This window comes from Phodopus roborovskii, unplaced genomic scaffold (assembly GCF_943737965.1).
Source record: "Phodopus roborovskii unplaced genomic scaffold, PHOROB, whole genome shotgun sequence".
Lineage (NCBI taxonomy): Eukaryota > Metazoa > Chordata > Mammalia > Rodentia > Cricetidae > Phodopus > Phodopus roborovskii.
The window spans coordinates 14,058,627-14,202,805 of record NW_026126549.1 but is presented as its reverse complement, the minus strand read 5'-3'; the positions used below and the strand labels follow the sequence as shown (position 1 = coordinate 14,202,805).

Sequence of the window (144,179 nt, the reverse complement as noted above, 5' to 3'; positions counted from 1 at the left end):
TGCAGCACATTCCTTCCCTGTGGGAAATGTGCGTGGGAAAGCACATTACAATCAGAATCTGTTTAGTGAAGAATGCAGAAAGAGAGAGAAAGGGTGGCTGTGGCTTATGGGGGAGGAAGAGGGGAAAACACAGTGCTTAAATACCTAATGACACCATCTGATAATTTGATGTTTTGGCCTCCAAAGTAAGGTCATGTGCTTCAGGAACCCCAAGTGCAGTCTTGGGGTTCAAGCATCTCCTATTCATTGAACACTGAATAGGTGTTGCCAAGTTTTCCTCCCTCTAACTCTCACATTTATTCTCTCTCTCTCTCTCTGTGTGTGTGTGTGTGTGTGTGTGTGTGTGTCTCCCTCTCTTCCTCCCCCTCCAGCCTCCCCCTTTCCAGTAAGGCTGAACTTTCTCAGCAATTCAGGTAGGCCTAGACCTTGACATTTTCCTGCCTCAACCTCCCTGGGATTACAGGTATGTGCTACCAGGCCTGGCTGGTATCGCTTTCTCAACATTCAGGATTCCAACCCCATTTTAATTATCCCATTTATTTCCTTGAGAAAACAATGGCATGTCCTAGTTGTGATCCTTTATAGCATAACTAAGGGGTCTCCGGCTTTGTAAGCTCCATCGGCTTTTGCTATGGAGTAAATGTGCCTTGATTCCCTCCCACATTTCCACTGCAGCTCTCATTCTCAGAGCGATCCATTCTCAGACGAGGCCTTTGGGAAGCTGTTAGATTTAGATGAAGTCATAACAACAGAGTCCCTGGGATGAGTGAGAGCAATGCCCTCATAAAAAGAAGAAATACAAGATCTCCCTGAAGTCTCGTATCAAGAAAAGCCGTTGAGGACATAATCAGGAAGATATACCCTCTCTAGGATCCTAACCCCCCCCTTAGTATCATGACTTTTAAACCCAGAGACTTGGAAAGAGCTCTGTTGTTCTAGCTCCCAGTCTGCAGCATGCCATACAGCAGATCACACTAAGACAGTATTGTTTTTGTTTATGTCAACACAGGGTCTCAGAAAACCCAGGCCAGCCTCTGTGTTTCCCATCTCCACCTCTGAGAATTCAGCTCCCTCCCCCCACCCCCAACGTTATTCCTTATGTCACTTTTAGTAGCTTGTCAAGAGCTGTGTGTTTGGTTTACTATGTGACAACTGTTATTTTCCTTTCCCAACTGCTTTTGCTTTCTGAACATGTCTTTAGGAGTTGCTGCAACAAAATGCCTGAGGACAATAACTTAGAGAAAAAAGGTTCGATTTGGATCCTGGCTTCAGTGCAGGGTGGTCACGTGGCTCTGTTGGGGCTGTTGTGAGGCAGGTCATCATGGTGGGAGCCCTTGGTTGAGCAAGGCTTTCACTTCCTATTGGCTCAGGAGCTGAATGTTGGAGGGGGAGGGGGAGAGAAAGAGAGCTGCTTTTAAAGGATGTTTACAGTTACCTACTTCCTCCAACTAGATCTTAAGTCCTAAAGTTTCTACCACTTCAAATAATGACATCAAATTATGGCTTCATGGATGCTAGAACCTTTGTGATCCAATCAACTTCCAAGAGCCAAACCCTTAGCCCTGATGCATTTCAGTGAAGCCTTTAATGTGTGAGCCTTGGTGATGTGGTTGCGGGAGGGGAGGTGGAGGGGATGGAGGGCATTGCTCTGTCTCTATCCTGAATGCTAGGACTACAGGAATTTGTCATCACACTTGGTTTATAATCTTCTCGTGAAGGGACCCTTGGTTCTAGGCTTCTATCAACAAAGCTCAGGACATTGTCATTGACTCAGCTGCTTAGTTTGTGTAGACTACAGCCTCCCTATCCCCACTCAACCTCTCCCTCAAGGTAAACTCTGTAACTTTACGTGTCACTCTTGTGACAGGTCTCCATGCTGGTACAGGGAGGGGTCTTTCAGTAGCTTTATAGCATAACAAATGCATTCTTCAGGCCCTCTCTTTTGTAGTTCCCTCATTTTCTTCCTTTTAACGTTTATATGATATAGTCTTTCCACATTATAATTGTGAATTGATTTTAAATTTTCTTAGGGTATGCCTTCCTCTCTGGATAGACTGGCAATTTGTTTTGTCCTAGTTCCCTTTAAATATGAAGAAGAGGACAGAGCTTGAGAAGCAGGAAGAGGACCCGTGGGGGTAGGGCAGGAAGGATGAGGATGAGTGGGGGAGGAGGAAGGGGAGGGAGAAGGAGTATTCTGTATTCTCTATTTTTGTAGAAGCATTCTGCTGTGTTCCTAGTGAGAAACCATCACTCGTTAAAAAGATGTTTTACTCCACAGGGAAATAAGTTTCTGCCGATCCACTCGATGTGTTTTTTTCCCAGATTCTGAAATGACTATTTTGAAACACAAAAATTCTATCTAAATGAGAAAGAAGTAAATGCCTAGGGTAGGAAGACAGCTTTGCACACGGGAAAATCCACACAGGAAAAGATGGGAGACAATGAGCTGCCATAGCACTCTGAACAGCAGCATGGCACAGGCATTGCATTTCGAAAGGCTTAGTAATCATGGGTATAAATCTACAGGGACTAGAGCAGCAGTTCTCAACCTGTGGGGCGCGACCCCTTCGGGTATCAGTGATCTTTTCACAGGGGTCACATATCAAATATCCTGAATATCACATATTTACAATATGATTCATAATTGTAGCAAAAATACAGTTATGAAGTAACAACAAAAGTAACTTTATGGTTGGGGTCACCACAACACACGGAATTATATTAAAGGGTCACAGCATTAGGCAGGTTGAGAACTATTGGACTTAGAGTGATACAAATAGTATTTAGCAATATAGAATATGATTACCACAATCCTCAGGATTTTGTGGATTTTTCAAGTTTACCATCAAGAATATTATTTACTCTTTCCATCGTTTCTCTGAGGCAGGTCTCTGTCTCTCTTTTTCTCTCTCTCTCTCTTCCTCTCTCCCCTCTCTCCCTTCCCTTTCCCAATCCCTTCCTTTCCCCCAGTAAACTTAAAAAAAAAAAAAGAACACCATTTACTATAGATATTTGGAGCTGTCAGAGGATAAAATACTAGGCACCATGCTTTTGCCACTTGTAAACTCAAAACATAAAGTACCCTTCATTTTCAAAAGGACAATCAATAATGACTAAAGACTAGAAAATTCTATACTTTGAAAGGAATGTTTAAAGCTACGAACATGACAATACATAACGTATTTGAGATTCCTTGAAGCCAAACGTCGGGCTTTTAAGTATGCTGCATCAAAGAGTCACTCACTGTGACTAGAGGACAGTGGAGAGAGCTGCGTTCATTTGCTCTCTAGAAGAACAGAGATGAATGAAGGGTGGGCCAAATAGCAAGTGTTGAAATGGAAAGCAGCCTGACAAAGATTATGGCAAGGGGACAGCATTGGCAATTAGCTAATGTCAATGATACACTTAAGAAACACAGTGCAAGACAGATAATAAATCACAGGCAGCCATCATTAATAATCCATGACAGAAAGGGAAAGAAGCAGAGAGCAGGCAGTAACAAGATCCACAGTGAAGCAGAAGTGTCCTATAATTAGAATTATTTCTGATACCAGAGGACCCAGGGAAGGCTTTGTAGCCAAAAACACAATACATGGTTGTGGGGTAGATGGGCACATTGTCAGGTTGTAAGTTTCTCGCTTATTCTACTTCACAGGGATGCTCTTAAAGGTATTTGGTGATGTGTTATTGGGTAAATATAATAGGGTTATATATTCCTAAAAACATTGTACTTCCAAAAAGAAAAATATTGAGATAGTCTCACCTCTGTTGGGAGTTTTTAACTAGATGATTGTCCCAGTTGTCCCCACGACAGGGGGTGAAGCTGGCCACCATTTCCAGATTTTCCACACATAGAGAACTGAACAACACCCTTCCAGTTTCCAGTTGATGTTTCTGTCCAATGTTATTAACCTTATCTTATCGATGGTGCCAAAGTTCATCATAGTAAGTGCACTGTGCTAATGTTTAAGCGTGGATTGGGTCACCAAACTGGCACTATGATAAGGAGTAAAATAAGTAAAACGTTAGAGAAAGGAAGAGGAGGTATTGCCAAGGTGAAGACTTTGAAGGTCAATAAAAGCTTCCCGGAGGAAATGTCATGTAGGAGGCCTGCAGGATTTTTAAGAGATATCTAGGTAAAGAGACCCCAGAAGTGAAGATCACTTTAAGCAAGACACGCATAAACCCTAAAAGCAGAAGGCAGCGTGGCAATGTGGCAAACAAGAAGTGATTGAATCTCTGCTATGTAGATTTGTAGGTCCAATTTGTGATAGTCAAATCTAGGTCTAATTAACCACAGAGATCCAAACGGGTATGCAGCGCCTAGAACAATTACAACGATCTGGGTGAGACCAGATATCGAGTCTGAGCTGTTGTCACAGTGGTACTAAATGATGGTTACCAGTGGTTTTTGAAGGAACTTGGAAAGAAGTTGAAGGTAGATTAACAGTATTTAGTGTTTGTGGTAGTCTGAATGTATTTGGCACTATTAAGAGGTATGGCCTTGTTGGAGGAGGTGTGGCCTTGTTGGAGGAGGCTGATTGACACACACCTTTAATCCAGATCTTGAGGCTAGACAGCACACACACCTTTACTATGAGCCATACTTTCTGTCACTGTGGAGGTGGCTTTGAGGGTGTTGATTACTAAATCATAAATTTCTAATTATTCTTTTATTACTACTGCATGGAACACAACTTGTTCAATAAATATTTGATGAATGAATAAAGATACAAACAAAATTCAGCCAAACTTGCTTTTCTTTGCAACCTAACTTGGGAGGAGAGTTTTCACCTCCATTTTACTATATTGTATTTAAATAATGATGTTTCTAGAATTTTCACTGAGGTCTATAACATGGGGGTGGGGAAAGAGAGAAACTATTTTCCCAAATTTTTATGTTAGGAATTCCCCAAAATAAAGAACAGAATAACCAGTCTTTTAAACAATCTTCCCTTCTCTCTCTCTCTCTCTCTCTCTCTCTCTCTCTCTCTCTCTCTCTCTCTCTCTCTGTGTGTGTGTGTGTGTGTGTGTGTGTGTGTGTGTGTGTATCATTTGAAAGTTACAGTCTGCTGAACACTGTGGCTCACTTACACTCCCAGCACTGCAAAGGTAGAAAGATCATAATTTTGTGGCCAGTCTGGGACTAAAAAAAAAAAAATGTGTTCAAGGTCTGAGCTAATATAACTAGGTCCTGTCTCACAAAACAAAACAAACACCTTTACATTCATCATACATTACTCATATCATCTAAGAATATTTGCATTTAGGCTGTGTATTATTGTACATTCCTGTAATGTCGGGAAGCTGATGCAGGAAGATTGTCAAGAGATCAAGGCCAACTTTGGCTACATAGTGACACTCCTCAAAATACCAAATAAAAATTTACTTATATAATTATACTAGTGTTATTGCTCCTGAAAATATAACTGTCTAATATGGTTTTGAATTCTTCCCGTTAACCCCAATGTATCTTCCCAAGGTTCACAGTTACACTTGGCTGCCGTAGAATGTGAGCTTTCTGGATAATGGATAAAAATAATAGAATGATTTATTCTGAGACAAAGGTGCTGAGAATAAGTTAATATTCCAGAGGCAATTTTGAGAAAGCTTGCTTGTTTTCTGATTGAAAATTGCTTCTTTCTCTCTGGCCAATTGGTTCAGTTGGCAGAATGCTGTAATTTATGAGTCTGAGGTCAAGAGCTTACTCTCCATATGGGTCCCCTCTCAGCCCTAGGAGGATTATCTCTGTTTGCGAGACCAAACTCCATGCCCTGGATATTGATATAAAATTGGCCTTTGTTACTGGCAGGAACTGAATGAGCATATATAAATGGATATGTAAAATAGTAACTATTCATCTAGAACAATGTCTTCATAACCAAAGTGTCCCTACATAAGTCCACGCCTAGATCGTAGTGTGCTTTTTTTTATTTTTTGAGATAGGATCTCACTATGTAGTCCTGGCTGACCCAGAACTTGCTATGAAGGTCAGGCTGGCCTTGAACTCACACATCTGCCTCCATCTGCCTCCCAAGTACTAGGATTAAAGGCCTGCATCATCATGGTACATGGTACATGGTACAACTTTTGTGTGGTATTTTCACAGGATTCTGGCTGGCGACAAAGAATAAACTGAAAAAAATACCAAAGGTAGGTGGACACCAATCGCTCTCATTGCACCTGTCAAGCCAACAAAGCACAGAAAATATTAAGTACAGGTATCTGAGCTTTCATTCAAGGGCCAATATTTTGTGTTTAAAATATGTTTATTAATCAGGCATTGGTGGCACACGCCTTTAATCCCAACACTCGGGAGGCAGAGGCAGGCAGATCTCTGTTGTGAGTTCAAGACCAGCCTGGTCTACAAGAGCTAGTTCCAGGACAGCCTCCAAAGATACACAGGGAAACCTTGTCTTGTTATTATTTATTATTCAGTGTCTCATGTAGTTTAATCTGGCCTCAAACTGATTATGTAACTGAGGCTGGCCTCGAACTCCTGACTGTCCTGCCTCAGGCTTTCAAATGTTGGGCTCCCAGCAGTGCAGCATACTGACCTGCTGTTGGCTCTCTTTTCCCTGTCCTATCACTCTCTCCTCTCCCTCTGTCTTTGCAAATACACAAAGAGTGTGTTTGCCTGGGTTTTATTACTGTAATAAAAATATGGAAAAGGCTAGGAATTTATAAAGAAGGGGGCACTGGCAAGAGGGTGTAGGGGATAACAGTGCTTGCTACCAAGATGGATGTCCTCACTTTGTTCTTTGGACCCTGCATGGTGGAAGGAAAGATGTGACTGTTAAAAGCTGTTGTCTAATTTCGTGTGAACATTTATACCCTCACCACACACACACACACACACACACACACACACACACACACACACACAGGTACATTCATACCCTCCACACATATACACATACTAAATAATAAATAAAATGTAAAAACAAAACAAAAGAGATTTGTGTAGCTCTCAGTCTCAGAGGTTGCAAAATCTTGTGAGGACCCTTTTAGCTACATCACTTCATGCTTCATGGTGGGAACTTGCTGGGCAAAATGTGATCACAGGGTGAGGCCAGAAGCTGGAACAAGGGGGAGGTCATCCATCTTGCAACCTTCCTCAAGGTCCTACCTACCCTGTAAAGGTCCTAGCACCTCCTATATTGTCACACTGCAGACTGACACTTAACTATTTGGGAGACGCAAATGCATCCAAACCATAACGACTTCTCCCCACTCCCTGCTTCCTTTTAAAATGTATGTATAATATCTACACTCTTCCTACCACACAATCTGCTTTTACATAAACGCAAGCGTCCTGTTTTATCATATATGCTTGCATGAACCAGGATGGTTGTGTACTCACAGTGGTTGTGATGTTCAGGTATGAACCATAGTCCTCTCAACCTGTATGTGCCCTTTTTGGGGTTCAGGGCCTGCTTCTATTATGCATGGAGCCAGATCTTGATGATGAGGCATTTTCTCTCCTAAGGCCTCTACTCAGCCTTTGTTTTAAGCAGCTACCTTGTTTTTGATTGTTGTATGCCAGGCTGTGCCATCTCTTTTCTGACAATATATGGTCTTGAGGCTGAGGCTACTGTCATGCAAATCTAGGGAATCCCTCTTTAAAGCCTTCTATCCATGTTCCCTGCTTATGCAGCTAAATAAATGTATGCATTGTTGAAATGCAGAGATCAAGCATTCCACAACCCAGCTGTTATGGATGCTGTCAAGCACTGTCCTTGTCTATTACTGCCAGCTCAGAGGTAAAACTCACAACGAGAAGCAAGTGGAATCAGATTATGCTTTAGGATATATTAACAATGCCAAACACAAATAGTATAGCTGTCAGCTCATTGTAGGAAAGATTAGTGAACCAGAGAGTCCCAGTCACCATCGTGAGGTAAATTAATAGGAAATCCAAAGAAAGGTTCACAGACAACTCTTCAGATTATTGTGAACAGCCACAGCTAACTGGTCTTCTGATGACATTGTAGTGATGCGGATATGTAGTGATGTAGGCATGCTGTCCTATGTTTATATTCATCAGGAATGCCCTGCAGAAAAAACCCTTAGCCCAGTATTTGAAGGGCTCTCAAATAGCCTCATACATATTCATTCCCTTCCTGCTTGTCATCGTGCATCCCAAAGAAAATATTGCCTCTGAGTAATATTAAATCCATCCACTGCCCAAGCTGGAATAACTTTGAATTAAGCATTTGATTTTTAAAAGTTAATTTAAAATCTTGTTAATAGGTGCTGTCATGGAAAAAAGAAAATGATGGAAACTGGTTTCAAGGAAGTATACACACTCGGGGCTATTTCACAGCACTGTATATACTTCAGGCTTTTCTTGTGCTCCCTTAGTGGCATGCCAAAAATATCACAAAAACATATGGAAGGTTGACTTTGTTTGGAAAAAATATACATGGAAAATAGTACAGGAATGTTCCACAGCCCCAAATGGGAACACTACACAGACATTCACTCCACTGCTTGCTCAAATGCGGTTTCAGCATTTCCTGACATCTCCGTGCAGCCAAAAAGGAGGGCATTGGAACCTGGGCCATCCAAGGTCTCTGAGGAACTTCTGCGCAGGACTCTCCTGAGCACATTTGCCAAGCATTTTCTTATGGAAGAACAGGAAAGAGGAAGAGAAGACAAGGAAACCTCTGCCCCCACACACCTTTGTTGAGACAGCACCCCAAGCAAGGAGCTTAAAGAGGAAAAGGCAGTAGTCAGGGTTTCTCTGTAGCTTTGGAGCCTGTTCTGGAACTCACTCTATAGATCAGGATGGCCTTGAATTCACAGAGAGAGATGCATCTGTCTTAGCCTCCTGAGTGTTGGGATTAAGTGAGTGTGTCACGACCACCTGGCCAAAAGTTAATGCTTTTAATACATGGTATCCAGTAGAAGGGAGAAGAATATTTCTCTCCTGTCTGCATAGAGAGGTCTGTGGCTTTGGTGCAGTGAAATTCCTGGCGATTCAGTTTTAGAAGCATCTGAATATTGTAGGGCCAGCAGCAGAGGAGTCAAAAGCACCTTGAGGTAGCCTAGGCTCAAAGTGAAAGAATGGGCAGGGGGTGGATTGTGTAATTTACAAAACCCATAGTTGGAATCCCAGAATCAAATTGCTTAAATTTTATATAGAGTGAGAATCCCTGCAACAACTATCAGGGGAAGGAAGCAATGTCATCCCGTGACGATTAGCCCATGTGCAATAATGTTAAACAATAAGTAGCCTGATCATCTCATTGTCCTCTGTCAGCAGCCCTGTGAGATGGACACCATCATTTATTTTTTATGAGAAAACTGAGGCAGAGGGGAAGTGAAATTATTTACCTAAAGCTGTGGAGTAAATGAATGTAGAACCCCAACTCCTACTCACCCAGGCGATCTGAGTCCAGACCCTACTGCCTATTCCTTTACTGCACCATCTTTCAGTGTGATACCCATAAACTTGGCTGAGATTTCCTATTCAACTTCAGGAACATCATCTAGTCCTTGTAAACCTGAGCGAAAGACTACAGTACCATAAATTAATTATCATTGAAAGATTTCTAGATATCATTTGATTCTCAAAATATAGAATTTTTATGTGGTTATATATTATATATATTATGTGGTTCTGTATACACATATGAATAAAATTAAATAAATATATATATACACACACACACACACATGTGTGTATGTGTGTGTGTGTGTGTGTGTGTGTGTTCACATGCCACAAAATGGATGTTGAGGTCAGAGTGTCTACCACGAGCAATCTAAGCATCAAACTCAGCTCATCAGGCTTGGCAGCAAGTCCCTTTACTCACTGAGTCATCTTAGTAGCTCAGCAAATTGTATTTGCTTACTGTGATTTTGCATTAATAGCCACGATTATCTTGTATAAACAGAGTCTATACAAGTTGCAATAGAAGTAATTTCATAACACACGTTCTTAGGTCTCTCCAGGATTTTGTTCTCTTTGTTTCTATTCTAGGTAAATGACTTTCTGTTTCTATATTTTTTATTCTTTCCTAGCCTTTGAGTAACTTGATTTCAGGGAGCATTGAGTTTCTATTATTCGTTTATTTGTTTGCTGTTTTAGGAACCCAGGACCCCGTGCATGCTAGGCAAGCGCTCCACCATACTGTACATCTTTTAAAAGTATTTTAATATTTAAATAGTCTTAGTAAGTTGTCAAGACTGGCTTTGAACTCACTTTGCAGGCCAGGCAGGCCTTGAACTCCCCATTCTCCTTCCTCAGCTTCCCTGGTAGCTGGGATTCCAGGACTACAACAGCATGTATTGCTGGACTCGTCATTATTCTTACGTTCCTGACGGTGGATACAAGTAAGGGATACAGAATGAATACATGGCCAATCCATGATTCATTAGTAATCATCAAAGTGCCTATATGAAGAAAATATGAATTTTCAATGAGTGAAAAATATAAATTCTTAAATGATTCTCAGATGGAAAACTAAGTTGTAGATTTTTAATTACTATACCATACGTTCTCAGTTCTGGCTTAAATTTGATTATTTATATTTTTACTTATTCATTTAGTTAGTGTGTGTGTGTGTATGTGTGTGTGTGTGTGTCTGTGTGTGTGTGTGTGTGTGTGTGAGGGCACATGTGTACATGCATCTTTCCATGATGAATCATTTCACTGGATTCTCAGTCCTAGTCAACATGACTAAAGATATATAAATTCCTCTGGGCTAGTAGAGTCCTTTTTAAGTTAAAATAAAGTCTTCTTAAATGGTACCCCAATGACCTTTAAACATTAATAAAAAATGGTTCAGCATCTTCCTGAGGCTAGCTCATTTTTTCTGTGAAGTTCCACCCAGAATGCAGACATAAATAGAACCAGGATTGAGGTCATTCCAGGGGAAACAAGGCCTGCTCAGCCTGTCAGGGCATATGCTGAAGAACGTGGCTTTGTGAAGAGGTGAGCCCCACAATCCTGTCTACTGCCACCTTGCTCTGTCACTTCAACCATCCAGGTTGAAGTTAGCAGTCACTCTCAACCACTGCTCACCAGAGGCACTGGTCTAGCACAGATGGCATGCTGAATTCTTCTGAGTAAATTCTAAGACATCATTATGGAAGGAAGCATAGAACTCAGAGAAAACGTTGTTTGAGGTTTCATTGCTATTGCTGTTGCCTATTGGTTTTCCTGTTATGGGGACCTCAGGAGCCTGGGGATCAATACCACTTAAGGGATTTAAAAATCAATGGAATGGCTAGGGATGTGGCTCAGTTGGTGTGTTAGTTTTTGTTGCTGTGATAAATTCCCACCAGTCATTTTTTTTTTTTCTTCCTATAGTAGAAAAGGCTTATTTGGCTTATAGTTCCAGGAGTGTCCATTATGGCAGATGTGGCAGGTAGTAGCAGTAGTCTGAAACCGGGAAGATCACACCTTCAACTGCAAGCATGAAGCAGAGGACTGGAAGCAGGCAAGGCTGTAAGATCTCAACACCCATCCCCAGTGATGTAATTCCTCTAGCAAGGATTTACCTCTACACATAGCGCCACCAACTGGAGACCAAGTCTTCAAGTATATTCACCTATGAGGGACACTGCTCATTCATAGCACCATAGTTGATGAAGTGCTCACCTAGTATCCATGTTGATATGGGTTTGATTGGCAGTACCACATAAAATGGGAATTGTGAGTCACACCTAGAATATCAGTATCCTGGAGGTAGAGACAGGAGGATCAAGAGTTCAAGGTCATTATCTGATATATAGTGAGTTTAATGCCAGCTTGGGCTACAACCTTGAAGAGGGAGCAGAGTAGGAGGAGGAGGGGGAGAGAGAGAGAGACAGAGACGAGACAGAGAATGACTACCAACAAAACTGGATGATCCCTAATACATCTTTCATACTGAAGCTGTGGACCTTCTTTGGCACCAAATATTTGTGTGGAAGGAGACAAAACTGTCCATGAGCCAGAATTTGTTCAGCCAAAGCCAACGCCTCAAAATAATGAGCTTCTGAAGAGGCTAACCAGTTTTTATATCTACAGTGAGCAGTCTGCCTGTAATAAAATGATAGCTGACTCCAGCAAGCATGTTCCAGTCTCTACAAATCTAATTTTCACATAAAATGCCATAAACAATCACAGTTGCAAAAATTAGAAATGATGTTTATATTTTTCTTTATAGTTTAACCAGATGAGGAATGGATTTTTTTTCAATATTATCTGTTTTGTGTGTGTGTGTGTATAAATTACCAAGTCCTTTTTAAAAAATTAAACACAATAAAATTGACAAAGGAGAACAACATAGTATGTTCCAATTAGCATCAACAGACAATAGAGATTCCCTTCTCCCACTGTTGTCTTAGATCTCATAGGCGACATTGTGTCTGGTACACTTCATCAAGATAGGATCCAGACACTTCATCAAGATAGGATCAAAAGTATTTTGTAGCAGGACACAAATAAAGTTACAAAAAAAAGGGGGGGGCACGTTCATTGTAACCACTGGAGTGATAAAGAAACAACAACATTTTACTACTTGTTCAAGATGCTCAAGTTTCAAGAGTGAGTCCAGATTGGTAAAACCAGAATCTGGTTCTGTCTAACAATCCTGAAGGAGAGAAAATAGAAAGTAAGTGATCACTATGGAATTTGACAATGGGAAAAACAGAATGAGGTGGAGGACCAGGAGTCAGTAGTTGCAAAGGTGGGGGTCCCAGCACTGCGCTGGAAGTGAGGAGACACTGAAGGGCTGTGCCCCGGCCTCCCAGGACCTCTGGTCACCGAGGTGAGAGACACTGGAGCAGCCCCATCCCACTGTCAAACCGCATGGGCGGGGCAGGCGCCAATAAGACAAAGAAGCACGTGGGTGGTGGAAAGACCATAGGGAAAGACTAGCAAAACGGTTTGTGTACTGAGAATAGAGGTGGAACATGGAGATGCAAGGGTAGAAAGGAAGGGCTCAATGTGATTAGCCCGCACAGCCTCCTGAGACCATGGAAATGTCCCTGTCTCTGCTGCCAAGGGACCTGTCTGGGTCCGTGGCCCCACCACAGCAGGGGTCTGAGTCAATATCCATGGCCCATGCCACCACCAAAAGCCACACAATATCCCACACGATATCAGCCTTGGGCTATGTTGATGTCTGAGAGATGTACAGAACTGGTCCTTCCCCTCACTGGCTGCAACTCTTGGGAGAGCAGACCCCACACCTCGCCACAGTAGTACACCTGGTGGCACTGGTGCTGATGAGCGGGCCTGAGGGCATGAGTACAGAAGAACTGACCTCTGCAACACTCCAGAATGTGGACCCCGCACCTCACCTAGGCAAAGCTGGAGAGCTGGCCCAGGTGAGCCAGCCCTATCTCTCAAAGGTGTGAGTGACGGTGAGTTTCCTCACCCCCTGACCCTTGCCAGCTGTATCACCAGCCCACACCTTGCCTGGGCAGCACAGTACAGGGTTTGAGTTTTGAACAGCTGGTCCTGCCCCTCATGGGTGTCAACACTTGGGAGAATGGACCCTGCACCTTGCCTGGGCTAAGCGGGAGAGCTGGCCCTGGTGGCACAGGAATAGGAGACTGGGCAAACTGACCAACTTAGCTACCACCCAGGCCCAGATCCAGGGCTTTGAGTTGAACCACACCCCGACACCTACCCCATATGACATGCAGGAGTGCCTGAAGCCACCAGCCCTACAGGCCCAAAGCTGCAGGATCTCCAGGACACAAGGCAACCCTAGGATATTTGAGAGGAATCCCAGTGAGGACCCAGTATTGATAGTGTAGCAGGTACCAGAGGTCTAGAACCAGACTAAAGACTTTTGCAAAGCACATTTGCAAGCAAAACTGTTTAGGCAAAAGGGTAGACTGGGTGACATACCACAGCTTTCACATTCATATTTTTCTTTAATTTGCATTTTTTTGTTTTTTAATTTGTGTATTGGGATGCATGATATGAAATTTGCAAAGATTCAGTTAAAAGAAGAAATAAAAAAATACTTGCAAAGGCATGAATCAAAACATACATGCACATGTACATCCATAATGTAGATGTATATTTTTTTTAATGAGATGACAGGGTCTTATATAGACCAAACTGGCTTGAACTCCATATGTAGCTGAGGGTGTCATTGAACTCCTGATCCTTCTGCCTCCAATTTGGGAGTGCTGGGATTACTGGGTTGTACCACAACCTCTGTTTTTTGGGGGGAGGGGAAGCAGGGGTAGAGCCCAGGATTTAGGGTTGGGGCTGTAACTCGGTAGTAGACCACTTGCCTGACATACATGAAGCTCTAAGTTCAATCCCCAGAACTTCCAGGAATGAAACAAAACAAAACAACCCACAAACCCAGGGTTTCCTGAATGATAGGCAAGCTCTATACCAGCTGAGTACATCTTCAGCTCCTAATCCATATACACGCAGCAGTTTTATAACAAACCTGACTTTACCACAAAGTCCACAAGTCTGGGCAACAGGCTTTTATGTAGCTTCAATTTATACTCACTAGACCATAAAGGAACTTGATTTCTAGATGCAAGCTTCTAATCCAGTGCTGACTGTATGACTGGGAACTGTCACAATACGCCACACAAAGCAGAGCTAGCATTTCCTCCTCGGTCTCTCACATTTCTACACCTGTTGCAACTTATCTTTGTTCTGCACCTTTTCAAGGACATTTGTGTGGCAAACATGTGTGGGAGAATAGAGAAAGTGTCCTTCAGAACCAAGTACAGTGTGGCTTATTGCTTTCAAAGCTAAAATATTAGCCTACAGTCAACAACAACAAAGATAGAACCATTCTCCAGGGCAAAGGGCAGGCATGTGCACTGTCCATTATAAAATATTCTGGCTTGCCCAGCGATGATGGTGTACCGGAAACCAGAGACTCTGAACCAGACCAATGACTCACTGCAATGAACATTATGTGAGTGGGGCTGATTGAACAAAAGAATGTACTTCCTGACACACTGCAGCTCCCAATGCCACTAGGACGAATGGAGAAGTGTTGGAAAGATGGAGGAGTAAGATGGGGTTATTTTTATTATTATTATCAATTTGAGGGGCATACTGCAGGAGTGAGGGGCAGATATAGAGGGATCGGACTGAGGGGTGCAGAATGTAAAATTTCCAAAGAATTAATAAAGAATTATGTTTAAAGATTAATATAAACGGGTTAATATTAAAGACAGAGGTACCCAATAAGCAATGTTAGTAACTGGCCAACAGCATTATATCTAAAATAAATAAATAAATAAAATTAAAAAGAAATAATCTAGCTTTTTAAGTTCAGGTTCTTTTCTAGTAACAGATCAACAGCATGTTACAGCTGCCTTCTGGCTACATCTGTGTTGTCCCGGGACAGTCAGTGCTGGGAAAGACAAAGGCAATCCTCCATGCTCTAGCTATGGCTAGTCACTCTTTCCTTCTAGCGTCTATTGACATTGTGAAGCATAGTTTGTGATCTAGAAAAAAATCTCAGGAGCTCAAAGTTCTTGAGACTCATGGAAACAACATGGTCTCTTCTCTGAAGTGCTGGGACACAGTTGAACTGTTTGATCATAACAAGCTTCAAGCACTACCTGCAGACCAGAGAGAGCTACATCTCCTGGGTCTCAGTGTTGACATAGCTCAGAGGGCTAACCAAACTCATACAAAACTGGTACAGAGTCCATAGTGTTGATTGTGTTCACTTAAATAAAAAATGACTTCCAAGTAAATGAGAAGTTCGCCTTGAAAGACAGGTAGGCACCATGTCATTTATGCAAAGCAACTAGGACAAACTGAAGAGATAATTGTGGGGTTAATATCATAAAATCTGATACGTGTGTGATGGTTTGAATGTGAAAGCCCCCCCCCCTTAGGCTTATGTGTTTGAACAATTGGTCCATACCTGGTGGCACTGTTTGGGAAGGTTGTAGAACTTTTAGGAAGTGAGCCTCACCAAAGGAAGTGAGTCATTAGATGTGGTCCCTGAGGCTTATAATCTGTCCTGTCAACGGAGGCAGTGCTTGCAATTCCCGGCCACCCAGGCCTGAAACAATCACACAAAAGCTTAATATTAATTACAAAATGTTTGGCCAGGCTTAGGGCTAGCTAGGTCCTACTTTCAAATTAAACCATTTCTATTAATCTATGTATTGCCACGTGGCTTGTGGCTTTACCTGTGGTCTAGCACATCTTGCTGCTCTGGTGACTGGAATCTCCTTGATCCTCGACCTTCTTCCTCCCTGTATTCAGTTTGGGTTTCCTGCCTACCTGTATTCTGCCTCGTTATAGGTCAATGCAGCTTTTATTAGCAACCAATGAGAGCAGCACATGTTCACAGCATACAGAAGCATTGTCCTACGGCCTATTCCCCGTTCCTGTTCACTTGACACTTCCTAAAAACTGAGCCAAGGTCTATCTAGAGCCGCCCATCCCTGCCACCATGCTTTCCCCTTGATGGGCTATGTTTTCCATAGCTCACTGTACTGTGAGCCAGAATAAGCCTTCCTCCTTCGGTTGCCTTTTGCATTTCATCATAGCAATAAGAAAGGTGACTAATCTAAGGTGCACGGCAGACTACTTTAAGTTACATTCCAGGCTGACTGTCCATGTCAAACAGTAAGGAAGTTCTTCTGGATAATGAAGAATAACCACAAATTCTACAGTAGAGGGTTTCTTTTCCAGAATCTCCACAGACACACACGCAGAATGCTTGTATTTTTCACACACTGTGCCGAATAGGTTTTTGCCTTTCTTAGTGTATTGGCTGCTTTCTGGTGGTTTAACTTCATGCAACACAATCTGTTTTTACCTTGGATGGAGTTAGCTCTGCCTGGGTCTTTGCAGTCACATGTTTAGAGATAATAAAATGATTAGTTTTACCAGCTGTGCTTCTGATTTCAAATGAGTTCAGAGTTGTTTTGCCTTGCATGCTAAATGCATGAAATGAGCCACAGGCTATGTGATTTTCAGCTTTTGAGTCTTAAGGCGTGTCTCCAGGCCCCATCATTACCATCACTCAGCCACTTCTAAGGCTCCAGCTAAGCCCATTAAGTCAGAAATTCAAGGCGTGAATGTCCTGCATGCTAAAGACATCACATTAAGTAAATCTCATTAGATGAAGAAAGCAAATTCCAAAGGACCATTACATTATTAGAAAATATCTGACTTGCTTAACTGGGAAGAAATCCAGCACCAGCTAACACCAAAAGCTTGAATACTTTGCTTCATAAAAAAAGAAAAATCCATGTTGGTCTTTGTTGCTATTGCTAGAACTCTGAATGGAGTACAGTACATAGTGCCTCTGTACTGTCTTTATAGTTTGTTGCAAAGCTAAAATATTTCAAAATAAATGATGAGTGTGGAAGTGTGGGGGTAGCAGCATCAGGATTATAATTTTGGACCAGCAAGAAAACACAATGAATTCCAGGCCAGCCAGGGCTACACAATGAGACCCTGTCTAAATGAGCATACACACACACACACACACACACACACACACACACACACACACACACACGAACACTCCTTCACTCAAATCCTACCTTTTTAAAAGTGTTTAAGTTTCCATAATTAAATGTATTGACTTTTGTATGAAAAGCTTAGATATTCTCTCGGTACTTAAAAGAGAAACCAGCGAGGTTGACTGGGCAGCTGGTTTTACACTGAGACATCTGTAGTATGTTTGTTCTTCATACCATGGAAAGGGAAGCTGCCAACCATCTCTCTTATGAAGATCCAATGTCCACTAGGGAATGATAATGACAAGCTGCAAACAATTAAGCCATTATTTCCAAAATGAAAAATTGCACAGGGTCTGTGACTACTGTCACAGAAGCATTTTTGCAATTCATGAATATCAGGGTCTCATTCAAAAAAGCGCAGGTGTAACTGTAGATATTCATTGACACATCACATGTCAAAGGATAAAAATGACTACTCAATAGAAGGTGGGTAGAGAGATGAAAAAATTCTACTGCATCCCAAAATAAAAATGGAACTACAACTTCCATGCATATAACAATTCATGAGTCTGCCACTCACGTTCTGTATATTTCAACACTCTTCCAGAGGACCAGCCTTGGATTCCCAGAACCAACATGTTGGCTCCCAACTGTTTGAGAGGATCCAGCACCCACTTCTGGCCTTCCTGTACACCAGGCATACAAGTACTGCACAGACATGCATGCAGGCAAAACACCCATACACATAAAATAAAAAGAATGTATCAGCTCAAAAAGTATAGGATAGTTTGCGGTTTATAAAAAAAAAATGAGTAAAAAATTCCAAATTTTCATACATTCCCTTGCTCCTGCTCTCCCCTTTCACCTCCTGGAGTTTCTCCTGTTTTAAATGTCTGGCTTAGCCTGGTGTGTTTGATGAGTCAGTTCCAATGCACTGTTAGCTAAAAATCAGAGTTTTTGTTCAGAAGTAAAACTTGTGTGGTACATGCTATGGAGTTTGACAACTTCCTCATAACATGTGCCCACCATTACAGTGTTACACATAATAGTTTCATTCCCTAAATATTCAGTATGCAGTGTGCTTCCTGCCTTATCCACCTGTGTTAGTTATTTTTTTTTCTTGTTTCCGTGACAAAATACCAACAAAAACAGCTTAAGGAAGGGAGGTTTTCTTTTAGTTCAGCTTCAGAAGGGATGCTGTCCATCAGGAAAGCAGGAGTGGGAGGAAGATGACCACACTGGGTCCCCACTCAGGAAATAGAGGTGAAATCTGGTGCTCAGCTAGCCTTCTACTTTTTATTTGGTCGCGAGTCCTCAGTCTTGGGATAGTGCTGGTGACATGCAGAGTAGGTTTTTCCATTCCCTTAGTCAAACCCTTCTAGAAATATCCCTACAAGCATACCCAGAGATGTAATTCCACGGTGATTCTAGCCCAGGGAAGCTGACAATGAAGGTGGAAACCTGGTAACCATCGACTTTTTAACTATAGTTTTGCGGCCTGTAGACTATCTTGTAATTGATATCATGCAGTCTATAGCCTTCTCAAATGTGCACTGAAGATACAAATTTTAAGTGCTAAGACTTAAGGTTCCCTGGTATCTCATTTCTTGATCTCACTGTATGGCTATAATATAGTTGAATTATGTGTACACCTGTTGAGGGACTCTTTAGTACTTCCAACATTCAGCAACTCTGGATAAAGCTGCTATGGCCATCATATGGAAGGGTGGATTTTGTTTTGTTTTGTTTTTAAATGTAAACTTTCAATATATATTTTTAAAACCGAGGAGTATGATAGATTCCAGCATCATCATAGTAACTGTATTCAGCTTTGTAAGAACCTGCCAAGGTGCCTTTGAAAGTGGCTATATCATACCAAAGTCCTTACTTCCTTTTTCCCACTCCTTCATCTCTTCTTCTTCTTCTTCTTCTTCTTCTTCTTCTTCTTCTTCTTCTTCTTCTTCTTCTTCTTCTTCTTCTGAGCTATGCTGACTTTAAAGAGAAAAAATAGCAGTTTTGGAAAATCTTACCAACTTGGAGACTTGAATATAATTTTCCCTTCATGCAGAACAGAACAATAAATCTCATAGTTCTGGGTGTTGTGGCACAGGCCAATAATCCTAACACTCCGGAAGTAAAACCAGGAATTCAAGGTCAGCTTGGGTTACAGGAGACTGGGTGGCAAACAAACCATAAAGTAGAAAGAAACAAGAATGATTTTTTTTTCTATTCCAGACTCAAAAGACCCCTAAAGCTTTTTTTGCACAAAACAAAGTTAAAATCACAGTCAGAATTTCTGGAGAGAATGTTTCCAACTGCTTCCACCTTAACCTCAGATACTAATTAACTTCCTTTGCAAAAGGACACTTTACACTTTGGAACTAGTCTGAGTCATAGCATGGAATCCCAAAGCTTTAGGCACAGTTGTTGGTAGATTCTAAGGAGTCCACTGAAAATAACAACAGAAGGTGGTGCTAGGTCATAGGACAGGTATTAATTTTCTCCTCCTGTTTCTCAGTCAGGGAGGATAGGGTTTTTAAATCCTTCTCCAGTCCCTTACAAAACATCTCCAGAAAGAGAAACAGATGGCCTGCCCCACCCAGCACACCTGTTCAACTGGTGACTCTCCAGCAATGCTTCAAACACAAACACTCATGCCAATTTGCTAAAAATACTGTGTAATTATAATACATATGTTTTCTTTAGACTGTCAAGGAGCTCAGGTGTTCCTCAGTTTTTAAATATTTCCATTGTCAGGAAGAAAGGGAGATTTACTTTACAACAGAGGGCTGATCAACCTTTCATTCTTACTGGAAGACATCCTCATTACCACTCTAAGTAAGAGAAAAGAATATTACAAATATTATCTTTAAATTACCCTCAAATTTTACCATGAAGAGACAGTTTTATAAATGACTTGGTAACATACTTTCAGGCATCCCTTAATTCATAGGTTTCAAGGATTATGATATATTATGTCTGTTTTAGAATAAGCTGTGTTTTAAAAACTTGTGTTATATTCTATACTCACTTCCATTTCAAACACTAACTTTGAATATAACTTTTTTTTTGAGATAGGGTTTCTCTGTGAAACAATCATGGTTGACCTGGAACTCACTCTGTAGACCAGACTGGCCTCAAACTCACAGAGATCTGCCTGCCTCTGCCTCCCAAGTACTGGGATTAAAGATGTGTGCCACCATTGCCTGCTTTGAATATAACTTTTAATAGCAGCATAGTATTCTATTGCATGGTTCCACTATAAGCTATTTTTAGATGTTATAATGAGCAGCAATTAGATTATTCTAATTTCTTGATTTGATGTGTAAAGTCCGTATACCTATAAAATAAAATATTCTGGAGAATTTATTCTGCCAAATTGTCCTCCAAATTAATCTGCACTTCCCCCAGTGTTACAAAAGACCTTCCACTTTATAGATAAACATATTACCAAGCATATTTAGCTGTGTGGCATGCAAGTTTCACACCTGTAACTCCAGCATGTGGGAGATTGAGGAAGGAGGATTACTGTGAGTTCAAGGCCACTCTAAGGCACATAGTCAGACCCTAGCCCCCACTTCAAACAAAAATAAATCTCAGATAAAAAATAGTATGAGTTTTGTGCCTTTGTATTTCTTTAAGTATCAACCATATTTTCATTTTCTCATTAACCACTTTGTCTAACCCTCTATTAGATAAAAAATTTCTTTTATTGTTTGGTTTGGTTGGTTTTTGTTTTAATATTTGAAGACAGGGTCCCACTATACAGCTGTAGGTGATCTGAAACTCGATATGTAGTGTTGTGGGAGGCCCTTCTGTATGCTGCAAGTATGTGTTGTTTTTATTGGTTGATGAGTAAAGGCAGAATATAGCTAGGCAGGAAATCCAAACAAAGATGTGGAGAGAGGCTGCAAAGTCAGGGAGATGCCATGTAGCTGCCAAAGCCGTAAGATGGCAGAACATTACCTGGGAGCCACAGCCACGTGATGATACACAGATTAGTAAAAAATGCGTTAATTTCATCATGAGAGCTAGTCAGTAACAAGTTTGAGCCATCTGTCAAACAATTGTAATTAATGTTATGCTTTAGGGTTGTTATTTGGCAGGTGGGACCTCCAACTACAATGTAGACCTTTGTTCCTAAGTGTTCTAGTAAGTTACCCAAGTTCTGTTGAGGAAAAAGATGCATACTTCTAAGACAGAAAGACTCAAAAGGCTTTGCTTTCTTGTCTCAAAACAAATTTTGGATGCTTGTTATAAAAAACAGTTAATTTAATTCTTTTTATTTTATATCTTTAGACAAGCTCCCACTATACAGCTCCTGACTGGCTTTGAACTCATTATGTAGACCAGACTGGGCTTGAACTCACAGAGACACACTCCATCCCCGAGCCCACCCCGCCCCATCCTGATGGCCTCTGTCACCTGAGTGCTGGGCACCAGGCACTAGTTAGTGTCAGTCACTATCTGATAGATGTGATTATCACTATCAGTGAGAATGAAGGCCTAAGAACCCAGAAGTGATTTATATGTGCACACAGGTCATGGTCCTTGTGAATTTTGCTTCCCATTTTTTTTTTCTACTCTAAGATGGTAGAGTACAGCTTCTTGGTGATTTCCCTTCCAGAAAAGACTTGAAACTGAAGCTGTACTGGTCTTCAGAGAAACCACTGGGCCACCTGTATCCCCAGTTACGCTTTAATTAGGTTCTCCCACTAGTGCTGGGAGAGCCAGCCTGCTAAATGAAAGTTTTCCCATTGTTTCCTGCAGAATTGAGTGACTCACACAGGTTGTGCTTTATTACACAAGTCCTAAAGTATTTGGCAGACAGGCAGAGGAAAGCCATATTTGGCTGAGAAGAATACAAATGTAGAAAATGAAATTCAGTGGCAGATGTAGGTACATGTATATATAGAGACATACATATATTTCTGGCTAACTTTTAGGTTATTTATTTCCAATGCATAGAATTTTTTTTAGTCCACTGAAGATGAATTAAATAGATGCACGTGTCTTCCTTGAGACAGGGTCTGGGATTGAACTTATGATTAGTAAAAGGTGAGTACTCTATCATCGAGCTGCAGCCTCAACCATAAATGCACAATTCTTGTTAGTAGAAACAACCACTAGAAACTTAGGTTTCCATTCAGAATCACCAAAACCAAACCTGAACAGACACTCTCTACCCTTTTGAACTGTACAAAAGAGACAGATACCATATTATTTTTTCTGACTCTCCTCTACCTTCCCTTATGGCTGGGTGTGTGTATTGGTGAGATAGCACTGGGTTCCTTTATTTGTTCCTTTATTTGCAATACTGGGAATTGAACCCAGGCCCCTGCACATGCTAGGCAAATGCTCTGCAGATGAGATCCAGTCCCAATAATTCCTGAAAGGCATGCGATCATTAACCCAGATCAAGCTATAAGGAATGTATAATGAAAAGTTCTTACAGAAAGACAGGATGGTGTGAAATCTTTGCATAAGAACAGAATTATAATGTCATTATTTTTGTGTATAAAACCCCATTCTGACCATACAGTTACTACTTGTTTGTGGAGATGTTTTGTGAAGGTGTTGTATTTTCTAATTATAGTCAACTCCATTGGGGCAAAATCTTTGGTCATTTTTTTTGTATTCCCTCAATGAATACCTGTTGCAAGACTTCAGGAAAGTGAGCTAACAGTATCTACATGTATGTGACACATTTTGTTAATAATAAAACAGATAGTACAGTGAAGAAATTTTATAAACTCTCTTAAATTCTGAAAGACATAACTTAATTGAAAATAAAGGCGCGCCGGGTGGGGTGGCACACTTTAATCCCCACACTCAAGAGGCAGAGGCAGATGGATTACTGTGAGTTTGAGGTCAGCCTGGTCTCCACTGAGAGTTCCAGGTCAGTTAGGGCTGTCTAGTGAGATCTTGTCTAAAACAACAACAGAAAAGATTACAACATACATTTTCTTAATATTTTATTTTTATTATTTTAAGTTTTGAATGTATGCATGTGAATAAAGGTTCCACAGAAGCCCCAGGGTGTTGGATCTCTGGGTTAGAAGAGGGCATTGGATTCCCTTGGATGTTAATTTATAAAAAATTGTGAGCCACCATATGGGTGCTGGAAACCAAACCCAGAGCCTCTTTAAAAATTACAAAAAAAAAAAAAAAAAAAAAGAAAGGAAAGAAAGAAACTATTTTACATTGTGTGTGTGTGTGTGTTGCCTGCATGTAACTGTGCACTAAGTCCATACCTTGTATCCATGAAGGCCAAAAGAGCACATTGGACCCCCTGGAACTGGTTGTGAGCTGCCATGTGGATGCTGGGAATAGACATGGGTCCTCTGAAAGAGCAGCCAGTACTCTTAACCACTGAGCCACCTCTTGAGCCCTGCATCATTTCTGCATAAGTTCTAATTGCCTCTTGTGACAAGGGCTTCACCTCTGAGAACACTGTCTATGAGATCTATGGTTCCATTTTTAACTTAGGGCTGTTTCTCACAGAGGGTCATACATCACAACACCATTGATACAGAGGACAGCTTGTGCTTCTGGACTGAAGCACCTGTCTTTAAGGTATCCATGTCTGATCATACATAATCTCCACTAGGAGTCTGACAATGTTCATTACCACACATAAATTATGTCTTCATGGGCTCTGTATTTCAGTTTCTCTGTAATATTTCAAGAAGCAAGCTAAAGTGATTATGTGTGTGTATGTGTGTGTGTGGAGGGGGTGTCTTCTGAATTTGTTCCATTCAGGAAATATGTTGGTTTGCCAGAGAGGCACCGAGCAGCTTAAACAGAAATGTATTTTTCTCACAGTTCTTGAGGCTGGAGACCAAGTTGGAGCTGTGAGTTGGCCTGGTTTCTTCTTAGTCTATACACTATATTCATCTCCCTGCATCTTCACACTGACTTCCTTCTGTGTATATAGCCTGATTTCAGACCACCATATCAAGCATGCCTCCTCTTCCAAGTCCCTTTCAAGAATTCTCATCTCAGCTGCTGCAGGTTAGGAGAAGCAATCTATCTGGGTGCAGTGACTCATGTTGGAAATCACATGGGAAATTGAGACAGGAAGATCGGCAATTCAAGTTCATCCTCAGCCAAATGAAAAGGCAAGGCTACATAAGACTGTCTCAATGCCCTTTCACCCCTCCTGAGAAAACAAAACAAAACAAACAGTTTTGAGCTACATGATCCAGCCCATAGCAGGAAAGTTCATGGATGCTGGGGCATACCTGATCAGACATGGCATAAAGTTACAGAGTATAAGGTAATGTCTCCACTCCCCTAAAGCTCTAAAGTTCTAAAGGCTGGCTTAGGGATACACCAGAGGCAGCTCTCCTTTTACCTAGGACAGCTTCCTCTAGCATAGCATTTGCTCCAGAGGGATGTGGGCCCCTGAGCAGGATGTTAGGTGATATAAATAACATTGACTCACATAGTGAAAGTGATTTAATTTCCTTGCACTTCTGGGGAAGTCCTTGGACTGACAGTCTGGGTTTGTCAGTAATGATTTTAGCCCTTGTTAATTTTTCCCTACCCAGTTCAACGCCATTCTTTATCTTTCTTAAACAAACAGAGATTTTTTTTTCTTCAGGCCCAGGAGCCACAACATCTAGCCCTGACTAAAACCTTTTTAATTTTATTTTTATTATTTTATATATATGACTGTTTCATCAGCATTTATGTCTGTGTACCATGTGCATGCCGTGCCCAGAGAGGCCAGGAGAGGGCCTTAGATCCCTTGGAACTGCAGTAATGGTGGACTGTGAGGGTCTTTGTGGGTAATAGGAATGGAACCCAGTTCCTCTGCAAATGGGGCCGGTGCTCTTAACTGCTCAGCCCCTAAGTTTTCTGTTGTGTACTTCCTGTCACTGAATTCACAAAGTCCCCCTTGCATTTCCGTTTGTGGCAGGCAATACTGCTTTCCAATTGCAACAGTGCAAGCAATAATGTTTGAAAACAAACAAAACAAAACTGGTAGGGCAATAGCACAAAATTATGAAGGTGGCTCGTGAGGATCTGAAGTCTTGGGAAGCTGCTCTACTCTGTGGGATAAGCAGGCAAACCTATCTTATATGAGTTCTTCTCTAAGGGACACTCCTTAACGTGATGATGCTTGTTGTCCCCCCTGCCAGTATCATGTTCTTCACTCATCTCCAGGGGCCTTGGTCTCCACTGGGACTATGAAGAACAGAGTGGGGAGGGGCTGCCTTCTGCTTGAATGCTTCCAAACACTGCCACATGCACTCCAAGCAAGTAGAAGTCCGCTGTGTGTCTCAATTTCTGGTCTCAGTGTCAACCCTAACATTAGCATGACCCTTGTCTGACAAAGGAGCATTGAGCACAGTTTGCTACAGACCTCTACACACAAGCGGCACTTTTTTACTTTTTTTTTTTTTCTTGTATCCAAAGACCTAGAAAATCCCCTATCTAATTCATAATTTTTCCCCCGTACTTGTTTTTTTTTTTTTTTTTTTTTTACAAGTGGGTGTTTCATTCTTTCCTTCTCTGGATTTCTGATTTGATGGTGTGTATAGTATAGAGTCTAGGCAGTCCCATTAGGTTAAATGACCCATTTGTGCAATTGTGAAGGTTTTAAAAGAATTATGAGTGTATGGAAAACTGCTCATGGTAATTTTTAAAAAGAAAACATCATTTCTGGAAAGAGCATTTAACTTTAAAAACATATATCCAGAGTGGGTTCATACGTGATTTGAAAGCTGTGCTAACTGTATTAAATATTAACACAAGGAGGCGCTCATGCACCCCAGTCTGATAGCTGGGAAAGCAGCATAGGACTGACCCAGACCTCCTGAATGGGGGTGTTAGTTAAGAGGACTGAGCAGTCTATGTGGCCTCTAGTAATGGATCAATATTTATCCCTAGTACTTTGGAAGTCCATCCCACATAGAAGGATACTTTCTCAACCTAGACACATGGGAGATGACCTAGACCCTGCCCCAAAGGATATGACAGACTTTGAAGACTCCCCATGGAAGGTCTCACCCTCCCTGGGGAGCAGAAAGGGGATGGGTTTGGGTTTGGTGGGATGATAGGGGAGGATGGGAGGGTGAGGGAATGGGATTGACATGTAAATCAACATTGTTTCAAATTTAAATTTAAAAAAAGGAAAAAAAATTAGTTAACAGTAGTTGTTCAGTGGAAGAAGGATTTAATTTTATATTCTTTCAAAAAGAGGTTTTATGTGCAAAGCAGTCTTAGCACATTTAGTATATGATTGAATTTTGTTCGATGAACATCACAGAAAACAAAATTAATTTTGTATCTGTGGATGACCTTGAACTCCTGATGATCCTGTCTCCACGTCTCAAGTGCTTGGATTCCATGATTGCACCATCACACATAATTTGTAAGGTCTGGGGATTGAACCCACAGCCTCTATGATGCTCTACCAACTAAATTGTGTTCCCAGCCACAAATGCTTAGTGCTACCCAAAGTGTGTATTCCTGCCTGCTTCTCGCTTCCTGATTGTACCATAATTCTTCATTCTAAAAGTTTTCTTTAAATACTACATGCTATGGTTAAAGAATGAGGCTTTTATCTATCACAAAATGCCAACAATTTTAAAGCAAATCTCAATGAGAGGATTTGTGCTTAGCATCTGTTTTACCTGTAATGTCCTTGGCACTAATATCAGTGCTGATAAGAAGTGATTAAAATACATTTCTTGTGTGAATAATTCATGTATTACATCAAGTTGAAGAATTACTTTGAAGATAAGTTTCAAGACCTCCTCAGAGGGGACCAGAAAAAAAAGAAAATCCTTGTGCGTTTGAAGGCAGTTCAAGGTCAAATCATTTGTTCTCTTAAATGGATTGAGATAGTTAAACTGATGTTAATACTGTAAAAAAAAACATACAAGCATAGAAACAAAAGTATGAAATTAAAGATGACACATTGGGCTGCACTCAGCTCCGACCCTCCCCCTACCAAAGAAAGGAAGAAAAAACAAAGATGTCTTAGTTGGGGTTTCTATTGCTGGGAAGAGATACATGACCATGGCAACTCTTACAAAGCAAGACCTTTCATTGGGGTGGTTTACAGTTTCAGAGGTTCAGTCCAATATCATCATGGTGGAGTGCATGCAGACATGGTCCTGGAGAAGTAGCTGAGAGTCCTACATCTTGCAGGCAACAGGAAGTTCACCGATCATAGGAAACCTCAAAGCCTGCCCCTATCACAGTGACACACTTCCTCCAACAAGGCCACACCTCCTACTAGTGACACTTCCTATGAGCTGATGGAGGCCTATTGCATTCAAACTACCACAGTTTTGTTGTTGTTGTTTTGTTTTGTTTTTTTTTAAAGAAGGTGTGAATCTATCCCTTTTGAAGTGAAGTTAGGAAATGATCTGTTTTGTGTCCAGGAGATCATTTTCCTTAGAGTAAAGGAGAGGGGAAGGAATTTTTTTTTTAAAGTTACATAGCTTAGTGTCAAAATAACCATGGAACACCTGAGCTATGGTTTTTAGAAAAATCTTGTGACTTTCACACACATTTATATGGAGTTCATACTTTTTCTTTGTTTTTGTTTTCAAGACAGGGTTCCTGGCTGTCCTGGAACTCCCTCCATCTGCCTCTGCCTCCTGAGTGCTGGGATTAAAGGCATGCATTCCCACTGCCCAGTGTGTTTGCTTTCCATAAACAGGGCAGTGTTTATTTTGTACCCTATATAGCCTTATCCACTTGCTCCCCCCCCCCCCCACTTCTCCATCATTTGCAGTTAATCTTCCAGGCTTACCCATTTTTACATATTATGATAGTGTGCAAAAGCAGAGGAAAGGGCACAGTTAAGCTGGCTGAGTGACGATCAAGGCTTAAATTGATTTCGATTTTGCTGCCACCAAATGTGGGAAAAAGAAATCACTACACCAAAAGCTCTTGAGTTAAGGAAGACTTCATTAAGTTAACTCCATTCTTTTAATGTAGATATGCACTGAGGTCTACACAAACAACGTGAGCAGATTTGTGGTTCCTGCTTTTTAAACACAAGCCCATTGAGAACAACAAAAATAAAATAAAATAAAATAAAATAAGTGCATTAAAATATCTCAATGAGTGAAATTTTGACTGAAATAAATAATGTCTCTGGGCGTTATTTTCTTTTAAAATAGCCATGGTTGACTTACATAAGGATGGATCGGAGAGAAGTGCTGTGCTGAACATTGTTGCCTTGTTACCAGGTATCAAATTAAACTATGTGTGTCTCAAATGAATTTGTAGTTAATGAAAGAACAGACTCCTCAGCAGTTCTACCCTTTCATATCAAAACGGTAGCATTAGGGACCCATACTCCTGAGAAAAGGTTGGACAGGGAGAGAGTTAATTGATCTGCACAGAAATACTTCAAGGGAAAGGGCAAGGAAAGAAACTCGACTATGTGTGTAAAATGAGTGTCCCCTAAGCTCTCCTCCTAGAAGCGGTAAATTAGCGGATGAGACGATAACAGGGTCCACTGAGATGCATTTGTTAAAGCGTTTAATTCTCTTAAATGGGAGCAGACTCAAGCCCTGAAAAAAACCTGCACCGCTTTCCTAAAACTTAGAAGCTTACTTTAATTAAAAACAGAAATTACCAGAGAATACTACTGGAAATAGATACACGGCAAGTTGATTCAGTTTCCTCTTGTCGGTTCAGAGGCTGACTTATCAAGATAGACAACTATGTGGATTTCAGTATTTGAAATTTGAAGAAACTGTTGGGAATGTTACAGTGCATGGTGGTTCAGTAAAGGGGAAGGAGAAAGTTTGGGAAATTTTCTGCTTTCTAAATTAAAAACATTGAAGTGAAAAAAGCTAAAATAATAATAATAATAATAATAATAATAATCATCATCATCATCATCATCATCCCTGCTACTCACCTGTAACAAACTGTTTTCATGATGCTCTGTCTTGAAGAAGTGAATAGGCTAAGACATGGTCTATGATTTTCAAAACTGTACAATAGAGGATAGCATCCAGATATATTATGTCAGGTTAGATTGGAATCTGTTTGTAGTCTTAAGTGTATTATTTTTACTCATTAAATAAATGTACTAAACCTCTACTGCATTCCAAGAACATTTCTAGGCCTTGGGGATAGAGAGGAAAGCAAGGAAGATCACCATCTCACAGAACCTCAACTCCATTGTTATTTGTGCTAACAACACAATTACTTGTTAGTTTTCATCAAAAAATTTGCAATGCAGTATTTGTAAACAGTGTTAAAATGTCACAGCAAAATAGGAAGCCATAAAATATCCTTTTAACTTTGATCTGTTGACAAGACCTCATTTTGTTGTGTTCATCAAGTTAATAGAAGTCAGTTTGTACTATTATCTGTGTGATGGAGAAACATCTCATACCCAAGATTTTTGTTCAAAGTTACTGTTACATAAATACTAGATAAGATTCTTATGGAATGGCTAACAGATATGTACTTTAAAAATTAATGTATAGAATTTGTCTTTTGGATCCACAGACATTGGTTAAAGTTCTATAGATGCCTACATTGTTTGTTTGTTTTTCTGTCATTTGGTAAAAACCCAGTACTGAAGATTGAACCTAGGGCTTAATATATTCTAGGTGAATACTCCCCCACTGAGACACACATTCCTCACTCCTTCTTATAGGTACAGCGTACATCTTTCAAAATACTTTTGATGTCTATATTTGTTTTTTTGAGAATTTCATATGACATATTTTGATTATATTGTTTCTCTCCCCCAACTCCTTCCAGGTCCTCCCCTCTCCCTACCCACTCAACTTTGTTATTTCTCTTTCTTTAAAAAAAAAAGACAAAAAAATAAAAGAAAAGAACACACAAACATACATCAAAAACAAAACAACTCATAGAGTTTGATTTGTGTAGGCCAACTACTCCTGGGCATGGTCCCTGTTCTGGAGTATGGTTGACATACCCAGTGTCATTTCATTGGAAAAAAAAAAAGCAAGCAAGCAAGCAAACAAACAAAAGCACAGATTTTTCCCATTCCCATCAGGTATCATTTTCAAAAAACTCCGTTAGAGGTGGGAGTTCACATCAACTTCCCCTTCTGTGTGCTGTGAGTTGGTTCTGTTTGAGCTTATATAAGTCTGTGCGTGCTGTCACGGTCTCAGCCCTCTTCAGCCCTTTTGTGTCTGGAAGATGCTGTTTCCTTTGAGTCATCCACCACCTCTGGCTTTTATAACCTTTCTTCCCTCTCTTCTGCATAGATCCCTGGGCCCTGAGGACAGGGGGTTGATGAAAACATCTCATTTAGGACTGAGTGCTCCAAAGGCTCTCATTCTCTGCACATTGTGCAGTTGAAGTTCCCCACACTAATCACTCATTAGCCCCTTTCTTGGACTTTTGAGTTGAGGTCGGGATCTCCTGATCCTCTTGCCCTTACCTTCCAATTGCTAAAATTATAATTGTGCCCCACTATATGTTGTTTCAATTCAAGCCCAGGTTCCTTGCTTCTATTCTCAACGAAGTCACCCTCTTTGGTGGGCAGGCTCATATGACACAAGTGCTGATGGTATTAACATTGAAGCTTTTTCCTTTCTCAGCATCTGTAAAACAGACATGTAATACTGTCTAAAGTCAATGTTTGCTCTCATTTCTGACATCCCCTCAAAGTCATCAAATCATGTGTTTATAGTGAGCTTTTATGGGTTTTTATTTATTGAAATTTCATACAATTACATAGTATATATTGATCACAATCTTCTTATTATTCTTATCTCCTTCCTCTTCCTCCAAGCATCCTCTTCCCAAAAAGTTCCTTCCACCTTTCACGTGTCTTTTGTGCATATGCTGTACTGCATCTACTTAGGCAGCATGGTGGGAGGTGTTTACTTGAGTCTCCCCTTCTTCCAGCAACCACTAACTGCTGGATCCCTATCTGTGATGAAATGTTGTTTGGCCCAGTCGTGTGCAGTACTATTGCAGGTGACCACCACTGCCGTGAGTGAGTTCATGGGTTCAATGGCAATGTCGTCCAGAGGACTGCATTCCACAGCACTCCTCCATCCTCTGGCTCTTACTTTCTTCCTTCCCCCCTTCTGTGTCTTCAGAGTCTTGAAGGAGTTGGTGTAGATGTCCATTTATGTCTGAACACTCAACAGTTCTTTATTCTCAGCATTTGACCAGTTACGAGTCTGCCTGTTAAGGACAGGGACATGCTCACTGAAAACAGAAGCTTCTCTGACCAAGGCTGTGGGTACCACCAATCAACAGGTATAAGCATAAACACTTAGGAAGTTATATCATATTTTCTTTTGGGCCACCAAGGAGCTTCCAAATTACAATTGAGGAGTTATTATTAGTTATAAATGCTCAGTCTTATTTTATCCTTGTCCCACTAGCTCTTATAACTTAAATTAACCTGTTTCTCTTCATCTGTGTTTTGCCTTGGGGCTTTTTACCTTTCTTTCATTTTGTATGTCCTATTCCATGTCTGTCCATCTGTCAGCTCTCTGGCTGGCCCCAGGCATCTCCCTCTTTTTCTCTCTCATTCTCTTTTCCTACTTAAGTCTAAATTTCTCCTCCTACTTATTTTCTCTGCCTATCCCTCTACTGCCTAGCTATTGACCATTCAGATTTTATTAGTCCAACATGTATCTTAAGTAAGCACAGCAACATCATTAAACAAGTGCAGCATAAACAAATGCAACACATTTTTAATAGTTAAAGTAATAATCCACAACAGAAGATAATATGGCAACATGTCCTTGTAGCAAAAGAGCAGTGTTAGTCTTCCCCCATGGCCTATGTCCCCATTAGTAATGAACTTTTCACCAGGTTTTCAGTGACTCAACTTAACTTTTGAGTGTTTTCTAATGCATCATTGCAGGTCATTCCAGCCCAGTAAATGACTTATTTTCACATTATTTCAAAAACAATTCTGAAATCAAATAGATTATACTGTTTTTCCTCAACGTATCAGGGCTTGGATGGTGTAGACAATTTTGCCCACAATGTTTCTTAGCTATGTATTCCTTTATAGATGCAATCCTTTATAGATGTACTTATGACGTAGCTAGCTGCATATGCCACTGCATACTTGTAATTTCAACACTTGGGAGGCTGAGGCAGGAGGAATGCCTGGAGTCCCCTGCCTGAGCTCCATAGCAAAAACCCTGTCTCATTAAAAACCAAGAAATAAAAGAACATTTACTACTGTCTATCACTGGCATAGGTATAATTCTAGCATTGTGAGTTTGGTTTTAAAAAACCTTTTGAATGAGGCTTTATTGGGGTTTCCTTTTCTTCTTTCTTTTGTTTGTGGTGGGGGTGGGACAAAGACTTGCTGTGTACCCACGCTGGCCTCAGACAGTGACCCTCCTGGTTCAGCTTCCTGAATACTCTAATTATCGGTGTGCACCACCGTATCCAGTTAGACTGAGCCTTTACCTACAAATATCCTCAAAGTATTTTTATGCAGTAGTTCAGCAGTAGTAAAGAAAATAGGCAAATTTATAACCTACTGCAAATCATGTGCATCAATTTTTATAATACTACACATGTTTGGCTAATATTAGAATAAGCAAATCAATGGCGACATTAAAGATTCTTAACCAAAACCTTTTTTAAAAAAACACTCCTTTTTCCTTGGATTTAATTCTTAGTTGGAATGTTAATCATTTTTATGATTAAAAAAGCAATTCTTATCTGTAGAAATTTAAGACATGTACTAACATTTTATTACCACACTCAACAATTATGAGGGGAAGCTGGGTGTTGGTGGTGCACACCTTTAATCTCAGCACTTGGGAGGCAGAGGCAGGTGGATATCTGTGAGTTCCAGGCCAGCCTGGTCTATAGAGCTAGTTCCAGAACAGGCTCCAAAGCAATGCAGAGAAATGCTGTCTCGAAAAACCAAAAAAAAAAAAAACCCTGGAACTGCCAGGTTAATATCTGTTGCTAAAATTTCTTCCCTTGGGGCTGGAGTGGCTCATTGTTTAAGAACACTGGCTGCTCTTGAAGAAGACCTGGGTTCAAGTCCTCACACTCTCATAGCTGTTCACAGCTAATTTTAACTCCAGATCCAGGGGATCTGATGTTTTCTTCTGATCTCCTCCTTAGGCATCCAACATCAGGCATGCACGTGGTACACTGACTGCATGCAGATAAAAACATCATGTACATAAAAAATATTTGATCCCTTGGGAAGATGTAAATTTTGTCTACTCCTCATCCTTCAGACAAGACAAGGTGTGAATCCACCAAAGTTCACGATGAGGAACCAATTAGTTTATTTTAGGACTAACTTACAAAGATGGTGAAGGGTTATGGGCAGGAGTGTGAATGACCTTAAAGTAGCCACACTGGAACGTCTTCCTCCAGCATAAATGATGACTCCCTCATGGCTGTATAGGTGAAGCTCCTTCCCCAATTCTTTCTTACCTAGATCCCAAGGACCATGAGGCCATGTGCAATTAGGGCCAGAATTGCATACAACTGTTTGGAGGAGTGGCTGGATGCTCAAGTGAGGGTTACAAGTTTCCTTGTCCTCCTTCCTAGAGGGAGGCAAATAGTCAACAAGCCCATCTCTGATGATCTTTGGTGAGCAGGCCCAGCTATCTCCTGAAGATGATGGCTGTTTAGCTTAGATGATAGTCTTATGCAACAACATCCAACCTAGTACACCTGGAAAACCTATGGCATCTCAGTGAACTCTCCTAAGAGTGTCATTTACATGATGCATACAAAAATGGCTTCATTAATTAAGACAATAACGTTAATCTTAACAAACCCCATGAACATTACGAAGAAGCAGGACATTACTTCCCCTTAGGTATAATCTTTTTCCTGTTGGCTATTGCAAACAGCTTTTAGTGAGATCTTGGCTCTCTGGCATAGGTGACAAGCATTCCAAAGGTCCACCATATGGTTAACGTGGACAGGGCTTGAGTAGGATAAAGGCTGAATATGAGGAATGAACAAATTTCCTTAGTATGGTTTATGCTGTCTTTAAAACCATGCACGTGATTATTGTATCCGTGTAGCTTTGTGCTTCTTTTAAGACAGAGTGTTAACCTCCTACCTTTCATGAACTGTTTTTTCTCCATGGCACCATGTGCTATATTTCTACTGCAGTGTCTTGACCTGGCTCCATGCTCTTAGGGGCACATGTTAGGCACAGACTGGGAATCACTAGGGCAGCTCATAGCAAGCGTTAGGAATCCCTGCACTCTGAGTGTCGTTGGGTGGCCCAAGCCATCCACTTTCAGGATTTCTCATGTGTGCAAAGATGGAGCCATTCCTTTTCTTTCCTTTTCACTGCCCATGGGGGAGCTAGAAAGACCCTAAGATGGTCACTGTGTGCACTGGGTTTACTCTTCTGAACCTGGGTCAGGTACAGACAGGAAATGGCTCCCTTCTTCTATTCATGCTTTCAAGTGAGCCCTGCTGTTTCTTACTCTCTCAACCCTGAAGAACAGTTGGCTAGATGTCAGAGTTTTCCAATCACTTTCTGTTACTAACATACCAGTTTAGCCCAATGTAGGCCAATTTCAAATTCTAACTCATAATTTGGACTACCATTCCCTTCAATTGGCAAAGTTTCCACCCAAGAGCTCAGATTAGGGGAGCAAATGGAATCCACCTCCTCTTCTCTTTTTGGTAGCATTTTCTTCCTAAGAATTGAGATGAGATATGGAGAAAGACTAAGTATCATTAACTTAGCAGCCTCCCTTGTTTGTTACTATTTCTCTGTTCAAGATCCATTAGTCCCCCATGCCTTCTCAGTGCCTTTCAGCTAAATGCAGTCCTCCTAGGACTCCTGAGTGAGTTATTCTAGGAATGACTTTAGGGGAGGGGCTTCCCAAGATTATATATTTAGTCCTGAGAGATCTACCTCGATCACAGCAGACTCCTCCCACCAAACTGCTTCTGAAACACACCAGTCCCCATGGTTTCAGTCCTCAGCATCTAGCTTCTGCAGCCTTTCCACCCCTTGGCCCATCCTACACACACACACACACACAAACACACACACACACACACACACACACACACACACGTATATGTATTTTGCCAAAATAAAATGTAGATGCAAGCTGTAAATAAATCTACCAGTTCTCTCTTTCTCTCTCCTTTCTTCCCTCTTTTCCTCCCTCTCTCCCTCTTCCTCCTCTTTCTCCCTTCCCCCCTCTCTCACACACACACCCACACACACTTCTTTTCCTCTCTTCTTTCTACTCAAGTATGCATGGTGATGGTCACCAAGTCTATTGATCTCTAGGAGATAGTCCTTTAAACCTATTCCTTGTTGGTTTATGGTAAGGAGGGGAAACACTTTCACTTTATTGATTCATTATCTTTTGAAGCTGAGGCATGGCGCTCTTGGCATCCTTTGGGTCACACATGGCAATACTAGCAAGGCTAGCACTTCTGTTTCTACTTAACATCCTGCAGGCTCTTAGCACCTGCTAAATCTGTACACACTTCTGACAACACAAAATGTTATGTTGACAATGAGATCCTCTTCAACTGAAGATAGTTGGGGTTTATGGCTTCACCAAAGGACAAAAGTTATTAGATCCTTTATGAAATGGTGCTGGACAGGGCATTTGTGTGCTGTTGCTTAGGGGTGTGGGTGAGAACCTGAGGGAGACTCCTCCTGTTAACTCCTCCTTCTTACATTAAAAGAAGGGACTGAACCCAGAACCTTATGTCTCCTAGGCAAGTGATCTATCACTGAGCTAATCTATAGCCCTTGAAGCAGGTGTTCCTACTCTCTGAACCTGGTCAATATGTCTAGAACCTTACCTGGGATTTAAAGGGTTAGCTTCCTTTGCTATTTATTTGCTGTAGTCATTGTATCACGGAGCAGCAAGGGATCACTCCACACCTTCAAGTGTATTTATAATATCTATATTAAACAGGACACCTGTAGCAGACACAATCTTGGTAGAACAGAAGATCCCATATTACTGTTCACTGCAGTCACACTCCTATCTGTCACACTGCTATCGGCCCATGCCTGGAAACTTCTCTGCCACACAGTGGAGCAGGCTGGTATTAGTTCTGCTATTGCTGTCAGTCTGTCAAAAGGAAGTTTTACAAAGGAGAAATCAGCACATACCAAACTTGCTTTGATAGGAGAGTCAAAGTTCCATAGGGTCACAGGGTGGTGGTGAGTCCTTCACTCCAACACCTACTGTCGATTCCACATTCTGGAGCACTCTGAATCTGCTTTAGTTGGAGAATAGCCTGGGCTACATAGTAAGTCCAGGCCAGCCTGGACTGCACAGTCAGACCCTGTCTGTAGAGTAACAGGCAAATAAACAAATCTGCTATCTCAACCAGGTGGTCATTCTATCAGTGGCACAGTCTCTTACATCATTTATTTATTATTTATTGTGTGTGTTCAATCATGTGCAAAAGTGCAAGCAAGAGCACTATATGGAGGAGGTGGCACGCTAGCTGCAGCATTCATCTGGAGGCCAGAGGGCAACTGCCTGTGTTGATTCTCTGCATCCACCTTTATGTGGGTTCTGAGGATGGAGGTCAGGTCATCAGGCTTGTATGACAATTGCCTTTAGGTATGGAGACATTCTAAAGCAAAGGTTCTCAACCAGTGGGTCTTGATCCCCCAAGGGGGTTGCATATCAGATTATAGGTATGAAGTAGTAATTGCTTATGGTTGGGGGTCACCACAGCTTGAAGAACTATTTTAAAGGGCCTAAAGCAGTATTTCTTCTCCTTCATCCGTCCCTCCCTCCCATCCTTCCTTCCTTTTTCTTTATTTTTGTCTTCTCTCTCTCAATATCTCTCTTTCTCCCTCCACTCTTCTCCCTCCCTATAAGTCTTATGCATCCCACAATGGCTCATATCCACTTCATAACCAAGTTGGTCTTGATCTTCCTGCCTCTGCTTTCTGAGTATTGCAATTACAGGTGTTAACCATGATGCCCATTTTTATGCATGGCTAAGGATAGAACCTTGAGCTTCCTGCATGCTCCGTAAGTGTCTTAGGGTTTTTATTGCTGTGAACTCATATAAAGGAAAACATTTAATTGTGGTGACTTGCTTACAGTTCAGAGGTTTACTACTTTACCACCACGGTGGGACATGGCAGCATGCAGCAGACACAGTGCTGGAAAAGTAACTGAGGACCTTATATTTTACAAGCAACAGGGAGTGGTCTGTTTCACTAGGAGCGACTTGAGCATATGAGACCTTAAAGTCTGCCTCCACAGTGACACACTCCCTCCAACAAGGGCACATGTACTCTAATAAAGCCACACCTCCCAATAATATCATTCCCTTTGGTGGGGAGGTAAGAAACCTTCTCTCACCCTCCACTCTACACCCACCCTTGAAAGAACCACTGTGACAAACATGATGGGATTTTTCAGAGCCCCTTCACACCTAACATACTCCTTAAAGCCGACACCACAAGGACAACATAAAAAAAAAAAAACATTGCTTTTATTTATGTCCTTATGTTCAACCCAAGCTCCAGGTTGGTCCCTATCATCACTGGCTTTCCACCCTGGCAACAGAATATATACCACTGACATGCTTTGTCCTCATTGAGAGCTGATGCTGGGGAAGTGTGGCCGGCCTTTACCTTGCTGGTCACTAATGAGATGGGAAACATCTGAACTCACTTGGTTCCGGCAGTCTAAGTGAGTTTGTTAATTCTGTCCCACAGAGGCAGAGATAGTAAACTGAGGCCAAGATAACAAATCTGTGATTTCCTCCCCTTTTCTTTTCTTCCCTCAAGGGATCCATCCAGGAAGTCCAATGTTAATCTCCACCACATCCACTCAGCCCTTTCCTTCCCAGTTTTAGGCAACCTCTTCCTGATTACGCTTTTCGTTGCCCACTGGAGACACTAGTCATAATAAGCACTTTGGCAAATTTGGGCTAGAGGTAACTAGACTGTAGGCAGCACATTTTGTTGTTGTTGCTGCTGTTTTACACTGAAATTCATTCCCAGCATTTAAAAATTGGATGATTTCACAGCAGAATCTATAATTCTGGCTTCTGGAAGATCTTGGTAAACAACTATGTGCCAGCAATCAGCTGGGGTGGAGCCATCTCGTACACAGCTGTGGTGTTTGCCTTCACTCAGGCCTGCCACCTCCTCCACAGCTGTGGTGTCCTGCCTGAGCTCTGGTCCTGCCTGGTCACCACTTATTTCCAGTTTTGACCTACCGAGATGTTCTGGCTTCATAAAAGCCAGAGAGAAAGATTGTCAGTCTGGGGGACATTACTCCAAGAAAATGGGTCTAAGCCAATGTGAGAAAAATATAAAGAATTTGGTTATCTTTGCAGAAATAGAAAAGGGATAAATATGATGGTAACACCTTAACAAATGATCTTTTCATATTAAAAACAAAAGCCCCCCATATCAGGAGATCTTAATTATGCCTGGGCCCTGCCCAGATGGTATGCTGTCACATGAGGCTGAGAGAGATGGTTCTGTGGGGAAACCACTTGCTTCGAAGGTAGGGGGACTGATGTTCAGATCCCCACGGCACACATAGAAGCCAGAAAGGCTAGAGTAGCCAGAATTGGTGAGCTCAGATTCAGTGAGAGACCCTGGCTCAATAAATAAAGTGGCCAGCCATTGAGCAAGATGCCTATTCATGGAGCCCATTCACAGTCTAATGTAAACCATGTACATGTGCATTTGCATGTATACATGTGCTCTCACATATATGAATATGCATACACTGGCACACACCACACACTCATACAGAGGCAAAACAGTGAGATAAGAGCAGTAAACCTTGCTTTACTCATGGAAGAACTGAGCCTCAGAACAAAACTCCTTGTCAGAGTCGGAAAGAGAGGAAGCCATGGAACTCAGAGGTCAGGTATGCCCAACTTTCCGATGCTGATGATCTCTACAGTCTCCAATGGGGATTAGTGACCTTTTCTCGAGGAATTAAAGACATTCTGATCAATTATGGCATTTAGTTATATAGGATGCTGCTTTAAGGGCCATTCGCTTTGGCACTAAATTAGGTGTGTTGGTGTCCTTTCTCCCCTCCTTCCCCCATTCTTTGTCTTCTTGCTTCTCCCCCTTCCTTCCTTTTTTCCTCTCTCTCATTCTCTCTCACTCTCTCTCCCTTCCTCTCTTCCCTCCCTCCCTTCTTTCCTTCCTTCTTTCTTCCTTTCTTGAACAGCATTTATTTATTCTTGAACAATTTCATACATGTAAATGATGTATTTGATTGCATGTCCAACTCTTCTCTCCCACCCCTCCCAACACCCTCCAATATGTTTGCCTCCCTCCTTTCATGTCTGTCTGTCTGCCTTTTACCTATAGCCACTGAATCAGTTAGTGTTGCCTGCCAGATGCTGGCTAAATTTGTCTCCTGGGCCCTGTATAGGTCTACTGCAGGTACATTCATTGGTGCAATGCCCGTATTATACCAGCATGTGACACCAGTGTCCACCTTATTCTCCAGCTCTCATATTCTCTCTCTCTTTCTCTTCAGTGATATTCCCCGAGCCTCGGACAGGTTGTCTTTTTGTCAGGGTATCACTCTGTAACCCAGGTTGGCATAGAATGTATAGGAATTCTCCTGCCTTAGCCTTTGAGCACTAGGATTGAAAAGGTATATGCCTCCACATCCAGTTCATTCCTTTTTCCAAATGGAGGCTGTTTTTCTAAGCAGTTCTCAAAGGTCATGTTTTGGAACTATGTTTGTTTTCTTGTTTGTTTGTTTTTCAAATAGCAGCTATTCAATAAGCATGTAGATTTTGTTAGTACTGGGAGCTTGTTTTAATTTTATTAAATATATATCTGGGTCTGTTGATACACAGGGGGACGGGCTGAAAAGGGAAATATTAATGAAATTTACAATCTCTTCTGAGGTGGGCCATAGGCATTGTTGAAAATGAAACATAAAAACACTACAAAGTAGGGAATGTGAAATAGATATAGAAAAAGAAAGGTTTGATGTGAACCAAGATGCCCTTTTGTTTGCAGAAATTTATGAAAATAGAAAGCTACATAATATGATTGGCAAACTAATGAATTCAGTACCTGTCAGTTTGAATTTGCATACTTATATGCTCATAGTGTGATGACTCTTCCATTGTCTCATAGATATGAAAACATAAACATTTTCTTATGTATTTGGAGACAATAATTGGTACTTCATAAACTTGTAATACAATTTCCTCTCATGAGTTTAACCTAATACATGATGCTCTAGGCCAGAACCAAAGTTGCTGCCATCCACTGGAGCACAAGAAGGGAATTAGATTACAGAATCATGAGTTTAGATGATGATGGAATTACAGTCCATTGCAACTTTCATATCATCAATTTTGTACAGTCTGTGAAAATAAAGGCAGCATGCAAATGATATTGTTTACTTGTTAGGTGATTCTACAAATGATAGTGCTGTTTAGGGAAGAAATCCAGATGCAGAGAGCTGAAACAGAGACAGTGATGGCTCATGGAGTAAAAGCGTCTGCTGCCTTATGACCCAGCTTTCATCCCTAGGACACATATATTGGAAGGAGAGAACTGACTTACAAAAGTTGTCCTCTGTCCTTTAAGTGTGACCCACAACACACTCAAATAAGATGAAATAAAATATTTTTTGAAAAGAGAGTTATATAGAAAAATTTTACTACAAGAAAAAAAAAAAGAAGAAGGTGTATGTGTGTGTGTGTTCTACAAGTGTTCAGGTGCCCAAAGAGGCCAGAAGAGGTTGTTGGATCCCCATTCCCCTTGAATTACAGATAGCTGTGGGTTGCCTGCATGGGTACCAAGAACTGAACTCAGGTCCTCTGGAAGAGCAGCAAGCCCTGTTAACTGCAGAGCCATCTATCCATCCCCTCATCTTAATCTGAGTTCATTTGATTAATTTTACAGACTTTTTTTTTAGATGAGACTATTCTGGCATGTAGTGATAATTTCATCGGGGTTTTCAGCCTTTATGGATATCCTAAAGGAAAATAAAATGTATTTTTAAAAATAAAAATTTATAAATTATAAAGTTTTTTTATAGCGATTAAATTATGTGATTATTGACCTAAAAAGATAACTATATAGTGTTTAACATCACACCTTTGATAGGAAAAAGAAAAAAAAAACTACTTATGTGGCCATCTGCCTACTTTCTGGGTCCTCCACAAAAGAATGCAGTGCTCAACAATGCACAGTGTACGTTAAGTTTAGTTTTATATGAACACCACATTTCAGGAAGACCTCTCAGGAGTCCTAAAGGGGGTTAAGAGATGATCTAGTGTAGCCCACAGCAACAGTGCGGAAGACAGCAACTGGGCTCAGGGATTTTATTATAATTGTTCTCAAAATGTCTTCTAGATTTACGGAGCAAGAAAGCAGCCGTAGCCAGCACACGGAAGCCCACAGCGTTCTGAGATCTCGCTTCAGCTGTTTTACTTTTTGCCCTATCATTTGTTATTGGGCTTTATTTTGGATTTTCCAAGAGAAATTCTTACCAATTTTAACCCTAAAAGTGTCCACAAAGGCTCCAACCGACTCAGTTTTCTAGGTCTTCAGCTAGATAATCTCCAAAACATGTCTAATTTTTCCTGAAAACAAGGTTTGAAATTGGAAGAGGAAATGTGGGTTCACGGCATTTCCACGCCTTAACTTTCTTTCGGCCTTGATTTTGCTAATTTACTGTGTCTGGGTAGAGCCTACACCTTTAAACAACCTCGCCCACATGACAATGTTTTTGACTTTTTTTTTAAAGAGGTATTTCTAAGGCACAGCCTATTGTGGGCGGGATTACGTCAGCACCAGCAGTTACAGTAACTACCGTATAGACACTACGTGTTTTCATAGGACAAATATTTACAGAGATGCGCAGAAACAGTTCACACTCAGGTCATTATTTTTTCTACGACTTACTACATTCCCTTCTGTTGATGCCAGGTGCCTGAGAACTAGCATTGAAAAAAAAATGTTGTATTTCTCAGGATTAAAACTGAGTATAAGGCTTATAAAACGCGGCACTCCCACACCAGGAGCAGGAAGCGTTTAGGGCAGTGGTGCGGCTGCGCAGCCTGCGGGAGCCTGCTCCTGCCTTTCCGCAGGCGACCAGCAGGTGGCGCTGCGAGCGAATGCAGTGGCGTCTCCCCCGGGCTCTGGGAAAGAGCGTCAAAGGGCGGGAGGTGAAGCGGGCTGGTGGACGTTCTATCCTCGACTTCCCTGGTCTCTATCGCCCTTTGTCCTCCAGCCTCCCCCGGGCTCTGGGCCTGCGGGCCTGGTTGCTAGGCGGGGCGGCGTCCGCTGCGGCTGCCCGGGCGTTTGAAAAGCGGCTTGGCAGGCGGCAAAAGGTGCCGGGGCTGCGGGCGTGTGGGGCGCGGCCGCCGAGCCGGGGTAGGGTTAAGGTCTAGTCGGCGGCCCGGGGGAGCGGGGCCGGGCGCTGCGGAGCCTTTGAGGCCTGCGGGGTCCGGCTGTGCGCCTCACGGGGGTCTCTTCCCTGCAGACCCCGCCGCCGCGACCATGGTCTTCAAGTCCGACCAGCTGCTCATCGTCGTGTCCATCCTAGAAGGTGAGCGGCCTCCGTTGTCCTTTTTTTTTTTTTTTTTTTTTTGTCTTCTGCAACTGCTGTTTCCCGAACCTCAGCCGTGCAATGTGTGGCCGCGGCTTTGTTAACCTTACGAACCCTGTCATCTCCGCTTTTGTGGTCCCCGAAGACTTGTTCAGTTGCATGGAGCGAGGGCTGTTAGGCAATTGATTTAAACATCTCTCCGGGGAACGTGAGTGCTATTAGGGATAAGTGATATTTAGCGCGACTAGCCGTAGCCCCAGAGAATGTAGAAAAAAAACCGATCTCCATCAGAAGCGGCCTGTCGATGGCTTTTATATATGAGCTGAAAGTGCCTGCAAAGCATGTTCTGTGCAGCAGTCCCCGCTAATGCCATTTATAAGAACTTTGCCATTGACTTTAATATACCATTTCAGACGTATTGCCGAGGCTGTTCCCTTCACGTTTTGACGGGAACGACCGTCGTTAAGGTGTATTAAATGACCCTTGGGTGTTTGTTGAGTGACATTTGTTTATCTGGGACTTACTGAATGTCAGATGCTGTGCTGGCAACGCAGGTGGCTCTAGGTCTAGGAGCTGAGGGTAAAGTGGTGGGGGAGTGTGCCACGCCGTCATGAGGGCCTCTTCTGAGGAATGTTTTCCTGAGGAGATGGCATGTATTTGAGTCTGAAAGCTAATAAGGAATGGGTCAGATGACAGAAGACTGGATGGATAGATGGTCTGGCTGCATAGAGCGCTTAAGGTATGCGAAAAGGAGGCATGCTTTGCTCTCAGATGCAGTCCATAAATGTTGCTTCTGTTCAGTGTAGTGAGCTGATTGCAGCAAAGTGGAGTTCATAGTTGTTGGGTTAATTGGAACAGGTTATCAGTATGCAGAGTCATCTTGAGGGTTTATTCACAGGTGGTATTGGTTAGTCCCCTCATCAGAGAGGTCTGGTACTATTTGAGAAGAGGGAAGAAAAACAGGGTAAAAATAGTTTGAGTTTTGGAATAAGAAATTGACCAGAAGCTAATATTGTCCCTAACAATATTAATTGTTGTTCCTTAAACCTGAGCAGGGAGTGGCTGGCTCATGCCTTTAATCCCAGCACTTGAGGCAGCTGGATCTCTGTGAGATGGAGGCCAAATTGGTCTACTAGTGAGTTCCTGTCATAACCAACCAACCAACCAAAGAACAAAACGAAACAAACTCGCAAATAAACACCTCCCCCTAGAATGCAGTGATTTCCTAATTGGTTGGTAGAGGCTTTTAAAATTAGAACTGGGCCTTCTCTATGGAAAAAAAAGTAGTGATGAGAAAAGTGTCAATACACCACAATGTTGGGCGGTACTATAATAAAAACTTGATACAGACCACAAATGTGGCCTTGGTGGTAGAATAGGAGTAGGGTTTGAAGTGCCTTCCGTCCAAAGCTTCAGACAGACCAGGATGGAAGAATGTTGTCATGGTGATTGGATAAGCCAGGGTTACAGGAATGAACGTGGTGGGTGGAACGAGGCAGAAAAATGGCTGTGGTAGAGAAAGGTGAATATTTAGGAATATTGTACTTGATCAGAAAGAGCTAGAATGAGTTGGCTTCGGAGGACCTTGAGAGACAAGGAGTTTAGAGTTGTCATTCTAAGAGGAGGCTTGGTGAATGTGGCTGCAGTCCTAACTAAAAGAATGACCTTAACTCATGTTCAGCTTAGGAATTATATTTAGGAAAGTGAACCTGGAGTGGGGAATGTCGGTTAGGTTGCTACCACAAACATACCCAAAACGGCATGCGATCCTCTGTAGTGTTTACATTCAAGCCAGGAACCTGGGATTCATCACCACCTTTCAAAGGCTCGGCCAGAGTTGTTGACTTTATCATAGGTGCTACATGCACATAGATGAGTCTCCACTGTGTGCCCAGCTTCATAACTTCATCATGAGTCCATTTTCTAAACATTTTCTTTCCTTCCAGAAACAGCTACTGCTCTCAACTACCTGGCAATAAACTCTCTGATCCACAGATCTTGCCTTAAAATCTTCGAGAGTTCCCATAATGTCTGCACTCTTAGAGTAGCAAACATGGCCCCTTGTGGTAAGATGTCTGCCTGCCTTTTAGGTTTCATATATTCTCAGGACCCCAGTTATATGGAGCTATGTAAGGAGTAGGGTTTTCCCCGCCACCGGTCTTGTCCCGCCACCGCACCAGCCCCAAATAACACACTGAGACTCTGTATTTGATATAATGCTGTTGGCCAGTTACTTGTTTCTTATTGGCTAGCTCTGTCTTAAGTATTAGCCCATTTCTGTTAATCTATGTATTTCTACATAATCTCATCTTACCGGAGAGCCGGCTGGCATCCTGCTCTCTCCAGATTCTCCATCTTGACTCCTTCCTCCTTCCTCTTTCCTCCTTGTCTCCTAGTCCCACCTGTCTTGCTTTCCTATTGGCCAACAGTGCTTTATTCATTAACCAGTATGAGAAACATATTTACAGAATGACATCTCTCATCAGAGCTACTTATAATTTCTTAGTTACATTTCTAGAACTGAATTTCTCCATCAGTACAAATCATGGTATGCTTGGTTCCAGGATAAAGAACAAAACAACAACAAACCAGGCTTCTGTTGCCTGCCTCTTACTGTGATAAAGACTGGCCAAGGGCAGCTCGGGGAAGGAAAGGGCTTATCTCACCTTAGATGTTCAATCCCAAGTTCATCATTGAGGGAGTCAGAGCAGGAACTGAAGCAGAGTCCCTGGAGAAAGATGCTCACTCCCCCATGCCTTCCTCAGCCTGCCTTCTTTTTATACCGAATGGGATCACTTGCAAGAGGTGGCTCAGCCCACACCACAATTGTCATTAGTCACACAGGCCAAGCTGACAGGCATTTTCTCAACCGAGGGTCCGTCTTCCTAGATGATTCCAGTGCATGTCAAGTTGGCAAAAACCTAAGCAGCTGAGTTTAAATTAGACCCTCTGGCTGATGTTTTTAAAGAACAATTTCATATTTCTTTATATTTGTATCTGTGTGGGTGTGTGTGTATTTATTCACGCCTCTATAACTAGAATCCAGTTTTGCGGCACCTGTGAAGCTGGGAGCCTTCGCGCCTCAGTGATACCGTTGTCCTGCAGCTGATGGTATAGGAGCTGTGATTACAGGATGCCTGGCTTGCTTGTGACTCCAAACTCTGGGCCTCGTGACTGAGCAGCAGATATGCTCTTAGCAGTCTCTGTCCGTAGCTGACAATCTGAAGACTGCAGTCAGATCTTTTTCTTGCCTTTTCAAAACCAGAGCATTTCTTTTGTGACTGGCTGCCGGAATTTTGAAGAACTGGATGCTGTAACAGTTTCCCCTTAGTTTGGGTGGTGGTCTTCATGGAATCCATCCCTAGGCAACTTTTTAGGTGCCTCATTGGTGCGATACTAGTACTATTCTCTCTCTCAGCGGAGGCACTTCATTTTTACTTTCTCCTCTGTGGGTTGGTCACAGGTTGACAGCTGGAGGTGTTTGGGTTACAGCAGTGACACAGTGTGTGTCTCCATGCATTGCTTCCAAACAATGCAGTTCCTTTTCAGCTTGCTTCTGCTGGGGCCAGAGAGGCCCTGGCTTTGATTTTGGTTTGTTTGGGGGGGGGGTCCCATCTCATCCAGGCACTTTGCATCCACTTCCCAAGTGTTGGGATTATCTGTGTATGCCATCATCTCATCAAATCCAGCTCTTTCCTGCCCTTTTAATTCCCAACCAAGTAGCTTTAATTGGAGTGACTAGCATGGAGAGGGGGCTATTTATTTAATAGTGGTTAAAATTCCCCTTCCTGTGATTCCCCTCATGAGACTAGAAAACAAAAACGATTGCCCTCAGTGCAAGATTGTTAGGGATTCTTATTTGCTGTTTTTCTTTCCACTAGAACCTGTTTTATTCTTTTTGAAGCCATTTATTTTACTATTTACTTTTCTTGTTTTTAATGTACTTATTTGTGAGTCACAAGCATGCATGCTCCAAGGTCTGATAATTTGTTAGAACTGTAGGCGTTCAGGCTACCTAGACCTACCCAACCTGATTCTTTGTTTGTGTAGGATCCCCAGGTGATTTGTGTGCACATTAGTGTTGGAGAAGCAATGATTGCTAAATTACAGCTGTCAGTTCATGAAACTAAATGCGGATGTATTTGTGAGACAGTTTATGCAATATGCAAGCCAGCCGCCTGGACATAGACACCAACATTTAAAACATGCTTTGGGACCCTATTTGATTTCCGCATACACATGTATTCTTTGTTCAGGTCGCCACTTCCCCAAACGCCCAAAGCATATGCTTGTGGTGGAAGCCAAGTTTGATGGAGAGCAGCTGGCTACTGACCCTGTGGACCATTCTGACCAGCCCGAATTTGCTACTGAGTTAGCCTGGGAGATTGACAGGAAAGTTCTTCATCAGCACAGGTGAGGCTGCTCTCAGCTGTCCAGCATCTTTGTTCATTATCTATCTTTTAAAGTACATTTATAACTTACTAATTATGGAGCTGATCTATTTGTTGAGTGTTGTGTTTCCCAGGTGTGTCTGAGACAGGGTCTCTCTTGGTTTCATTTCTTGTTGCTGAGATAAAGCACCTGATGAACGCATTTTAGGGAGAAAGGGTAATTTAGCCCACAACCCCAGGCTGCAGACGTCACTGTAGGGAAGCAGCTGGTCACATTACATCAGCAGCTGAGAGCAGACAGCAGTGCATTAATGCTTGCGTGCTTGCTTGTGCTCAGCTCGCCCTCTCCACTCGAAACAGTTCAGGCTGCCCTGCCTGAGGACCCACAGTGGATGAATCTTCCTTCCTCAAGTGGACTTAAATAAAGTGTAACACCTTATTATTGTTTACGAACTTTATGACTAGAAATAGTCAAGAACAGCAGTACTTTTTTAAGCACTTATTTTTGTTTTGGTTTGAAGATAAGGTTTCTTTGTGTAACCTTGGCTGCCCTGGAATTCACTCTGTAGAGGAGGCTGGCCTTTGACTCAGAAATCTGTCTGCCTCTGTCTCCCAAGTGCTGGAATTTAAAGGCTTAAAAATATAGTTCTAAAATCTGAGCGTAGAATGGTTTGCCTCTAATTCCAATGCTCTGGAGGTGGGATCAAGAGAGTTCAAGGCTGGCCTGGGCTACATAGAATTCTATCAGAGAGAAAAGAGAAAGAGCTCTGCCATCCTCAAAACTCCCACATAATAACTTTAGCACTAATCAAGTCAGAACAGAAAATTAACAATGTGAGAATTCTTACTGCTTTTATTGCTGGATTATACTATGGTTTTACTTGAAGGACTATTAAATTCTTAATGTTAGAATTTTGTCTTTTCATTGGCAGTTGGAATATTTGATTATGCTGAGTTCATGTAATTAGCACCATGTGATAAACTACTTTGATTATTTATGCTAAGAATTCCTAAGTGAATTTTGTGCTAAGTAGAGTGAAATAGTGATCCTATTAGCTAAGTGATAGCAACATCTATTCCACTCTGTGCAGGAGCTGGAATAGGGTTTCCCCAATTCCCAGAGAGCTTACACGACCTGTCACTGCCAGCTTACAGAACATTGTCAAGCATTCTATTACTAAATTTTAGTAGTTAAATTTTATGGCAGTTAATCTTTTTTTTTTGTTTGTTTAATTTTAAGTTTATCTTTTTTAGCTATATAGGCAAATACATTATCTTTTATGTGTAATAGTACTGTATAAAAATAATTTTTCATTCTTAAACATTCACGATAATTCCTGTCTTGAAGAAGACTAAATACAGGTATGTAGGAGAAATTGACCTAGTTGGTATATAGAAAACTAGATAAAAATAATGGTTCTTTCCATTTAAAAAGTAATTTAGAAAATACAGATGATAATAGTTGGCAGAATAGACATGTAATCTGGATAATAAAATTTTCTTAAGGCTGCCAGAAACTTAACAAAGGAAAGACTCACTTTGCTGTCACACATTTGTGCAGGTCACAACGCTCTCCTGTTAACTGTACAATATAAGAAAGACTCACTGTTGCTGTCACGCATATGTGCAGGTCACAGCGCTCTCCTCTAACTGTACAATATAAGAAAGACTCACTGTTGTTCTCACATTTGTGCAGGTTACAGCGCACTCCTATCAAACTTCAGTGCTTCGCCTTGGATCCTCTGTCTTCTGCCAAGGAAACCATCGGCTACATTGTTTTGGACTTAAGAACCGCTCAAGAAACAAAGCAGGTATTGTCCTTTTGGTTCTGTTAGTTATTTTGATAGATAGTTGATTAAATAAACACCAAAATACTGGGCCAGTTGCAGATCATGCATGGCCTCTGGGTGAGGTAGAGATTTGAAGGCTTTAGTTGTGAGTTGGATTTGAGAACGCCAGCCTTTCGCTTATTCTTGTGAATTCTCTTTCTCGAAGAGTGCACACCTGGGTGAAGTCACTGGCCCCTGGGTGTCCTGAGCTTCTCCTTAGAGATTGCCCTCCTCCAGTGCCTCAGCCTTCTGAATATCCGTTCCTCTCTGTTCTTCTGAGTTCTAATCTGGAAGTTTCCCGCTCACTTTCCTACTCCCTCCTTTGTGGCTGTCCAGTCCAGAGAGTTTTGTCCCCTTGGGATCTACTCTGTGTTTTCTGCACCTGCTGCCCCAGTTAAAGCTTCCATTGTTTTCTACTTTGGCTGTCATAACTTCCTACTTGGCTTCCTTGCGTCCTAGTTCTGTACCCTTGCAGTCACGTTCGTTACTCAGTTGTGTTTGTAAAACCAGGCTCAGGATACCCTGCTTTTCCTAACCTTCCTCTTGAAACTGGATACTTTCTAGAACCTTGGAGACCGAGGAGGCAGGAGGATTACAAGTTTGAGGTCACCTGGACTACATACTAAGACCTCACCTTCTCCAAAATAGCCCGAAAATCTGGTGATTAAAATTTTGTGTCAAGCCAAAAATAAATGTTTTTTAGAGACAGTTTAAAGCAGCTGTACCTGACCACAGTGCTCTCGTATCCTCAAGTACTGAGACGCCCATCGGCTCGCACCTCAGACTTAACGAATCCAAACAGCAACAGCTGCCACCAGGTGTGGAGCATGCCTGTAATCCCAGCCCTCGGGAGGCAGAAGCCGGCAGATAGATGTCTGTGAGTTCAAGGCCAGCATGGTCTACAGAGCCGGGTCCAGGACAACCAGGGTTACACAGAGAAACCCTGTCTTGAAAAAAAACAAAAAACTCAACAGCAATAAAAATTGTACCAAAATAGACGTTTTTGTTTTTCTAATAAAAACATTGAATATGTTTCAGTTAACCTTGCTTCTGGCTCTGCCTTAGGTTTTGGGATTGAACCTCTTTCATGCTAGTCCACTAAGCTGTGTCATCAGCTCTTCTTATTTTGGGACAGATCACACTAAGTTACACCTGCTGGCTCAAACTCGTTCTGTAGCTTGCAGGCCTCAACCTCCCAAGTAGCTGAAACTACAGGCTGTATCACCAGCCTTGCCTTCACTTATTTTACTGATTGTGTATTTTTCAGGCTTGTGTAAATCTTATGTTTCTTATAGTATTATAAAAATAATACTAGGGAGCTCATAAAAAAGAGCCTAAAGGGTTTCACAGTACTTCTCAACAGCAACTCATTTAAAGATAGACAAAGCTGGCCCTGAACTCCTAGTCCTTCTACCTCTGCTTCTCAGAGTGCTGTGATTATAGGCATGTACCACAATGTCCAGCTACATTAAAAACATCTTTTAAAAACTTCAAAGTTAGTGTGTTTTCAGTCTCCTTCATTGTTTTTTTTCTTTCCACTGTTTGTTTGTTTGTTTGTTTTTAACTATTTGTCTGAGTGTGTGCTTACACGTGTGCACAGGTATGAAATGCACCCCTGCTGACTGTGGCTCCACCTGTGGTAGGTACTCTTTGTCTTGGATTGAGCCATGTGTTCTGGCTGGGCTGGTCACTGGGATTTCTGAGGGCGCTGTCTTGTGGGTGGTCTTTGTTGTCAGTGTCTGCCAAGTAATGGCTCATAATGCAGGACTCTTGGGCCCTTTCCTGAAAATTCTATGCTGTTTCTTAGTTACCGTTCTGTTGCTGTGAGGAGACACTGTGACAACTCTTACAATGGAAAATGTTTAATTTGAGGGCTTTCAGTTTCAGAGCGTGGTCCATTATTGGCAAGGTGGAGCATGGTAGCAGGCATGGAGAAGTAATTTAGAGCTATTGCCTGATCCACAGATGGAGAGAGTCTGGGCCTGGTGTGGGCTTTTGAAACCCCAAAGCTCACTCCCAGTGACACCTCCTCCAACAAAGCCACACCTACTCCAATAGTGTCTCAGCTCCTAATACTTGTAATCCTTTCAAACAGTTCAACTCCCTGGTGACTAAGCATTCAAACATATGAGCCTATGGGGGCCGTTCTTATTCAAACCATTGCAATGTAATAACATTTTCTTTTTCTTAACTGATATGAGCAAGAAGAGACCTAAGAGCAGCACTGAACGAAGGGGTTAAGGGAACAGATGCTTAATTAGGCTTTTGTTACTGAAGGAAGCTGTGAGATTGGAGACAGGAGGCTGAAGATAGATTTGAAGAAAATGTGGAAAGAATTGTGTTCTGAGACATTTTGTAGGTTTGGCCGCCCTGGACCTCACTGTATGGACAAGGTTGACTTAGAGCTCACAGATGGGCTTGCCTCTGCCTCCCGAGTGCTGGGATTAAAGGCTGCACTACCATATGCCTGGCCTGTATTTTTTTAGGAGGTGAAAGGTACTGAAAAGGCTGTAGGGAAAAGTGAGTACTTGTAAGTTTCACCTTGCTTTCTGTTTTGTTATCCAGGCTCCCAAATGGTACCAGCTGCTGAGTAACAAATACACCAAGTTCAAGTCTGAGATACAGATAAGCATCACTCTGGAAACAGATACAAAGGCACAGGTGGATAGTTTTAAAGCAAAAGGAGCCCCTCCTCGGGATGGAAAAGGTTTGCCATCCTCTGTCTCTTGTGGGTTTTTGTTTTGTTTTGTTTTGAGACTGGGTCTCGAGTAGACCAGGCTGGTATTCCACTCACCCTCGAGACTCTCGATTGTTGGGTCTAGGTGTGTAACTTTTCTTGAAGGCTTGAGGACCTTCTTGCACAGGTTCCTCTACACTAGCACTTTAGGAAGAGTGACATCACAGGAGTTGAGTTCAGGAATATAAGCTGATTTACTCTGAGCATCAGTCAGACGTGATCTGTGAACACATGTAGCATGTTCAGGCTTGTTTACAGAGGTTAGCTCTCATTTAAAAATCTCATTTAAGAATCTGGAAAAGCTTTTGTTTTTTAACTTGGTAGATACTCAGAGAATTTTGTGTTTTCAAAATTACTTAGAAAATTTTTCTTTCCAGGATGAGTATAGAAAAGCCCTCAAATGCAATATTTTATTATTTGACTGCCATCTAACAAGGTCTAAGTACATTTTCTAAATTGAATTTTATTTTTTTATTTGTTTGTAATCAATTCTTACCATGTAGCCCTGGCTGGATGGAACTTGCTGTATAGACCAGGCTGGCCTCAAACCCACTGAGATGTGCCTGTCTTTGCCTTTGCCCTTGCCTCCTGAGGGCTGGGATCAGAGACATGCACCAGCAACCTAGTACCCTCCCTCTGTCGGGCCCCTTTATGAGCATAGCTAGTCCCATTCTTGAAGGAGCTGTCTTGATGTCTCTATCTCATCTGCTTCTTTTAATTTTCTGTGTGTGAATGTTTGCCTCTGTGTGTGTGTGTGTGTGTGTGTGTGTGTGTGTGTGTGTGTGTATCAATGTCTGCCTGTGTGTGTGTCAGTGTTTTCTGTTAAGAAGGCATTGGATCACCCGGAAGTAGAGTTACAGTCATCTTGTGGCTGCTAGGAACCACACCCAGGTCCTCTGCAAGAATAGCCAGTGTTCTTAACCAGTGCACCGTCTGTCTCAATACCATCATCACAGTCCATTAAGTTTTAACTCTTGAGTTTTAGAAGAGACACATGTGAACAATAGCTTATTTCTATATACTTATTTGTATAGTTATCCATGTTTTTAATATTGCATAGTATGAATCCAAATTGACACATAATTCCTTTCTGTGTCACAAGATTTATCTTTATTTTTCTTTATTTTCAAACTTACAGGTTGTCTTCTTGGTTGCGCTTTCTGTTTATTTTTCTTTTGTTGTTGTTTTGAGATAGTCTTGCAGTGTAGTACTCACTATGTAGCCCAGGTTGGCCACAAATTTATAGCAATTCTTTTGCTTCAACATCCAAGTGGTGGGGTTATAGTGTGACCCACCGTGCTCAGCTGGAGAAACCTATTATAGATACTATTTTTAACTCCTGGGCTCTGTTGGCCTTATCTCACAATAGCTGCCTGAGTTAAAGTGCTTAATGTGTCCAGTGTACGGCTAAGTGCTTTGCTTTCAGAGTTTAATTTAATCTTCAACAACCACATAAAAGCTTTGTGGATGGAAGAATGGAGAGTGAAGAACACACAGTTTTCTGACAGCTAAATGACCCTGGGATTGGGATTTCAGCCTTTGGCCTCAGTGTCTGTGCTCTTAACCATAGGCTGTTCTCAGCCATTGCTACAGTAAACACATTCCTTTGGGGGTGGGCCCCTAGAGGAAAGGGACTGCTTGCTGATGGTCTGAGTATATAGATTTTCATAAGCCATGAGACATTCTCACCGGTAGTTTATGCTAGTGAGCCACTAAGAGTGCCCACTTTCCTGTTTCCACCAGCACTTTTATCTAATTTTAGTTTGTGTATTTCCTGTTCTTTTCCTCCTTTAATCAGTTTGAAAACGTCTCAACCCTATCTAATCTTTTCACACTGATGCTCATTTGACTGTGTTGTCTCAGAAGTTTTTGATGGTTTCCCCACCCTCTTAAAAAGCAAAGACCATAAAAAAATCATCTGAAAAAACTCAGTGAGCTGAGGTCTGACCTTGTGTCCCCAGACATAGCTCTTTCCGCAGTCAGTCCTGTGTGATCTGCCATTCTGTCGCAGAGCTTTGTTTTTGTGTTTAATCGTGGGCACTGAACACAGAGTTGCAAACATGCTAGGCAGGTATCCTACTAGTGAGCAGACTCATCAGCCCTTGTTTTGTTCTTTTTTGTTTTGAGACAGTATCTTAGTTACCCAGGCTGGCTTTAAACTAGCCTGGTGGCTCAGGCAGGCCTTGGACATGGACTCCTTTAGCTCCCTCTGTATCTAGGATTATAAGAATGCTCTGTGAGGCTTCCTCACCCTTCATTTCTCTGTCTTTGTTAATTTGCCTTTGTTCCTGCCTCTGTTACATACTGCCCTCTATCTGAAATATGCTTTATGTGTCCCCTGATCTCTGTTTGTTTACCTCTCTCAGCCAAGTCTAACATATTCTTCACTCCAGAGTGCATAGATTCATAAAGAAATGTGTGTGTTACATTCCTTTTCTATGTGGTCTCTTAAATGATTTAAAAATGCTTTTCTTCAAAATACTGTTTTTTGTGTACAGAAAAATAAACTTAAAGCTTCCTAGAAGAAATTAAAGGAAGACTTTTGAGATACTTTGTTCATGAAAATGGCAATTTCTTAATTAACTCTAACAAGCTTTTAAATATGTATAATTGGCCAGGCATTATGAGATGGGCCTGTGATCCTAGCATACAAGAGGTTGAGACAGAATGGTTGTAAATTCAAGGCTACCTACCTTATAAGCTACATTGTAAGTTCCAGGCCAGATTGGGCAACATAGTAAATTTTAAACCAAACTGGGCTATATAACAAGATCCTATCTAAAAATAATAAAATAAAATAGTTTATGGGGAGTTACTGTCTAATAATAATTTTAGTTTTTTGTCTGTAAAGTTCCTGCGAGCCTGTGTGGCGTCGACCCGAAGGACATTGTTGCAGTGTTGAATGAGGAGGGAGGCTACCATCAGATTGGACCAGCAGAGTATTGTACCGACCCCTTTATTTTGTCAGTGACCATAGCATTTGCCACCCAGTTGGAACAGGTAAGGTATTCCCTCAGATTCGTTACTTTATCAGGAGTGAGAAATCATGTTTGGCCTCTGTGAGCAGTTGTATTCACATGCCATACCCACACAGAGTCACACTTCCCATTCATGTTTAAGAAAATAAGTACAAAAATCTTTTAAAGTGTTTTCATGCTAGTAAACGTTTTGTTTCGATGTAGATTTCAATTTCTTGGCAACAGGAGAATTAATTTTCACATTACAGAGACCATCAGTAACCGTGTTTGTATTTGTGTATGTGGCATTGTAAGGACAAATGAAAGGAACTTGTGTACTTGCTTTGTGAAGACATTAGCAATTTGGGTCAGGGATTATCCTACAAACATTAACCTGCTGTCAAGGGTGCTAGCAGAAGATAAAATGTTCTGGTGTCAGAATCAGGACTTTCTTACACAGCACAGGCAACAATGTAAAGATTGGTATATTTTCTTCAGCCTCTCTTTCCCCATGTGTGGTTCCTTCTCTGTTCTGTGATAAAACTGCATGGCATCTTACAGAAGAGAGGGTTTATTTGGGTTTAAGAGTTTCCCAAGGGAAAATGGGCCACGTGATGGGCTACATGACAGCAGATGGCAGGTGTGAGGGGAGGAAGCAGATTGGTGATTTTTCTGCACCTGGAACAGGACTTCTCCCTGATTACATTTCCATTTGGGTGACACTAAGGTGTTGAGTTTTTCTATCAGTGCTTACTCAGAGGCAGGGAGAAAGCAGCCTCTGCTTTTATCTCTCTGTATAGCTTTGTAGACCAGGCTGGCCTTGAACTCACAGAGTTCAAGGTGCTGGGATTAAAGGCGTGTGCCACCACCTACTGGCCTGTGTGGTTAATTTTAAAACTTGCAATGAATGAACATTCTTGGAAGATTTTTGGAGTGCAGCAGATGAATTCGGAGTGCCTTAGATTCTAATACTCTTCTTCTCCTTGCATGTTTAGTTAATCCCATGTACCATGAAGCTCCCAGAAAGGCAGCCTGAGTTTTTCTTTTATTATTCTTTACTGGGAAATGATGTTACCAATGAGCCTTTCAGTGATTTGATCAACCCAAACTTTGAGCCCGAGAGAGCGTCTGTTCGCATACGCAGCAGTGTGGAGGTCCTGCGTGTGTACCTGGCTGTCCATTCGAAACTGCAGGTAAGTGCCTCAGCAAATCGTTTTCTACTGGAGATGTTTTTAAAGCATTGAACATAATGTTGAGCTTAGCCCTAAGCTGTATTGTGTTTCAGTAGTAGACATAGTTTTGCCTTTTTGAATGTTTAGGTATTAAGTCATTGGAATCACAGTTGCTTCAGTATTTTTGGAGTTAACACATTACCACCTAGTTACTAAGGAAAGAGAATGGTTTATCGGTATTACATAGCAAGAGGTAGTACTTAGTAGGCACAGGTTCAACAGGAGGTGGTAGCTGTCAGTACACAGATTGATTCTTGATGGCAGAATTTACATTTTTATAAAACTTGCCCACAAGTTTTTTTTTTGTTTTTTGTTTTTTTGTTTTTGTTTTTTTTTTTTGTAAATATGCTTCAGTTGGGTTCTGTCTAAATATGATCTTGAAACTAGTAGAAGTTACTCTGCTATATTTTATGGTAGTTGGTTTTGATCAATGCATAGTTACATAGCCATGTGTAAATTAATCTCAGTTTTTAGACTCTTCATTTGGGGTGGCTCTTGAAAAGAGGCATTACATGTTAGAGGTACTAAACCTTAGGCATGGTTCCGCTAAACTCAAGATACTTAGAAAACTGGAGGCTGTATAAAACATGACAATTTGAGAAAAAACACTTTCAGTTTTATTCTGTATTATATTTTTACTGAGAGCACTGACTTACTTGCTTCTAATGTCCACTCAAAGATGTTTTGTTCCAGAGTTCAGTGGCTAAGAGTGTACACTGCCCTCAGAGAGGACTAGAGGTTCTCAGCACTGATGGTAGGCAGCTCACAGCTGCCTGTAACTCCAGCTCCCATGTCGTCTTCTAGATGCTGAGCGGCTGCACTCACGTGTACATACCCACATACAGACATAGTCGTATACACATAATTTAGAATATAAAAATAAATTTAAAATACTTTGTTTCTAGCATATGAAAATTGTTGTACATAAGAGCTGGTGAGATTGCTCAGTGGGAAAGACATTGCCTCTAAAGCCTGGCCACCAGTTAAATCCCCAGATCCTACATAAAGGTAGAGGGAAAGAAGACTGTTCAGAACTGTCCTCTGATCTCAGCACTCATACCCACATACATATGCACATATATGTGCAGACCTACACACACACACAGTCAATAGAATTTTCAAAAATATTTTACTCAGTAACATTAAGGCTCCATAGTAGTCTAGTAGTGACTTTCTTTCTAGTCTTCTAAAGAGGCTAGCCTAGGGCTGGAGATGGCTTGTGGCTAGAAGCATTTGCTTTGCCACACAACCATGAAGACCCACATTTGGGTCTCAGCTCCCATATAATACCCACTGTTAGTGATTTCATACCCTGTAGTCTTGCACCATGGGGGTAGAGGCAGGATGATCACTAGGGCCTGCTGGCTGCTAGCCTCACCAAAAATCATGAGTTCCAGGTTCAAGGAGAGATCATGCCTCAAAAGAATATGGTGGGTAGTGGTGAAGATGGATGCCTGATGCTCCCCTCTGGCTATTGCACTTATGTGCCCACATAAAGGTGTGTTTATACCGCCCCCCAAACACACATACACAACAAGAACCAGGAAAAAAGTTTCACAGAAGTTACACCCACCAATACTAAGACTGAATTATAGGCAGTTACAGTTACATACATCTGTATTACCAGCACTCAGGAGACAGAAGCAAGAGGATTACAGTTCAAGGACAGCTCTGAATATAATAGACACTGCCTCAGAAAGTTATGTGTCTCTTAATTCTGTCACTGTGAATATAAGATATTGATTGTCCTGTAGTGTGCACTTTCCAAGGCTTGAACATAGTAAAGGAAAAAATAGTGATAGATGTGTGTGTGGTGTCTTTAAGGGGTGGTGATGTTGAACTCTCGCTTAGTTGTTGCTGACTAACATAGTTTTCTTTCCCAGTAGTTTTCTATCATTTTTGTTTTTTACTGTTTAACATTCTGTTTTATAAACAAAATCTGAAAGGAAAATGAAAAGAAAAGGAACACTCAATATGTTTGAAGAGTGAATAATACAAAATTTAAGTGTGGTTTTAAAATTCCAAATCTAGTTGACCCATTGGCTCTTAAGATGCTTAATTAAGATGACAATGGAAGAAAAATGCTTGAGAGATATGATTTCTATTTATATTCATTTTGTTACACAATTTGCGTACTCGATGTATAGTAAAATATTAAAATGAGCAAGCTCACTAATGGGAGTGAACATGGCTGATAACATCTGAATAGTCCTTGGGGATAGAAAAAGTGAAAACTCTAATAACTGAGTCACTAGTAACCAGTGTTAACTGTCACTTGAGAAGCCATTTTATGAAGGTTTGTTTTAAAGTTTATGGTATTTAGGGGGAAGGGGGGGGAAATGTAAAGTTCTGTTATTTTTCCTTCATGTTAGATCCATCTCTGCTGTGGAGACCAGTCACTTGGCAGCACAGAAATCCCTTTGAATGGATTGCTGAAGAAGGGCAGTACAGAAATTAACCAGCATCCAGTCACAGTTGAGGGGGCTTTTACCCTTGACCCTCCCAACCGAGCCAAGCAGAAACTCGCGCCTGTTCCTCTGGAGCTGGCGCCGACTGTGGGAGTGTCAGTGGCCCTGCAGAGAGAAGGCATCGATTCCCAGGCAGGTGGTGACTCTGCTTTCATTCATCAGTTTCCCAGTGCCACTCCTGCTCCTTGTACCTTCGTAGAATTCCTTGGCGTACAAGGATTTTATTCTTCACTGGTGCCCTGCATTTTTCTGTACCTTCTTCAGAAAGCGAGGTGACTCTGCTTGGCAGTTTGTGACTGTTTTTGGGGCCTTGGCCTTTGGGACAGTCTTCTGTAGTGGAAACCATGTCTTCCTGCTCCTAGATGGTCGCTATTTACTGTGTCGGAAGGCCGCTGGTGGGGGAGGACGTGTGGTTTGGAGCCTGCAGTGGTGCCTTTTTTGCTGGACATAGCCCCAGCCAAAGCATGATCCTTGATGCTTTTGTGCTTTCTCTCCTTGACCATTTTTTTTTTTTTCCTGTTCTGTGCTTTCTTTTCTTCCTTCCTCTCCTTTTTCTTTTTTAAATTTACCTGAATGTCTATCTGTATAAAAAGCTTAACTATCTTGTTCTTTCAAAGAATTTATATGTAGGTTACAAATTAAAGCTAGGAAAATTGAGATGAGAGTTTAAAAGGTGCGCACTTGTAAAGAGAAGAGGGTGGAGAGGGAGTGGGACAAAGGAGTGGAAGAACCCAGATATCTGGGCGTGCTGCCATTGCACTGAGTGTGTAGGAATAACTTCCCAGGGCTGCATGCAGGGCTCTTTTCCTCAAATACACCTTCTTAGCCATTAGGGTGCATTTTGGTACTCAGCTCTGAGTATTATGTTTCCTTCCTGTTCATCTTCCTTTTTCTGGTCCTAGATGCTTTAAGGAAATTTGCAAATTATGAAGAAAAAAATAGACTAGGAATGTCCAGACTGGGAAAGGAAGCATGTACTTTTCTAAAAAGCAACACCAAGTTTTTTTTTTTTTTTTTTTGCTTAATTATGAAGGAAAGTATTTTGCAAATTACACTTTACTTTTAAAAATTGTTTTTAGTCTTTAATTGAATTAAAGACCCAGAATGGACATGAGCCTGAGCATTCAAAGAAGAGAGTTTTAACCCCCATAAAGGAGAAGACACTCACTGAGCCAAAATCTCCAAGTGTGTCCCCCATCCCACCTCAAAACCAGACACCTCCAACCAAAGATGACGCGACAGAAAGTGAAGTGGAAAGTCTGCAGTATGATAAGGAGCCCAAGCAAAACGCGAAGGGTAAGATGCTCTTCCCCACACATGGACGGTGCTGGGATCTGCACTCACATAGTAAACGTCTGAGAACATTCGTGGATGGCCCAGGGAAAATTGCAGAAACACGTTTGGGAATCAAAAATGTGGATGTGTCAAATTTCCGATTTAATGTCACTTCAGTCTACTAAACTTTTAAATGAGGTTTGCTAAATCTCTTTTATATTTTCAGTAGTCTTCAAAGGAAATGAAAGATAGCTATCTTTTGAGTAGATTTCTTATTCTGAAATTTTAGAGAATAGAATCATTAACGGCTTCGTATAGTAAATTCTATAATAAGAGTTTGAGACTATATCTAGTTTTCTTTTCTTAGATTGATTTTATTTCTAATTATGTGTAGTTGTTTGAGGATGTGTCTGTACATGAGTGCAGCTGCCCATAGAGGTCAGAGGCATCATATCCCCCAAGAGTTACAGACACTTGGCAGTGGGTACTGGGAGTCAAACTTTGATCTGCAAAAGCAGTATGTTCTCTTAATCATCACTGAGCTCCCTCTCCAGCACCATATATATATCTGCTTTCACAAAGATGCTCCATCCATTGCTAGGGCTCTACAGTTATAACCAGTGGTGTAAGCAAGCAGTGTGGACTAGCAGTTAAATATCTGGAGTGTAAGTTTACCTCCATCACTTAGTAACTATATGATTTTTTCACTCATTAAGCATTTCTGGTCCATAAGGATTGAACTACATATTTCTTGCCTTTCTAAGATGTAACTTTTGTTGACCAATTTTATACATGCAAGTAACTCCAATTAGTTTATAAAATGCTAAAATTATATGTACAGCAAATCTGTACGGATCCCTCCTGGAACCAAGTCACCACCTGCCAGCTTTAGTCAGACATTGTTGCTTCGGATCTGTTTGGTTTGAGGTTTTACAGTATGTGTTGGGAGTAACTTGGCTCCCACTGTGAAACCCAAGGTGACCTTAAACTTGTGATTCTCTTGTCTCAGCCCTTAAGGCTGGAATCCCAGGAGTGTTGTACCGTGCCTCACACCAAACCTTTTCTTTATGTAGTTCTAGAATAGGAATTAGGCAGTGTAGAACAAACCACTTTTTAAAATGACCATGATAGGCTCATGTCATATGTTCACAAGCAGACCTGTCCATTTCTGTGACTGAAGGGTTGTGTGATGACAGCCATAATTTTCCCTTAATGTTTACATAGGCATTGGTTCCATCTCTGCCCCACTGGCCCAGCCGGTGGCAGCCTCGGGTGCATCAGAAATGGTGACATCAGGACAGAGGATTGCTGTTCCAGCAACATCGCATCACTTCTGCTTCTCAATAGACTTGAGAAGCATCCATGGCTTGGAAATCAGCTTTCCAGTCAATTGCATATTAAGGTGTGGTTTGACTTTGTTCTGGGAAAATGCCTTTCCTCTTTAAGGTGGTGCAGAGAAACTTTACCAAAGAAAATGTAGCTGTCATGAAGCCAGTGGCCTGAAAGGCAGTAAAATATCCTGATGACTAGATTTGAACCAGAGTGGCTCTGGGAGTGGGGGAGTACCAGGCTTACTTACGTATTCTGGTGTAATAGTTACAGGAATTTATAATCATTTATTGATACTACCATTTAACATGCAATTTTGGTTGTGTGTTTTCTGGAAAGAGAGGCACTACAGGTCAAAATTGTGGTTTTGTATCTGATTTTTCTCTAAGACTATATATTACAGTAGGTAGGCTGGGGGGGGGGAGGTGAGGGAGGGTGGGAAGAGGCAAGGAAGGTGGGGGAACTGTAGATGGAATGTAAAATGAAATCAAAAATTAAAAAATGGAGACAAAGACTGTATTACAATGGATGCTGTATTCCTAACACCTGTATCCTATAGCTGTGAATATAAAAACCTTACCTAATGAACTTGAAATGAAATGTCTCCTGTTCAATAGAAAGAATTACTGTATATAATCAGTTACATGGCTTTATACAACACTGTGTTTTAGGGCTGCATATTTGTGGTCATTGCAGACTGTGATAGACACTAAATCCATACTAGAGGCATATTGAGTTCAGCTGCAGAAGTCAAGTTGAACTTGAATGTGATTTTTCATTTGACTCTTTCAAGTTGTTTCTGCATCTTCCATACTTGGGTATGAATGATGCACAGAAGCAGAGATCCAACCCTGGGTGTGGTGTCACTGAATGAAAGTCTTTCCACCTCTGCTCAGTTCTGCAGTTGACATTCAGAATGCTTGGGGTTATTACTAAGATGTGCCTATTGAGACACAGAAGACTGGCAGAAGATTGTCTCACAAACACAGCTTTTCTCGAAGGGTTTGTTTTCTCTGTTGTAGAAATAGAATTATTACTTACAGGTTTTCTTTGCTGTTTGTTTTTTGACTTTTTACACCCTTTGCTGCCTTAAGATCTTTGATGCTGCAGCAGAGTATGGTCTTAGTACACCCAAAGAGGATGCTGGCCAGGAGCATGGAAATAGGTACAGCCTCAGATTAGATGCTGTGAGAGGGAGCCTTAAACAGTCCCATTTAGAAAATTTTCTGTTATACATTTTATCGTTAGGACCATTTGTTTAATGGTTAACTGCCCATATTACATTAATGATGTATCTGGTATTACAGTACATAAGAGAAATTAATCAATTTAGGAGGGTGACAGATTCTCAAATTAGCCAGTACATAAAGGAGAATACTTCATTTGTTAAAGAGGGAAATAATATTGTAAACAGAAAACACTTGGTTGTGACATATTGGCACTTGACATGGAGTTACTAGATGCTGGACTGGCGTTTGTTTAATTGAAAACACTTTTTAGAGTAGTGAACATTAGTTTATTCAGTCTGACAAGTTTATATCATTATGCTCTACATATGCAAACATGTTACCGAATTTATGAGATAAAACTTGTGTTTGAAAGTGGAACCTGCAGGTGTATTTGGATATTTTTCTTCTAATTCCTAAATGCTATAGTGGGATGGTAGGAGTTGAAATTGTAGGGCATGAACTTTGAGATAATTTGCTTCAGTGGCCCAATAATTGTATAGGACTAGGGTGATATACAGAATATAGTTTTTTGTAGGAAAAGCAGTTTTTTACTAGTTGAGTTTAAATTTGATTATAGTTTCATATATGGATAACAAGGTGAAATAGAGAATGGCATGATGAAATTTCAGCAAGCATTACGGTATCTGTAAATTTGTGTTTAAATTCAGAGACGTTATAAAGCAGTTAGGCTTCTTATATTTAATCTCATGTGGTTTATATGATGAAAAGAAGAAATTGTGTGTGTCACTCATTGGGCATATACAGAATAGATTTGATCTCTTTTATCTTGAATCTCTGTTCAAAGTGTCCTTTTGGCATTGCCTAAGGGCAACAGTTCTCAACCTGTGGGCCATAACCTCTTTTCAGGTTGAAGGACCCTTTTGTAGGAGTCACATATCAGATATCCTGCACTATCAAATATTTACATTATGATTCATAAGAGCAAAATTACAGTTATGAAGTATCAATAAAATAATTTTATGGTTGGTGTCACCACAACATGAGGAGCTGCATTAAAGGGTCAAAGCATTAGGAAGCTTGAGAACCACTGGCGTAAGGGCTTTTTAGCCCATAAATAATAGGACATTATATAAAGGAAGCTAGGTCAATAATTCTATATATCAAGCATTTCTTGAGTGCCTACTATATGGCAGAAATTGCTTGTTCTTAGGAATGCTAAGACAAAAAGGATATGCTTTAAATAAGTCACTCACAGGCCAGTATCCCTATTTTATCTTAACTATATTTGCTCATACTGTATACTTTAAAAACACCTGGCCTTCTATATCATCTATAGACTAAACCATAGATTTTGTGTTTCCTACATTCTAGGTACTCCTACCCATTCTTCGGCAGTGCGGCTCCTATTATGACTAACCCTCCTGTAGAAGTTCGGAAAAACATGGAAGTCTTTCTTCCCCAGTCTTACTGTGCATTTGATTTTGCAACTATGCCTCACCAGCTGCAAGACACCTTCCTACGGTAAGGTATAGACCCTTGTAAATGAGATGACCTCATGGCATGAGTTTATACAGACCCAAACCTACAGTAGCGCCTGCACTTGGGAATCAATGAATTTACTGATGTCAGCAACATCTGTCCTGTTGAAGAGCCTAACATGGTTTATTGTAAGTCCCAGCTCAGGTGTCAGAAGTGTTACAGTAATCTAAGGAATGAGAGAGCTCGAAGGGAGCAAGACTATTTAGGTTTGATTCTTGAGCCACCAAGCATAGTATATTTTCTTCATTTTTATTTTAGTTACGGGAAATAGATTTTTTTCCAAGGAACATTAGGCCTATGAAATGTTCTTTTCTCAGAGTATCATAGCCCAGATTTTCATGTTCTTAAAGGAGAATGAGGGTTAGCCCCAGATTCTGTAATGACTTATATGAAAAACAGTGCTCAAAGAGTTTCTTTATTGCTTAGAGATACAAGCACAAGTATTTGTTCTCTGGGAGCTGAGCCTTTAACTGTTGTGTTGGATAATTTCCCAGGTAGCAAACATCTAACTATAGGAAGGCATTCAAAGACTGCTGTTGGGAAAGGACTGCTTCAGAGCTGATAATGTGGGCATGACTTCTCTCCTTAGGATCCCACTGCTGGTTGAACTATGGCACAAAGATAAAATGAGTAAGGACCTACTCCTTGGGATTGCAAGAGTCCAGCTCTCTAACATCTTGTCTGCAGAAAAGACTCGATTTCTGGGTGCTAATGGTGAACACTGTTGGCGTCAGACTTATAGCGAGAGTGTGCCTGTTATGGCAGCACAGGGGTAAGCCTTGCACAGCACTGGTTCACTTTGCCTCTCATTCTTTTGATGAATCTAGCTAAGAAACCACACCCTTAGGCCCTTGTGTCTTCTTTCTGGCTGCTTTTCTTTGACCTGAGGGTGAGTTTATTGTGGTTTGCTTATTAGCTTTTTGATGCCCATTTACTTAAAGTATTAGAGTTTTTGTGGCTATAATATCATGATTCTTATTTAGACTGCGTAGTTGGTGATCCTTTCTACCTTTAGCCTGAGAATTGTACTTTTCATTTATTTATATTTCATGAAAGGGAGTGTGTGTGTGTGTTCTTTCTCTCCTGCCACCTGTGAGATATAAGGATTGAACTCTATAAATGGAGTTCTTAATTGAACTAGATAATAAAAAGCCCGAGTCAGATACAGAGGGAAATGCTTAGAGCTCAGAGAGAAGGAGCAAGCCACAGTACACCTTACCTCCTTAGTGTCTCAGCAGACAAGAGAGTGACTTCCTGCTTCTCCTTGTTCCTTCTATCCTGTCTGTCTGTACAAACCTCCAAACCTCTGTGGTTAGCTGGTGGCAGGCTCCATTCTCTGACCCTCAGACAGGCTTTATTTGTGCAAGCAAGATATCACCACAGAACTCAGGTTGTCGGGCCTGTGTTTAGAGCCTCTCTAAACCATCTCACTGGCCCTAGCCTATGTGTGTATGTGGGTCTGATTATATAGGTATGTGTACCATGTGTGGAGACCAGAAGATGACATCAGAGTCTTTGGGTCTGGAGTTACAGGTTCTTGTGAACTACCTGACCTGGGTGCTGGGAACCAAACTTGGGTCTTGCAGGAGTAGCAAGTGTTCTTTGACAGTTGAGCCATTTCTCCAGCCCTTTAGTTGGATGATTTTAAAAAGGAGCTATTATTTGCTGTGATGTTGGCTTTTGTTTATTATTTGTGATGCTGGGGTCTTGTCCAGGGTTTTGTGCACATTGAGCTGAGGCTCTGCTGCCGAGCTCCAGACCAGTTATTAGAATCTGTGGTTTGAGCTCATTATTTTAAGTTTATAGTATATTTTGTGTTATTTTTCATTAGAAATGCTGTGCTCTTTTTTTTTTTGTTGTGGTCGTCATTACATAACATACTTAAGGAAATTAACTGTTAAAAATGTCAAAATTCTCCTAAGTTTTATAATATCATCTAGGTAAAAACAATGCAGCAAGTCTACTCCTCAAGCAGTGTTTTTTTTTTTCCACTTGAAAACTATTTTTAAATTTACCTGAAACTTAAAGGCTGAGAATGATATAAATGTTAGTTTTCAGTAACAATTTTTAAGTTATATTATCACTCATGACTTGGGATGTAGCGGTGATAAAACACTTGTCTGGTAGTCACAGATTCCTGGTTTTGGGCACCAGCACCTACAAGAGAATAGCAAGAGTGCTCTGGTTGTTTTTTGTCAACTTAACATGACCTAGAGCTGTCTTGGAAGAAGGACTTTGAAATTAAGAATTGCCTTGATCAGAAAGGTCTTTGGGCATATCTGTGTGTCACTGTCATAATTGCTAACTAATATGAGAGCCCACTGTGGGTGATACTATCTCTATTGAGTATATAAGCCTGAGACAGAAAGGTCTTGAAAGCAGCATTTCACCTTGGTATTTTTTTGAGTTCTTGCCTCGATTTACCTCAGCAATGGACTGTAATCTATTAGCCAAACAAACCCTTTCCTATTTGAGTTGCTTTGGGTTATTTTATCATAGAAGCAAAAAGCAAACTACTATAATATTTCTTTTACTTGAACTTTATTACTACAGTAAAAACGTGTTCATACTTTAATCATTGAAAATTCTCAAATTATCTTTTTTGAATTAACAATAAAAATTGAAGTTCAAGTTAATATTATATACCATTTATCCTCAAAATAAAAACCTAGTGAGAATGTAGAAAGAAACAAGATTCAGCAAAAATCTAAAAGTACCACTAAAAATTTCCCTATACTTTTATCCACCCAGAGTCACAGTCAGAGATGGGAAGGGTTGGAAAAGCTTTCTGCACTTTGTGGTTATGGGACAGTGCCTGGAGAATCCGTTATCTATTGACAGAGAGACTTTTATTTCATTCTTGTTACAGAAAAAAAAAAAAAAAATCTCTTAAAGCCCAGCATTCTTGTCCTGTATCATAAGAAGAAGCATTCTTGTTCTGTATCATAAGAAGAATATAATCAAGTCAATGGTGTTGAAGCTGTTTAATATTTTTGTAGACAGGGAAGTTTTAAATTCATGTGAGAACTTCAGTTGTGTTGAAGCCTTTTTTCTGACATAGTAGTGTTTCACTTAAACATCTTTCCTTTAACCTTGTGTGTGCTGTGGCATACATGTGGAGGTCAGAAGACCACTTTGTGGAGTTGGGATTCAGTTCAGGTCGTCAGGCTTAGTAGTAAAGTGCCTGTATCCACTGGCCATCTTGCTGGCCCAAGTACTTCATTTTACTTCATTAGAAAAAGTGTGAAGCTGGAAGAAAAAAAAAAAATGTGGACTTGTTTAACTAAAGATCAGTTAATTATGAGAGATCTGTTTGTTAAAGTTTTGTTTTTAGACAATATTATGTTTCTTAGTTGCTAAAATGTTCTTTTCCTTGAATGTTTTGTTTTTGTTAATAAGTAATACAGTTCTTTGATACAGAAGATGATAATTGTGGATAAAATAGTATATAATTGTCTTACTTTCATAAATTATCTTAAAGCATTGCTTAGATTAAGGAAAAGATTAACGTGTGTATTCATTCCAGAAAGGAGGCAAATTTTGAATAACTTAACAAGGGGGGTATATTTCACTGTAAAATGCAATAAGTGTATTTCAGAGGCAGTAAAAACTACATTATTGTGGTGGGTGTGGTTCTGTGGAAGAACCAGCATGCTTAAAGGCAACAAAACAAAACTAAGAAAAAAACCCTCACATTTAAAAATTGATGTGTGTGACATGAGAACTGCACTCCTAATTCTAACAAGAAAAGGTAGAACTGTCAGTGTGCATGCTTGTACATCTACAAAGGAACAGAGAATAGGACATAAGTGCAGTGTGGCTGCTCACCCCTTTATCCCAGCATGCAGGAGGCAGAGGCAGAGGCAGGCCGACCTTTGTGAGTTTGAGGCTGGCCTTGCCTACACCCATAACGGGTCCTAGGCCAGCCAAGGCTAGTAAATATCCATTATCAATAATTATTTGTGGGCTGTCCCACTTTTTATTTCACCGTTTTATTTTTCAGAACAAGTACACAACTGTTCAGGTAAGTTTTACTAAATGTAAATATTAAGATACTGTGTTGATCAATTAAAAGCACACATTTGAGAGGCCATGGAGGCTGGTCCAGTTTGAGCAGCAAGAATAGGTTGCAAAAAAATGTTACTCCTGCATACTATAGGCTAGGGAGTGGAATGAAAAGTTTCTGTGAACTTGAAGATAATTCCCATTTCATTTGTAGGTTAAATAACAGGATAGTGGATCTTTCTTACACGATGACTCTGGAAGACTATGGCTTAGTGAAAATGCGTGAGATCTTTGTATCTGATTCGTCTCAGGTAAATAACATCTGTCATCAGATTCCCTAACCAGGAATGAAGGTGTATATGGATGTCACACACACTTCTCTTTCATGTGGTAGGGTTTGTCTGCTGTGCAGCAGAAGCCATCTTCTCCTCTTCCAGCTTCTTGTCCTTCTGAGATCCAGGTGGAACCTCGAGAGACCTTGGAGTACAAGGCTGCACTTGAGCTAGAGATGTGGAAAGAGATGCAGGAAGACATATTTGAAAGCCAGGTAGGTCGGAATTGAGCTGGTGGTCTTGGGTTCTATAAGCAGGTGAGAAAGTCATGTGTAGCAAGCCAGTAAGCAGCTTCCCTGTTTGTGGCTGGAGAGAGGGTTCACCATTAAGAGCTCAGGGATGACACCATCCACAATGGGTGGGGGTCTTCCATACCACTCACTCTACAGGCGTGTGTGCAGCCAAATCTTATGCAGGCATTTTCTTAACTGAGGTTCCCTCCTCTCAGATGACTTCAGCCTGTGTCAAATTGAAGTAAAACCATCTAGCCCAGAGAATACTTTGCCCAGGCATGCATGTAGTACACAGACAAGCATGCAGACAGAACATACATGTACATTAAAAAGAAAAAAGAATAGACCAGAATGTTTTAAATGACATTTGTAATCAGTGTTAGTTCCTAAACCGAAAACCTCTTTTGCTTATTTGAAATATTTGTCATTTTCAAGTGACTATGTCTTTCTTTATAGCTAAAGCAGAAAGAATTGGCTCATATGCAAGCTCTTGCAGAAGAATGGAAGAAAAGGGACCGGGAAAGAGAGTCATTAGTGAAGAAAAAGGTAAAGAAAAGGCTGTGTAAAAACAGAGAGGAAAGAGAGAACATTTCTGATAGCTTCTAGGTGCACTGCAGAGTCTTTGGAAGGAATACACTTTTTAGTTCCCAGCAGGAGTCAGACAGATGAGTAACTATTGAGCCTTGAGCAAAGCCAAAAGAAAAAGACACTTTAAAGTCTCCATTCCTATGAAATGGTCCTGCACATGTCTTAAATATTGTCTTCATTTGCTTTTGAGCTTTGTATAATAAGTATTATGGTAGAACTCATATATTGCATATTAATTGAATTCAAGAGTGCTGGGCAGTAGGTTAATGTGTTGAAGTTTTTACTTTAAGACAAGCTCATTTCTTCCTTGGACCATTTCTTTTTATGCTATTGAGTTTTTTAAATTTTAAGTTTGAAAATTTCTCAACTTAGTTCATTATTTGATTTCATAAAATTGCCACAGTGGGACAAATCCAGCGTGTGCCCTTGCTCTCCTCATAGAAATTGGTTTCAGTATCATGGGGTTAAAATGAAGACATCATCCATACCAACTAGGACATAGTGCAGGTAGGCACACATGGCTAACATGCACATGGCCTCATGTTCAATCCTGAGTATTGCAAAACACAGGGCAGAAAAACTTTAGGCGGAGGTGACCTGAAAAAGGAGGTCAGAGGGGGCCAGGAAGGCACTCTCTCTTTCTGGCGTGACTCGGACAGGAAAGGATCGGGTTGAATTTCCTGGTGTTCATCTGTCTAGGTTGTAAGTTATTTCTCCCTGAATAAACATCTATTCGGCCTATTTGTTTATCCTGATCCTTATTTACCGCAATATTTACGGTAAGTTTTGATTTGCTCTTATTTTGGTGGTAAAGATTTTTTTTTTCAGTTGAAATTTTTATTGTTTTCCATACTGCCATTTCTAGCATCTGAGCTTGAGTTTATAAGGCCAGAGCTACTTAGTAACTCTTGAGAAAGCTGACTCTGAGGCTGGAGATGTGGCTGTGTTAGAGCACCTACGTAGCAGGCACACAGAGTCCTGGGTTCCATCTCTAATACCACAAATAATGAAATTGGAAATAAATGCAAGTAGATCTTAATGCTGTCTTGTATCCCTCACATTCAAATGCAGATATGGCATCATCTCTTTTTCCTAAGTACATTTTTGAAAGTAAATAGTAAATATTTCATTTTGTCTTAAAGTGCTCTATTTTGGAAGTATCTTATGTCCTGGGAAGCACTAATATGTGATTTGTCTTAAAAAGCTTGTAGACTACAGTAAAATCAAGTGTGTGTTGTGTGTGCGGGGGTACCTTTGAGAAGTTTACTGTGTTGTCTTGAACATGAAAAGATCTTTTTCTTCTTCTTCCTCTTCCTCTTCCTCTTCCTCCTCCTCCTCCTCCTACTTCTTCCTCCTCCTTCTTCCTCCTTCTTCTTCTTCCTTCTTCTTCTTCGTCTTAGGTAGCTGAATACAGTATTCTGGAAGGCAAACTTCAAAAAGCCCTCTCTGAGCTAGAGAACCGAGAGCAGCAGCTTGCCAGTGCGGAAATGGAGGTATTGCATCTCTCTGATCTTGATTCCCTGGGTTGTGGAGTCCATCCCTTATCGATTGTTGTCTGCATAATGAGACAGGCATTGCATGGATGCTATGTTTCAAACATTGAGACAGTGTATTAGGATGCTAGGATCCAGCAAAAGAACCACATCACTGAACCATTTTGAATAAGAATTTTTAGTGTTTTCACTGCCTGGAGAAGAGCAAGTGGGGCATGTTCAGGGGTATATAAACCTGAAAAGGGAAAAGAATATCCCTCCTATTCGTTAAAGGTTTGGTCCCACAGAGGCAAGAGTACAGCCTGGGCTGCATAGCACAAAGAAAAAAAAAAAAATTAGATCCCAAGACACATGGAAATTTGTTTTAACATTATACATAGTTAACAGTACATTAGGTCTTAACTAAATTGGACTTATCTATAAAATACAAATGTGTAATTCACATAAATTAAACTTGTAAGCATATAAAACATATTGTTTATATGTTCCTTCTCTAACTGTAATGTTTAAGATCTTATTGATAAATACTGTGACTTTATCATTTACATTGGTGGAGTTTTTAAATGAGTTAGGTGTATTTATGTCTAATACCTAAAGAGGACATGAATTAAGTTTTCAGGTGGTGGAGGGAGGCCAGGGGATAGCCTTGAGTTGTTCTTAGGAACGAATCCTACAGGCTAGTAAGCAGGCTAGGCTTGCTGTAGAGCTCCAGGGTCTGCCATGTCCTTCTCCCCAGCACTGGGAACACAGTGTGCACTGCTGTGCTTTCATACGTGGCTTCTGGGGTTATATTCAGGTCACTGTGCTGAGGAGGCAAGTACTTTGTGGACTAAACCATCACCTTAATTCTGTTTATAAGTGTGCTGACATTGACTAATCCAAGACTAGAAGATGAACAGCATCAGGCAGCTCCTGACCTGCTAGCCTCCTAACAATGCTTTTCCTTTCAGCTTCAGAGAGAGAGAAAGGAACTGCAGTCAGAACGGGAGCGGAACCTTCAAGAACTTCAGGACTCTATCCGCAGGGCCAAAGATGACTGTGTTCACCAAGTGGGGCTGGAGAGGCTGAAGCTGAAGCAGCTGGAAGAGGACAAGCACCGGCTTCAGCAGCAGGTGCTTGAATTGTCTGGGTTGGAGATGCTTCACGAACCAAGGGATGAAACCCACTGTGGTTTGGACTCCTGCATTCATTGCAGAGATTTCAATTGAAGTGGGATTTATTTATTTATTTATTTATTTTTTTAAGCTAAAGCTAAGGACTATATTAGTATAGTATACCTGTAGAATTCCAGGTAACTTAAAAGCTTTTTCTGTAAATATCTTTTTAGCAATGTAGACAGTCATTAGGATTATAATGCTAGAAGTACATCCAAATAATCCAGTATTTTCTAGAAGCTACATTTTGTAAGACAAGTGTCTGCCTTCTTCTTGTGCCCATCCCTCCAGACAGTTAATTCCTCATAGCCAGGTCACTTAGGTGGAATGGGCATCTTCATGTCCACATTTGCTGAACTGTACCTACTTCAACACTGTTGTTCTTAACTTTGAATATCCTCTTCTCTACTATTGCCTCGCCCCGCCCCGAACACAGGCATACCTTCCTCCACCCTCTGGCCTCCTGTGCTGTCATGCAGCCCTTCTCTTTTCCCTTGTCTGCTCATTAAGCTTGTTCCAAGCTCAGGGCTTGCTTCTTCTCTGCTTCCACAGTTACAGTCAAGACCTTTTATCTGCCCTCTAGTCCTCTACTTCAGAATGCTGTTTTGATATCCTTATGTGGACATTTTAAAGGCACGTTAAACCAGTCTTCCCATTGTACTTACCTTGTTTCTCTAAGTGTCATTTGTGTGGATGACAGGCCATCTGAACTCGTGTTGCAGCCAGGTGGTTTTGAAAATTGGGAGGCATGGCACTCTTGAAAACCTTCCCATGCCTTTTCACCATTCATAGGGTGGTGCTGAGGGTCACTAACCCCACAGCCTGTGATAGTTTTACCCATCTGTCTGCCTGACATCATTTCCCACTTACAAATATTTCCAGGTCCAACTCAAGCTTATGCTGAATGTCCTTCTGTAATACCACTTCCCTTTTCTTTTTCTTTATAATGCACCAGTTCTTCTTTTCATTTAATGATCATTCAGTCAGTTTCAGATTGTTGCTCCATAAAAACTGTTTGGGTTATAGCTGTCCTGGAGCCCAGCCTGGGTGTCAGCAGTGATAGGGACTCAATAAATATTTTTAGAAAAGGGAGGGAAAAGATCAGACTGTTTAAAATTCAGCTTATCTTTCTTGAAAAATTTTAGTGTAGATTAGATGTGTATGATGAATGCTTCAGGGCCTTCTGTCCTGAGTAGTTTCCATAGTAGCCCAAGGTTCTGTCACCCACATTGTTTATACATGGTTGTAAATGTTAATTTGGTTGTCACTGGGGGTCTCATTTAACATACATGAGTGGGCATTATCATGGGACTTGCCAGTAGTAGTGCTTTTCTTTCAGCTCAAGGTTTAGTCATCTAGAGCAAAGCCATCACGGAGTCAAGGGAGTGCTTGAGACACTCACCTTCATCCCCTTTCTCCTCCACGCCATCCCAAGATGGGGTCACTGACTCATAGTTCTATAGCAAGAGCCTTGGTGAGAAATGGTATTTTGGAAAAGGCACAGTTTTAATCAGGAGAGAGACAGATGAATTTTCCAGTTAGCTCAAGGAGCAAAGTCCTTGTATGTGCATGTCACATTTTAGGCATAAGAGAAATTTGGGGCCATTACACTGAAAAAGTTTTATATATTAAATATGCCATTCTAATTAGACTGGTAGAAGTGACAGTTAAACACAAAGAGTACTGATGAAGACAAAAAGTATCTATATTCAAATATGTAAAATCAGGCACCGGAACACAGTGATAGATGACTTCCCAAAGACAGAGTTCACTATGCCCTAACAGCTTTTACCTTCTCAACTGGATTATAATGGCAATTGCTTATTGTCTTTGAATGGTGAAGAACCAAATATACTATTAGCATATTTCTTGCTTAAAATATAAAAGTGGGGACTAGGAAGTTGGTTTGGTCAGAGAAGGTGCTTGCCGAACAAACATCTGGACCTGAGTTGGGATCCAAGCAGCCATGTAAAAATCTGGGCATGATGACACACATCTGTAATCCCAGCACTGGGAAGCAGAGACAGGAGGCTCCCTGGGGCTTGCTACCCAGCCCATCAGTCAGTCTGTGAGCGGTCCGGGTTCAACGAGACAGAGACTTCCTTTCAGAGTAGAAGGTGGAGAGTAGGTGAGTGAGATGCTGATGTTGACTTCCAGCAGCCACACACACACACGTGTGTGTACAGACACACACATGCACACAAAGCAAAGGTGTTTTAAAGAGTGAGATTTACTTCAGAATGGTTTCTGCTGATTTTTATGTGGGAACTTGTCAGTCAGGTAGGGAGCAGCAGCAGCTTCTAAAGGTTACAAAAGTGTTTCATAGCTTACAGAGCCACTGTGCTTAGCTAGTTGAACATTTTTCTGCCCTCTGTTATGTACTTAATTAAGCTGCCCACTCCCCTCCCCCCAGTAACTTCGGAGGTTACTGAGAGCCAGTTGTGCAGGGTGAGGAGCCTCTGCTCCTGATTAGCCCCTTGGGTCTTTGGCATTCCTTCAGGAGTTCAGCCCTTTGATCCTTGATTTTTTTTTTTTTTTTTTTTTTTTTTTTTTTTCTTCCTGTTACTCAGTTTGTTGAATTCTCAAGCACTGACCATTTTTTTTCCCCTCCATTTGTGTGTTTTCCAAATGTTCTGCCGCGACATGTTTTGGGATAATAATGACACTGTTGATCAAGTTGTACAGTGTAAAGATTGGCTCATGATTGCTTTCAAACAGCTACTTGTTATAATGGCTCTAATATACTTTCTCTTTACCTACAGCTTAATGATGCTGAAAAAAAGTATAAAATTTTGGAAAAAGAGTTCCACCAGTTCAAGGATCAACAAAGCAACAAACCAGAAATACGACTGCAATCGGAAATAAATCTCCTCACCCTGGAAAAGGTACCTATGTCAATTCCTGTCAGCATAACCAGCTCCAGTGACCAACTTAAAAAGCCACTAATAATCTGTGCGTCTATATTTCTAGAGTGCTGTCCGCAGAGACTGCAAGGTGTGTGACATGGGTTCAATTGGTTGTGCTTGGCCTGAATAGAATGTTGAGTTGTGAACGAACTGACCACTATAGGAATAAAAGAATTAAAAAGCTGTCAGGGCTGGGCAGTGCTGGCACACACCTTGAATCCTAACCCCTGGGAGGCAGAGGCAGGTGGGTCTGAGAGTTCCAGGCCAGCCAGGGCTGCACAGAGAAACTGCCTCAAAGGTGAAAGAACCAGATTTAAAATGTGAGTTGGTGTGTTTAGAACCAAGGTACAGCCAGTGTCCTGTCCCAGTTTACTCAAGGTGCCCCTGCTGTTGCCACGTCTGGATCTCAGATCCTGTTTCTAGTGCTGATCTTTCAGTGTTGTGGTGGTCGCTGTGACAGCTCTGTTTCTCGACTTTCTGGACTCAATGTCCTGCACAGGAGCACTCACTTAGAGCAGAGATTCCCTAGCCTTTAGCTTAGAGAAGGCATTTTCATTCTGCTTTGTTTTCTGTGGTTCAGATATAGTCATGCCTGCCATTCTAAGGGCATTCCCCCATAAACAGAATGTGCAGTGGTTAGGCATTGCTGAGTATGACGTCAGGACACTAAGATGACACAGTGGTAGAAAGAGCCTGTCTGTTGTTACCCAGCCTGATGACCTGTGTTCAAGCTCTAGGAAGGTCAGAAGTGCCTACTGCAAGCTTTCCTTTGGCTTCCACATGTGGGTTCTGGTATTCACGTTCGAGTGCATATGCATGTGTGCGCGCATGCGCGCATACACACAGACAATTTTATAAGATTGAGCTTTACTTTGTGTGTGTGTGTGTGTTTGTATGAGTGTATACCATGAATGTACAGGTACCCACAGAAATCAGAGAGCATCTGATCCCTTAGAACTGGAGTTAAAGGTGCTAGGAACTGAACTCAGGTCCTCTGGAAGAGCTGCAAGTGCTCTTAACTGCTGAGCCATCTCTTAGCCCCATAAAATATTTTTTAAAAAGTGTGAATATCCAACAGCCATCCAAAGGTGGGCATATGCGTTGAGATCTGAGAAGAGGAGGAAACAGCAGTGCAGAGAGCTGTGAGAGTTGTCCAGGGAGCCCTTCAGAGGTACTGAGATGAGAATTAGAATTCACAGACTGCCAGCCTAGAGTATAATGTGTACCAGGTAGGTTTAAAACACTGGCTTTTAAAGCCATGGCAAGGGAGTTAGTTTTGCTCTGAGATGTGCATAATGGCGGTTACCTATCTTGAACACAACCGTTCCACATTCTGACTTGGCCACTTACTTGTGTCACAGTTGGTAACTTCTTTTATTTCTTTCATGTTTTTTAAGCAGGGGTAATAAAATGAACAAAACACTTAGCATAGAATCTGGGGCATTTTCTCTTTCATTTAAACTTTAACATTGCTGTTACTTTTTACGTTATGTTTTATGTTTGTAAGTAAAATTGACAAGTTTAAAATTGGATGAGGGATAGAATGCAAGCAGAAGGATACATGGGCCATGTAGAGGGTATAAGCTAATTTTTTTTCTTCTAGTTTCTTCATCAGTCTTTTGTGTGTGTGTGGTCGATAAGTGAATAAAAATTTAATTGATGATGAAAGAGTAAAACCCTCAGTAAAGCTACATTACTGTAGAAAGATTGTTTTATCTACAGAGTTCATTGAAATGGAGAGTTTGTGACTAGCCAATGTTTGAGTAGCTTCCTGTTTTTATTTGTGAATTAAGTAGAATAAATGATTTTATTTAAAATGGAAAAATATTTTTAAAAAACAAACAAAAGTAAACAATGGGCTACTTACTAAAGAGTTTTAAGCAGTAGAATAATGGATCTTTACATTCTTTGAAAAGAAATCCAACTAGTGTTTAAAGAGGATACGAACAGATCTAATGTGGTGGCCCATGCTTTTAATCTCAGTACTCAAGAGGCAGAGGCAGGTGGATCTCGTTGAGTTTGAGGCCAACCTGATCTACAGAGTGAGTTCAAGGACAGCCAGAGTTACATAGTTGAACCTTTTTTCTTTTTCTTTTTTAAAAAAGTATATGACCTGCCTCTTTAAAGAAAGACCCCGATATAAAATATTATTGATTAGATAACTGATGGCTTAAAAATAAATTAGAAGTAGGCAAGATGGCTCAGTAGGTATGAATACATGCTACCAAGCTCTACAGCCTGAGTTGGACCCTTGGAACCCTGTGGAAGGAGAGAGCCTAGTCTCCAAAGTTGCCTTCATACATACACCCCTTCCCCAAAACCTACTCATCAAGGAATGAAACAAAGACAGTGACATCTTGATGATGATTCTCACATCTCAGTTATCTCAAAAACAAAACTCAGTCTCACCCACTAACAACTTTCATACAGTGCTGCTTTTTTTTCTTTAAAAAATAATTTTGTATTTATTTGTGTGTGTGGATCTTAAAAGATCCTCCATAAAAATAAAACTCAAGTTACTTTTAAGCTTCATTTTGCCTGTTATACTTACTGGTTAATGAGTCTTATTCTTTTCATTAAGTATACCAGGAATGTATGCTGGGTGGAGGTGGTGCATGCCTTGAGTCCCAGCACTCTGAAGACAGGTGGATCTCTGCATTTGAGGCCATCCTGGCCTACAGAATGAGGTCCAGGACAGGCTCCAAAGCTACTCAGAAACACGAAAAACAGGAGTACCAGGAATGAATTGAGAGAAATGGTCTTGTGAACTGTGTCTAGCAGAACAAAGGCATGCTTCCATCATGTTTTCAGTGTACAGAAAAACAACTTTTTAGCTTTTTTGGAAATGCCTTGTAAGTCTTTTGGGAACCAGAAGAGGGCAGTGTCTTACTCTGAAACAGTAACAGATAAGGGCATGGAAATCCGGCCTTGAGACAGTGTTAGATAAGGCTCGCCAGTCCTTACCAGTGTCCAGGGAAGAGCTTGGCTTGTTGTTTCTTTGTCTAAAAAAGAAAAGAAAGTCAGTATTGTAGCTGTGGATGACCTTGAATTTATAGAGATCTGCCTTCTGTTGCTCTGTTAGTGTTGGGATTAAAGGTGTATGACACCTTGCCTACTTACCTGTTCTGAATATAACATATGTATCCATTTTCATCAAAGGAGTCTAAAATTAACACAAAGATGAACTTTTACCAAGTAATTCTTGATTTCTTTTGTTATTACAAAATTCAGTTGTGTGTGTGTGTGTGTGTGTGTGTATGTATTTTAATTTAATTTTACTATTGTATATGTGTGCAGGCACCTGAATGCCATGGTGCATATGTGGATGTCAGAAGAAAACTTTCGGGACTTGGTTCTCTCCCATCCACTGTGAGCTCCAGGGTCTCGGTCTCAACTTTATCATGGTTGTGCTGCAAGCACTTCTACCCTCTGAGCCACCTCACAGCACCCCTACCCGCTTCTCACTGTTTTGAAACCCGGTCTTACCTTAAGGCGGCCTAGCACCCTCTTCATAGCCTCAATTCACCCCAAACTTGGAGTAATCATCTGGGTGCCGAAATTACAGATGGCAGTCATGGCACCTGAGCTAGTGAGTTTTCCTTCACATAGAAGGAATTCTTTACATAGTTTTAAAATTGTTGACTTTCAAAACTAAAATATGGAAAGCATATATTTTAGTAGGGCATACAGAGTTTGAAAAATCAACCTAATAAAAGAATGTCAACATTTTTAATCATGCTAAAATTTGTGTCACATTTAAGAATATTTTGGTATCTAGTGTGTCACCACTCTTAGGAAAAATAGGAAAGATGACAGAGAGTGAAAGCAAGCATGTTTTCCTTTGGGTGCTTCACTTTTAAACACTGCCGCTTGGTTTCAGAGATGACTTGGAGTAGTAGTAAATGACCATGACTAATCTAATGTAAAGGAAACCATTTGGTGTTCCATATGTAGTAGATTAAAGACAGCTTCATATAGAGGTAAAATCTGAGGTGAACTTTATGATTTAGGCAAGCAGAAGAGAAAACAAGAATAGAATTGGTAGGTCAGGAAGCTGGGTGAAGAGGGTTGCCGGGCACAGGGGCACAACAAACATGGCTGGGCACTGGGGCTTCCTGTGAAGAATTCTGAAAAAGTAGGTTGAGCAAGAAGTACAGAAATTACATTTTGGATCCTAGGAAAATAACTGTAGTAAATTTTTCAGTAGAGAGTGATTTGGTAGCAGTTTGTAGAACTTGCAGACATTTAAAACTTGGATGATCTGAGACCTTTTATAGGATGATCTGAGACCTTTTATAGTCAAAGTGAGAAGAGATTTTGGGCTGCACAAAGGACAATAGAAATAGAAAAGGAAAATCTGTATTCAAGGGACAGATAGGTAGTTCCTTGTGAGGAGTTAGACCTGGGAATGGACTAAGACAAAGAGAATGCTGTGCCTTTGATAGGGTAATCAGGAAAAATGTCTTCTGCATTCTTAGTCCTAAGCGATCTTGTTTCAGGGGCATTTAACTTAGCTTATGGTATGTCACTTCAGTCATGCAACAATTAAAACCTAAATAAAAATACAAGTACAAGCCAGGGATGGTAGTGCACACCTGTAGTGCTAGCACTGTTAGTGCAAGAGGTCAAGAATTCAAGGTCAGTTGGTGCCAGAAATCACTAACAGTAAGGACTTTTTCGTTGGCTTTTGTTCACCCTGAAATTAACAATTTGAAAATTTGTGTGTTCTAGAGATAGATGCACATATAGACACACCTCAGCATGATGGCCACCTAACCAACACCTGAATAAAAGGCAATGTAAACAGACATGCTAACTTGGAAGGGGAGGGGAATGTCACTGGGTCCCACCCTAAACAAAGAACAGTAGGTACCAAGAGAGTGATGAGAAAGGGGAGAGAGCTCTTCCTAGGGATGATCCCTAAGTTGGTTTTTCAATACAAAGTGGTCAGCCCTAGAACATATACATACAAGCAACACTAAATGGATTCAGCTGATTGTCTTGGCATGTTTATATGCGTACATACATACATAATACATATATTTCTAAACAATAATAAAGAAAAAAAGAGGTCCTGAGTTTGAGAGGGAGTGGGGGGGGGGCAGAGGCATGGGATCAGTTAGAGGGAGAAAAGGGAAGAGAGAAGTATTATAATTATATTTTAGTTTTAGTAAATAATTAAATAAAACCCAAACATTTTGGCTACATGAATTCTAGAAATTGGGTCCATATAATTTTTTTTTTTAGAATTATAAGCATCATATCCTTAGGAAAAATGTTAGGGATTATTGATAGGAATGGATTTGTGCCTCAGATTTACAAGTTTTGGGGAGTAAAACTATTACATGCATAATGACACATGTGTTTTAAATTAGTGTGTAAAACTATAAAAGTATAAATTATTTTTATGTTTATGCAAAACTGATAGAATTGCCTAGTTCTCACTGTTGGAGTAGGTCCATCAGGCCTCATCCTTGGTCTGGTCCAGACCTTGTTCAGGCCCCATATGCATGCTCTCAGAGGCTGTCTCTGCTCCTCTGAGGTATGGCTTGTTGTTAAATTACCAAGTGAAGTATATGAATCATTGGGCACAAGTGGAGGGATTATCTCCAGTAATCTCAGCAATATCATTCAGCTCAAGATGCTTGAGTCTAGTTGTGAAATGTCAACACATCTGAATCCAAGCACTAGGGATTTGTAAAGCACAAAGACCTTCACTCCAAGTAGTCATATATAACTGCAGAGAATGTTCTGGTCCTTTGTGACGGGGACTTGGCAGTTTGCTTTTCTTGTCATTTGATTTTGCTCTGAATCTTCTAACATTAGACTTTTATAATGTCTTCATTTTTGTTTTTCTCCTAAAACATTAGAAGTCGTATGTATGGGAAAAACTAAACTTGAGTTTTAAAAAAATCATCTAGTTCAGAGTAGCAGTGTTTTACTGTAATTCAAGCAGATTATTACATTATCACTTAATAGTAAAACTGTCTGCTGGCTACATGAATTTGCTTGGTACATGATTTTAAGTACTGAGTGAGTACATTCCAGAACATAGCCAAGTTGGCTTTGGTTCATGTACAACAGATTGCCTGCTGCAAGCATAAATAACCAGATTTTTAATTTAATCACTTTAGTGTTTTTCTTTATATATTTCAGGGAAGATAGAAAATAAAAGTGAGATGTGTGTTATTGAGGAACATTATTTTTTTCTTCCTCTGGGGTTTATTTTAACATTCTTAAAATATTTTTACATTTTTGACTTTGCATCTCTTAGTAATTTGCTTTCTGATAAAACAGTGCACCATTTCCAGGGCTCTATAGTTTTGCCAAAAGTTAAGAAAGTATCTCCCCAGCTCTTCTTATTACAAGACAGAATTCCACCTAGTCATGGGCCTCACAAGGAAAATCAGCCTACTGCCAGCTAACACGGAATGTTAACAGTTAGAGCTGTCTTTTGTTAAAAAATGAATGTATTTTTCACTCTGTGTAATATACACATTTAAATACATTTATAGTAACTGTCTGGAGGTTAAGACTAATTCAGTTCTTTTTAGTCTAGCCTGCAAGGCAATAAAAATAATACTATATTTTAAACAAGAAAATGTTCATGTGCCATAATATTTATAGTAAATTATGTAACAGCTTTAGACTATGTCATATGTCACGCTATATAAACTCTTTTCTTAAGCCCGACTCTTTGTATATATTATCTTTCAGTGATTGCACACAGTGGGATAGTGTTTCACTTGATATGATTTTAATCACTGTTAGGTTGAACTTGAAAGAAAGTTGGAATCTGCAACCAAGTCTAAACTGCATTACAAGCAGCAGTGGGGACGAGCTTTGAAGGAACTTGCCAGACTTAAGCAGGTATGTGATTGAGAGTAGACTCTGTCTCCCCTCACTGTTTGTAAGTTTCCAGTTTGACATTGTGAGTTAGAAGTCTGCAGTGGCCTCTCCAGTGCTGTGGTCCAAGATCAAGGCTGTTTGGGTTTGTTTTTTAATGTGTTGTATGCAGAATCGTCTTTTCATAATTAAAGGCTGCTTTTATATTTTTTAGTTTTAGTTGTCAGCTACCTTGTTGGAAATAATCAACTTAACTCATTTGTCATTAGGACTTCACTGAAGGGGGCAATTTGGGGATAAACTAAATTTACTATTTCTTAACATTTAAGACCACATTTTAAAATAATTTTCGTAGGAAGACAGAATTACTCAACCATGAAAGCTGTCACGGGAGTTTTGCATAATTTTAGGTTTAAAAGACTTGTCAAGGATTTTCAAGAAAACTAACATTTTCCCTTCCTAGGCAAGAATGTTATTTTCATGTTCATGAGAAATTTATCTTAATTTGGGGCCTAGTTTCTTCAAATGATTACGATTCAAAAGAACATGAATGAGACTAAAAAAAAAAAAAAAAAAAAAAAAAAAAGTCAGCTTTATTTCTGAATGAAATGTGGTATATAATATCTTTTATGTATATATTTTTAGTATGTTTCCATACATCAATATCTTTTTAGAGCACTACCAGACTGTTTGGGAATTACAGGGTAGTAGACCATGTTTGCCAATGGAGCTTGTAGCTGTGTTCAGATTTATGAACTACAGGTAGATATCAGAGCATTAGATACCACAGAGTGTATATACTCAGGTTGTATAGCCTTCATTTTAAATTGTTTGGATCAGAAATATTTTAGATTTCAAAAGTTGTTCATATTTTAGGATATTTGCATATATATAAATACAAAACCTACTTGTATTTCAGTTCTATATTAATTGTGTAGCCATAAGGTAATTTTTTTTCTTTTTTATAGTGTTTTTAAGTATGCTTATGCCTGTTTCCTGACCACAATCTCATTGTGCATGGTAGAGCTCAAAAAGTTTTGGATTTAATGCTGGCAGAACTAGCGTGGCCATTTTGCACAGCAGTGAGAGCCTCCTAAACTCAAGACCCTATGCTCACTGTATGTATATACATAGATAAAAACATGGACCTCACCCTCAGGGAGCTGAAAAAACAGTTGTAACTGTTGCCTGAGCAGTGTACAGAAGAGAAAAATTGTTAGTTATGACTTAGGGATGCTGTCTGGTATCAGAAAGACAGTGTTTCAGATGGACCGCTAAAGGTGAGTTATTAGGATAGTAATAGCAAAACTGGTTGTGACAGAGCAAAGTAGTAGTCACTATAGTGACTACAATGGTTACTGTGAAGAATCATAAAGGAGAAAGCCTTTTAAAAAGTAGAGCAGGGTCCATTTTAAAAGACGTTTCCAGTAACAAAGCTTGGAACTCAAATTTTAGTAATAGAAATGTAACTAGAAGAGAGTAAGATGATGCACGGGTCAGCCATAGATTCTGGAAATGTTTCCAGTTTGAGAAATAAAATAGAAATCTCAGATCGTGTTCATTTTTAATTCTAAAATCTCTGGATAGTGATCATAGTCCCTTTTACAGATGAAGAAATAAGAGTGTTGTCATGTGTGCTCACAGAGGTACTAAATCTAAGACTGAAGTCCAAGCTCTTACTTGTTAGCCTCAGTGCATAGATGACAAGGGCTCCCTGAAGCAGAAGTCATGAGTTGGCATATCCTAGCAGGGAAAAAAAAAAAAAAAAAAAAAAAAAAAAAAATGGTGTCATTGCCTGTTAGTGAGAGCAGCTCTGAGGAAAACCGACTATCTTTGAGGAAGGAGCAGCTGGACTTCATGAAGTCATGGTGCCAAGATACTTAGGTGGTGTGGAGAAGCGTAGGGAGGGGCCCTTGTGGCCCAGGGTACACAGAGAGTGACAAGAGGAGTAGTTAACTGCCCTTCTGAAAGGGCGTGTGCCAGGCTGCTATGGAAGTCACAGTGCTGCTGCCTCAGCCTCCCGCGTTGTGGGGATGATGGGTATAAGCCACCACATTAGGCTGAAGGAGGTTGTTGTATGTTTTTGAGACAGAGTTTCTCTGTGTAGACCTGGCTGTCCTGGAACTCACTCTGTAGACCAGGCTGGCCTCTTAACTCGGATCCACCTGCCTCCCGAGTGCTGGGATTAAAGGTGTGCTAACTGAAGTCATTTTTAAAGCTATCAGTAAGCTGTGTGTTAACATGTAAATGCCAGGCTCTTGGCTCCTTTTACACTGGGGTGTTGAGTATGTGAGCAGTGTGGAGGTGCATGCCTACCACCCTAGCACTAGAGAGGTGAGAGCAGAAGAACAAGATGTCAAGGCTTTTCCTTGACTGTATAGTTATTTCAAGGTCAGCCCAGACTCTGAGAGACCCTGTCTCAAGGATAAAGATAGGGGAGGGGGCCTGGCCACAGGGTTCCAGCTTGCTGAGCAAGTATGAGGACCTGCACTTCAACACCAGCCCCCTTCTGAAAAGGGCCAGGTGCTGGGGAAGCTCAGAGGAAGGTTGCAGTGCTTCTGGCCAGCTAGTCTAGCGAAATTGGCAAGCTCCAGGTTCACTTTGAGAGACTGTCCCAAAGAAGTAAGATAGAGAATGATTGAGGAAGACACTGGTGTCAACCTCTGGCCTCCACAGGCATGCATGCATGGAAACACACTCTAAAAAAAGGAACAAAAGCGAAGCCAAAGATTATGAAATCTTCCCACCCCCCAAAATTCCTCTTTGTTAATCCTACATCCTCACATTTTGGTATCTTCTAGAACTTACCATTTTACTCTATTTTCTATTTATTCTTTTCTTCCTGTGCATTTTCACTCTCTGGCTTAAAAAAAAAAAAAAGGTGAAATAATTTCTATTATTTGTTCCTAATAAGAGAGGATATTACATTCAGTTTCTTTCTCTTGAGTTGCTTTAAATTTATTAAGGAAAGAAAACTGTTGAATAAATATTTCTCCAAAACTTAGCCCATTGGAGAAACTGAGAACAGCAGTCTTGGGGCTGGAGGGAGGGCCCATTGGGTAAGCACACTCTGTCTGCTTGTGAGGACCTGAGCTCACAGCATCAGTATCCATAGCTGTGTGTGCCAGGAACCCCAGCTTTGGTGGGAGGAGACAAGTCCATCCTGGGAGCTAGCTGACCAGCAAGCCTTAACTGAAACAGTGAATTCTCCTGGTTCAAGGAGATACCCTGTCTCATCTCATAAGGCAAAGAGCACCAGAGGAAGACAGCCAGTGCCCTGCTTTGGCCTCTTCAAGCGTGTGCATGGGCATGGTTATCTACTCGCATGTATGCATCTCACATAGCAAATACACACACAATAAATTAATTTAAAAATAGCTGTCTCTGAGTGAGTGCAATGTGTTTAGTGCTTTCTCATTTTAGAATAATTGTATCCCTTGTCCTGTAAACTTTCTGCTTTAGAAACAATATTATAAACAACTTTTGAGGTCACTAGGAACCTTTGATGTTTTGCAGGCCATACTGAGATGCAATAATTTAAGAAAGGCAATAGCCCTTGGGGTCTTCATAGTGAATTATGATAAGCCACTAACTGTTTTTGGAATATTAAAATTAATAACTTCATTAAATTGGCACATTTCACATGTGTGAAAACTACTTCTAATTATCCCTAAAACTCTTTATTAAAAGCACATTTATTTTGTGTTTGAATGTAAAATTGGAAGTGTCTCTCTGCTTTTGTTCAGAGAATTGTTTGTGCAACTTTTCTGTTTAAATTGGATTAGTACCATGCTAATTTTACATTGCCTCTGGTGAATAGCCACGAGGCTATAATCTCTGCCAGTAATTTGTCACATCAAATCCCTCTGGAGGGCCATAGAAAACATTCATGTAGTACGGATTAGATGGTGAAAGCCATATCTTAGATTGTTAATAAATGTTAATGACAAAACCCAGCTGGTAAGGCTTGGAAATAAGACCTAATGCTCTGTGCCCATTGCCAGAACAATGTTTAAAGAGAGATTCCCATTACTCAGAGCTGACCTAGTAGAGTCAATTTGTGAATTAAAAAATTGTAACCTTCTAATTGTCTAGAAGAAAATTTTCCTTCTTATTCTCAGCTTCAGTTCAAGTTGAGCTTTCTGAAATTTTTTTTTTTTTTTTTAGTAATTAATGGTAACAGTTGTAATAATATAAAACTGAAAACAAGGGTTTGGTATCTTGGGACATTTGGAGTACTAGTTTGATATGCAGGGGCAGTTTAGTTTTTTTTTTTCTCCTTATTGTGAAAATATGCTGTAGAATTATTTTTAGACAGGTACCCAAGTAAATGCTTGAATAGTAACAAATGCCTAAGATTGTCTGCATTGGTCTTCATGTTCTAAATGACAGTATTACCAAAACCACTTCCAGAATGTCAATCTGTAAGCAGAATAAAAGCTGCCATTGTTTAAAAAATAGTGAATCGTTATTATGAAATATGAATTAGTCATAAAAATTAAACATTTTCACTGCATAACATATTTGAAACTCTTGCATGTTTGTTCCCAGGACAGGAAGCAGAGCTAAGATTTTCTTTAGTAACACGTGGGTCCTTTACCATATTTGTGCACAGTAGATGTGTTTAAAACGAGCCAGTCTATTTAGTTAAAGCAACACAGACTTCATCGGCTGACATCAGCACTATCTTGTCCAGCCTCCCGCGTATCCACTAGGAGTAATTAATTTGATTAATTTATAAGTAATTTAGCCAAGGATGGGGATGTAAATCTTTGTTTAAGAAAACAGTTGGAGGTCCAAGTCTTGGTTAAAAACTGTGTCTTGAAACCATCCAGGCCCTCCTACTGACTTGTCAGCTCTGGGTTATTTTCAGAAAACTTGACTTGAGATCCTTAGTTTAGTTCTGCGTTTTTCCCACAGACTTGGATGGTATGTGTGAGTGGGAGAGTAAGTAGTGGCCACTCTGTAGCCGCTGTTTAGTCTAGTGTATGCATGTTTACATCTCCTTTCTGGATTTATAGGCAGCCAGGGCAAAATAAAGATTATACTCACTTGATTGAGGGGCCTTTAACCCAGAGCACCTGGCCGTGGAAAGCTGTCCTGGCCCTTGGTTATGTGGTTTTTTGCATGCATATGTAATTATTAACAGTAAGCCATACTTGCTTTAAAAGTCAAGGCATTTAAAAGATTTTTGGTGTGTCTTAGAATAAAAATGTGTCTAGTTGGGGTGTGTTGTTAAGGAGTTCATTTTATGAGGAGCTCCAGTAGCCTGAAGTTAAATAATCAACTTCTGTTCTTTTTTTTTTTCCTTACTTTTTCTCCTTATTTAAAAACAGTACAAATTTTGCCAGTTGTAGTGATGCATATTTGCAATTCCTACATTCAGGAGGCAGAAGCAAAAGGATCACACAAGTGCCAGGCTAGACAGGACTATACAGTGAGAATACACAGTAAGAACCCTGCCCAAACAACTGTAGATGTAGCACTCTTAACATAGAAGTTAAAATCAATAACATAGAAGTTAAAATCAACAACAATCTTATCTCCTCCCAGTTAGAGATAGTCATTTACTGTATTTTTGCCCAAATATTTTCCTCTCTTAAAATAACTTCTCTGAAGAATATATTTATTGGCTGGGTGGTGGTGGTGCATACCTTTAATCCCAGCACTTGGGAGGCAGAGGGAGGAGGATCTCTGTGAGTTCAAGGCCAGCCTGGTCTACAGATTGAGTTCCAGGACAGGTTCTAAAGCTACAAATAAACCGTGTGTGTGTGTGTGTGTGTGTGTGTGTGTGTGTGTGTGTGTGTGAGAGAGAGAGAGAGAGAGAGAGAGAGAGAGAGAGAGAGAGAGAGAGAGAGAGAGGAGAGAGATTACATTTTTGGGTAAGTATGTACACCCATGCTTGCACCTGTGAAAGCCCATTCATCTTCCTCGATTCCTCTCCTCATCATTTCTATTGAGGAAGGGTCTCTCAGTGAACTTGAACTCACCAGCTGGCTAGAGCCTGGCTGTCCTCGAAGCCCTGGCACCCTCCTGTCTCCATCTTCTCCTCACTGGCGCCATGCCTGGCTTTCCATGTAGAGGATGGGAGTGCCAGTTCACACCCTTAGTCTGTGCAGCAAGCACTTCAGATACCGAGTGTCTCCCCACCCTCTTACTTTTAAACTGTGCCTCCTGCCTTCTGAATTTTAACATTTATTACTAAAACTATATCCAGGTAAGCCTAGTGGCATAGAACTGTAATCTCAACCCTCATGAGGATAAGGCAGGACGATGAATGCAAGGCCAGCCTGGCAGTTAGTGAGACCCCAGTGAGTGGCTCTGTGTCAAGGCTGTAAGGAGGAGAGTGACAGCATACCTAGCCTCTTCTGTCATCTCTGCATGGGTAGTCATATACAAAATGAGTAAAAAGAGCTGTGAATAAAGGGGTAAAGTCATTGCCTAACATGTTTGTGCTGCCATGTTTAATGCCTAGCACTGGGCAATTTTGAAATTCTAAAAACCTTTGTAAATAGCATTATTTATTTTCATGATATAGTTACATAGAGTAGCCTTTCATGAGGGTGTTACAGTTATGCATATTTTATACATAATCTTAAGTGAAAATTGCTTTTAACAGGTGTCCTTGTGGTGAGGAGGTCCTGAATGGTTCTCATACAAGTAACAGTTTTCAGATAAAATTTCAGATACTAGAAGAATATGTTCACTTTATTTTAAGCTTTACTAAATGTTGCCCGGTTATTTCCTGAAGTGGCTGTGCTAATTTTAACTTTCCAGCAGTTGCACAGGGCTACAGATGTGGCATGGAAAGATCACTTGCCTAGTGTGTATGTGTAAGGCAAGTTCAAGGCCCAGTGCCACACAAACCAGCACATGGTAACTTCTCACACTGTTGCCAGTACATACCTACTATTAGACATCTTCAAATTTTCAGTTTGATAAAGTTGAAATAGTATTGTTTTGTGACCAGTTTTCTCCTACTCACTAACTTTTAGCATTCTTTTTGTATGCTTGTTGGCCACAGTAGTCCTCATCATGGAAAACCCGATTGTCATTTGTTTGATAGAATTGTATCAAGTAATCTAGATTTTGCAGTTATGAGACAAGAAGTCTAAAATACCACAGTTACTGTGCTCTAATAAATAGGAGACACAATGGAGAAATAAGACATTCTTGAAAGAAAATATTGTTAGTCAAATTAAGTACTAAACAGAAGAGTTAAGAGCAGATTATAAACATAACAGAAAGGGTAGATTATAAACATAACAGTATGTGGATATGGTAAGTAGAAGATAGGATAATATAAATTATTCAGACTGAAATAGGGAAAATAAAGATAGTGAATACAGCAAAGAAAGAGCATAAAGTATGGTTAAGGGCTTAAGGGCTGGGGAAATTATATATATATATATATCTCCAAGGAAATCTTTGAATACCAGACAGAATGAATGCATAGGAAGCCATACTTACAAGTGTCATAATAAAACTGTCCCAAAGCAAAGCAGCTTACAGAAAACTGTCCTTGGTAGTGGTAGGTAGGAGCACACTTCCACTGAGCAAGGATAAGATCAGCAGGTGACCTTTTTGTTTAGTTTTTAGACACAGGGTTTTTCTGTGTAACAGCCCTGGGTGTCCTGGAACTTGCTCTATAGACCAGGCCGGCCTTGAACTCACAGAGACTGTAGTTTAGAATGTGTCCTGCTCACAGAAATACTGAGCTGGAAACTTTAGTAAAAATTACATGGCGACATTTCTTAAGTAGTTTACTTCTAGTAACTTGTAAATTCAAAACAGTGGTAAGACTAGAAAATACTTGAAATCAGAAGTTTTAACCGAAGAAGAGTCTGTCTTCTAGACACTTAGGTACTTAGTAAAGTGCCCTCCATGCGTAAAGACCTGCATTTGAACGCCATCTCCCATATGAAAACCTGGCATGGGTAGCATGTGCTTGTATTCCCAGCACTGAAGAAGCAGTCAGTCCTTGTGCCACTCCAACCAGATAGATCTGCCAATTAGTGAACCCCAAGTCTCAGTATCAGCTCAAAAAACAAGGTACCTGAACACCACCCCAGGTTTACCTCCTCACCCAAGCACACAAAGCCAAAAGCTGTCTGTAGAAAAGAGAGGCTCCCTATCTGTAACAGAACATTCAAGGGAGAGAGGACCATAGAGCCTACCAGCATATGAAGAGAATTGGATACTATGAATAAATACAAGTGAATCTGATAACCAGCCTACAAAAGTGACTCAGGAATTAAAAATAATTACACAGCTCTTAGGCAAATTATAATAGTAATAAATACAGAAAAAAATATTTGACTCAAACATTTGGAGTAAGAGTAACCCTAACCCCTCAGACTATTTAAAAAATTATCTTAAAAGACTACAGTATAATAGCCATATTCTAAATCTTAAAGTTAATCTGTATATATTTAGAAATTACAAAAGCCAAACTAGCCAGTTAGTCTCAAATTGGTACAAAACCTGGAAGGATCTTACTCTGGGTTGTTCACTAAACAAAGAGGTTATTTACTACTTAACTATAATATAGGAGGGCAGGGCATGTTGGAACATACCTTTCATCTCAGCACCTGGGAGGCAGAGGCAGGTGAATCTCTGAGTTCAAGACTTAGCTAGGTCTACATATGGAGGTTCTAGGACAGCCAGGATTATGTAGAGAGACCCTGTCTTTAAAAATACAAAACAATATAGGAGATAAAGTCTAAGATCATATAAGGAGATGTAGAAAAGAATCCACAGGCATTCACAATAATATGTAGTAAACTAAGAACAAAGACATTTCTTAATTTAAATGTTTACATTAAATCTATAAAAAGCTTTCTTACAAATTTGAATTTCCCCTCTAGGATTCTGTTTTCTACTGACATTATTTTAGAAGTGTTCCAGTGTTATAAATAAGAGAGCTAGGCATACAGAAGGTATGGTGTGCGCCTTACATAGCATGTGCAAACTCATTGTTAAGTGGAAAATACTGTAGGTCAGTTGTTGTGCACATCCCCCGCTAACATCACAGCTTAGCAACACTGCACCATGGAGTATTGGTTATTTACCCTCATGATCCTAAGACTGAGGTGAGTAGCTGCCCCTAAGTCACAAGTACTGAATGTGTCTCCTATAGCATTGTGAAATCAAAGACTAATTCAGGAGTCACTTGTATGTAGGGTTTCTGTGCATAGTTTTTGGTCTTCTTTCAGAAGTAGCTAAGTTAATCAAGTCTTCTGGGACAGTTTCTCCACCAGAGAACATTAGACATAGAAAGAAGTGTAAAACCTCTGACTTTGGAAGCATCTATAGTCAAATAGGAAGGCAGCTTAAAAGTTACTGTTCTTAGCTTATAAGAACCATAGAGACCAAACAGAAGTGAAACAAACAAACAAAAAACCAAAAGAAAACACCCAAGCTTCATTGTAAATCCCCATCACTGCTGTGAAAACACAGGATGAGGCAAAGTTGATCTTACTTAGCTTCACCATAACCATAAATCCAACAGGCTTTTTGTTCTTGATTTTTCTTTCTAGAAACAAGATTATTTGTGTGAAAATTTAGAAACAGGAAGAACTAAATTTTGAAGACTGCCAGAGGTTGATTACTTATCTGACAGATGCTAAGTTGAACTTTTCTCAGACACTGAAGACAAGCAAACATGTCCTCAGGCACATGGCAGGGGTGATTCTGCTAACACTGTACCCAAAGCCATTGAATACATACTGATTTAAATGATGCTTCCAGAAGGTATAATATAAGAGTATCTCCAGGATGGAGAAATGGCTCAGTGGTTAGGAGCACTTGATGCTGTTCCAGAAGACCAAGTTTGGTTTCTAGCACCCATATCAGGTGCCTCACAGCAGCCTGTAATTCTAGGTTCAAGAGATCCGACACCTTGGCCTTGCCTCCACGGACACCTATATTCATGTGCATGTACCCCCATACATGCACACATAAATAAATGTAAAAATAATTTTCAAGACTGACGCAAGTCAAAACAAAGAGAGACCCTGCTAGAAAGGAATTGATGGAACCATGTGGGCTATGTTGAGATGAAGGAATTCTGTTCATCCCAGAATAGCATTGAAAGGGTGGAAAGGCAAAATAGAATAATGAGAACTTTTTGAAATGTAACACCAATATGCTAAACGGCTATAGAGAGAAAAACCTCAGATATTTTAAGAAGAACTTTATAGATAAGTATATCCAAATGCCATTGAAATGTGTTGAAACTCGTTTAAAAAAAAAAAAAAAGCAAAATAAAATCAGGGCAAACCGTTATCTGATCTGTCAGAACTGTTTAAAAGAAGGGGGAAAAAAAAATCACTGTAAAAAAATCACTAAGTGTTGCCCAAAAAAATAGAAGACATGGGAAGTCTTACAGTGGCTGTTCGGTGATGGACCACCTTACCCACAGTTTGGCAATATTTCCTAATCCTGCAGTTGTGCTCTCTTATCCAGGTGTAGAGCCAGGTGAAATCATCCTCATCTCAGCATTGGCAATATTTATGGTATAAAATTGGAAGCTTCCCACATGGCACTCAGCAGTGCATAAACTGTGTGAGTACGTAAAAAGGTTGTGCCTTACAAGTCAGTGTTAAGTGAAAGATACTCAACACTCAAGCTGGACTTCACAATTCTGCATAGAACTGAGAACAATCAGTGCTTACTTATTGTGGGGTGAGAGTTAGGGTAGGATTACCTTTGAAAAGTGTTAGTGACTGGGGGGGGGTGTCATGAAGGAGGGCAGACTCAGGAACTAAGGTAACTTTTTATGTGTGTGATTCACATTGTAACAATTTAGCAAAATATCCTTTGCATTTAGTCAATCTTCTGTTTGCTATAATCAGAAAATTAGTTAGAAAAAAGAAAACATGAACTGAGCATGGTAGCACACACCTTTAATTCTAGCGCTCAGAAGGCAGAGGCAGGCAGATCTCTTTGAGTTCCAAGTATGTAGCCAAGGCTACATAGTGATAGCCTTTCTCATCACACACACACACACACACACACACACGCACACACACGCACACACACGCACACATGCACGCACAACGCCCCCCATCTACCCTGCTGTCTCTTTGAAGTTCTGCCCTAAGGAAAGACTAGCGCTCATCTATGAAAATAAGCATGGGTGGATTTAGAAGCTCCAGGTTGCACTGGAGGCTTTTACTGCAGCAGTCTCCTCATAGATTCTCTCTTATAAGTCATGGAATAGCTTCATCCTATAGAGTGTACTAACTGTTCAGCAAACTCCCATCCTCGTTGACTGTAAGTGATGTTGTCAAAAAGAAAGGGAATAAAAAGATGATCAGGAGAAAACTGAGTCATTTCTAAATATCATTTGGCCCAGAATTGACAGCATATCATTCTGTCCTGAGTACTGTCTCATAAGCCCAAGTCATAGAAATGGGTGCATTCCTGGTAATACAAGTCAGCCTTTCCATTTCTTTTAAGCGGGAGCAAGAAAGTCAAATGGCTCGCCTTAAAAAACAGCAAGAAGAATTGGAGCAGATGCGTCTGCGTTACCTGGCTGCCGAGGAAAAAGAGACAGTGAAAACTGAGCAACAGGAACTGCTGGACATAAGGAACGAGCTGAACAGGTACAGTTGTCACGATTCCCTTCTTGCTAACATGGGCCTTTCAGTTTGGTCTTCCCTGAGCTAAGGAGGGTACTGTGTGAGATTGTTCAAAGAGAAGGTAAAATGAATGAACACTTGCACATTTGTGTTGATATGCTATAAAGAATGTTGAGAGTAAGATTCATTTTTGTATTATCTACAAATTTGATAAGAAAAAAAAATAATCAGTCCTCACCAAAGCAGGGTTTAACACATAGCATAGCACTTTTTAAATTGTTTTAAAGAGTTGTTCTTATTACACTTATTTATGTGTAGGTGTGTGTCTGTGCATGTTTCTGCCACAAATACGTAGGTGCCTGTAGAATTCAGAAACAGATGTTGGTTTCCCTAGAACTGGCGTTATAGATAGTTGTGAGTCACCCAACAGGGGTGCTGGAAATTGAACCCAGGTCCTCTGGAAGAGCAGCAAGTACACTTTACCACTGAGCCATCTCTCCAGCTACTTTAAGATGTCTTGTATGACAGTACATTTTGATAAGTATGGATCATATTGTTTCATAAATAAACAGCACTATCCACGCTTATTGCCAAATTATGTTTGTTGAAGAAAATAATAGTACATATTTAGCCCTTTAGCATGCCTGGAGAGACGGCCTTTACAATTGACATTATTCAATGAACTGGTAAGTTCTCTTAAACTCATTTAGCTCTGGGCCCGCATTACATTGTTACTGCATATTCTCACACATGGAGCTATCACAGGGTATCAGATAGATACAGATGTGTGTAAACTGGATCATGCTCCCCTGGAAGCCTCCTGTTGAAGCCCAAACCTACAACATTTGGAGGTGGAGCTTCGGCGGCCACCTAGGTGTAGATGAGGTGATGAAATTAGAACCCTCACAAATGAGTTAGTGCTCATTTATTTCTTCCCCTTCTTGTGGGGGGACAGACAGAGCAGAAAGGTGAACTATGCTAGAAGCATGAGTAAATCAATTTTTTTGAGCTACCCAGTCTGTCCTGTTTTGTTCTGATAGCTCAGTGCTACTAAGTGTGCTGTGTTCTTGATAAAGATGTGCTTGTCCCTTGAATATATGAAGGCAGAAATGTTTTCCTTCCAAAATCACTATCCTGAAAACACAATAGACACTCAAATAGCAGAGCCTTAAACACTATATTTACTGTTTTCTTGTTTGCATCCATATGGTGGGGTTTATAAATTAGACACATTAAGAGATTATAACACTATACTATAATAGAAGGTATGTGAACCTCAGACGTCTGACAGATTACCTTGTGCTCATCCCTCTGATGATATGGTAGCTGGTAGATGGTTGGGATTCTGTGACTGGTTCTTTGAGCACATACCTTCCGATGCCGTGCTAGTCCATCAGACAACTGAGACTAGCAGGCAGGTAGCAGATACAGCTGAACAAAAGGGTGGCTGATGACCTGGGCAGATCTGCTGGACAGCCTGAGGTCCCAGCACACTGCCCAGAAGGCCATTTACTTTAAAACTTCGGATTAGTTGGGGGCATTTTCTATCTAATGCTTTTGTGGGTTAGTTGGAAGCACAGAAAGGAGAGCCATGCACAGTGCAGGGTGTAGCTGCTTTGTTTTCATAGATGCTGCCTAGTGATTCCTAACATGAACTGCTTGACATTAGGGTCAAGGTGAAAAAATGACACTACAGGTAAGCCAGGGGAAAACAGAAGTTAAAAATAGAATGGGGTAAGCTCAGGCTCCATGATATTAGCTGTGTGGCTTTCCGAAAGTGTTGAAGTATTTCTTTTTAATTTTGTCCTCATCTTTAATCTCATTTCCAGTTTTGAAGTGAGTTACTTCAAAAATTTTTTAAAATTAAGATAGGCAAACAGCTGGACAAAGCAGCCTTACAGACTACAGCCAGGATTTCTGAATCTTCTTCGAATCCCCCATGACAGCGCCCCTTACCAGCAGGAAGTAGTTTGGAAAGAACAATACCCAAATTCCCAAATATTGTGTATAAATGTTTGTTTTCATTTAATTGGACTTGGTTATATAAAAAAAAAAAAAAGTTAAGATAGGCATATAAACCATTTAAAATAATCCCTGCTACAGTAGGGCTCAAACAGAGCTATTATAATACTAATGTGAATAACTAAATTTGAAATTTCTTATACATCATTTCTAAATTCCCTTTAATTGGTGTTAAGTTACCCTGAAATAGTCACATAAAAATAAACTTTGAAGTATTAAGTTCTGTAAATGGAAGCATGGGCTCAATACAGCTACAATGATATGAAAAACAAAACTTAGTCTTAAGGATCTTTGATATTTTTTAACAAATATTTGGTGTCAGCAGCATTTGTAAACTTGTAAGCCATGAACCAGTGATTTAGGACATGACTTGTATAGCTCAGAAACCAAAGGTGTTTCAGTCATGTGCTCAAGTCTCTTTTGGTTGCTTAAAAGATCAGAGGTGCCTATCAACCTGTGAATCATAGTGAGTCTTACTAATAACCTTCATACGTCATGACTCAGAATAGTGAGATTAGCTGGATTAGAGACAAATGCAGTGTCCTCTCTGTAAGTTAGAAGAAAATCATTGTGGGATAGGAAAGACATGCAAAACAATTCACACAGAGAAGACACGGCCACATTTACCATTGTGACTCTGCTGCCAAAGAGTTGGTGCAGCTAAGGACAGTCACAGGCACCATGTTTGTATTCACTGCAGAAAATGTCTCTGGGGTTCTCAGCAGTGTGTGACATCCTTTACAAGAAATTAGATACCTAGACATCTTCAGGACAGTGGGGCCCTTCCAGCAAGATGCAATTAGATACCTAGACATCTTCAGGGCAGTGGGATCCTTCCAGCAAGATGCAATATATCATGGCATCCAAATGGTTAGGAGAGAGTTGGGTATATTGAACCTGCAGAAGAGAGCCCTTGGGAAAAGGGGTCACTAGCTGTCTGGAAATATCTGGAGGACTGCCATATTGGAAGGAAATAGGCTTCTCCTCTTGGATGGAAAGACAAAAAGCATTAAGAAAATTAAAAGGCACATTGAGCTCATAAGACAAGGAACTTTTTAACAGCGGTGCTGTGGGTTCTGCAGGAAGCAAGTGAGTGGGATAGACACAGCCTATGTCAGTCATGTTATCAAAATTTACTGTTGGAATTCTAAGGGTCCTTAGCTACCAAGTTTAAATGTTCTATCGTGATCATGACAACTTCAGTAAAGATTTGATAGGGGTAATTTTAAAGGGAATGTGATTAGACCTGCTGATACATAGTTTGATACTGTGGATCATGAATGAATTTGCCTAGAAGGTCCCTTCCTCCTAGGTGGCTTTAATACTTAGCACAGAGAAGAGGATGGCTCCGTACATAAAAAGTGTTTGCCATGCAAGCATTAGGACCTGAGTTTGAATCCCAAGGATACAAGAAAGAATGCACAGTGGCGCATATCACTAGTCCCAATGCTCCTGCAGAGAGATAAATTGGAGGAGAAGATGAGAATTCCCAGAAATCTCCTGGGTCAGCTAGCCTGGCATACAACACAGAATAACAACAAAGAGGTTCTATCTCAAAGTGGGAGGGAGGACCAGTACCTGAGGTTGGCCTCTGTCATTTGCACTGTACTGTGGCACGCATGAATGTACACTCTTGCTTGCGTGCGTGTGTGTGTGTGTGTGTGTGTGTGTGTGTGCGTGCATGCACGCGCACGTGCATGTGTACTACACACTCACATCTTTAGGGTAAAGGAAACAACTAATCAGAAATAGGTTGTTTCTCATCTGCATGCATTGTTCAAATGCAGTGGGAAATTGGAGATGTTGCTTCACATCATTGCCATAGCACTCCTCAGAAGTGACTCTTTTCTAAGAACAGATGAGGGTACTTGGCGTCCTGCTTAAGCTGTGTTCTTTAGTGTCCATTTCTTTTATAAAACATTGAAGTTTTGTGTTTCAGAACCATCTGAACAAATTAAATTGTTTACTGCCAGTAACTTTCATTGTCTGGGGCCAGACCTTCTGATTCTACTTTCTCTCTCTCCCTGATCTGTGTGTAAAATCAGACACAGAATTGTAACAAGTTCTTAAAGAACTGAAGGTAATCCTAAAATGTTCCATCACAAGGTTTCATATTCGTACTGCTAGGAACACCATTATCATTCCCTCTCCATTTTGGAATGCGCAAACAGCATCCCTCCTAAATCCCTCTCCAGCTGAGGTCATCAAAACTGTGAGGAGGAGACACACAGACCAACTCTTTGCACATCATGCCCTCTGGACCAGACTTCTGTGTTCACAGAGTTAGTTGTATTTTGGATAAGTAATTTGAAACATGAGCTCTTTCACAGGGTACACTTTTCCTTGTCACTACACGTGCCCCAAGACAATTCGGCATAAGTAGCTGTTTAATGAGTAAATTTAAAGAAAATACTGTGTTCAAATAGCAAAGGTTGAGTTACAACTAAAGATAAACAAAGAATGATTAAATGATGACACATCTGAGTGATGGAGTGCTGAGAATCACTGTAGTTGTGATCAAAGTAAAAGATTGGGTAAAGCACTGCATATAGTGTGTCAGTATGAAAGCTTGGGGCTGGGAAGATGGCTCAGTGGTTTATAGTGTGCTGCTCTTCCAGAGGACCCGAGTTTGCTTCCCAGCACCTATGTGAGGCTCACCTCCAGGGCATCTGACACCTTCTGATGGCAACTGAACTCATGTACATCCCACACTCAGACACAAACGTTACATATAATTAAAAATAAATCTCTAAAAAAAATTAAGTAGATATATGCATCTTAATTGAAAACAAATACTCATTTTTGTTTTCTGGATAAAGTTGGAACTTAATGTCATTTGTTTTTTCTTTATGCAGGTCTATAATTTCTATAGTTTTAGGGTGTCTGGGTTTTTGTTTTAAGTGTTAGGACTGAACTAAGGGGCTTGAAGTTACAGATAAGTGCTATCTCACTGACAGTGAACTATGTCCCAACCCCTTGCTTTTGTGTTTGAAACTGTCTTGCTATACAGACCAGGCTGGCCTGGGATTTGTGGTCTTCCTGTCCCTCCCTCCAAGATGCTGAACTTAAGTACTGTTGTCATGCATTCTTTAACAACTTGTGTTTTTACAAATGGATCACTTTTGACTAGTCAGGTGGTAATTACTAGTTTTTGTTTTCTTCCTGAAAATACTAGTAAAGCTTGTGAATTGTCTTTTTTTTTAAGTAGTACTATTAGGAAAACTAAAATAGTTTTTGTCTACTAGAGTGGTGTTTGTTGTTGACTTCTCAGGTTAAGGCAGCAAGAACAGAAACAGTACCAGGACTGCAGAGAGATTGCAAGTGGGAAAGTGGGCAGTCCACAGGGCTCTGCGCTGGAAGAAGGCCTGGACGACTATTTGACACGGCTGATAGAAGAAAGGGACACTCTGATGAGAACCGGTGTATATAACCACGAAGACCAAATAATAAGTGAACTAGACCGACAGATCAGAGAGGTTTTAGCCAAAAACATTGCCAGTAATCAATGACATTGGGGAAATCTTTGCAGATACTCTAGATCTGGATCTTAATTTTTATGTAAAATCCTCAAAAGCAAGGAAAATGACTATTTTGGAATGCTCTTTTTAATTTTTTATAAGCTGAATTTTATATGTTACTGTATATAGTATTTATTTGATTTTACTTATGCTACCTCTCCTAGGCTGATTTCATTTGTAACTGTATTTTATATGCTCATTTAAAATGACTTTTCAGTATTCTTCAGTTTAATATATAAAGAGCTTTTCACAACTTGTTCTGGGAGAACTGGCTACAGTAATTTCCAGCTACATAATTTTTCATGTTGAGCCAAGAGAGTATGTGTTGCACTTTAAAAATGCTGCGTCCTCTTCCCCTTCGATTGTAGATATCTTCAAGTTGAAGCCAATTATAAATGTAGCCATTTTTAAAAAATCATTTTATATGACCAATCTTTTTTTCCCTTCACTGGTATTTGCAGTCTCAGGCAGAGAAGCTGTATGGCATATTGGGTGACAAATTAGTCATTTGTTTAAATACAGTTCATGCAGATTAAATTTAAAAACAATTGAATACCAAATTTCATCATATTCCACTTTAAAAATATAGAATAATAGCTTGATCTGGCCTTCTCTTAAGGTCTCCTGCTCAAGACCGTATGAGGTTTGTTGTTGGTAAAATTAGAGGTTGCCTTTATTTCTGAGGGATGGCAATACTAAGCCATAACAGCTTCATAAATAGAATATAGAAACAGATACCTAATGGCATTAGCTGAAAACAAACAAACAAACAAACAAAAAAACAAGTGAAGCTGAACTATTTTTTTTGTTGTTGTTGTTGTTTTTTTTACTCACTGTCCATGGAGTCTTTTTTCAAAGGCACCTGAGAGTGAGTTGTTGCAGCGCCATATCCTGTAAACCTCTGAGTTCCTTTATATCGTGTTCTCCAGAGCCAACTGTCCTCATGACGCTGAACAGGTCATTCAGCAAACTCCCAGTGCGAGTCGGGTCTTAAAATACATAAAGTTCAACCATTCTGATTCCCAAATACAGCAAATTGAAGTGTATACTTTAGGGAGTACGTACTAATTACCAGTACCTTCAACAAAAGCAAAGTAGGTTATATGGTAATGTGTATTACGTGTATTTCTTGTTTGTGAAATTGAAACCCTTATAGGCATCATATGCTTCCTTTCTTTAGTTAACCAAGCCTTAGTCTTCTAAAAGCAACCCAGCGGTCAATAACAGAAGAGTTACTGGATGTGAGAGTGAGGACACAGATAATCATAGCAGGGATTTGAAATATGAATTATGGTTACATGGTCCTGATTTTTTTTTTTTTGCTGACACATGAATGGAGCAAAAGTATTTTTGTTTTGGGTGGTACTGGCCCAATGTTGGTTCCTCCATCTGTGAGGCCTGGAGCTTTCCAAACACTAGAGGGGGCCTTAGAGTAAACAGCAAAGGATTAAAATCTATGTGTGCTTGCCTTCTAGAAAGCCATCTTTGAGCTGCTGTAATTTGACAAATAAAATCCTAACTGTGTGCATCATTGAGTCCTGTGGTCTCTTTGTTTCTAAACAGTGTAGTTGCTGGCCTCTTCCTATGTTTTTGATGTGTTAAAGTGAGGAGGGCTGAAATGCTAACTTCACTCCATCAGCAATAGCCATCACATTTGTTAAGTAGTGCTTCCCACACACACCTATCACTTGGTTAAGTTGCTGTCAGTGCATGGGTGTGACTGTGTCAGCTATTGAGTACGTCTCTGAAAGTCTATAGTTTTCTAAAAGTGATACCTGAGAGGGGTGCATCATGTTTGTAAGGTAGAACTAGCACTGTGTCTGTATACACTGAGAATTCCTTCACAGGGCTATCCCAGTGAAGCAGACACAGGTGTGTAGGGTGGTCTGAAGATGTCCTGGGGCTCTGTACAGACGGAGGAGGTGACAGTCATCTGCCCTGTGATTTTCCTCCACTGACTGGTCAGAGGAATTCACAGGTTGTTCCTGTACTTATTACGTGTCTGAAAATGCTTGAGACCAGACTGACTGGTTATTACAGCTTTAGGAAGGGCTGGCTCTCTCTCTCCCTTTCTCTCTCTTTGATATATATAGACTTTTAAAGTGTTACCTCACATGGATTTTTAAAAAGCTTTTAAAATTTAATTGTGTGTGTGTGTACGCACACATGTATGAATGATGACTATGGGGTGCAGTACACTGTGTGTGCTGTGAAGCCTGTGCCTTTCCATGGGGACTAGGGATTAACTCGGGTTGCCAGACCTTTGCTCTCTGAGCCATCTTTCAAGTCCCCCTATTATGATATTTACTTGATAAAAGTCATAGTCCACATAAAATAAAGTATGTCATTTCCAAGCTTTGTGTGTTTACAAGGTTCTGCCAGCATCATCACTATTTAAAATATTTTTGTTAACCCCCAAAGAAAACCCTTATACAATGCAATTGTTCATTTTCCTCTGCGCTGAGCCTCAGGTAACCACTGATCTGCTTTCTGTCTCCATGAATTTGCCTCCTGTAGACATTTCACATAAGGGAACCCCAAACTTTATTCTAAAATTCAAAGATATTAACAAGCCTAAATTGTGAATTTTCTCTAAGTGGTTCTTTTAGTATAAAACACTATCAGATGTTGAACTGATAGATGCATCCAGGAGGGCTGGCATATGAGTAGTCTCAACTAGTCTTTCTCCATCATCTAAATATTGACCATAACTAGTACAAAGTAAATAGTTGATTACCCTGCTGGAACTAAACTGCAGGTACAAGGCATGTGTCAGCCACCGCTATCACCAGAGATGCATAGTTGCCATGTTTGATAGAGTCTGTGGGTTATGTGAGGCACAGTCAGCCAGGATATAAGTCCTGTGAAGACAGGGACAACCTTTATCTTACTTTCTGCCAGATGCCAGAACTAAAGTAGTTCTGTGGGAGATTGGTTCCAGGAGCCATGCTAATACCAGGATCTGTGAAGACTCTGGTTCCATGTATTAAGGGATCTAGTGTTCACATGCAACTGTCACACAGCCTTCCATGTACTTAACTCACCTGTAGAAGATATCTCCCTTAATACAACTAAGTACTGTATAATTAGTTGTTATGCTTTATCATGAAGTGAAAATGAAAGAAAAACCCATACATGTTGGGTCCAGATATGATGTTTCTCAGTGTTTTTGATCCACAGTTGGATCCATGGAGGCAATCCTTAGATACAGAAGTTGACTGCATTTGCCAAGTCCGTTTGGGGGTTAACAAAGATATGATCGTACATGTTTTTTGCCTGTTAAAATTTAGGCTCCCTGGCCTGACTTATGAATCTATCACATGACTTGACTGCCACTTTGACATTAAGGGATTCTGTTTACTAAATTGGTAAAGACCAAAGTTTTAAAGTCATAGATACAGAAATAGGAGAGGGCTTTCCAGAGGGTTGGGAGTTGATGCTAAACAGTGGCAGAGTTGTATGGAAATAGGTGAAACACAGTATTCATTAGCTGCACAACAACATGATAAAATGCTGGGAATGCCAACCTCATGTTCTGTGTTGTATACAGTTCAAAAATACCTACATTGACTTTTGCCTACCTTCATATCTCCTGCTTCCAGGCTGAATGGTGGCACCTATCCAGCCAGCCCTTCACACATGTTTATAGTATCTCGGTGAAGACCTATCACCCTTCAGAAAAACAAAGTAACAAGGAAGACAAAGCAAAAAAGAGACTGCTGTTTTTTAAATTTAGCAGGCAGTTCAGACTTCAGATACAGATCTAGGCGAATTTTTCCTATACTTTACCAGTAGTCAGCCTTACATGTAGTATTTTAGACATATCGTAGATGTAGACCTCTTGTTGGTTTGTGGTCTTAACTGACAAAGTGACTTGGGTGGGAATGTCAAATAAATTTACAATTGCTTTTACTTAGGATTTAAAACTTAAACTGATGTGTGGCCCTTGATAACTATAGCCTTGGGGCCTGCTCTTTACAGTGTATACTTTGTCTACCACCCGCTCTAGAACAGCTGTGTCTTAACTGATGGGCCATCTGCGTCTTCAGCTGGGGAGACAAAGATGGAGGGCATCCATCTTGAGGTAAGTGGGAAAGAGATTTGCTTAAAGACCCGATTTTTACTGGACCCCAAAGAACAAGTGTTACATTCTACACGGTGGTTTTTAGCCTGTGAGTCAAAATTACAGTTATGGAGTAGCAACTAATTTTTTGGTTGGGGGAACTATGTTGAAGGGTCACAGCATTAGGAAGGTTGAGAACTGCTGCTCTTATGTAACCTTTGGCATGGAGGTGGAACCCATGAGTGTCAAGAATGTAGCAGTGGGAAGGCCACCCTAGACTTAGCACCTCTTTGTATTTGCTTCTCTGGGGGTTGTCTTGGTGTTTTCATTAGAAATGTTTGTACAGATGTAAGCCCTTCAGATACAATGTTGCTGATGTGGAGACTTGGAAGTGTAGCTTTCAAACCGAAAGAGCTGGAGATCTGTTTAGAGAGATTAATGTATAGATAAATAATTTATGGACCCATTCCTAAATATACCATAGTCCCTCGAGGCTTTTAAAGATGTGGTCATTGTATTCTCAGGATTGTAAGAATGTTGTTTAACCTGTCGTTCATAATAGGACCCATTTGTCACTTCTTGGACGTACTTTACCCACAAATTCAAATAACTTATAAAAATTAGGCAGCATGGCTCTTTCCCGAGGAATTGTTAGCTAGTCAGAAACAGATTAAAAGTTGGCTAGAACAAAGAAAATATTCAGGCAAAATAGTGCTTTGCCACGATTATGCCAATGTTGTAGTGAGTGTTGACACAGTAGAGACAGGCCATGCCGTCCACTTTCCAATGCTTTAGCCAGTTCTCATCCTAGCAGACCAAGTAAGACTGAAGGTATTTCCAGAGAAATCTAATGAGATGAAAATGGTTTGGTTACTAAAATTACCATTTGCTTTCTTGATAGAAATTCTGACCCTCTAACACAGTAGTTCTCAACCTGTGGGTCTCAATCCCCTTGGAGTGGAATGGGGATTGAAAGATCTTTTCATAGGGATTGCCTAAGACCATCAGAAAACACAGATATTTACGACTGATAACACCAAAGACATTTACAACATGACTTATAATAAGCAAAATTATAGCTATGAAGTAGCAACAAATAACTTTATGGTGGGGGGGGGTTGTCACCACAACATGAAGATCTGTACTAAAGGGGTCAGCATTAGGAAGGTTGAGAACCACTGTTCTAACTTGAGTTGAGCTCAGGTTGTATAAGATGCAGCCCCCTGGATGTGACATGTCAAACCAAGACCTCGAGGCATTAGTATTCAGCACACAGCTGTCCTCTCCCAGTTTAGATTGGAGGAGATAGTTGAGTGGACTGCTTGCTATATCCACCTGATTGTTGCTTTGAAGAAGGACATTTCAATTCCTAATTTAGATTCCTTGTTGGCAGATGAGATTAATGGTCCTTTCTTGGCTTCTGGCAGAAGTTTGTTTAGGTAACTACCTGAAATTTATAAAATTTGCACACAGAAAATAAAACTGCCAAATAAGAAATAGCTGTGTAGAATAGTTTTTAGAAGCACTTCAGCCCGTGGACTTTTTCTTTGTGCCAATAAAAGTTGCATTTGCTGCTGAAATCAGATCTAATACCTGGGATGCCAACTTAAAAAAAATTAAAAAATGCAAGATCATTCCCCCTGCCATCAATCCCCCCTTCTTAATCTGTGTCCTTGTGAAATAGATTATCTAACAAGCAAATAATGCCACTTGAGGGACCTTAGGAGATGGCTCCTGCTTCATAAGCATGATGATCCAAGCTTGGCACCCCAGAACCCACATATGTTAGGGTCCGTGAGAAGTCCCACAAAACAACCATCAGCCATGCATGCAATCAACAAGAGTACTTATTTTGCAAGCAAAAACACCTGTATGCAGGGGTGGCAAAATTGGTGACCCCAAGAGAAGTTCTAAGACTCCTTTTACGCAAGATTAGGAGGAATTCCATGGAGGGGAGGTTAGCCTGAGGGCTGATTGTTGTGTTTAAGCATAAAGTTTATGGTTTGCTGTAGGATTGGTTGGTGACTTTCTAGCAGCAGGCTAGGTAAAGCTGTCTTTAGCTATACTGATTGGTAGGCGCTGAGTTGTAGTCTTTCCTGAACCGAAACTGAGGCCTGGTTCCTGGCAGGGATACTAGGACACTGTCATGAAGTTGGAGGGTCAGTGTGACAACTCAGCTGGCCATGCCACTTGCTGGGCAAGTGTTGCAATCTGAATTTTACCCCTGGAACCCAGGTAAAGATAGGGGGAGAGAACTTCTACATGTATGCCATGCCACACATTTTCCCTTCAACATCATACACAGATGTACATACACATATTTTAAAATATGGTTTATCTAAAACATAAAACTGAAGTTGGAAAAGATAATAGAGGTAGGTCGAGTGGAGGCGGAGGCAGGAGGATCACAAATTCAGGGGCAGCCTGGCTAACTTAGTGAATAAAAAGTCAAATGAGAGCTAGGGGTATAGTTGTAGGGTAGGGTATGTGACAAGTCTAGGTAAGCCCCAGGTTTATTCCCTAGTACCAAAATCAAACAAAAATATATTTAAAACATGAATAAAATAGCGTATCCATGTCTGCCTCCTCACCCTGCACACTTCCAGGGGTGGCTGCAGTGCCATGTTGGAAGGTAGACAAAAGTTTCTGATTGTAACAATTCTTAAGAGCTCTAATTATGTGTGTTATTGTGTGACAAGGGACTCATGCAAATATGGTACAAGTATTTGCATACTGACTTTAAGAATTGCAGGGTTATCAAAGCTGTTTGAACCAGAGAAGTGATTTATGTCATAAACTCAGATGGTCTTGCTAGTCATGGGAAATCTCAGAGGTAGGCTATGAGATTTGTTTATTGGCTTGTGCTTTAAGGAGGCCTCAGTGGGGGAGGGGGAAGTGTAGGCAAACCTTGCTGAAATCTGTGATGCACTTAAAATCTGTAGGGTCCCAATGTGACTCATAGAAAACAACATTCATCAGTTTGAATACAAGTACTGCTGTAGTCTGAATGGATCCTCAGGGCTCCTACCCTGAAACCTAAGTGCCACACAGGAAATCAGGAGACAGTCTTTGGGAGCAGAAGGTACCATGAAGGTGAAGCTCTTGGAGTTGGGACTCATGGCCTGTTGACGGGGACTCAGCATCCTTCTCTGCTACCAGGTGAGGTCATGGCCTCAAGGCACTGAAGCTACTCAGCTTCTGGTATTTTATCATAACAGTCCAAACAGATTAAGACAAGTGACACTATTGGTCAGGTGAATAAAAGCTTTGGACAAAAATAAATAAACAAACAAAATCTGACATCCATTCCTTGTTTAAAAAAAATCCCCAACAAAATAAATAGAAGAGAAATTTTTCCTAGCTTAAGCCTTAAGTTGTTTGCGTGAAAACCTACAGCTGATATGGCATTATTGATAACACGGAGCTTTCCTCTGTGTCTTCTCGGCCTCTAGTCGATGTTTTATTGAAGTTCAGAACCACCAAAATAAGTAAGACACATGGGGAAATTAAATGCATTGAGATTGGAAAGGTAAAACTAAAATTCTTTTTGTACAGAGGATATGCTCAAGTGTCTAAATCAAATATCCAATTCAGCCTACAAAGTTAGCAGAACCAGTAAGGGAACTTGGCAAAGTTGCAGAATATAGATCAATATGAGGAACGTACACGGGCATCAACAAACTCAGCACAAAAATATGCAGGACTTTAAGTGGAACAGAAAGGTGAAACATACCCTTTTCAATGTTTTCCTGGGCGAAAAGGGAGTACAGCTAACTAACTCCAGGCCTGCCACTTGTGTCTGTCAGAAGTGTGCCTGTTCTGCTGGGATTAAAGCCTGTACAGTAATAGGAAGTGGCATAGAATAGAATTTTTTTTTAATAAAATCCATATGGGACCATAGAAGACCCCCAATAACCAAAGCAATCTTGAGTAAAATGAAAAAAAGCTTGAAGGCATCAAAACACCTGATTTCAAGCTATACCACAAATCTATAGTAAACAAAACAACGTGGTACTGGCATAAGAACCAACATGTTGACAAATGGAATAGAGAATCCACAAATAAATATATAAATGGGTACCATGATGCTTCAACTTGGTTGCCAAGTTGATGGAATTTAGGATCACTATGAAAACAAATCCTTGGGTGTTTCTGTGAGGGATTTTTCAGACTGGATTAACTGAGGTGAGAAGACCCACCAAAATTGTGGGAGCATGCGTTGATAAGCGGGAGTCCCAGACTGAGTAAGAGAATGCAAGCTCAGAGTAGATCCTCTCCTGTTTTGCCTTCCCCTATGTTGAACTGCACCCTTGTCCTCCTTAACTTTTCCATCACTCCAACAAAACCCTATGACCAAAGCAACTTTTAAAAGAAAGGACTGAAGTGATGGCTGCTCTTCCAAAGGTCCTAAGTTCAATTCCCAACAACCACATGGTGGCTCACCACTATCTAGAATAAGATCTGGTGCCCTCTTCTGGCATGCAGGTGTACATGCAGACAGAACACTGAAGACAGAACATTGTATACATAAGAATAAATACATCTTTTTAAAAGGGGGGGGTTCATTTGGGGGATCACAGTTCTAGAGAATTATAATCGATGATCATCATTGGGGAGCATGGCGGCAGAAAGGCAGGGATAGCTCTGGGACTGGGTGAGAGCTAATTGAGAACGGCATGGACTTTTGAGACCTTGAAGCTCATCTCCAGTGAGACACCTCCTACAAAACCAAGCTTCCTCTTTCCTAAAGAGTTCCACCAAATAAGGACTTGCCAGATTCCGAAGAAATCTGGACAATTCTCACTCAGTACCTGTGGCTACTCCCAGAACTTCCCACCTACCCTAACCCTTACCAGCCCAGGGGCCAGGCTTCCCTCCCCATTGCTTCTATCTCTATATATCTCAGCCATTTGGCTAGGGCTCTCTTGGTTCCCCTGTGCTCTCATAGCTCCTGGTTCATCTCTTGGCCTCTTGGTCCACAGCTCCTTTCTTGGTCTGTTTGTCCACACGCTTCCTCTCTTGCTCTGTCTGACCCTGTTCTCATGGCCTAATTTAGTCTGGACCCTTCCAGATGCCTCTGGCTGTTCTCTCCCTCATATCTACAATAGAACTAGTCTCTTCAATCTTGCCTAAGGTGGCCATGTCCTCATTTTAAACATTCAGGGACCAAGTATTCAGACTACAACCTTTAGACTGGGAGCCAGTGTAAAGCCTCCCTTCACAGCAGTGAGATAAGCAACCGATGCAATCAGCAAGCATGCATTGGATGAAAACAGTCTCTGCAATAAATGGTGCAGGGAGGACAGGGAAGCTGAACGCTAGAGACTAAAACTAGATTGCTGTCCCACCACAGGAAAAAGCCACCTCAAAAGACCTAAACTGAAGTTAGGGAGAAACTTTCTGAACATGACTCCGACAGCATAGACAGCAAGTGTGAAAGCCAGCAAATGAGGGACCACGCCTAACTGTGAAGCTTTTCCATGGCAAATACAGTCTACAGAAATTATTTGATAGTACTTAGAGGTTTATACTTTGCTTTCTGTTGCAAGGAAATTGAAGCAGTTTGTGAAGGTACATTAGCTCAAAGGAAAATTAAGATTTTGAAGGAAGAAGAGAAACGTGCCAAACACTAAATTCAAGGGAAAACCTCATGAGCAGGATTAATGTCCTGATACTTAGTGTGACAGAAATCCAGCTCCAAGTTTCTGGAGTGTCACATAATAGAGAGTAGTGTAATGGTGGTGGTTGGCCTAGCATGAGTGAGGACCTGGATTCCATTCACAGCACAACCAAAAGACAAAACAATTCAAACACCTATGGCAGGATAAAAGACCAGCTGGTGGCCTGAGAATACGGAAAAAGCAGCAAGTGCTGTAACTGGATATAAACATTGTATACCCAAAGGCACACAGGGAACCTTCAAAGTGTACATAAGGATGCAGAATACTTGAACATATATTAGGCCCAGGAAAGTGTTGGATACTCAATAAATTAAAAAAAAAAAAAAAAGGCAAGCAGACTTTGGCAAACAATAAGAATCCCAAGTGGCAAAAGATGCTTTAACATGGAAATTTCCTAAAAGGAGGCTGATGGACTGGCTCTCCTAGTAAAGGTGCTTGCCACTAAGCATGACAATCTTGAGTTTAATCCTACGTGGTGGATGAAGAGAACTCAGCCTCTATGCTGTCCTCTGGCTTCCATGGGTGTTCCATGGCACACGGGTGTGCACATGAGTACACATAAAAATTAATTTGATTAATTAATGCAATAATAACAACTTTTCAAAATCAAAGTTACCTAAAGTATCTCATTACACGCAAAGAGAAAAAAAGTCAAAAGAAAGTATAAATCTCCACAAAATAAAATATTTTTCAAACAGTGTGTGTCAAACTTTGTTACAGTGCCATAGGCAAGACAGTGAACCAGGAAGTTCAAGACCTTCATTTTGCATGAACAAATGCAAAATTCTCTATTATTGTAACTTTGGTTGTAAGCCTGTTTTTTTCTTTTATAAGCTTGTGGAGGCAAGAGTGAGTGAGTGAGTGTGTGTGTGTGTGTGTGTGTGTGTGTGTGTGCACGCGCGTGTGCGCGCATGCTAGGGCACAACCAGTGCATGCGTGTATACATATAAAAGCTATGGTAATGGAAAACCATATATACAAGGATGTAATTTGTGAAAGCAGAGTTCGAAGACCTCTATGATTAAGTCATTATCAGTTTAAAATGGATGATTTGGGGGCTGGAAAGACGGCTCAGTGGTTGGGAGCACTCACTGCTTTGTCCAGAGGAACGGAATCTGTTCTCAGAATGCATGTCAGGTGGCTCACAACTTGTCAAGGTCTGCAAAGATACACAGCAGGTGAGCCTTGCCTATGAATCTCCTCTATCAGGTTAGCTGATTATCTGGTGGGTCGGCTTTATAAATATCAGCTGTCACCTACTGTGTATCTTTGCGGACCTTGACAATGACCACTTGTAGCTCTAGCTCCAGGGGATTGAGTATCCTCTTCTGCTCTCCATAGGAATCCACACAGGCATGACATGCACACAGACAGTTATGTAACATGCAGAAAATAGAGGTATTTTTAAAAATGGGTGATGATTTTAATTTTAAGATTTTTATACATAACCTAAGTATAACCACTAAGAAAGTGAGAAATTAACCAAAGCATATCAGCACCTAAAAATCCACAAAGGAAGGAAAAGTGTAAACCTTAAGACATGAAAAATAACATGTACAACCACTTTGGAAATCAGTGTGGCATTTCCTCAGGAAAAGTAAGTGTACTCTTTAGCATGTACCCAAAAGATGCACATTCATACAACAAAGACATCTGTTTAACTATGTTCATAGCAGCATTATTTGTAGTAGCCAGAACCTGAAAGCAACCTAGATGTCCCTCAGCTGAAGAATGGATCAAGAAAATGTGGTACTTTTACACAATGGAATACTACTCAGTGGGAAAACACAATGGAATTCTGAAATTTGCAGGAAATGGATGGAACTAGAAGAAACCATCCTGAGTGAAGTAACCCAGTAATAAAGACAAACATGGTATGTACTCACTCATATATGGATTTTAGACATAGAGCAAAGGATTACCAGCCTACAATTCACACCACCAGAAAACCTAGGAGACAAGGAGGACCTCTGGAGAAGAGGGAAGGAACTAGATCTCCTAAGCAAATTGGGAGCATGGAGGGAGGGGAGAGGGAGTTAGGAGAAAGAGAAGGGGAGAAGAGGAGGGGAGAGGAGGACATGAGTGAGCAGGAAGATTGAGACAGGGGAAGAATAGAGGAGAACAAGAAAAGAGATGCCATAATAGAGGGAGCCATTATAGATTTAAGGGGAAATCTGGCATTAGGGAAATATTAGGGAAATGCCCAGAGATCTGCAAGGATGAACCCAACTATCAATCTAAGCAATAGTGGAGAGGCTACCTTAAATGCCCTTCCACGATAATGAGATTGACGATTACCTTATATGCCATCCTAGAGCCCTCATCTAGTAGCTGATGGAAGCAGAAGCAGACACCCACAGCTAAACACTGAGCCAAACTCCTGGAATCCGGTTACAGAGAGGGAGGAGTGATGAGCAAAGGGGTCAAGACCAGGCTGGAGAAACCAACAGAATCAGCTGACCTGAACAAGGGAGAGCTCATGCACCCCAGTCTGATAGCTGGGAAACCAGCATAGGACTGACACAGAGCCTCTGAATGTGGGTGTTAGTTAAGATGACTGGGCATTCTATGGGGCCTCTAGTAATGTATCAGTATTTATCTCTAGTATACAAATGGACTTTGGGAGCCCATTCCACATATAGGGATACTTTCTCAGCCTAGACCCTGCCCCAAATGATATGACAGACTTTGAAGATCCCACATGGAAGGCCTCACCCTCCCTGGGAAATAAAGGGGATGGGCTGGGGTTTGGTGAAGGAGATAGGGGAGGGTGGGAGGGAGAGGGAACTGAGATTGACATGTAAAACAACATTGTTTCAAATTTAAATTAAAAAAAAAAGAAAAACGTGGCTACAGCAAGATTTTCAGTATCTGTAATTGTTTTAAATTCTCCCATCAAAATATATAGCTAGGTTGGAGGTACTCACTGACAAAATAGCTTAGTGCTACTAGTTCCTGGGATTCATCAGCAATAACACATGCACTTAATGAAACAACACCAAAATTAAAAAAATAATTATAAACATATACACCAAACACTGGGGACCATAAATACATGAAGAAACGTTGGCTGAATTAAAGGGAGAAGGGAAAGGCAGGGATCATGAGAGCAGACTTCAATACTCTCCTTTTGATAATGAATGGATGAACCAGAAGGGAGATCAATAAGAAAATAACTGGTCTGAAAGGCAGTGTAGACAACTAGAACAAATGAACAAATCAAAAAGCTTGCATTTAAGGCTGGAAAGATGGCTCAACAAATAAAAATGCCTGTTACAGGCCTGGCAACCTGCATTTGATCCTGGCACTCACACGGTAGAGGGAGAAACCAACTTCTGCAGGTCCACAACTGCATTCCTGAACACATGCATGTGAAATAAATGGCTTTCTTTCACCCTTTTTAATCTAACAACAGCAGATGACAGTTTTTTTTCAAGGGCACATGGAGTATTACGTAGGACAGAATACATACTAGACCAAAAAATACATTTGGATAATTTTTGTTTTTGTTTGTTTGTTTTTGTTTTTTGAGACAGTTTCTCTGTTTTGCTTTGGAGTGTGTCCTGGAACTAGCTCTGTAGATCAGGCTGTTCTTGAACTCACTGCATGCGTGCGTGCATGCACCTGTGTGAGTGCGATGCCCTCAGAGGCCAGAAGAGTATGCTGCATCCCCTGGAACTGGAGTCCCTGGTCACTGTGAGCTGCTCAGCATAGGTCCTGGGAACAGAATCCTGGAGAGCAGTATCTTAACCACTGAGCCGTCTCTCTAGCCTTTTCCATTTGTTTTTCTAAATACATTTAAAAGGCTGGAATCATATACCTTAGCTTTTTATTTTTCACTTTATATGTGTGGTGTTCTGAAAGAGAATGGTACCCACAGACTCATGTGTGAATACTTGGTCCCCAGTGTTGTTAGGGAGATTAGGAGGGGGTGTCCCTGGGGGTGGAGGGACTTGGACGTTGAGGTTTCAAATTTTCACACCATTCCCAGTCCTGTCTCTCCCTGTCTCTCTCTGTCTCTGTCTCTCTCCGTCTCTGTCTCTCTCCGTCTCTGTCTCTTTCCATCTCTGTCTCTGTCTCTCTCTCCCTGTCTCTCTCCGTCTCTGTCTCTCTCCGTCTCTGTCTCTTTCCATCTCTGTCTCTGTCTCTCTCTCCCTGTCTCTCCCTGTCTCTCTCTGTCTCGCTCTGTCTCTCTGTCTCCGCTCTCTCTGTCTCTGTCTCTGTATCTCTCTGTTTCTCTCTCTCTCTGCTCATGGCTGTATATCAGATACAAGCTCTTAGCTACTGTTGCAGCGCCATGTCTGCTGCCTGCTGCCAAGCTCCCCATACCATAACTGTCACCCACTGGAAACCCGAGCCCCAAATTAAATTCGTTCTTTTATACCTTGTGTTGGTCACAAGAGTTTTTGTCATAGCAATTGAAAAGTAGCTAAGACAATACACATGGCTGTTTAGTCTGCATATATGTCTGTGCACCACATGCGTGCCTGGTGCCCACCAAGGCCAGAAGAATGTGTTGGATTCTTTGGAACTAAAGTTACAGATGGTAGTTAGCCAACGATTTGTGCTGGGAATTGAACCCAGGTTCTCTGGAAGATCAGTTAGTGCTTTTAATCACCGAGATATTTCTCTGGTCTGGACGTATCTTTTCCAATAGCAGAACAAAGTGAAAAATAGAAAATGCATATCATGTGAAAATTGGACAAAGACTCATAAGATACAGTAAAAGCTATTTTGAGGCAACAGAGAGTGAAAAGAATATGCACAAACAGCATACCACAACACAAGTGCTAAGAGGAAGATGTATGGCGAGGAATACTTACATCGAAAAAAGAACGAATACCTCAGGGCTGGGGAGACAGCTCAGTGGTAGAGCTTCTGCCAGGCATGTGTAAAGCCCTAGGCATGAAGATCTCAACCTGACAAACCTAAACCTTTAGAGTTAGGAAAGGAGAACATGAGTCCAAACCCAGCAGGAGGAAGGAAGTGATAGAAATTAGGGCGTCTAGTTTTTGAGTTTGCTGAGTTTTCTGTTTCCTTATGAGCAAATACTTGAACAACTAAAAGGGAGGGGTTATTTGGGCTCTCAGGTTCAGGACTTTAGCTCATAGTTTATTGGTACCATTGGGCCTGAGATGAGGCAAAGATAGCAAACGTAACACAAATGACAATGTGTAATCAAAAAGGTTCTTTGCCTCGTGGGACCAAAGAGCAGTAACAGGAAGTGGCCAGGGTAAAATGTAGCCTCTGAGGACATGCCAGTCATTTGGACCACCTTCCCCAATATAGGTGTTAGTATGCATAGTCCTACAACTTCCCACAATCTATTCAACTTGTGAATCCCACAAACTTAAAAACCCTCCATTGTGTCAGAGCCTTCACAATCTAATCACTTCTGGAAATGGTTAAATGACAGAAAGACCTGGAAAACACACTTTACTAATCTAGGTGCTTCTAAATCCATCACATGGGATGGAGTAAAGAATGGGAAAGTATCTGATGTGGTGATGCATATTTTCAATTCGAGCACTTGGAAGGCAAAGGCAGGTGGATCTCTGTGAGTTTAAGGCCAGCCTGGTCTACACACCGAATCCTTCCCACCTATGGCTACATAATAGCACCCTGACTGCGGGTAAAGGGGGAAGTAATAGAGGGAAAATAGTTTTTTGCAAAGTTTAACAAAACTCTCAGGTCTTTAGCTAGTTTGACTAGCAAAAGAGGAATGCTTTATAAGCATAAAGAGATCTATAAGTGAATACTACACACAATCATATGTGAAGAAGTTCATTAATGAAGATAGGTTGAGCAGAGTCCTAGAAACACACAACCTAATGAAAACTGAATCAAGAAGAAACAGGACAGATAAGAGTGAGGTTAGGTCAGGAATGGAAAACAACCTGACAAAGAAAACCAAGGGCCAGAGAGACAGCTTCACTCGTCAGTTACACCAGATAGTTTTCAAAGTGACACTAATCTCCCTCAGACTCACTGAAATAACTGAAGAGGAAGGAAAACTTCCAAAGTCACTCTACACCACATTAACCTGACTCCAAAGCCAAACAAAAAGCATCCTTCAGTTTCCAAGGATCTAACAGCATCTTCTGACCTCTGAGGGCACCAGTCCTGCATGTGGTACCTGTACATACATGCAGACAACATGCCCATACACACAGTATGAAATAAATTATAAATCTAAATAAAATAAAACAAAGATAGAAGGAAAACTACCCCAAAATTAAAAAAGCATATCTGAAAACTCAATGATAAAAACCTGAAACTCCTTTTAAGATCAGGAAGAGGACATAGACACCTGTCTCCACTATTCTGGTCAGCGTAGCATGGGAGCCTTCGAACAATTAGGCAAGAGAAATGAGACACATTTGAGTTTTAAAGAAAGAAGTCAAAGTCTGTATTTGCAGATGGCATGGTCTTCTGAGTAAAAATTGCTAACGTGCACATATATAGATCCTGTTAGAATAATTAAGTTCAATTGTAGCATCAAATTACTTGGGTAGGTTAACATTGCTTGAATTCTCCCAGCACATGGAAGCCTAAAGCAGGAGAATTGTCATGAGTTTGAGGGCCAACCTTGGCTATATAATGAATTCTATACGAGACTATACAACAAGTTAAAAAAAAAAAAAGCAAACAAAGATCATTTCAATAACACTAGGAAAATTACACTGAAAAATTACACTGAAAAATTAAAAAGAATTATTTTGCAGTAGCTTCAAAAGCATATGGTGGGTATAAAATTAACCAAGAAGGTTGTGATGGTTAATATTTTATTGCCAACTTGAATGGAGTTGGAATCACCTAGGAGACACAGTCCTGGGGATGTCTGGGAGGGTGGTTCCTGAATGGACTTGGAATCACCTTGGAGACACTGCCCTGGGGGGTATCTGTGAGGGTGGTTTCAGAGTGTTTTAAATGAGAAGGGAAGACCAGCCCATCCTGAATGTAGGTTTCACTATTTCATGGGCTGGTTTCCTAACATTTGTTCTCTGCTTCCTGGTCTTCCAGGTATGAGGAGCCCAACTGTATGCTCCTTTGGCTGTGAAATCTGCCATGTTCTTCCCATCGTGATGCACTAACCTTTCTTAAACTGTAAACCAAAATCAATCCTTTTCTCCTTAAGTTGTTTTTTTAACAGGCATTTTGTTACAGCAATGAAGAAAAGCAACCAGTGCAGACAGTACACTGAAAATATGGGAGACTGAAAGGAATTGAAGTCAATAAACAGAGAACTAAAAAATTTCATGGTTATGGATTAAGACATTCGGTATTGTTTAGAGGCTAACACTGCCAGAAAGAGATCTATAAATTTAATGCAGTATCTGTCAAAACCTATTTTGCTTTGTGGGAAAACATGTTTAAAATTCATGTGAAATTTCAAAGGGCCCTACTTTAGTGTTCACACCACCATAACAAAAATACCAGAAGCTGGGTAACTCACAAGGAATAGAAATGTATCTTTCATAGATCTAGAGCATAGGAAATTCAAAGTGAAGGCACTAGCAGATTTCATGTCCAATGAAGGCAGCTTTCTCTTGGCTATCAAGACAGTGCCTTGGCAATGGTCCTTCAGAGTGGGTACATGTGGTATCTTTGGATAGAATGGGAAAGTTTTTTAAGGTGGTTTTATAAGGGCTCCTTCCATCACTCAAGGCTCTGCTCTCTTTTTAGTTGCCTCCCAAAGACCACAGCTCTCAAAGACCATCACGGTGGAGACCAACTCCCACCCTCAACTATCAATGAAGAATGAAAATAATCCTCAAAGGGGAACACACTGGAGTTCTCATAGTTCTGATTTCAAAAGGAAGCAATTGGCCCTTGCATGGATGTGTGCAGCATGTGAAACAGAGGATAACATGGAACCAGAAACAAAGCCTCACGCACCTGGCTCAGCACAGGCAGTAAATCTGGAAAACAGAGATATGTGACCCAGTAAGGGGAAGGAGTCTTTTCAGTACATAATGCAGGGTAAGCTGAACCACCCCAAAGCCTAAGAATGAAGCTGGGCTCTCACCTTCCATGTACTCAAAAGTGAACTCAAAATGCACCAAAGACCAAACATAAGACAAAATTATAAATTTCCTAAAAGATAACATAGGGAAATCTTTACAGCATTGGGCTCGGCAACAGTTTCTTCAATATGACATGAAAACAAAGGCACCAAGGGAAGTAATAGATTCTAAATTATACTCTTACACAGAGAAACTACTTTGTATGGGATATGACACAGGTAAAATGTGGAGTGGGGAAAATGTTTGCAAGTCATCTATCCTTACCAGAGTATTCAGAATACATATAAATTTCACAGCTTAGCAAAACTAATACAACCATCCAATTTTAGAATGGGAAAGGGGCTTAAAGAGGTCTCTCTCCACAATGGTTATGTGAATGGCTGAAGACACAAGATGTTTAGCATCATGGGTCATTGAGGAAATGCAGATTAAATCCACGGTGAGCTGGCCACCCCTGTTAAGATGACAGGAGCAGAGAAGCTCGTTTTCTTCTCTCCCTTTATGGCACACAGCTCCGGAAACCTGAGGGCTCTTCAGATTGTAAGTGTCAATGGTATACTAGGGGCACTATGTAGCTTTACGTGAAAGATTGTATTTGAAAGACTAAGAATTGAGGCCAAGAAAAGCTCCCGTGTGAGTCCGGACTGATATTTACTAGACTGGTTTGAAAGAGGAAACTGCCTTTCAGGTTTACTTAGCTCATGCGTTCCTTTGTGTGACAGTGACAATATTCTTTCTTTCCTGGATCTGAGTTTGCAGTTTAGAAGCTACCCAGAGTACTGGACCAGAAGTCATGTCATGCCAGTTACCCTATAATCCCAAACACACAAACAACACCCCACACCTAGTTCAGTTACACACAGGGATTAATGCTTATTTTTCAGCGCTGCCCAACAGCACCTAACTCAGGCATTCTGTATAAGAATATTGGAAAGATAAGGAGGAAGACTAGCAAGTTCAGAATGAGTAACCTTAGGAAAAACTAGGTCAGTGCTTCTCATCCTTCCTAATGCTGCCACCCTTTTATACAGTTCCTCATGCCGTGCTGACCCCCAACCATAAAGTTATTTCCATTGCTACTTCGTAACTGTAATTTTTTACTGTTATGAATCATAATGCAAATATCTGATGGACTTAAAGGGGTCATGATGTACAGGTTGAGAACCACTGGCTAGGGCTTTTCCCCTCCATAATTGGGAATTTAAAAGTGAAGACATTTAAGGAGATTGTGCAGAAAGATGAGGTATTGTGAGGATACTTAGACACTTATTGCATTACCCTCAACATCCTGGAAGGACATATGGCAGCTTACTGAGAAGTGCAGGAGAGATGTGGTGAGAGGTGGCAGGGTTAGGATAGAGAGAAGCCTGCAGCTGTGGGACCCAGTGGGCCTAGGGAGGCCATAGAGGACAGCGAACTGCAGTCATCTCCCAAGTCTATGAATGACCAGTCATAAATCAACACACCTTTACAGACACATGAGTTTTTTTTTAAATAAAGAAGCCAAAAATACATACTGAAAAAAATAAAAAAAAAAACAGCATCTTCAAGAAATGGTGCTAGTCAAATCAGATGTCTGCATGTAGAAGAATACAAATAGATCCACACTTATCACCCTGTACAAAATCCAAGTCCAAATAGATCAAAGACCTCAACATCAAGCCAGACACTTTGGACCTGACAGAAGAGAAAGTGTGTGTGTGTGTGTGTGTGTGTGTGTGTGTGGGTGGGTGGGTGGGTGTGTGTGGGTGGGTGGGTGGGTGTGTGTGGGTGGGTGTATGGGGGGTAGCCTTGAACTCATTGGCATAGAAAGGGACTTTCTGAACAGAACACCATTAGCACACACACTTAGATCAACAATGAATAAATGAGACCTCATGAAACTGGGAAGTATAGCAAAGGACACGATCATTCAGGGGGTTACTATTCAAACATACATAAGAGGTTACTATTCAAACATACATAAGAGGTTACTATTCAAACATACATAAGAGCTCAAAAAATTAGATACAGGAAAACAACCCGATTTTTTAAAAATTGGGCTACAGATCTAAACAGAATGCTCAAAAGAGAAAACAGCAATGACCAAGAAACATCCTTAGTCATCAGGTAAATGCAAATCAAAACTACTTTGAGATTCCATCTTATGCCTTTCAAAATGGCTAAGATCACTAACATAAGTGACAGCTCATACTCACAAAAACGTGGAGTACCCAGTCTTGGGAGATTGCCTTGTTTGATGTTTTTAGACACAGTGATTCACCATTTTCTCACATTCACTTATTATTATTATTATTATTATTATTATTATTAGTAGTAGTAGTAGTAGTAGTAGTAGTAGTAGTCGTAGCAGCAGCAGCAGCAGCAGCAGCAGCAGTAATAATAGTATTTTGGACACAGGATTTTACTTCGTCATCCTGGCTGGCCCGGAACTCTATGTACACCAGGTTGACTTTATACTCATAGAAATCCACTTGCCACTACTGCCTCTTAAATTCTATGATTATAGACATAAGTCACAATGCTTGACTAATATATTTTAATATGCCTTAGTTTACCTTTTAACAGAGCTGTGAGAAGTGTTTTGATGTTCAAGATTGGCCCTTCTTTCTCTGTCTGTCCTCTCTTCTTTCCCTATTTAGACAGGGTCTCTGTATCCTAGGCTGTCCTTGAACTTACTAAGTAGCTTGGCATGACCTTGAACTCCTTATTCTTCTGCCTTGACTGCCCAGGGCTAGAGTTGTGGGTGTGCGCCATTATGACCAATCATGGTAATATATTTCCCAAGCATTTATAAGAATTATACATTTGGGATTTCTCCTACCACACATTATTGAAATTCTAAAATTATATTCTCATCTCTCCTCCTTAAAATAGTTTTCTTTTTCAGTCTATCTACTTCCTGGCAGACAAGGCATAGTTTCCTGTGCTCATATAGATGATAGCCACAGAAAGCCATCGCTATTGCCAATGGCTTTGAGGAGCACTCAAATCATTCTTGGACTGGTGGTAACAAAGGAGAGGAAGCCTATGACAGTTAACATGTAATAACTATTCCAAAAGAAATAAGGTTGCTCCCAAATGTCATCTCATAGGCCAAAATAAATACTACCAGAGAAAGAGTTTCAAAAGAGAAAAGAGAAGCATTTTGGGATGCTAAGGGTATTTTAGAACATGGCAAGACAGTTCAACAGGTAAAGTGCTGGCTGCATAATCCTGTTGACCTGAGTTCAATTCCCAGGACTGCCCCCTACAATTGCCCTCTGATCCCCATACACAAGCTATGAAATATACATGCCTGATCCCATCACACACAAATAAATAAATAAATAAATAAATGAAAAAAAAAATCCCTGTGGAAAGGGTAGCTTAATTCCATTAAGTCAAAAAACAATGTAAGTAAAACTAAAATAACAGCAAACTAAGAAAATGTTGGCAGTGTATGTGACAGACTGATGCTTGTATTTTATAAGGAATAATAAGCTGTATTGCAGGGGTGTATACAAAGGAATTTTATAATAGTAATAAATCAGGAAACTCAGTTACAAAGTAAGATGTGGCTTATGGGATTGGCCCCCAGAGGGAACAGTAGACATTTGTTACAAATGATGTGATAAAAGAATATTTGGTAAAACATAATTTTAAAAAATACTTGCAAAATGTTCACATCTAACTAAATGAAAATTATCATGACACAGGATGTTTCAAATGATACAATTGTAAGTAAAAGTGTTTTTGACAAAGTGGCCCAAATATGATGGCCTCTCAGAGATGGGATTATTGGAAACTTTCTTGGTATTTTTCAAAATTTTGGCAATGAATATATGGATTTTAATCAACACACTAGTATCTTGCCTTAAAATGCACCATATACAGATTAAAAACAAATAATGAGTGGGTGAATTGTTCTAACACACTTAACAAAAGTATTCATCTTCAAAGAATGACCAAAGTAAATTGTGCAGTTTGTTAAAAAAGAAAATATCCATCCAACATAAGAAAAAATAATAAATATAAAAAATCCATCCAACTTACCTGTTTATACAAATAGCATGTTTTCAGCAAGGGTTCCCAGGGACTCTATTTAAAAACCACTCCCCCTTCTTTTTCAGAACTGCTCCAAAAACCAACCTCAACCTGAACTGTCCCACGCCCCCAACATGGTCTATTGTATTACATATTTTTATTTTTATTATGATGACTGCATGTCTGTTTCCCATAGAATGTTGCCAGGAATCTAATGAGAATTCATTGGCGGACTGGATGACTATAGGTAGATACAAGAAAATTTTTAGAAAGAAATTTACCCAATTACAAAATATGACTTTTTTTTTAGATTGTGCAATTTTGGGTAGTGATTATTTTCTTTAGATTGACTTAGATTATACAGTTTTTCTGCACCGCATTAAGTGTTAAGTACATGTGTGGGCATTTGCATACATGCATGCACATTTACAAGATATTTAACCAGGTCTTTCTTCAGGCAGATCTTTATCCTCAGAATTATTCTAGATACCCCTATTTTTAATCACTCAGTGAGGAATTGCTTTTACACACCTCCCCATCAAACTGTGTCGGGGTTTCTTCTTTTTCTGTTGAGTTTCTACTGTTGCCCTTGGCAAGTTAGTTGGTGCCTGTGAATCTAACTCTTTCAAGGAGCGAAAGATGGGTGTTTCTCACCATGGAGAGATGACAAAGGAAAGAGAAAAGTGGCAGAGAAGGGAAGGAAGGTACAGTAAATGCAAGCTCTGCTGTTCTTTTCTGTGCTCTGGAAGCCTGAGGTGAGTGAGGGCTGAAGCAGGTATAACAGCTCCTGCCCTCAAGGTGGTTTTAATTCCACCGAGGGCCTGTAATCTGGAGCTTGGGATATAATGTTGACTCTCAGTTTCCTCCTGGAACCTGAGCCAGCATTTACTCTGCAGGCATCTGATCATTGGTAGCACCCTTTAGTGACTCCCTGCTGGGGGTGAAAGTGGACAAGTTCGTGTATTTACATTGTTTCCATTATTTAGAAAAACAAAACAAAAAATACAGAATCCATTATCCTGCAATAGATTATTCACCACCTCTATCTGTAGCTTTATCTATTGGAGGCCCTCCTTTGGTTTCATTTTAATTTGCAGCTGACTTATCTGATTTTTCCTTAACACAGCCAAAAAAAAAAAAAAAAAAAAAAAATCTCAGGGGGTTCTAGAACATTGGTTCTCAACCTATGGGTTGCCACCCTTTAGGGGTTGCATATCAGATATTTATATTTCCATTCATAACAGCAGCTAAATTGCAGTTGTGAAGTGGCAATGAAATCATGCTATGGTTGGGGGGTCACCACAACATGAGCAATTCTATCAAAGGGTCACAGCATTAGGAAGGTAAAGAACCACTATTCTAGAACAACTTTCAGACTGGCCTAGGGCCTGGGATATGGTGCAGCACGTAAAACCATGCTCCCTGCCAAACCTGGAGTCCTGAGTTCAATCCCCAGGACCCACATAATGGAAATAAGTGACTCTGTAATGTATGTGTGTATGTACACACAAACAAACAAACACACACGGGGCGGGGGGGGATAAATTCTAATTAAAAATCTTAAAGAAAAAAGACTGGCCTAGGTGAGATGCATAGACAGTCTGGAATAGAATGAGCAACACTGAAACCAGAGCCAAGTACATGACCAGCATTCTGCTGTTACAGGCCTTTAGTCTGACGACCAAGACACCAACCAGCAAGTGGCTGCTTTCAGGCTTCTATAAATCTTGCCTCCTTCTCCTTCAAGAGGAGGAGAAACACAATGGAGGCTAAACTGGTCATTTCTCTCACAGAATGTTTTTGATAAGCAAACTTTGATGGTTTTCTTCAAAAGAACCTGAATTCCTTCGCCCTTTCCTTAGGAGCCTTTATTTTCTAACCATATTATTTCTCCTAGGAATGCGTTCCCACTCTGCACAGTCTTGAAGCTGTGGGGCCCTGTCTAACACCAGGGTTTCAGCTGATGTTTGAATTCTGTCAGCTCTCAGGGTAATTTGGCCTGGGCTCAGATTCTGAACTGTATTTCCATTTTTACATCCAGATAAAACATACTTCCTTAGGCACCCATGATATTGGAATTCCAGCTCACTTGTCTCCACATTCAAGTCACTTGTGCCCTGCCCTTTCTAACATGGGCTGCTGGGTCCTTGAGGTTATGAGGAATTGGAGTCAGGACACCTGGCATCAAGTGCACACTTTGTCTTTCCTCCAAGGCTCTGGCTATATCTAGTTGTCTGTGAGCATCAACTGCAAGAGTAAATGTGCAGAGAAAGCTTTGCACACTGGGTTAAATACTTCCTCTTCTGGGTTCATTTTCTTATTTTGTGTCATGTTCCTCGTGCCTCCCTGTCCCCAGGCACTACTCACCACCTTTCAGATGCTACCCTCAAAGCTCCCACCAGCGAGCCTCCCTAACCCTGACCTTTTCACTAAGGGGTGTCCCCTTCAAATAAGGTTAATAGCACCATGTGCCCCTCCTCTTCAGTTCTTGGAAGAGCTAAGATTTTCTCTGTATACTTTAATTCCCATACTTGGAAGTTGCAAGTAGGAAGACTGGGAACCTGAAGGTCATCCTTGGCTACTTGGCTTAAGGGAGTTTGAGGCTAGCCTGAGTGAGCTAGCTTGCTTTCCACTGGTGTGATAAAACGCTGGCCAAAATGAACCTGGGGAAGAAAGGGTTTATCTGACTTACATATTACAGTCTATCCTTGAAGAAATCCAAGGCGAGAACTCAGGATGAGGGAAACCCTGCACATGGTCACAGCAGGCAGGGAATCAAACCGTGAAGAGATGAGAATGAAAACTCGGTTCAGATTGTCTTCATCAACCTGTATCAAACTTCAGGGAGTCTGATGCTGAGCAGTTTACTGCCAGCATGTTTAAATACAATATAATTTGGAAAAAAGTTTCCTGGTGTAATACAATCCCTGATGCACAGAAAAGCATAATACATCATAACTCAACTCAGGGTACATGTCATTCCTTCCAAGAAGATGGGTTCTAGAGATAGGCTACCTGTACTAGCTTAAGAGCTTAAGGAAGGAGCTGGTCTGATCCTGGTAATACAGATAGCATAGAGGTCATTTGGGCTATTAACCACCTCAGGTCCTGGTTGTGGGGGTCTTGGGGGAGTCCCTGGCTACACAGATAATATAAGGGTCATATAAACTATTACATATCTCCAGTCCTGGTTGTGGGAGTTTGGGGAGGCCCTGGCTGTAAGGGTCATTTATATTATTAGTTATCTCTGGTCCTGGTTGTAGGAGCTTGCTTAATCACCTCCAATTCCCAGCCCTCTAGATAGAAGAAAGATTTTGTGTCCATTACTTTGAGAGGATAGTCCTGTATACTTAATGTTCCTGGTTTTCCTGGAGAACTCTGAGCACAAGGATCTTTGTGCTATGCTCCCAACATCAAGGCAGGAACACGGAGGCAGGAACTAAGGCAGAGGCCATGAAGAATGTTACTTACTGGAATGCTTCCAGGTTCATGTTCAGCTACTGTTCTTATACCTCATAGACCACCTTCCCAGGGGTAGCACCTTCACAGTAGGCTCGGCCTGTCCACGTTAATCATTAATCAAGAATATTCCTCTACAGACTTGCCTACAGGCCAATCTGATGGAGGCATTTCCCCAATTGAGGCTCCCTCTCTCCAGATGACCATAATTTAGATCAAGTTGACAAAAAAAAAAAAAAAAAAAGGAATGGAACCAGCATATTGGGTTACATGAAATCCTGTCTCAAAAACAAAACAAACAAATGAAACAATTTAAAAATCATAAATACATGCATAGCTGATATCTGAAATTTAGTATGGCCCAGAAGTCTGCTCCTAACTGATATTTACCAGCTCTGACTTTTTGGACAGTGGAAAGTTTTTGTTACTACTCCAGCGTGTGAATATTAAGATGAAAACAGTGCCTATTCCCATGACTGTCATGACATTACAAGTATTAGAACATATAAGCCATTTATGCTATGTTGGGTACATGGTCCTCTCTTGGTGAAGAGTGCCTGGGCTGGCACTGTGTGATACAGATACAAGAGCTATTTGCCTGTATCTGTGTCCTCTACCAGCCTGGAAGCTCCAGAAGGGCCATGCTTTGTGTCTCAAGTACAAGACATACTTTGCTTAGAACAGGTTCACTGATTAGAATATATAATGTATTCACAAACATAAAGCTTAAGCTGTGAGTAAAAGGCATCAGGGTTATAGCCGAATGGCAATGCACTTGTCTGAAATGAGCAAGACCTAGAGTTCCACCCCCAGCACAGGAAACAGGAGGCTTAAAAACCTTGGAAAAATCTCTCCCAAGTTTCAGCTAAGACATTGATAACCATTTGTACACACTACAAACTTCCTGCAATGGACACTGTCATGTTATCTGTCATTGCTTTTGAAATAGTTATCAGCCAGGTACCAAGGTAAAGACAACTCTGCTGGGCATTTTGAATAATACAATGAATTGATTTAAGATGCTTGCTAGAAAGTTAAGATGCAGTGTCAGCCTGATATCCATGAGAAGCATCAGAAAAGGAGATGGGTTCTGTTTGCTGGTGGCAGAGGGTAGAGAACTTCTAGTCAGACAAATGGAAAATGCAAAATTAACATGGTTTGCTTCTTCTTCCACCATGCCCATCATTTTTTTAAAAGAGAAAAATCCCTCTTAATTTACTTTTCTTACATTTCTGTCTTATATTTCTGCCTTCTCCCTTAGTGATTTTTAAAACTTTTGTTTTTAGAGAAAACTCGAACCATTTTCATAGTTTCAATTTTTTGGTCTTAAAAAAAAAAAACAAAAAACAAACAAACAAAAAACCAAAACAAGTTATCTTGATTGTATATGTAAAAAAAATTACACCTCTTAAGTCAGCAAAATGTTTATCTTAGTTAGTTCATATAAAACACATCCTTCCCAAAAGGAAATCAATATGTCTGAGAAGAAGTATAATAGCCAATGTGTGGGATATACCTAAATGTCATCAACAGATGATGGGGAATGTCATGTGTATGTGTATATTTGCAATAAGGCATGTTATTCACCCTGCCATTATGACAACCTAAGTGAACCCAGAGGGTATTATGCTGAGTGAAATGAACCAAACATAGAAGGAAAAATATTGCATTATCACACTTATATGTGGAATCTAAAATCTTTAATCCCACATAACTAGAGGGTAGAAGTTGCCAGAGGTGGGGGACAGGGAGGGAGGAATGTGTCAAAGGGAAAATATGTCATTATGTGGGATGAAAACATCCTAGAGTTAACAGTATATAGCTGTTAGAAACAAAGAACAAACTTTGTGTCACACAAAGGAATACACAAAAGTATTCAGCAAGGCAACGTTTTGTTAAAAAAAGGGGGAGGGTGGAGGAGGGAGATGCCAATACCAAACCTAGTCATCAAGGGTACCAGGGCGAAGATGGCTCCTGTCTTTTATCCCTGACATAAGTGGTGATTTTTGTCTCACCCTATTGGTGTAACTGTGATATCACAGTCTGATGATGGGTGCAGAGGGGAAGGTTCACTAATAATGAGTCCTTCAATACTTAATGTGCTAACTATGAAGAGGGAAGAGGGGGAGGGGGATGAAGAAGATGAAGAATAATTCTTGCAAAAATCAATAACACTAACAAAGAATACTTAAAATTGTGAAATTTGCTGATCTTATATTTCCCTCCCTCCTCTTTCTCACATACACACATAGTAGTTATGGGGACAGAAATGTTAATTTCATTGGCTGTGATAATCACTTCATAGTGAGTGTGTATAACATGCACATAGCAAAAATATCACATTGAACACCTTAAACACACACAGCTTTTGTTTGCCAACAATACCTAAATCCAGAATAAAAGCAATTCCTTTTACTTTAGATCAACTATGTATGTTTCTGCAAAGTGAGAGAAGTTGGCAGTGTGAGAATAGCCAACTTCATCTGGCCAGGGAAGCCTCTTGGGTGAGGCATTCCTTTTGTGGGGGTTGTGTTTGTTTTTGAGACAGGGTATCTGATTTATGACCTTCCTGTTTCAGCCTGACAATGGGGTTACAGATGTGTACCCCCATACCAGAGAACTTATCTTGAGAGTGCAGATTAGAGGCTGACTGGGGCAATAAGCACGTGACTTTAGAAAGTGAAGTGTAGATTTTATGTGGCAATCATTGAGCCACTCAGGCTTTCTCAGAAGGAGGGCTTCCCTCCAAGAGAGACCCACCCAAGACAAACAGCTGGATTCCCATCCTCGCTTATATGGATACAGTGGACATATGCTCAAAGGGGCTGGGTGGAAGTCTACTGAGGGGATTCTGGGAAAGAACTAATCCCCAAATAAATAAAGTTAAGCATGATGGTGCACAATTTTAATTCCAGAACTCAGAAGGGAGTCAGGGAGATCTCTGTGAGTTGTCAAGTCCAGTCTTATCTATACAGTCAGAGTTTCTGGCCAGCCAGGACTACATGGTGAGATCTGTTCTCAAAAAAACCAAACCTAACTAAACAAACAAATAAAAAAATTATAATTAACTTTTTTTTTTCTGCTTTGACACTGCTGTGAGAATGTGATACCCAGAGCCTTAGCAGCCATACTGAGACTCTGGAGTAAAGCCAGAATATTAAACATGTTTTATCACAAGGGAGAGAAGAGACTGGTCTTCTCATGATACCACCAACTGCTGTACTTAACCATCCTGATACATGAAAAATAAACGTGCACTAACAGCTAGCCCTTGTTGACTATCCATCCTGTTAATCAAACCCACATGCCACATCAGTGTCCTTTGCCATCTCTACTGTACAGCTCATCTTCAGAATAGTCCCCATTAATCAACAGGATGCTCTGGGAAGCAGGCTGGCCAGTGGGAGTTAGGAATTATGGTCCTGCCATTTCAGTTTGGATATCAACCAATTAAGCAACAGTTGCAAGAAGACTACAGAGACTGGAGTAGCCAGACCTTGCATCAGTCAGTGACCAGGGAGACAGTAAATATCAGCCATCTTGAGTGGAGTGGCTCTTAATGGCAAAGGCACTTCATAGATGATGCTGGTTGATGGGAGATGTCATTCTGTAAATATGTTTCTCATACTTGTTAATGAATAAAGCACTGTTGGCCAATAGGAAAGCAAGATAGGCGGGGCTAGGAGACAAGGAGGAAAGAGGAAGTAGTAAGGAGGAGTCAACATGGAGAGATTGGGGAGACCAGATGCCAGCCTCACTCCCAGGTAAGATGAGACCACATGGAAATACTAGATTAATAGTAATGGGTTAATACTTAAGACAGTGCTAGCTGATAAGAAACAAGTGCCTGGCCAACAGCATTATATCTGATACAGAGTCTCGGTGTGTTAATTGGGGCTGGCGCGGTGGTGGGACAAGACCAGTGGTGGATGGAAAAACCCTACTCCTTACAGCTGATGGCCAAGGACTTTGAGGGTGGCCACTCCCAGACACTGAGAAGTCATTGCTGAATGGGGGGGGGGGCAGGATCTGAATAGCACACTCACTGCTCACGGGGGTTTATAGTTTCTTTTCCTTTCCCTTTCTTCCTCCCTCCCTCTCTTCCTCCCTCCCTCCCTCCCTCCCTCCCTCCCTCCCTCCCTCCCTCCCTCTCTCCCTCCCTTTCTTCCTCCCTTCCTTCCTGCTCCTCCAACTCTCCCTCCTTTGCTCATTTCTTTCTGTCCCTCCCTTTTTCTTCTCCTTTCCCTACCCCTGTTCTCTCTTCTCTCCTTCCCCCTTCCTTTCCTTTTCTTCTGTTCTGGGGATCAAACCCACACTTTTCAGGGCTAGACAAGGACTCCATCACTGAGCTCCACATCCAGCTCTCCTTATTTACAGCTTAATCACAGAATTTCTGTTTTCAGTTCAGAAAATCTCAAACCTCTGCAAAAGTGGAAAGATGGTGAACTGCTGATCTCCCAGTGTCGATATTTAATAAAGTGAGACTGACTTGTGTCCATCTTGACTCGTGTCTCATGTTCTTTCTACCTATATGCCTCTCTCCCTCCACGTTGCTGGAGTACCTCAATAATTACTTAGGGTTTATTAAGCTCAATATTGTGTAGTTTATTAGGCTATCCATGTGTGTCTCTACTCTTTTATTTTTAAACATTCATATTTAAAATCATTTATCTTATGTGCATGGATGTTTTGCCTGAATGTGTATTTGTGTACCGTGTGTGTGCCTTGTGAAAGTCCAGGTCAGAGACATCATCAGATTCCTTGCGACTGGAGATAGAGATGGTTGTGAGCCACCATGTGGCCATTGGAAATGGAAACAGGGTGCCCAGTGCTCTTAACAGCTGGGCCATCTCTCCAGTTCCTAATGTGTCTCTATTTTTGAAGATTCTCACTGATTAGCACATTTAATATAAACTCCTCCCTGAGTTTGTTTCGGTGGCTTCTCAAGAGTCCTAGAAAGATGCCTTCTAGATGCTCCCTTTACCCGAAGGCAGGGCACTAAGCAGTACTGCCCTGGGTATCTGTGTGGAAGCAGAGACCCCTTAACAGTCAGTGAGGGTTCGTAGTGCTCCATTGCTGGTGTCAGAGGGACAACCAGAAGCTGTGAAGCATGGCTTGGAAAATGAAGATTTTGTAGTTCCCAAGGTCAGTAGACGCAGGTTTTAAAATAGTGTTTGTTTTTGCTATGCCCTCACTTTTCAAAAATCCTCTGCATAATGACCCTGTTCAATCATGTTCACTTCTAAACAACCATGTCTAGTGACACTTCTTATAAAATGCAAGGTCTCTGCTCCATTGCCATAAAAGGGATTCTAGACCCTAGGATCACTGAGCAAATGGGATTTCATCCCTCTGGAACAGTCAGGTGGGAGGGGTTGGGGGAACAACCTGGTATGTGTGAGGCCCCAGTCTTAATCCCTTGCCCCAGGATGGGGATGTTTGAGCAGCAGATCCCTGGGGGTGGGGGTGATTTGAAAATGTGTAGGAGCTCCTGAAGGACTTGCTATTTACCTTGTTTTCTAGGCATGCACTTTAACTAGGGTTTATTTTCTTCCTGTAAGAAGCCTGACTACAAAGTCAGGCAAACTTTAACAATTTTTACCTATTCCTTTCTGAGACGGGGTCTTCTGCAGCCCAGGTAGGCCTTCAGCTTAAGCTTCTGATCCTCCCCCTCTACTTCTTGGGCATGTACCACATACCCAGTTTCATTCAGTATAAGAATTCAAACCCAGGGCTTGGTGCCACATTTTAAAATTCTTCCTTAAAATGATGTATTTGTTTTTATTTCATGTGTATGAATATTTGCTTGCATGTATGTATGTGTGCCCATGTGTGTCTGGTGCCTGTGGAGGTCAAAAACGGGAGTGTTTGGTCCCCTGGAACTGGAGTTGCATGTAAGTACTGGGAACTGAAGCCAAGTCCTCGGCAAGAGTAGCAGTGTTCTTAACCTCTGAGCCATCTGTTCAGATTCTATTTTTCATCTATTAAGTGATTGTGGAGAAGCAAAAGGTTGAGAAGGGACATGTACAGTGTGCAAGGATGGAGGGCTGGTGCTTGCTGTGCCTATCCTTAAAGGGGAAGGCTCACTCTTGAGGAAAATCCAGGCAAGTATGATGAACCAGTGCAAGCGTTACTCAGAGCACAAGTGGAAGTTGATTGTAAATCTTAAGGATAAAATCACATTTATGCTGTCCAAGAAAAGGAGGTATTGCTCATGCAATTCCATGAGTCATTCAAATAGGGAGTTCAAGGTTTAAAACTCAAAGGGTGAAGCATATAGCTGGGGGCTAAATGTTCATTTTTATGATGCTTCCAGAGGACTTCTGACACAGATATTTCAAGATCACAGAGAAGAATGTCATTTTAATATATTTCTAATGTTCAGTATCATTGACACTGGGCAAAGTCTAGGGAAATTACTTTCTTCAAAGAAATAATGACATGAAGAGTCAAGCACGTGATGTATGCCCATCCATAAACCCAGCACTTGGGAGCTGAAGAGAATCATCAAGAGTTCAAGACCAGCTTAGACTACATCACAAGCAATTAAACTAGCCTGGGTTACAGTGTGACACTCAGGCTCAAAGGCAAACATGCAAAATATATAAAATGAAGTTATACAGCAAAGTTGAGTTTTGCTTAGATGAGGTGAATTTTTACATTGAAAATTGATTGCCTAAACATGTAGCAATAAAGAAAACACAGGATTATCTCAATAACATAAACTTGTCTGCAAAAGCTGAGCATACAGTCATGGAAAATTCTTAACTAAAACAGGGAACAGAACTCCCTGCACAAAGGGCATCTACTGTAAACCTTACACCTAATCCAACATCATGAGCTTTCCCTGTGAAAACATAGCATCCTTCTCCAACTATGTTGGGTACCCTTCTCCAATACAGTCAAGGTGGAAATAAGCAAATTAAAATTCCAGAATGTTTAAGATTTGTTGAGTCTAGAAGAAAATAACCAGTAGATAACAGATGACAAGTTCCTGAATGTCAAAAATCAATGCTTAAAACTCAATCTCTTCTCTGATGCTGGGGGGTGTGGGCTCCCTGGCAGAGCACTTGCTTAGCATAGAGGATGTGCTGGGCTTGGTCCCCAGAATGAAGAATTGAATGAATAAAGAAAGAAAACATCTGTACATCATAAAAAATAAAGGCTCTATGAGAACATTTCAGAGAACACGTATAAAACTACAAAGATTTATTTAAATAGACTAGCAAAGTCTTAAATCATATTCATATACTATACTGTTGGATTAGAAAGTTCAATATCATTAAGGCTAGAGTTCTCCAAGTCAATATTGAGATTTAATATGATTCTTATAAAAACCCCCAGGTTTTATTCCATGTCAAGTGATGGGATGATTCTGACACCTACAGAGAATCACAGGACAAAAGGGGACTGGTTTAACAGGTATGGCTGGCTATTTATAATGCATAATAATGGAGGTTAAGGATAGGCAAATCATACAATAGAATAGAGAGTCCAGAAGAGATACACCAATGCTTATCTGCTTGAAAACTGCTATAATAAGATGCTACAGGCTGTAAGGCTTAAGGAGCATTCATTTTCACAGCTCTGGAGGCAGGGAAGTCCAATAGCAGGATGACAACTAACTTGGTTTTTAGTGAAGATCTCTTCCTGGCCTGCAGCCCCACTCAGTCTTCTTGTAACAGATAGCAGCCTCTCTTCCTCTGAAGCCCCATCCTCATGACCTCATATAATTCTAATTACATACCAGGAGGCTATGGCTTCAACCTGGGGGTTGGGGGTTACTCAGTAAACTGCATATGCTTCTGGGTACTAAGTTTATGATGGAAGCCACTACATTTCAAGGACTCTCAAAAATGATAGGGAGAAAACTGAATATTTACATGGTCCACAAAATTGAATCTGTATCTTCTATGACACATGAAAATGAATTCTGGTAGATTTAAAACAAATTGTACAGGAAAATGATAAAACTCTTGACAGTATACAAGATTTTCTTTATAGCCTGGGATTAGGGTAGTGTTTCTTAAATGAGACAATACACAAAATATATAGACGAAAGATTGGAAAATTAAACTATGTTAAAATAAAGAACCCTGTTCATCAAAATTCATTATAAAGATAGTGAAAGGACAAGAGTAGATATTTGTAATACACACAGAAATGAGCAACCCAGCCATGCATCTAGTACTATAACATTTAGCATTGCAAGTTAAAAATCAGAAGAGTCTGTCTTTTAAACATTTTTAAACATTATTTTTATTTTATGTGCATTTGTGTTTTTACTTGTGTGTGGGGGGTTGGGGTTGGATTCCTTGAAACTGGAATCAGACAGTTTGAGTTGCCATAAGGGTGCTGGGAATTGAACCAGGGTCCTCTGGAAGAACAGTCAGTGCTCTCAACCACTGAGCCATCTCTCTAGCCCAGTTGTGGGCAGTTTCTATACCTAAATATGGCGAGGGAGAGAGCTAATCTGGACATATATAGAAAACAATGATGATGCACACTCCCTACTGGACCTAAAAAACTTCTAGAGAATGTGCCAGGAGGAATATATAAAATCATTTATAGCACTCCAAATAGATAAAATGGGAAAGAATCCAATTGTGGACCAGGAAAGAATGGAGGATACAGCGGCAAACATGAATGAATTATAGCTACATTAGCAGAATGGAGGCCTTTCAGAAACATGGTACTGGGGAAAACAACAGGAATATGCATATGGTTTTATGCATATAAGACACAAGTATTCACATCTATTTCTAAAACTTAAGTACGAGTTCACAAACACAAACACCTACTAATAAGGCAAGGGGTTCTAAAAGCTCCAGCCTGGATCATGGAATTTCAAAGTCCATAAAACAAAATGGTTATAGTCTTTAATGCTATATGTTTGCTCCTAGTATTTTTTTAAACATTACAACTCTTTAATATTCTTTTGCATCAATTTAATTTTTTATTGGAAACAGAACCTGCAGCAATCTTTTCATTGATTTCATCTAATTTGATTTTTATGAGAATATTTTCCTATAGAAATCGTTTCCAGATATTAATATTGGAATAGAAGCAACAGATAAATCCTCATTATCCCCAAATAAGACGACAGGAAATCTTCAAAGAGGAATTTCAGGCAGAGGCGGATAGAGAATAAAACAACCACCCGCCTTAAACGAAGCCAACTCTGGCTCACTTGGAAAAGACGCAAAGGAGACGCACATCCCCCTGGCTGACATTGCCTTTAATTCCAGTGATAAGGCTGTAAATTCTCTTCCAAGGCCTGGAGTTTAGTGTAAACACTCCAAGAGCCTGCAGGACCACAGAGAAAGAAATGGCTTGGTTCTGGCTTCTTTCCTCTGGGGGTGGGGGGGTGGAGGGTGGGGGGGTGGTTGATGTTCAATATCAACTGTTGAATCACAAAACCCCAACCCTGGGCACCTATAAAGAGCAAGAGCAGAGTTGTATCTGGCACTAGGAGAGGGATGGATGCAAGGCAAGTCTCCTGAGGTCTGATCCATCGCCCACCTGGGGCTGGGGATTTGTTGCGGCTACTCGGGCACCGGGCACTGGGATCCTTCATCTGTACTTTGTTTTTCCTTTTAGGAGCTGGGACTGTTGAACCATGCTATCCTGCGCCTGCATCTACCCAGCCTTCGAAATGGGCGTGTGTAACATGCTAGAGCTGGCACTTGGAGAATAGAAAAATTAAAGCCGTGCAGGGGATGAGGTTGATGGATACGTATTCTCGTGTTCACGTGGGAGAATAAGGCACGTCTTGCTATTAAACAACGTTGATATCCACCGCTGAGAATGAACAGCCTCGGGATGCAGGAGGACTGTGCAGCCTGGGGGGGAGAGTTGGCAGCCGGCAGCTCGCAGCTCCTCTGCCCGCCCGATCCTGTAACTTCTCAGATAGCAGATGGCAGTAACGGCCCAGATTGTCAGCCTCAGCACTTAGAGCTGATGGATATATGTTGGGTTTGTTTGGAGGGGAAAAATATCCCATCCTATTGTTAATGACTCATGGAGTGTTAGCTTAATTATTTTAAAGATATAATAATTACATTAAAATAAAAAGATTTAGGAAAGGTTCCTGGAGCTCCTTAGGATTAAACACTGATAAAAACTAAAAGTCAATTTTATCGAAATATAATTTGTAAACAGTAAAATCCACTTACTTTGAGTGTATGAGTTGGACTTGAACTTTGTATGTATGGTGTCCCTGTTCTGTTCCTTCTGCTCTCACCCTCACCCCAGACAGTCCCCAATCTGATTTCTGCTACTGGTTGGTTTTGTTTTTAGTCTAAACAGAGTTTGCTAATATACATGCATGCATGCATGCATCTACATTTTACAGATTTTATTTTATTTATGTGTTTGTACATATGAGGGCAGGTACTTGCCGAGCCAGAAAGGGGGGGGGGTGATCCTCTGGAGCCATTGCGAGACACCCAGTGTGGGGAGAATTGGGCACTGACCTGGGGTCCTCTATAGAGCAGTATGTAATCCTAATCACCCAGCTGTACTTCCAGGCCCTGTATTTTTAAGTCAGGATTTTCTCCTAGTCTGGTTAACTTTCATATGGCTTCTTCATTCACACTGGTAAAGAATTTGTTTTGTTCCCCCCTCCCTGAGTCTGGCTTGGAACTAAAGTCAGCAAAGTAAAAGACTGCAAAACTGAGACTCACACAGGGCTCCCTAAAACCGTTTCCACCACATCAGAGCCACACACACTAAATGCACAAGTTAACTTGTAAACCCCCAAGCGTCAGCTCCTGCCCGAGTGCGACATGATCCATTTACACCATTCATGAGTGGAGTGGAAGGGAAAAACTCTGACAGATCGGGCAATTATGAGAGAGCAAAAACGTGAAACGCTGTCGGCTAGAATCACCTGTGACAGTTTCCTCTAGTCCAGTTACTTGGGTGTGGGCCGCTGCCCTCACCCTTCAGAGAGCTGTGGGGTTTTCGGTGACATGGTGATGCTACATGGATTCAGGTAGGACTGTGTCAGTTCATGGTGGGTGGCTGGTATTCCCACTCTTCAGGGTAAGGTCTCTGCAGTGCAAGGCAGCTAAGGAACCTACAATTACTAACTTGCTCTCTGGCACATTATTGGTCCATTTCCTTCATCTTCCAGACTATCAGCTTTGGACGCATTCCAAGACCACGTGATCACAGGACTATCCACCAGGGACGAAAATGAGAATCCAGACTGTTTTTTGTGCCTTCTATTTTTGTTACCAACCATATCTATTCTAATGGCAATTAAACTCTCCCCTGCCCTCCCTTATCTCTGCTGGCTAATGTATTTAATTCCACCACCCCCAAAGGGAATAATCCCCACTCTAAAGCCTGTGCAATATTAAAGACCCATGAATGCTTAATCAGAGCAAACAGAGGATTTGGTTTGTATAAACTGCAAAAAGCTTGTGTCTTTTATGTCCAGAGAGCAGGACTGAAAGATGATGATGATAAATCATTTCAAGAAACAGCATAATGTAAATATTGTATGTTTATTTAAAAGTTCGTGCAATCATTTGTCTCAATGCTACAGGCCAGCTTCAGAAAGTGACTTGCCATAATGTGGTTTGGAGGTGAGCAGCACTTCAGACTGACATGGCATAATGCCTCCTCTTTCTCCAGCTACCCATACGGAGGAAGGTATAAGATTCCAAGCAGGCCAGAGCATGCCAGAGGATAACGGAACAGCAGCACAAACCTCTGAGATAGCATTGCCATTGTTTTTAAACAGTGTGTGTGTGTGTGTGTGTGTGTGTGTGTGTGTGTGTACACGTGCGCGCGCGTGCATGCGCGCACGCATGCACGTGCATGTGGGAGAGTGTGCATGTACCCGGGTGTGGGCATCAACGTACAAGGCCATGATTGAGGTCCAAGGACAACCTTCAGTGTTGGTTCTTGCCCTCTAACTTGAGACAGGCAAGATCTCTTGTCTGCAGTTAGGTTCACCAGGCTACCTGACCTATGAGCTTCTGGGCTTCTGTTGCCTGCCTTCCATCTTGTAAGAAAGCTAGGATTACAGATCCACACTGAGGCTACTCTTATGTGGATTCTGAACTTAAACACTTAATTTCCCCAAGTCATCTCCCTGGCCCAGTATGGTTTTAAAGAGTAAAAAAGATACGATTCTTTAATCATCTTTATAGAGTTGCAATTTTAAAAAGATTCAAAGTCCCTATTATTATCCATTATTCACTTTGCTTCTAGTCAAAATGAAATAAAGATGCCAGGGATACGGTGTAGTTGGTAAAGAGCTTGTCTGGCATTCATAAACCCAGTAGTGCCACAGAAAAACAAATCAGATGTGGTGGTATATGCCTGGGATCCCAGCACTTCTGAAGTAGAGGCAGGAGGGTGGGAAGTTCAAGGTCATCCTTGTCTACATAGTGAATTTGAGTCTAGTCTGGGATAATAGAGACTAGAAAGAAGGAAGAAGAGAAGGAAGGATGAAGTAGAGAGGAGGGGAAGGTGTGGAGGGGAGGAGTTTGGTTGCTGGATAGGTGGCCTGTAAGGAGTTAGAGCTAGGCAGGCTCTGGCTTTAGGGTGCTGTGGTAAGTATCCTATGTAACTGGGGTGAGACCTTTTGTTCCCTCAGCTCCTCATCTGTTAGCAAGGTGGATAACAAAAGTGGCTAACAGTTCCTGACACCTACTGAGCAAGAGTAGGCCTTCTAAAGGAGGAAGTCTCCTAGGAGACGAAAACCTCTATAGTGGTTCACTAGAAGGCTCTGATGGCTAGGGGTGGACAGAGTGCCATCCACCCTCCACCATGATCTTAACTCTGGAGATGAAGTTTCCTAGAAAGAATGAGTTCAACTATTTTCCCAGAAGGTGAAATTCTCTTCCCATGTTGCCTCAAAATGAAGATACACAAAGCTGGGGGTCTCCTTATTCTAGGAACATGAAGGGGCATACCATTCTCTTTTGTTTAGAATATCATGGACCTGGGCCTACCACTATTTACTTTCTTCATATGCACAAGCTGTCATGAATACAGTCTACCAGATCATACATTAACCTGACTGCCCAAAGAGACAGCATTGCTAACAGCAGCTAGACCCAGTAGCTGCAGTCTGACCTGTAGCTAGAGCTCATAGACTATGCTCATCAGTTCATAGTACCCTGCTGCCTACTTCCATGTTGGCTGGCTTTTTGCCTTTGCTGATTATGTTTGATTGGAAGGAGGGGAGGAGAACCTGATGGACTTTCCACCCCATCCTTACCCACTACAGAAAGTAGTAGAGAAGCTAGGGAGATGGCTCAGTGGTTAAGAGAACAGACTGTTCTTCCAGAGGACTCTGGTTCAATTCCCAGTCTCACATGGCCACTCACAACTATCTGTAACTCCAAGATCTGACACCCTCAAACAGAGGGCAAAATGCCAATGTGAACAAAATAAGAACAAGTAAATTATTTTTTAAAGAGTGGTGGAAAGTTAATTTTGCCATAAAGTATTGCTCTATGTGCTCTCAGTCTCCCAAGAAAGAAAAAGGAAATATCTGTAGACAACGAACAGCATCTCTCACTAGTTAGGACTGCTGATCCTTGGGAAGAAAATAGATATGAAAATATATAATGCAACCTCAACATAAAGTCTTACACTTGGTTAATAAACAGTTCATCAGAACTCACTGGTGCTGTGTTCAGTGAGCTGACCTGCTATCAGATCTTCTGTCTAAATCTTAGATCTACCCAGTGGCACTTATAGTGGTGTATTTTTCCTCCATTTCCTCCCAGGGAAAGTGGTGTGTGGCGAGGTGGTGGTGGTGGTTGTTGCTTGTCTTATTTGTAAGTTAAGGTTATAAGGAAGGCTTTAAGAATCAATGAAACTCTTCAGTGGACATCAAACATCAGTGCAGCATTAATGAGAACTTGGGTTTAATCTAGCATTTTCAGGTTAAGAGTGCTCGATGCTCAGTGATGAGAACCTCAGTTCATATTTCTACCCCCATGTAACATTGTAATGTGCATCATACATGTATACACACACACACACACACAGAGAGAGAGAGAGAGACAGGAGAGAGAGTAATCTTCAAAAAAAAAAAAAAAAAAAAAAAAAAAGACTACAAAGCCAACAATGCCAAGTCTCTGCCCTCTAGCCAGTGAGTTAGGATTAAAAATAAATGTGACATATTGCCATAAAAGACAAAATAAGCTTTTCAAAACTCTTCACAAACTTATCTAGATATGATCAAGTTCATACTAGTCCTTGTGGAAATAGTTACTGGAAAAACCCAAAAGAGTCCACTTCCAGGGGAGAAAATTGGTGGGATATAAAATAACCTTCTGGAAGGATGGGAAGGCAGAAAGAAGGCAGTTGGGAACTTGAGATTAACTTCAAAACTGCACTGAGCCACCCCCCCAACATACTACATATCAGATACTGTCCTTATTTAGGAGACTGGGGTAGAGCTGAGAATGTAGGCAGAGTTCTTGCCCCTTTAGAACCTACTAAAAAAAGAACAAAATAAATATGCAAGCTTTTTTTTTTTTTTTTTTACTAGACTCATTTGCCATTCTACTTTAGATGTGTTTAGTAGGGCACCTATCAATGGGACACCTGTCAACTCATCTTCCTTCTTCTCTCCCCTGGACTATCTCCACTCACAGTGGGGAGAATCCTGCCAGATGGCCTACTGTCTTCCTCCCTTGGGGGAATGTTTATGAATCATCGGAATTGTCATGTAAAAGATTTGAGAAGACTAGATTGGCTTTTAGGGGAAATGTATTTTAGCAGGACACCAAATCATGGCCAATGGTTTGACTGCCAGAAGCCATTTTGACCAGGGGAAGAAGGGCCTTCCTTAGTCATCACAATGCTAGGCAGATGTCCCTAGAGTATGGATTCAGCAATGATGTATGTTTCATAAAATTAACATGCATTTTTTTCTTCAATTAGTCAACTAAGCTAATCATCTCAAGGTATTTCTCAAAAAAAATGTGAATATTTAAAAAGGTTACTAGAATAATAAAATAGGAATAAACCTCTTTAAAAGAGCTTCTGACTGTATTCCCTTACAGTTTTCTTTTCTTTCTTTCTTTTTCTTTTTTCTTTTTTTTTTTTGAAAGAAAAGCAATTTTATTAAAAAGAAAAAACAACAAAAGGAAACTGGGACCAGAGTGCAGAGTTAGTCCATCCGGGCCTTCAGTGTCCTGGTGGTGATCTTGTCCTTTTCAATGATGTGGACAGTGACGCCCATGCGGGATACAGCATCGCTGTCCACAGCATTCAGCATGGCTTGGGAAATGGTTTCAAACAGGTGTTCTGGATCCATGTTGGGCTCCCAGAGCGACTCACACATCCCATACATTTGTTTGGAGCAGGTTAATCTCTTTTCTTTCCATTCTTTCTTTGAGGATTATGGGATACATTGTGTTTTATTCTAGTTTTCAACTGAAAAAAATTATTCCTTAATTTTCTCATAGAACAACCTATAGGATTCTTGCAGATTCCTATAACTTTTCACAGCCTGTACTCTTTCATTTGTGAAATGTGGATCGTTGTACCTGCTGTATTAGATTGGCATGGGGATCTGGTGACTGAGTGCTTATCAAAAGCTGAGCGCAGGTGAAGGGCTCTATAATCGCTAGTGAGTATGAGATAAGTACTATTTTAAATGTTGAGAAGTAGTGGAAAATAGAAGCCCTTGCTCTCATGGAAGACACTCCTCTAGAAGAGTTCACAGGCTTCATAGGTCAGGACTAAGGAATGTCATCCGAAAAACTACAGCAGCTGAGGAGGGAGACCCGTATGCAAGTAAGTCAAGGCCTGGGTGGATCCCAGGTGGAGGAGAGCAGTAAGTAGGCAGTGGGGGATCTAGAGGAAGACTGAAAGAGAGGCAGAAGTCACTCCCTGGTAAGGGACCAAGCCTAAGCCTTGAATTTTGCTTCATTCATTCATTCATTCATTCATTCATTCATTCATTCATTCATTTGCCAAGACTACACTGGAGTCTTCTGCATGTCTGGCTCCTTCCTTTGCTTATTAACCGCCCCTTCCTCCCTCACCCCTCTGTCCCCAGTGATGGTATAAAATGCAGACACTTCGGTGTGTCTCCTGGGAATTGCTAGCATGGCTGAAGAGGTAAATTCTAAAGGGACTGTCCAGGAATGAACACCAACCACACTGCATTGGTCCCTGTGCCAGCTAGTGCTGGTCCCTGTGCCAGCATGAAGAGGAGGTTACCCGGGAACTGCAAGGCTTCTGCTTCTAGACTCTCCACAGTCACCTCTGCGAACCAGCACAGTGACTGTTGCCAGGGCCCTTGGGCCTCTATATCTCAGTAACAGGTTGATCCAGTACCTGGACCAGTAAAACCCTGGGTCAGTTTGCTCTCCAGCTAGGCTGTAGGAAAGCAGGTGTTCTGAATTCTAAGGTACCTCAGACCAAGTTTGGGTTCAAGTAGGTTTTCTGCTAGAAACAAAGGATTCTAATTATTTGACACAGCACAATCTATGATAGCAGCCTCATCAGTAATCTGTGATGCTCGTAATAGCTTCCAAGAAAACACCCAGTGGTCTGAATTATGTGTTAAAATTAGTATCTGCATTAGGCATATACAGATGGAGTTTTTCTTAGCCTGAAAATTGTTCACTCCTGTCATCATCCATGCCCACCCCCACAGTGAGCCAGGGCTCTTGTTATATACCTAGGTTTAGAAAGAACTGGAGTAGGAGGGACCTTCTAGTCATAATCTAATCAGTGAAAGTGGATGACACTTGGGACAACTGGAGATGGTAAGGGAGCAGGGATATCTAGAAAAGGGGGAAAAAGGCATATGACCCTTTTTACACAGTGGCTCTCTGCCCTCTACTGTTTCTACCCTGTAAGTTGTCCACATCAACAACCCCTACTATTTCAAAGCAATGAAACAGAGGTAGAGAGAGAAGAAAGGTCTCCTGGAAGGAAGGGAGAGTGCTCAAGACCTCCTACCCTGCTAACAGTACATGTTGTTGGTAAGCCCTGGTAAGGAGAAATGTATAGTGTGCACCATAACCCTCATGAAGCTACTTGAGTCCCTACAAAGGTGCAAATGCATGACACACTGTAGCATGCATGAAGGAGGGTAAGGCAAGAGGGAGTCAAATACAAGTCCAGTTTGAGCTTCCCAGCGAAGACCCTAATCTCAAAAACAAACCCTCCTGCAGATGATGGATGGGTCACTGTCCTGCTGTGTGCCAGAGCTCAGCCATATGCATTCTATCACTTCCCAGCTGTGGAATCCTTCTTTGTCTACGATGGCTGTCTCTTAATACCTACTAGCAACTTAGTTTCAAGACTCTGCTCAGCAAACCTCCTCTTTTGAGGCCCTAAATTAGCTGAGAGTCCATTCCCCCTCCCACCAGGAAAAGCCTAGGACCACAGTTCCCTTGGGTCCTGATGCTTGATGGGATGTCTAGTATGCAAGCTTCCCACCCTGCTGGATTTGCAGGTGGGGGAGGTCTCTTGAGAGAGGGTTTTCAACCCAAACACTAGCCTTGGGGCAGGTCTTGTAAGGATCACGGATGGTAGAACTGAGATTTGAACGGATCCCCATGAATCCTCTAACCTTGTGTCACTGTGACTAATGCCCCCCCCACTAACTTATAGTTCAGTGCATGTCTCTTGGCTTGTTATTTCTGGGCCTTTGGTGAAGTAAAATTGTCATGGCAGAAATATGAAGCCAAGCTCTTGTCCTCACAGCAGCCAGGAGGGAGAAAGGGTAGGATGGAGGGAGGTACAGAAAGAAGGAAAGGGAGAGACTAGATACCCTTTCAGAGCCTGGCTCCTCCAGGGACCCACTTCCTCCAAATGGGCCCACCTGCTAAGGATTCTACCTCTCTAACAATGCCCCTTTGATGCAATCAGAGCCATGTTAGCTAATCGTCTTCCCAGGGCTGCATACCTCAGCTCACTCTCCCACTGAAGTTGTCATCTTTAGCACCTGAGCTTTGGGGATTATTTCAGATCCAAATCTTAACCATGGCTTTGGTCACCATGATGTTTATAACATTTTAACACACATACTATCCACCCTTCTGCCCAAAAGAATACGTGAGGAATTTGATCAGTTAGTAGGGCAAAGAATTTCAGGAAGGTTTCTGGTCTCAATAGCCCAATAATCTCACTCTTAGGCTGGATTTGAACAGGTTCAGCTGTTAGAATAAAGGTTCAATCCAGGAGGAGCTACTTTGCTCCGTGATAACACGTGCCTAGCAGCACAGATCCCAGCAGCCCAGTGTCTGCAGACAGCTCCATCAGTAGGTGTCTGTCCAAGTCACCTGGATAAGGCTCAGGACTGATGGGTTAAACCTGTGAGAACTCTCAGTTGCATTTCCTGATGATGTCCATGGCTCATGCTTCCCAAATGTTGCCTTCAACAAACTTCAGAGCTGGGACTTTTGAGTTTCCTTGACTGATTTTTTACTTTGTTTGAAAATGTCTTTCTACACACAGGCTAATGGGGTGAGGGGTACCAGCACAAATAAGAAGTCATGCTGGCAGGTGTCTTAATGGCCCCACAGTTATAGAGCCAGGAGCTCATTCTCATATCTTTAAAAATGTCCAGGCCCTTGTGGGCTTGTTATTGTTTGCACAGTTCTATTAATAGACTTCCTCCCTGGTCCCTGAAATGTATAGTACATCATGGCATGTTTTATGAAAACACTAAGAGACTCTATTTTGGAAATTTCTCTTTTCTTCCAGACTTGACATTGCATGTTTGATCAGAGGTAATAATAATTTACACATGGGGGGGGGTACGAGCTACTTGTTTTAGTTTCTCAAAGTGGGCAATGTCAGTCTGGAGAAAGGTCCATTTGTGAAGTTAAAATCCTTTGAAACACAAAACACATTCGATTCCTGAAAATGGCTCCAAAAGTCTGTTTGCTTTGCCTCTTCAAAGTGCTCAAATGCAAGCTGAAAAGTGTTTCAAAGGAAACGCCACAGCTGTCTGTCATCCCTGGGCTTGATGAACACAGGCAGGGACCCACAACTCTTGGCTCAGCCCTGAACACCACTGACAGCCCATGCAGGACATCCCAATTTCCAAAGCATTAGTTAACTTCATTGCTATTTTCAAAGTGTAATTTCTAGCCATAGCTATAACTTTAATTACCACAAAAGAGTCTACAAATAAAAGCAAATCTGTCTTCTATACCAGCTGCCTATCCATACCTCCGATTTCCCATCCTTGCTCTGGCTGTATTCTTGTAATAATACCCCAGGGCCCACAGTGAACATAAGCATTGAGTGGCTGGTAGCCTATGCTACATGCTTTCTTCATGACACACTATATCTCAGAGATGGCTCATATTAACACACGCAATTCTACTGAACTTTTAAAGACTTGACAAGCCCCCATTTGAGTGCATAGGCTGTTTCAATGTTTCTGCTGCATAAGCAGTGCTTCAAGGAAGCACCATCTCAGGGAGGACCTTAGGGAGTGCTACCTGAGCACAGAAGAATGTTTCTAACACAGTAAAAGGGAGCCTCTAATGGGTCAAGTATGGCGGTTAGAGCACACTTTTGTTTGGTCCTGGTAGCTACCACACCAACATTTTAAGATATGTGCTGCCGAAGCAATATAGTTCACCCTCCTACTTTAAACCCCAGAAGCTTGCAGTAGTTCTTGTAGTCAGGAGGTTCCATTCTCAGATTTTTACTGGAAAGGGTAACCTTGGCATAGTCTTTATTTCTCTCATTTTGTTTCCTGACTGTCATGCGGGGGGGGGGGGGTGAGAAAAAAAAAGAAAAAAGAAAAAAAAATCAGAATGTTTTTACCAGTTACCCAGGACCTTTTTTTATGTGCTGTTAGGCATATTTCCAATAAAAAAATAAATTGTGGGTTATTTTAACATTTTAAAAATTCAAATCTCAATGAAATATTCTTGCCCAAAACACTGAAGCTGAATCCAGACAAGCCTCTAAATCTTGGATTACTAAATACAGAAAATATAAGGCAGAGGGGAATAAATTAAGCTACACCACGAAGAATCAGCCAAATCAGAAGATGGGTGCTCTCCAAGACAAGCTGCCTAGCATTTTCCAATAAATCACACTCTCACACGAAGACTGCAGTCTCTGTTACAATAAAAGAAATTTAAAAGCAGCAACAACCCAACACAAAGCTGAATTTTGATTTTGATATAAAGTGTCTGTAAATACCACCTCTCTGAGACACAGGATTTCAATACGACCAGAGAGTGACCAAGTAGTTTTGTCAAATAAGAGAATGATCTGGTAGATATGGTTTGTGTTTAAGCCTTAAACAGAGATGCAGTGTTTATCAGTGAATGATGTGATTGATGTTTGGGATTTAGAATATTCAAAAAAAAAATCTGCGCCTAGTAAATTATTGAAACTAGGGTGG

General features: G+C 40.9%; 1 protein-coding gene across 2 annotated transcripts; it reads left to right on the top strand.

The window, feature by feature from the left end:
* The first annotated feature begins 42,635 nt into the window (after nucleotides 1-42,635).
* On the top strand, nucleotides 42,636-100,080 carry Cep120 (centrosomal protein 120). Of its 2 annotated transcripts, XM_051201157.1 has the most exons (21): nucleotides 42,636-42,705; nucleotides 42,858-42,923; nucleotides 47,180-47,336; nucleotides 49,011-49,125; nucleotides 51,709-51,850; nucleotides 54,732-54,880; nucleotides 55,833-56,030; nucleotides 58,442-58,669; nucleotides 59,617-59,833; nucleotides 61,037-61,214; nucleotides 63,703-63,852; nucleotides 64,460-64,642; nucleotides 68,090-68,186; nucleotides 68,270-68,422; nucleotides 68,897-68,986; nucleotides 70,429-70,521; nucleotides 71,472-71,633; nucleotides 74,438-74,560; nucleotides 81,353-81,451; nucleotides 92,891-93,036; nucleotides 98,306-100,080. In XM_051201157.1, exons 2-21 carry the CDS (start codon nucleotides 42,875-42,877, stop codon nucleotides 98,541-98,543), a joined length of 2,967 nt encoding a protein of 988 aa, XP_051057114.1. In that variant the 5' UTR covers nucleotides 42,636-42,705; nucleotides 42,858-42,874; the 3' UTR covers nucleotides 98,544-100,080. The 2 variants fall into 2 exon arrangements, with proteins under 2 accessions (XP_051057114.1, XP_051057115.1); XM_051201158.1 differs by lacking the exon at nucleotides 42,636-42,705 and having other exon boundaries at nucleotides 42,732-42,923.
* Nucleotides 100,081-144,179: the final 44,099 nt, after the last annotated feature.

Coding starts and splice junctions, on each gene's coding strand:
- Cep120 (XM_051201157.1), top strand. CDS start 42,875: ATGGTCTTCAAGTCCGACCAGCTGCTCATCGTCGTGTCCATCCTAGAA. Junction 68,987..70,428: donor AGTCATTAGTGAAGAAAAAG/GTAAAGAAAAGG, acceptor TCTTCGTCTTAG/GTAGCTGAATACAGTATTCT. Junction 70,522..71,471: donor TTGCCAGTGCGGAAATGGAG/GTATTGCATCTC, acceptor TTTTCCTTTCAG/CTTCAGAGAGAGAGAAAGGA.